Genomic DNA, 124,040 nt, shown 5'->3' with positions numbered 1-124,040 from the left:
GGAAACATCAAACTCCTGGGTGCAGGTTTTGAATAGACCTTACCAGGGACTGGGATTATCCAAAGGAACCATTACCACCATGTCGGCATCCCTGCGAACAGTCACTAAAAGCTAACATGGGTAAAATACTGCCACGACGCAGGGACAACGAACTATTCAACCACTGACGTATTGGAGTTCCTGGAACATCTACACCATGACTAAAAGGTGAGTTACAGTGCCGTAAATACAGCATGGAGCGCCTTATCTGCTTATCTAAAACCGCATGTCAGCAGAGCATGGGATCCCATCCACTGAAGGTAAACTTATGAAGGGCAACTATAATATAAGCCCCAAACACCCAGGTATATACCCATGTATGGGATATTGGTGTGATATTGACATACCTCAGAGAATGGCACCAGCCAGATCCCTCAGCTTGCTTAATCTATGTTTTAAAAAAGGCTCATGCTTATGGCTCTCGTACACGCTCAAAGAGTCCGGTCACTCCATAAACTAGACTGGATACATGGTGATTACCCCAGACGCATCAAGTTCATATTTAGGTCTGGTAAAATCTAACTCGCAGGTATATGGATTCGGCACGAACTAGCAGGGTCGAGATCGCCTGTGTTTTCCGTGCTGTAGTCGTTATATGGCTATATGGACCAGGAACGCCCGATTCACTGGTGGGATTCCGGGCCTACCCACCAGAGTCCAGGTTGAGTGTGGTGACCCATCTACTACTATATATAGACACAACCCACTATCTTAGAGGGAGAGGAAAGCCTATGGGTCAACCACAGTAACCCAAAACGGGGTACGAGCCAAACCACTCCAAGGTGGCTCAAACAGGTACTGAAAGCTGCCGGAATAGATAATAATACATTTAATCCCATTCCACTAGGGCAGCATTGGTATCAGCGGCTGAACGAATGGACATCCCGGTTGACCACATTTTCAATACAGCAGAATGGTCAAGGGAACCGCGTTCAGAACATTTTTTATTATAAAACCGTTGATAAACCTGATTTAATTGCAGGAGAATATTACAAACTGCAATATTAATTTAAGCTCAGAGGAGCTCTGTTATGTTGTTATTGTTAACAAATACCTTTCTGTTTCTTTTGAAAGCAGATCCACTGGTTGATTACGATAACACTTCCTCCCTCATAAACTTCGGCAGTGAGTGAAATAAAAACTGTTACACGGTTTGAAATCACAGACCTTTGAAGTCTTCACGGAATCACTCACGTGACTCCGAAGTAAAATAGTAAGATTAAACGAGTGCTTACCAGTACGAAGTTTGATCTGTATTTTATGAGGAGTTACGGTGAGGGATTAAGTGCCCGCCGCTCCCACCCTCATTATACAGATCAAGCTAATAAACTGATGTCTCGTGATCTTTACTATCTTACTTCAAATATTGTGTCTATTCTGTGATTTCACACCGCTGCTTCGAAGTATGCCGCATGCGCACTGGAGCTGGGGTCTTCACTTAATCCCTCACCGTAACTCCTCATAAAATACAGATCAAACTTCGTACTGGTAAGTACTCGTTTAATCTTACTATTAAAATGTTGCCACCAATTTCAAAACTTACATAAACCTGTGCTACTGGTAGTGAGGGCTCAATTTGCCAACTGGTCTAAACCAGGCAAGCACTTGTTCTTCCTGATTAGTGTCACAGTATTTCTTTGCTCCAGTTCTGTTTAGCTCCAGAAGTCAAGTTTTAGTGGAAGAAGGATTGTGTACATTCTGTGTCTTTGCAGCCGTGTGCTGGCCGTGAAGTGTAGAGTTGTTCTGATCTTTGGTTCTGTACTTCAGCTTGACATTTGGCTGAGGGATATTTGAATATCCATGCAACACTTGAGAGCTCCCTCGTTTTCAGCGGCCAATTAGCCCATCAACTTGCATGTCATAGCAAAAGGATTTGAGTATAGGAGCAGGGAGGTTCTACTGCAGTTGTACAGGGTCTTGGTGAGACCACACCTGGAGTATTACGTACAGTTTTGGTCTCCAAATCTGAGGAAGGACATTATTGCCATAGAGGGAGTGCAGAGAAGGTTCACCAGACTGATTCCTGGGATGTCAGGACTTTCATATGAAGAAAGACTGGATAGACTTGGTTTATACTCTCTAGAAATTAGGAGATTGAGAGGGGATCTTATAGAAACTTACAAAATTCTTAAGGGGTTGGACAGGCTAGATGCAGGAAGATTGCTCCCAATGTTGGGGAAGTCCAGGACAAGGGGTCACAGCTTAAGGATAAGGGGGAAATCCTTTAAAACCGAGATGAGAAGAACTTTTTTTCACACAGAGAGTGGTGAATCTCTGGAACTCTCTGCCACAGAGGGTAGTCAAGGCCAGTTCATTGGCTATATTTAAGAGGGAGTTAGATGTGGCCCTTGTGGCTAAGGGGATCAGAGGGTATGGAGAGAAGGCAGGTACGGGATACTGAGTTGGATGATCGAATGGCGATGCAGGCTCGAAGGGCCGAATGGCCTACTCCTGCACCTAATTTCTATGTTTCTATGTTTCTATGTCTCTTGGATGGGGGATGAAACCAGAGCTCTCAGAGGAAATCCATGCGGTTACAGGGAGAACATGCAAACTCCACGCAAACTGTGCTGGAAGTCAGGATTGAACAAGATGAACATAAGAAGACAAGAAGGAGAACTGTCCTAGGAGTCCTTCCTGTCGTTCATCAGGTTAATGATTGAGGGGAGGGGGAGGGGGGGGGGAAACGGGAGAGGGAAAAATTAAAAACCTGGAAGAATGAAGAAAAGGGAAAGGAGGAGGGGTGAAGGAAAAAGAATGGGAAGGATGAGGTTGGCAAGTGGAGGGGAGGAAGGGCTGAAAGTGAGATAAAAAGAGAAGGGAAACTTGAGTGAAAGGCAGGTTGGTAAAGAGCAAAGCAGAGATGGAGCAGGGGAAGGAAAGGGAAACTGAAAAAGACTGCAGGTGCTGGAATCTTGAGCAAAATACAAAGTACTGTAGGAAGTCGGCTGGTCAGGCAGCAGCTGTGGAGGGAAATGGACAGATTACGGTTGGGACCTACCCAAAATGTTGTCTCCATTACCCTCCACAGAGTGAAAGGGAAGATGAAGGTGGAGGTGAGGGTGACAGAGAGCAAGGTTCTGAAGACTTTACTGAGGCCCCACACTCCTGTAATAAAGGTACTACATAGAATAAATCAACATGCTGATCAGCTGACAACAATGTTTCAACCCAAGGCTGTGAATTACAAATCTCCTGTTAAATGTTTTTTCTTTATTATCTCTCTGAAAGCATGAAGTACATGGATGGTGTACTGTAGATAGACACAAAATGCTTGAGTAACTCAGCAGGACAGGCAGCATCTCTGGAGAGAAGGAATGGGTGACGTTTCTTCAGTCTGAAGAAGGGTCTTGACCCGAAATGTCACCCATTCCATGTCTATCTTTGGTTTAAACCAGCATCTGCAGTTCCTTCCTACACATGATAGTATTCGGTTCTCACAGTTGCGAATGAAAGCTTTGAAGGTTGCTGATAGAGAATTTCTGATTAGATTTAATTTCACCCTTTTTTTTAAGTTTTCATTTTTCAAAGGATTTAGAATTGGAATGAGTTTGTTCCATCTGTACATTCACCACAACTCCGCTGGTCTGAGAAGATTAGCTTTGAAATTAATGTGTAGGAAGGAACTGCAGTTGTTGGTTTAAATCAAAGATGGACACAAAATGCTGGAGTAAATCAGTGTGGCAGGCAGAAGGAGTGGGTGACGTTTCAGCTGGGACAGGCATGGAGAGAAGGAATGGATGAGGTCTCGGGTCGAGACCCTTCTTCAGACTGAAGAAACGTCACCCACTCCTTCTGCCTGCCACACTGAGTTACTCCAGCATTTTGTGTCTAGCTTCGGATTTAAATTGAACTTTTGTGCAGTTCAAGGAAGTAACAGCACAACTTGGTCTACAGGTATAACTGGTGCTGCAACCACTGCTGGCTCCCGTCCAATACTTTATCAGTTAAAGTTTGGTTCAGGGGGTTTCCATTCTCCTTAATATAGAAAGTTGGAACTCTGCACTTATTTTTATTTTAAAATTTGATCTGGTATGTGCTTCCCACTGAAAGGACAGAAAGAGCAGATCTCTGTGCAAGATTAAAAAGGGAACCAATAGTTACTTGTAAAGAGGATATTTTGGGAAAGGACAGGGAAGTGGGATGAATCAGTCAACAGGAAACCAAAGATAGACACAAAGTGCTGGAGTGACTCAGTGGGTCAGGCAGCATTTCTGGAGTAAAAGGATGTGTGATGTTTCTGGTCGGGACCCTTCTTCAGACTGTTAAAAAAAGTGTGGGGTTGTCAGTGGTAGAAGCTCCAGTGGCCCGGCCAGTGAGCGACCGGGGAGGTGGTGAAGGTTGGGGAGGCAGTGTACGTTGGTGCCACAGAGGGTAGTTGAGGCCAGTTCATTGGCTATATTTAAGAGGGAGTTAGATGTGGCCCTTGTGGCTAAGGGGATCAGGGGGTATGGAGAGAAGGCAGGTACGGGATACTGAGTTGGATGATCAGCCATGATCATATTGAATGGCGGTGCAGGCTCGAAGGGCTGAATGGCCTACTCCTGCACCTAATTTCTATGTTTCTATGTTTCCCCTGGCAGCGATGGTGTCCCAAGTCTTGGCCTCGTGGTGGTCGCATAAGCAGCGCAATCCAGCAGGACCTCAGTCCTGCAGGTGTTTGGGTCGAGGAGTGTCGGTGGAAGGCCTGGTCTGGAGGTGAAAACGCACACCACCAGATTCAGGAACAGTTTCTTCCCAGCTGTTGGCAGGTAACTGAATCATTCTATCACAACCAGAGAGCAGAGCTGAACTACTATCTACCTCTTTGGTGACCTTGGGACTATCCTTGATGGCTTTACCTTGCATTAGACGTTATTCATTTATCATATTATCTATACACTGTAAATGGATGGATTGTAATCATGTATTGTCTTTCTGCTGACTGGTTAACATGCAACAAAAGCTTTTCACTGTACCTCGGTACACATGACAATAAACTAAACTGAAACTGAAATGAAATTATATTCTAATGACCACTCCTAGATTCCACCACTCACCGAGTCAATTTACACAAACAAACCAATTAACTTACTAAACGAGGAGTTTGGAATGTGGGAAGAGTGATCTGGCCTTGTATTCATCGTATATTTCTGCTATGCCATTGGCATACATGATCTCAGTCTCCTGGGTCCTGAGTTGGAATTCTGCCAATAAACCCTTCTGTGTTATCCTCCTCTTTCCATCCTTAAAAAGCAAACCTTTTGATTAAGCTCTTGGTAACTTGGCGTTACATTTCATTACGTGAGTGGATGTCAATTTCTGTCCAGTAACCACTCCTATGAAACCGGTTCTATGTCACCTTTCTGCTGAGAGTGGTGTTTCAATACTGGTTACATTCTGCTGGAAAATGAGTCGGTCGCTCACTCCAGAGAGGACATTCTTTGCGTTTGCTGATGTAGATCGGACAGCAATGATGAGTCAGCACATTTCATCGTTGTAAATGGGAATTGAGTTGCCAAAAACGCTGAATATTCCCAACCAACATGTACAAGTAGGACATTGAAGGATATCCAATTATTGTGAGAAAGTAGAAAAGGAGAGGAGGAAGAAACACTGAGTTATTATACCTCCAAGTATTAAAATTGTGGGAGTGCTTTTATGGACTCGCTCTTCCTTCTCCACCTGACATTTATGTGCTAATCTCCTTTTACAAAATATTTAGAGGTTTTATATCAGCTCTTGTTGCAATAATGTAGGTTTTAATAAACAGAGGCAATTGGGTCGCTGCTCCTCTGGACGTAACTGCATCCTCATCAGCAGACCTCAATCAGCATGACTTGACGATCAGTACAGGGGCACTTCAGGGCAATGTGCTCAGTGCCTCATTCTACTCTCTCTACACCCATGTCTGTGTATCCAGCCACTGCTCCAACACCACCTTTAACTTTGCAGATTATACCATCGTCTTTGTGTCAGGGTGAGATCAAGGGTGTTTTATTACCATATGCCCCAGATAAAACAATGAAATTCCTACTTGAACAACATGTCGGAGTACAGGAGGGAGATCAATAATTTGATTGAATGCGGCCAGAACAAAAATCTTACTCTCAACATTAGCAAGCTGAGGAACTGATTTTTGACCAGGTAGGGAAAGCTGAGAGATCATGCATCATCTGTCTTCATCGACAGTAGAGCTGTGGGAGAGTCAACAGCTTCAGTTTCATGGGCATAACATCTATAATGATCAACCCCGAGCCCGTGATGCAATCACAAAAAGCTCACTTCCTCTTGTCAAACGCTCTACCAATTTTCTACGAGTGTATAGCGAAGAACATATGACTGGTTGTTTCACATCCTGGTTCATAACGCTGAATATTCAAGAATGGAGGAGGCTGCCCAGTGTATCCTGGATACGAGCATCATCAACATTGAAGGAATCTACAGGAAATGCTACCTTAGGAAGACAACCAAAATACCCTGTCCACACTCCCTTCGTACTGCTACCATTGGGGAAAAAGCTATTGGAATCTGAGAACTGTTATTTCCAAATTCACAAACAGCTTCCTTCCCTCAACCACCAGACTTTGAACCACCCTGCACAATCCTAACCACAACCCTACCTCAGCACTGAGCCACTGCAGACTTTGAACTACGACAGTTGCTCTACATACTTTGTTTTTTAAACTACCATTGTCTAATTAACCTAGAATAACCTAATAATTTGCTGGATTTTTTTTGTTGCATCCAATATGCCTGTAAAATTGCAGCAAGATGTGCTTAAGGTCCTAACGTGTATGAAGATAAACAAACCTCCCTGGCCTGATCAGATATATCCGAGGACAATGTGGGAAGCTACAGAGGAAATTGCAGGAGCCCTCACTGAGATCTATACTGTAAAGGGCCTGTCCCACAAGCATGCGACTGCATGCGGCAAGTGCAACCTAACGTGGTCGCTTGAGCCGTACGGCCTCGCGGGGCCGGTCCCACTTCGATCGCCGGATCGTATGGAGTTGTGCGGAGCTGGTCCCAACATCGCGTGGGGCTCCGAAAAACTGACACTGTCCAAAGATTCCGACGCCATATGCAGCTTCTTGACGCCGTACGTCACGCGCAAACTTCCCGCGGACTTCGCTCGAACTTCACGCCAACTTGTATGGGATCACTCGACCTCCGCGCAGCCCCCGCTTCCAGTTTGGTCGTGATCGCCGCATGCAGGCGCATGCTGGTGGTACAGGCCCTGTACGGGGATCACTCAACCTCCGCGTAGCCCCCGCTTCCGGTTTGGTCGCGCTTGCTGCATGCAGTCGCATGCTCGTGGGACAGGCCCTTAACTCATTGTTAAATACAGGCGAGGTGCTGGAAGAGGAGGGCAAATGTTGTGCCTTTATTCAAGGACTGCAGGGAAAAGGCTGGAAATTAAATGCTAATGAGCTTAATATCTGTGGTCAGAAAGTTACAAGAGAGTATTCTGAGGGGTAGATAAAAATGCTAGAGAAACTCAGCGGAGCGAAGGAATAGGTGACATAGAAACACAGAAACATAGAAAATAGGTGCAGGAGTAGGCCATTCGGCCCTTCGAGCCTGCACAGCCATTCAATATGATCATGGCTGATCATCTAACTCAGTATCCTGTTCCTGCCTTCTCTCCATACCCCCTGATCCCTTTAGCCACAAGGGCCACATCTAACTCCCTCTTAAATATAGCCAATGAACTGGCCTCAACTACCTTCTGCGGCAGAGAATTCCAGAGATTCACCACTCTCTGTGTGAAAAAAGTTTTCCTCATCTCGGTCCTAAAAGATTTTCCCCTTATCCTTAAACTATGACCCCTTGTTCTGGACTTCCCCAGGGAACAATCTTCCTGCATCTAGCCTGTCCAACCCCTTAAGAATTTTGTAAGTTTCTATAAGATCCCCCCTCAATCTTCTAAATTCTAGCGAGTACAAACCGAGTCTATCCAGTCTTTCTTCATATGAAAGTCCTGACATCCCAGGAATCAGGGTGAACCTTCTCTGTACTCCCTCTATGGCAAGAATGTCCTTCCTCAGATTAGGAGACCAAAACTGTGCGCAATACTCCAGGTGTGGTCTCAGCAAGACCCTGTACAACTGCAGTAGAACCTCCCTGCTCCTATACTCAAATCCTTTTGCTATGAATGCTAACATACCATTCGCCTTCTTCACTGCCTGCTGCACCTGCATGCCTACTTTTAATGACTGGTGTACCATGACACCCAGGTCTCGTTGCATCTCCCCCTTTCCTAATCGGCCACCATTCAGATAATAATCTACTTTCCTGTTTTTGCCACCAAAGTGGATAACCTCACATTTATTCACATTATACTGCATCTGCCATGCATTTGCCCACTCACCCAGCCTATCCAAGTCACCTTGCAGCCTCCTAGCATCCTCCTCACAGCTAACACTGCCCCCCAGCTTCATGTCATCCGCAAACTTGGAGATGTTGCATTAAATTCCCTCGTCCAAATCATGAAGAAGGGTCTCGACCCGAAACGTCACCTATTTCTTCGCTCCATAGATGCTGCCTCACCCGCTGAGTTTCTCCAGCATTTTTGTCTACCTTCAATTTTCCCAGCATCTGCAGTTTCTTCTTAAACTTTCTGAGGGGTAAGATATACTTGGACTTAGATGAACAAGGGCTGATTAAGGTTTTGAACATGGTTTTATACAAGGGAGGTCGTGTCACACATCTAATTGATATGACCAACAAAGTCGATGAAGGTTGAGCTATAGACGTTGTATACATGGATTTTAGTAAGGCATTGCACAAGGTTCTGCATGGTCGGCTGCTCTGGAAGGTTAGATCCCTAGGGATTCAAGGAGAGATAGTTGAATGGATAGAAAATTTGCTTAATGGAATGAAGCAGAGGGTGATGCTGGAAGGTTGCTTTTCAGACTGGCCTGTGACCAGTGGTGTGCCTCAGGGGTCAGTTCAGTGCTGGGCCTATTGCTGTTTGTCATCTATATCAATGATTTGGATGAGAACGAATGGCATGGTTAGCAAGTTTCCAGATGACACAAAAGTGGGTGGTATTGTAGATAGTGAAGATGGTTGTCAAAAATTGCAGCAGGATCTTGATCGGTTGGGCAGGTGGGCTGAGGAATGGTTGATGAAATTTAATACAGAGAAATGTGAGGTGTTGCATTTTTGGAGCACTAACATGGGCAGAATCTACACAGTGAATAGTCGGGCTGGGGAATGTGGTAGAGCAGAGAGATCTAGGAGTACAGGTACATAGTTCCTTGAAAGTGGCGTCACAGGTAGATAGGGTGGTCAAAAATGCTTTTGGAACATTGGCCTTCATCAGTCAGAGCATTGAGTATAGAAAGGATGTCATGTAGCAGTTGTATGATGATGATTGGTGCAGCGCATTTAGAGTATTGTGTTCAGTTTTGAGCATTGTGTTATAGGAAAGATGTTTATAAACCTGGAAAGGGTGCAGAGAAGATTGTCGAGGATGTTGCCAGAACTCGAGGGCCTGAGCAATGGGGAAAGGTTGAGCAAGCTATTCCTTGGAGTGCAGGAGGATGAGGGGTGATCTAAAAGAGGTGCATAAAATAATGAGAGGAATAGATCAGGTAGATGCACAAAGTCTCTTCCCCAGAGTAGTGGAATTGAGAACCAGAGGACATAGGTTTAAGGTGAGGTGGGAAAGATTTAATAAGAACCTGTGGGCTAACTTTTTCACACAAAGGACGGTAGGTGTATGTTGAGGCAGATACTATTGCAACATTTAAGAAACATTTAGACAGGTACGTGGATAGGACACTGGTACATGGATAGGGCAGGTTTAGAGGGATATGGGCCAAATGCTGGTAGGTGGAATTTGTGCAGATGGGACATGTTGGGCATGTGTGCCCATGTTTGGGCAAGTTGGGCTGAAGAATGCCTTGTTGATTATCTCAGAGCCTTGTATTTGACTCTTGAGTGTCCTAGAAAGCCATTACATTGTACCATAAGAGCAAGATTTAGAGAGAGGAGGGATAAGGAAACTGCATGGACCACCTGGGATAAAACTAGGCACCATATTCATACATGCCAATGTCATTGCCAACCCAGTTCAAAGTCTTCACAAATTCAGAGGGCTGATTTATAAATTATAAATTACAGATCTATAAATTACGCTGAGCAAGACTGATATAGTCGCTCACAGATGGTGTACAGATGCCGCCACACAGTCCATGGGTATGTCTTTCCCTATCAACAGAACAGGCAGGCCAGAGGTGTTGTTACAGTGGTGTCCAGGCTGAAAGGAGTAGCCCTTGGTGTCCGCAACCTTGATTCCATTTGACCTGATTCCATGAAGTCTCAAGAAATCAAACTTGGGCCGGGAAACCTCCTCTTGGCTATAACCCACCATCTTCTCTCAGCCAATGATTCAATGTTCCTCCACATTGGTCAATACTTGGAGGCAGCACTGTAAGTAGTTAGGACAGTGAATGTACTCTGGGTAATACGTAATGTAATATGGGTTCGGGTGAAGATAGTGTAAAAACAGGTAGTTGATGGTCAGTGTAGATTCAGCAAGTTGCAGCATCTGCTCCTGTGCTATATCTCTCTTGGATTCTGCGACTCTATAAATGCAGGCCTTTCTTCATTTCCATCATGTATTAAAAAGGGACCTATACAGTCATTAATCGAAGCACAAATGTCAAACAGACAAAGAGAGTGGAACCACTTCCATAAAGTTCATCCTCAAAACAATCATGAATAAAAGTAATAAATGTGATTGCATTGAATTAAACTGGAAGTTTCGCAGTACACAAGAAATCTGAAGAAGGGTTTCGATTCGAAACGTCACCTATCCATTTTGTCCAGAGACGCTGACTGACCTGCTGAGTTACTCCAGCACTTTGTGTCTTTCTGTGTAAACCAGCAATGCATTTCTTTGTTTCAACTGTTGTTTCAACTGCCAATTAGTACTTAGTCAAAATAGGCACCAATTGAGCACTCAGCATAATTATGATAATCTGTGTATTAAAACAAATAATTAAACAATATTAAAGACAATAATTCTGGGAAGATCTGATGCCATTACCCATTCCAAAACTAACAGTTTTGGAAACTTTATTCCGTGAATTTTCCAGCATGTAACAATTTACAATTAAGCCAGGCAATGCATTTCTTTCATCAAAAAGGAATATTTACACAAAACATTGTCAACTATGCCTGTTACAGTTCCTTTATTTTTAAAATCTTCTAATGTAATAACAATACAGAATGGGAAAAATTAAACCATGCATTTCTTCACAAATTGTAACAGTAAGTAAGCGATTTGAAGAGTTTTCCATTTGATCAGAAGGTCATTCTGTTCAAAGCTCAGCATTAAATTTGGAAGATAATTCCTCGGAAAATATGAGGCATTCTTCTCGTCAGAGGTTTCAATTTTAATTAAAATGATGCAGTTTGGTTAATTTCAAATAATTCTAGACTAAACAATTGGTAAACAAGGACTAACATGTGATGACACAGTTTCCACACTCACAGTTGTAATCTGTAACACTTCCCTTCCAGAACCACACCGGGCCGGTACGTTGCAGAGGGTCAACTAGCCAGTGGCTGGGCTTAGTAGGAGTGGGGGTGGGGGTGGTACTAGTGGGGGTGGAGGTACTGGAGGTCTGTACAAACAAAACCCTGCCCTTGAAACTGCTGACAGCTGGTAAATCTGTGTACTCGTTTTTACCAGCTGTAAAAGCTGCAAGGATTTTTTTGATTTTTAAAAACCATTCAAATTGAAAATATTTTTGAATGTTAAAAACAAAATAAGCTGAAACATTAAACTAAAATAAATCATTTAAAAATATATATAACTTACCTTCTCCTTCACTTCCTAATAGGTGGCCCTACAATTCCCATTGAAATCCATGAGTCTTTGGATTCACTGATCAGGCTCTGGATCTATTGGGTGGATGGTGGGGAATCTCTGCAAGAGTGGGATCCACAAGCAGCAGCAGAGCGAACTGACAGATTCCATCTCCAGAAGCTGTCAGCCTGTTTGATGCTCATGCATAAAACAGGCTGGATGTGGTGCTGCTTAAAAGGATAAAGGCCAGCTGACACATCTGACCCCAGATTCCTTTGGGATCTGAACAAATATTTTGGCACAACTTTTCCAATAGTCCAACCCAGTCGGCAGGTGAATTCAAACCCATCTGATTCCAGGTCAATGTCACCGCTCCCAACCCTTCTCAGTTCAAGGGACTTTCTCCTTTACTCCAACCTTTCCCTCTCCCTGTTCCTGTTGACATTGCCCATCTTCTGGAATAGCCTAGTATTTCCAGGCATTCAACACTGGGGCAAACAACTCCAGAGAAAATTACCCAGCCCTCTAAGACAAACTGTGCTTTCTTAATTTAGTGAACAATTTTACTTTTTTTGTGGATGGGAGATAAAATCAAGACTTGTCCAAACTGCTGCAAAAAGTTTGTTTTAGTGTTGGCTAAAGCTGGAATGTTGGGAGAAACACAGCCAACAGCCAGTATTGGGGATTGGCATTTAGTGGAGTAAGGCTGTGCGATTTGGTGATGGTGGGAAGAGTAGCCGCAATGCAGTACATTAAACCAGACAATCCCCATCATCCTTCCTCCTCCCTTTTAACTCCACTGTCTATTCCATCAACCCCTTCAATTCAACATCTATCTCTTTTCTTCCGTGCACATCACCACACAGTAATGAATCACGCTGCGGTTACCCTTGTTCATGTTGGCACTCTTTTTTTAAAGCACCCTCTCACCACTGTAGTAGTTCCTGCAATTAATGACAAGGTGCATATTATAATACAGGCCTCAGGGAGTAGGTGGTAATCCTCAAAATCATCATTTACAGCTCAGGAATGTTTATTTATCCCTGGCTTTTGGCATTGGTGAGAGAGATGGATGGCAATGAAATGCCAGAAAACTGGCCATATGCAATGCAACTGCCAGCAGAATAATCTGACTGGTTACCAGCTCTTCAGCTCTGCAACAATGGATATTCATGTCCACAAACCCGATTCAACAGGTTTCCTCTACTCCTGCAGACCGGCTGATGCCTCAATGCAGCTGTGAGTTAGCATGGGGGACATTCAAACATTTGCATCTCATGCTGCCAAGAAGTGTGCCTTGACCATGACTAATCAGGTTAGCAGGGGTACCAGTTAATAGGTTGTGGGTTCAAATCTGACCCAAGCTCTCAACCGCTGATTCTTCAGCACAATCCCACTGGCGTATTGCATTGTCACAGGCTCTTCTTACCGAATGGGACCAAACTCTCACACCCCTGCCCAGCAGACCATAAATAAATCTGTACCTAATTTCAGGAAGGAGTTGGCAGTTCACCCTATGCCCCAATTTCCATCCTAGCCATGAGGATCAACTAATTAACTGACGATTCATTTGTGTGAAAACTCAACCGCTCAGTTGGTCTGCCAAACAAACCATAAATATGTTTCAAAAGTAATTTGTGTGACACAGATGACAGGGTCCTGAAAGATGAGTGATGTACACAAAAGTACAGCATGGGAATTAAACACTGGGAATTGAACACTGTCTTAAATGGAGTATGTGCTCCAAGAGTCACACTGGCCATAGAATTCCCCTGTAGATTATACTGTGCAGTGTCGTGACAATGACTTTTCAGTTCCTATAGTATCCCCGTGATATGGGAGCACTGGCAGTGTGAAACTAATTTGTGCAATGACTGGTTCAATCTCTAAAGCTTCCTTATGTAATGAACAATCCAACTGCAACTCCCCTGTGAAGCCGTTCACCTTTCCCAGATAATCTACAATGAAGGTGGTGTAGAACTGGAGCACTAATTCCCCTGGAATACCCAGCAATTGCAGATTAATATATGGAGAATTGCTTCTCTTGCGGCCCAAGAGAAAAAAATAATAATTTAAAAACAAGCTTCAATTGTTCAGTAATTACTTAAAGATTGGAGATGGGGATGAGTAGTGTTTAGAAGTGGCAAAACCTCCAAGAATACAGTACAACCAACATGAGTTGCTAAAACTACAGAGCTTTTGGATAGTACTGACCATTTGTGTAACACTGTCTTCAGCCGAGTTAAAATTACTGTATACATGGCAGACAATTACTATGGGATTAAACACATATAAGTTCAAAGTTTGGAACATATTGGACTACATTCAGCATCCATAATATACAGCTCATGCCTTCAAATGTCAGTTCAGCATTGCTCCGCCAGCCCAACAAATCATTCTTGCTCCGTCTCAGTCATTTAGGATTCGAGATCCAGAAGTTGACTTTTCCTTTTCCTGTTGGTGATATTGTCCACCTTTGGCAGTGTTTCCACGCCGGCTGAACTGTCCAGCTCTGCTGATTCACTTTTACATCCTAGTGTCTCCCAGCAGCTTTCGTCGTCCGAGGCATCGTCGAGTTCTAGCAGAGTCTGTAGGTTGACCTGTTCAGGCTTCAGATCATAAAAGGAGTGATCATTAGTGAATCTGTGCGGGATACAGGGAGCTTCAGCACAAAACGAGGACAGTGAGTTCCTTGTCAGTGTCAGTCTAATGCTCGGGCAATGTTCTGCTTCTAATTCCGAGGATCCAGACTTTCTTTCCTTAGACAGGTGACCCGCAAGTATTCGTTTACTTTGGTTTCTTTGATTGTTTTCATTTCTCATTTTGTTTTGCATTTGAAGGTATTGATCCTGTTCGGTAATCTGACCAGTTAACTTTGGGTTGTCAAAGAGTTCAAAGTCAAACATCATCACTGCATCTTCAAACGTTAACATCATTAATCTCTTCTCAAATTCCTCATTTTGGTCAATGGAATGGACACTCTCACTTTTTACACAGCTTGACTTAAGTTCTTGGCTCGAGCTTTGAGCCAGGCTAAGACTGACGCAATGTCGCTTACAGTTGCCTTGATTACCATTGCACAGAGTAAAATTCAGATCTGGGTCAGTATTACTATTAGAACCTGGTGTCTTGGATTCAGAATTGATATCAGGATCACGATTCGTTGGAACGGAATTGTGGTGCTGCTGTTTGCTGAGTGCTTGCATGACTTCAGGTTGTAATCCTTGCATGACCTGAACTTCTTGAGTCTGCCACTGTTGCTTCTGCTTACAGTCGCACTGCTGCAATTGATGCAAGGATGCACAATGTGCATTTGCACTGCCTTGAGATGGCGTAGATGTCTGTGGTTGAATTGGTTGGCTGATAGAGGACGTGCTGGGCCGTGGAGTGTAAGCTGCATTCCGCACTTGAATTGGCAAGGTGGTGTAAAATGTTTGACTTCCTTCATAGAGAGTGATGGGGGACTGCTGGAAGTGAATGCTGTGCTCGTGAGGTGATAGGAGGACGTAGAGAGAAAAATGAAAATCAGGTGTTTGAGGCACCTGTGTCGTAATATTCTGAAGAGTGAAGGGCATCGGATTTGAATACTGGGGCACTTCCATTCTAGAACTGGGCGGATCTAAACTATTCACTTGCCCCAGATCATAGAAATAATCAACTGCATGCAAAAGCGATCCTGTGGAGGTAAAGAAACAGGAACTTTACCATTACAATGAGCGGATAAATGATCTTACCTAAAGACAGATGCGTATATGAATAAGCTGCTAATGTCATTACTTCATTTGTAAGTCTACATGGAATTGAGAGTTCTACCAGTCTCCCAAACTATAAACTTATGGTTGGGGATTTTGGGACAAATTCCTGGAGAAATATTGATGGTTTGGAAAAATCCTGGAGAAGATTCAATAGACAATAGGTGCAGCAGTAGGCCATTCGGCCCTTCAAGCCAGCACTGCCATTCAATGTGATCATGGCTGATCATCCACAATCAGTACCCAGTCCTGCCTTCTCCCCATATCCCTTGACTCAGCTCTCTTTGAGAGCTCTACCTAATTCTCTCTTGAAAGCATCCAAATAATTGGCCTCCACTGCCTGGAGACAGAGAATTCCACAGATTCACAACTTTCTTGGTGAAAAAGTTTTTCCTCATCTCCGTTCTAAATGGCCTTCCCTTATTCTTAAACTGTGGCCCCTGGTTCTGGACTCCCCCATCATTATGAATATGTTTCCTGCCTCTAGCGTGTCCAATCCCTTAATAATCTTATATGTTTCAATAAGATGCCCTCTCATCCTTCTAAATACCAGTGTACATTAGAGTAGTACCAGGGACGACAATAAATAAAGCTGCCATTGTCCTCTGAAGGGAAGAGAAAGCCAAGGAGAGATTTGATAGGGGGTGTTGAAAACTATAAAATATTTTTGATGGAGTAGTCTGGGAGAAACTGTCAGGAATCTCAATACCCAGAGAGAAAAGGAAGGATAATAAACAAAACCAAAATTAGTTCTTATTTTAATGCAGCGGATTGTGATCTGGAATGCAATGCGGCAGCAGATGGTGAAAGCGGATTCAATAGTAATGTTCAAAAGGGGAGATATTTGAACAATTTGAAAAGGGATAAAGTTTTAGGCTCTAGGGGAAGGACTAGGGTAGAGTGGGGCTAATTGGTTCCCTCTTGCAAAAAGGTGGCAAAGGTACAATTTAAAGAATGCCTACTTCTGTAATAAACAATGATTTCATGGAAGGAATTGTAATACAACAGAAACTTTGTCCCATTGCAAAATACAGGATCAGCCAGTTTTGATGTATCAAATTCAGGCGTGACCTGAACTGAGAAGATCAAATGAACATTGACAAAGTAGCAGGCATAAATATCTGATTTCGTAGATGCCTTCAAATTCTCAGAAACTCCTGAATTTTGAGCATATCATATTATGATCAACTCCAAAGGAATATTATAGCATGACAGGACATTTGGAAGGTAGCCACTTTAATTACATTGAAAACTATTTAGGATATTGAAAAAAACAATTAAAATGATAAAGAATTGATAAATCACAAAAAAAAAAGATAAACATAAGGTGTGAACAAAATCAAATAAATTATTAAGATTACAGAGGTATAATAATGTGCGTGAAGGAACACTAAGAATAAACTAAGCTTGCAACAAGAGCTCATTAAATCAACCCACCAATTCTGGCTGCTTAACATTCTTGTCAGGGAACTCCCTTCTTAACAGCACTGTGTATAATTTCCTCATCAGGAGGCAGTGGTTTCTCAGAGTGACTCACCACCACCTTATTAAGAAGATAGGGCATTTAAATTGTGGCCTTCCCATTGATACCCGTATTCCACAAAGAAATTTTAAAAATCCACTGGGCCAAATACATCCCTTGCATAAACTTGCAAAAATTCTACTAGCCCAATGACATTAACATCAGCTTTGTGAATTCAACATAAATGTTATATCCCTTTCTCCAGTTTTGAAAGTGTTTCTGTAATTTGAGAAAACACACACTGCAATAAAAATGAAATAAAGCACAGGTGATTGTTGTGTCAGAGGTTTTGCTGGTTCAATAGATTAAGACCAACTTACTTAACAGCAGCAACAGCCCTTTCAGCCTCTCAAATATCCCTCTAGTTAGTTACATCATGGCTGATCTGCAGCTCCACTCCATTGACATTCCATTTGTACCTCAACAAAAGCCATCAATACAATGTTAAAAGTTTCATGTGAACTTGAAAGATAGAAGCAGGGGGAGCTCATTCTGATCCTTACACCTACTCCACTATTTAATAAGAACATCGTGATTTATTTTTAATTCAGCATCATTTTTGTACATTTCATACATCAAAAGGGCCACCATTCTTGACCTTGAATAAACTCAGTGACATGGAAGAGAATTCCAAAGATTCACCGCCCTCTGGCTGGAGACATTCCATCTCATCACTCTCGTGAATAGCCAACACTATTATATTGAGCCCATAACTCTTGGTCCAGAATACCCGTGCCGGGGTAACATCTTGCAAGAATTTTCATGAGATCGCATCATTCTTTTAAATTCTTGAGAATATAGACACAGTCTGCCTAATCTCTCCTCATGTGGCAAAGTTTTTTCTCATGCTATGTGGAGAACCTTCATTGCCCTCCCTCTTCCTTGGGAAGGGAAATCAGACCCGTGAACAACATTGCAGGAGGGAATATCACTCTATGACTATGACCAGGGCCTGATATAACCCCAGGAATGTCAATTTAGTTCCAGGATTAACAGCATCTTGATTATACAGGCCCCCGCCCACCTGAAAGGTTGTGTCCACACTTGGTTTCCCTCCCCGAGGAAAAGGAAAGCTGGTGAAGGTTCTCCAGTATGATTCCTTGGATGGAGGGGACAGTTTGCACATGAGGATAGAATAAGCAGGTTGGTTCTATGTTCAGATCAGCGATCAAAAGTGCTTTTAATTTTCTTCCAGCTTATGTAATTTGAATTTAATAAATATACCCTCATTAAGCATTTCTCTACTTTTTCTGATGCACCCAATCCACAGAATCACCAAAGTATCTTACATATCCTGACTACATCACTCCTTGGCTTTCTAAACCCATTTCTAGATGATGTAGCCCTTTATTTATCCCTTTGATCCCTGGGATGATTCCATTGAACCAGTGCTGCACTCTTTGGCTGCAACTCTAAAGCTGAGGCCAATTTTGCAAACACTCCAAAGGAAATGACTTCCTCACCAATGAATTCCAATCTGCTTGTATCAAAGGCCAGCATTCCATTATCCTTTTGATACTGATATACCAGCTGTTAGTGGAGATTCTTATGTTTGTTTCCCGTTTGCATGCCTGAATTCTTCCATTGTCTCTTTCTCCCCCTTGGCCGCCTTTAAGCTGCAGTTGCTGAGGAGGGAGTTTGCTTCCTCAAATGATTCCCAACCTTTATTCAAATCCCCACTGGCCCCGAGGCTTCGCGGGGAAGAGTGGGAAATGGGAGGAAGAGAGAAAGTAAACGGATAACCTTGAGCTGTTGAAGGGAGAGGGTGGTGGTGCAGGACTGACGTGACCATAGGCCGATTTGACTGGCGAATTGGGAGAGACCGTCTCGCTTGTTGGCTTTGCTCCTGGTGAAGAAGGGTTGTTCTTATTCCCGGATCTGGATGTTGGTGTGAACTGGATGCCCCAACTGGTGCAGGGTGGTGCTGGTGCGCGCCAGTTCTGCCCGACGCCTGGTTTACCTGGCAGCCGGGGAGTTGGGCCAACCCGTTTGGGTTCACAATGATGATATTGTGGGTGTGACCCGCTCCTAAATGCGGCAGGCGCTGCATTCTATCCCGGGGTCGGAGAGGAGAACGAGTGGCTTCTTTTGGCGAATGATGTGGGGGGCGGGGGACGCTTCAGTGATCTCAGCTGAAGACAAGGCAGCTCGGCGAAGACGCGTCCCCATGGGAACTTGGAGTTCGGCCGGCGTCCAGGCGGCGGCTGCTGGCCCGGACATTGTCCCATTGTGACGCCGGGACCTTGAGCTCATTGTCACCGCCGGCAGCCGGGCACTGGCCGCAGCATGAAACTGACGGACTGAAATCAACTAGCAATCGAAGAGCGCCAACAGGTTCCCTCTTACCTCTGGTGGACAAATTGCTGCTCTTAAAAGCGCAAATCTTGGCAAATGTAGAGGGACAGAGTGGCTCGACGCGCATGGTGGTACAGACCAAGCAAGGCTGCATCCATCTCCGTCGTCAAGTGGATGAAAGAGGAGTGACCAGGTGCCCCATGACACCTCCTCTCCCCGCCACTAGGCAACAGTTGCCCCCAAAAAACACTCAATGTCCCACCATCAAAATGGAATACTTAATCCCACTTGTCCCCGCTCCCAAGTTGCCATCCAACCAGTTGGGAGTAGTGAGCTCTCAGGAGAAGCAAATCAGGTCGATACATTCTGGGCCTTGGCATTTATTACAAGGACGGGGATAGTGAGCTGGACCGGTATAGTTGCAGCTGCGATTTTATTTTTCTCTTCCCTGCAATTTAACCCTTGAATTTTTTGGAGCATTTCTTTAAAAACATGGATGTAAAATATCAAAATGTCGTTGGCAAAGGAGCTAGGGAGAAATGAGATAAATGTTTTTTTTAAGGTAGAGGTAAAATTTGGAATTCAATGTTTAAAAGGGACAGAGTATAGTAGATCCAGATGAACAAGAAAACTGTAAAAGGTGATAGGGAGTGGTGTTGATCAGATAACTTCTGAAAAGAGCCAGCCCACGCCCAAGGGGCTGAAATGACCCCATCCATGCTGTCTGAGCCTGTACTTGACAGTGGACAGTGCTGTATTGTTTGGTTGGTATGGACTAGTTTTGTAGTTCAGCAGACACATCCCACCTTTGTTGACTTGCACAATTGTATTGGGCTATTTAAAGACCTCTGTCTGATATCTCTTTAGTTATCTGTAAATATTAAAAAAAAATTAAGTTTGAGCATTCTTCATTTATCCAGAACTAGCTGAATCAAACCAGTCATAGAGTCATACAGTGTGGAAGCTTGCCCACACCGGCCAAAATGTCCCAGTTACACTAGTCCCACTTGCCTGCATTTGGCCCATATCCCTCTAAACCTGTCCTACCCATGTACCGGTCTAATTGTTTCTTAAACGTCGCAATAGTCCCTGCCTCACTACCGCCTCTGGCATACACCCACCACCGTTTGTGTGAAAAAGTTACCCCTCAGATTCCTATTAAATCTTTTCCCAATCACCCTTAAATCTATGTCCTCTGGTCCCCGATTCCCCTACTCTGGGCAAGACACTCTGTGGTCCATAGCGAGGATGTTCAAAATGGCCTCAGTACGGCTGTGTGTTGACAATAGGGTAGATTATACTCTATTTGTTTGGCCCAGTTGGAAAAACCAAATTCAGCCAGGAGCCAATGGCTTCTAATTGATGGGAGGGAGCAGGGGGGAATAAGATACCTCACTATTTCCACACATGTTGAATGAGTTGGGGTGGCACAGTGGTGCAGCTGCAGCTGGTAAAGTCCCTGCCTTGCAGCAGCAGAGACCAAGGTTGAATCTTGACCTTGTGTGAGGTCTGTTCCCTCTATGAGTGCATGGACTTCCTCCCATGGTCAAAGATCTATAGGTTAATGTACAGTTAACACCGGAAGGTAATTGGTCATCCAGTATTCTAGTGTGTAGATGAGTGGTAGACACTGGTAGAGTGAGGTGGGGAGAATTAAAAAAATATTGTAAGATTAATTCAAAAGGATGGATGATGGTCAGAATGAACTCAGTGGGCTAAAGGGCTTGTTTCCGAGCTTTCTCTTTCTTTGCCTCACTGACTATTCTAACGTTACTGTAGAAGCATATGAATTAAGTGGTTTTTTTCCTGTCCATTATTCAATGAGTCTTCACAACAAATCAAGGCAAACATTAGACAATAGATAATAGGTGCACGAGTAGGCCATTTGGCCCCTCGAGCCAGCACCACCATTCAATGTGATCATGGCTGATCATCCACAATCAGTACCCCATCCTGCCTTGTCCCCATATCTCCTGACTCCTCTCTTTAAGAGTCCTATCTAGCTCTCTCTAGAAAGTTTCCAGAGAACCGGTCTCCACCTCCCTCTGAGGCAGAGAATTCCACAGACTCACAACTCTCTGTGTGAAAAAGTGTTTCCACGTCTCTGTTCTAAATGGCTTACCCCTTATTCTTAAACTGTGGCTCCTGGTTCTGGACTCCCCCTACATTCAGGAACATGTTTCCTGCCTAGCATGTCTAAACACTTAATCTTATATGTTTCATTAAGATTCCCTCTCATCCTTCTAAATTCCAGAGTATACAAGCCCAGCCGCTCCATTCTCTCAGCATATGACAGTCCCGCCATCCCGGGAATTAACCTTGTGAACCTACGCTGCACTTGCTCAATAACAAGAATGTCCTTCCTCAAATTTGGAGACCACAACTGCACACAATACTCCAGGTGTGGTCTCACTAGGGCCCTGTACAACTGCAGAAGGATCTCTTAGCTCCCATACTCAACTCCTCTTGTTTTGAAGGCCAACATGCCATTCGCTTTCTTCACTGCCCGCTGTACCTGCATGCTTACTTTCATTGACTGATGAACAAGGACCCCCAGATCCCGTTGCACTTCCCCTTTTCCCAACTTGACTCCATTTAGATGATAATCTGCCTTCCTGTTTATGCTACCAAAGTGGATAACCTCACATTTATCTACATTAAACTGCATCTGTCATGCATCTGTCCATTCAACCAGCTTGTCCAAGTCACCCTGCATTCTCATGGCATCCCTCTCACAGTTCACACTGCCACCCAGCTTTGTGTCATCTGCAAATTTGCTACTGTTAATTTGAATCCCTTCCTCTAAATCATTGATGTATATTGTAAATAGCTGCGGTTCAGGCACCGAGCCTTGCGGTACCCCACTAGTCACTGCCTGTCATCCTGAATGGGACCTGTTAATCCCCACTCTTTGTTTCCTGTCTGCCAACCAATTTTCTATCCATGTCAGCACTCTACCCCCAATACCATGTGCCCTAATTTTGCCCACTAATCTCCTATGTGGGATCTTATCAAATGCTTTCTGAAAGGGCAGGCACACTACATCCACTGGCTCTCCCTTCCTCGTTTTCCTAGTTACATCCTCAAAAAATTCCAGAAGATTAGTCAAGCATATTTTCCCTTCGTAAATCCATGCTGACTCAGACCGATCCTGTCACTGCTATCCAAATGTGTCGCTATGTCATCTTTTATGATCGACTCCAGCATCTTACTCACCACCGATGTCTGGCTAACTGGTCTATAATTCCCTGTTTTCTCTCTCCCACCTTTATTAAACAGTAGGATAACATTAGCTACCCTCCAATCCACAGGAACTGATCCTGAATCTATAGAACATTGGAAAATTATCACCAATGCGTCCACAATTTCTAGAGCCACTCCCTTAAGTGCACTGGGATGCAGACCACCAGGCCCTGGGGATTTATCAGCCTTCAGACCCATCAGTCTACCCAACACAATTTCCTGCCTGATGTGGATCTCCTTCAGTTCCTCTGTCACCCCAGATCCTCTGGCCACTAGTACATCAGGGAGATTGTTTGTGTCCTCCTTAGTAAAGACAGATCCAAAGTACCTGTTCAACTCATCTGCCATTTTCCTTGTTCCCCATAATAAGTTCACCTTTTTCAGTCTTCAAGGGTGCAACTTTGGTCTTAACTAATATTTCCCTCTTCACATACCTAAAGAAGCTTTTACTATCCTCCTTCATATTCTTGGCTAGCTTACCTTCGTACCTCATCTTTTCTCCCCATATTGCCTTTTTAGTTATCTTCTGTTGCTCTTTACCCAATCTTCTGGCTTCCCACTCATCTTGCTCTGTTGTACTTCTTCACTTTTATTTTTATACTGTTCCTGACTTCCCTTGTCAGCCACAATCGCCCCTTACTCCCCTTGGAATTTTTCTGCCTCTTTGGAATGAACTGATCCTGCACCTTCTGTGTTATTCCCAGAAATACCTGTCATTGTCGTTCCACCATCATCCCTGCTAGGGTATCTTTCATGTCAACTTTGGCCGGCTCCTCCCTCATGGCTCCATAGTCCCCTTTGTTCAACTGTAATACTGACACCTCCGATTTACCCTTCTCCCTCTCAATTTGTAGATTAAAACTTGTCATATTATGGTCACTACCTCCTAATGGCTCCTTAACCTCAAGTTCCCTTATCAAATCCGGTTCATTACACAACACTAAATCCAGAATTGCCTTCTCCCTGGTAGGCTCCAGTACAAGCCGCTTTAAGAATCCATCACGGAGGCTCTCCACAAACTCCCTTTCTTGGGGTCCAGTACCAACCTGATTTTCCCAGTCTACCTGCATGTTGAAATCTCCCATAACTACCGTAGCATTACCGTTACGACATGCCAATTTTAACTCTTGATTCAACTTGCACCCTATATCCAGGCTACTATTTGGGGGCCTGTAGATAAGTCGCATTAGGGTATTTTACCCTTACAATTCCTTAGTTCTATCCATACTGACTCCACGTCTCCTGTTTCAATGTCACCCCTTTCAAGGGACTGAATTTCATTCCTCACCAACAGAGCTACCCCACCCCCTCTGCCCACCTGTCTGTCTTTTCGATAGGAGGCATCCCCTTGAATATTCAGTTCCCAGCCCTGGCCCTCTTGCAGCCATGTCTCTGTAATTCCCACAACATCATACTTGCCAATTTCTAACTGAGCCTCAAGCTCGTCCACTTTATTTCTTATACTTTGCGTATTCATATGCAACACATTGATTGAACTTCAGTGGTAATAATTCAGCAAAAGAAACCAACTGTAGGGAAGTATGACTATAAGTGACACATCATTCACTGTAAGTTCATAGTAACTTAAATACATCACATCAACATACTTCATTACAGGATTTACAGTGATTTTTATTACATACACACAATTCTTTGATTTCTGTACATAGCTTTAGGCAATAATCTTCACATTGCAGCAAGGAAAGAGGATATTGAAAAGCTTAAAAGGTATAGAGGCATAGAGTTATACCGCAAGGAATCATGCCACTTGTCCATGCCGATCATTTAACTTAATGGGGTTGAGACGGAAAAATAGATCAGCCATGATTGAATGATGGATTAGACTTGATGGGCTGAATGGCCTAATTCTGCTCCTGTATCTTATGGTCTTAGCTGTCTGCATCTGGCCAATATCACCTCTAAAACTTTCCTACCCATGTACCTGTTTGAATGTTTTTTAAGCATTGTAATTGTACCTGCCTTTAGAGCTTCCTCTTGCATCTCGAACCATGGACCCACCACCCTCTGCATAAAAAGGCTGCAACCTTAGATCCCCTTTAAATTCTTCACCTCTCTCCTTAAATCTATGCCCTCTAGTTTAAGTTTTAGAGATACAGAGCGGAAACAAGGCCTTCGGCCCACCTGCGACCCCCGCACATTAACACTATCCTACACACACTAGGGACTATTATACATTTACCAAGCCAATTAACCTACAAACCTGTACGTCTATTGGAGTGTGGGTGGAAACCGAAGATCTTGGAGAAAACCCATGCAGGTCATTGGGAGAACGTACAAACTCCGTACAGACAGTACCCGTAGTCAGCATCGAACGCGGGTCTCCGGCGCTGCATTCACTATAAGGCGGCAACTCTACAGCTGCGCCACCGTGCCGCACTAGTTATAGACCTCCTTGCCCTGGGGTAAAGACTGTGACTATTCACCTTATATACACCTTCACAATTTATATACCGTATATATTATATAATATAAACATATATAAGAGTATAGTATATATAAGAGTATATGGAAGAGTATTTATATACCTCCAAAGAGTAGCAAGAAATCTTTCTCACTTTAATATTCTCAATTATAAGCAGAACTTTAACGGACTTAAAACATAGGATGGTTTACATTACCCATGTGCTCAGTTTGCATTTGAAGTTTTTAAAAAAACTTTAAGACAAAAAACATTGGCTTAACTTTTATCTGACTTTGTCCACATATGGAATCAGAAATGTTTTGCTTAAATTGCTTTTTAAGTAAAGCCATCTTATGTTATGACTAAATTTGATCGCCTGCCCATCAGGGGGTTAATGCAGCTATAAAACATGCATGGGGATACCATAGGCTTCAGGTTCTGAGTGGATGAGTAATTACTGAAAAGGTAGTTGTATCTAACGATTATCTTGGAGCACAATATAAGAATGAATGTATGAATGCATGAATAAGTTTATTGGCCAAGTATTCACATACAAGGAATTTGCCTTGGTGCTCCACCCCCAAGTGACAACATGAAATACAGTGACAGTTAGGAATGACACATAAAACATTAAACATAAATAATAAAACAATATCAATTAAACTGAGTAGAGCTACTACTCGTGGGAAAAAGCTGTTTTAAGTCTGGCTGTGGCAGCTTTGACAGTCCGGAGTCACCTTCCAGAGGGAAGTGATTCAAAGAGTTTGTGGCTAGGGTGAGAGGGGTCAGAGATGATCTTACCTGCTCGCTTCCTGGCCCTTGCAGTGTACAGTTCGTCAATGGAGGGAAGGTTGCAGCCAATAACCTTCTCAGCTGATCGGACGATTCACCGCAGCCTCCGGATGTCGTGCTCGGTGGCTGAGCCAAACCAGACCATGATGGAGAAGGTGAGGACAGACACTACGATGGCCGTATAGAATTGGACCATCATTACCTGTGGCAGATTGTGCTTCCTCAACTGTCGCAGGAAGAACATCCTCTGTTGTGCCGTTTTGACTGTGGAGTTGATGGTGGCTCCCCCATTTAAGGTCCTTGGAGAGTATGGTTCCCAGGAACTTAAGACCCCACTGATTTGACTGTGGTGTTGTTGAGTGGGGTGAGGGGAGCGGGAGCTATCCTAAAGTCTACAATCAATTCCACTGTCTTAAGAGCATTGAGCTCCAGGTTGTTGCGATGGCACCAGGACGCCAGCTGTGTCACTTCCTGTCTGTAGAGTAAGGTGATAAAGTGTACAGAAAAGGATCCTTCAAAATATCACTGTAAATTGTGTGAAACAAACATGAAAACACTGATTTGAACTAGAGATGAATGTGCATCGTATATACCATGGTAGGATTTGTAATGGACTTCCAGGCAAACCTGTTACAAAGAGGCAGAGGGACAAAATGGTGCATGGAATGATGTAGATAATAGTAAATGTAATAGGCCAGGGAGGCTTTCCTCATCCATCGTTACCATTTGATCTATTCTCAACAGATATATTGTTAACCACTTTCTCACACCACGAGCCTTCCACAGCCACACTTGAAGCTGGCACAGACCAAGACCTCCCAAACATCCTTCTCCAATATCAAGGTGGAATGTCATGTTTTAATCCTGAGGATAAAGATGTGGATGATTCATCAGGAGATGTAAGGCGAAGAAAGAATTGCGCTAGCATCTAGTTCTTAACATGGTGAGTTCATACTGAGGCAATTGTTTTGTACATCAGTGAAGAAAATCATTTGGCCCATCAAGTAGATGCAAACTTTTTGGAAGATATATCCAATTAATCTTTTCCCAGCACATTCACCCATATTTCTACATTTTTATTTTCCTCTATATCCTGTACATTTCTCACAAATACATTAGATCTATTTTCACTGGATCAAACAAGGCTAAGCAGTTCAGTGCAGGAAAATATTTGCCTTACCTTCTTCACAACTTTCTTTATCAATGACCTTAAATTCAATCCTTTAGCCAGTTAAATTGTTTACTCTGTTAAAACCCTTCATAATGCTCAACAACTCAATTAGATCCTTCTCTTTACACCAAGACATCAATCCAGGTTTCTTCTCTGTCCAACTATTGGTGTAGTTTTGGTAATTATCTGAACACTCTCCAAGGCCTTACTATCCTTTCTAATGTGTGGTGCCCAGAATAAAATTTAGTAGTAGAGTGACATTAGGGTGGTCCATCCAGTTGAGCTGCTGCCTCGCAGTGATGCAACAGTTAATATGTTCTTTACTGTGCACCTGTAGACGTTCATGGGAGTATTTGTTGACACATCAATTCTCCTCAATCTTCCAAGGAAGAGAGGTGTTGATGGGCTTTCTTTATGATCGCATCATGTGCTGGGTCCCGGATAGAGTCTCAGAGAGATACACAACCAGGAATTTAAAGTTTTTTACTCTCTCCACCACCGTCCCATTAATGAAGACAGGTTTATGAGTTGTTGACCTTCCTCTTCTAAAGTCAACAATGACTTCCATGATTTCTCAGACGTTGAGAGCAAGGTAGTTGATCTGGCACCATTTGTCAGTTGATTGATCTCCCTCCTATACTCTGTAAGTTAATTGGCTCTTAATGACACAGTAGCACGAGAATCCATATTTGGCAAATTTGGTCTGTATCAAAAAATATACAATGTTGTTTACTCAAGCTTTTCCATCCCCTCTGGCTTTAGATTCCAATGCCTTTTGGTAACTTGGCCAATAACATCTTCCCATCAGCCTTCTGCCCACTAGGCAACCTGATCGCTCATTCATTAAACCATTCAATCATCCGTTCTTACAGTTACCTAATCCCTTGACTCCTGAATTACTGAGTCGCTTCTTAGTCTTATTTGGACTTTGTTTCTCAGCTGCTCTGTTCTAAGAATGAAGGTATGGAGATTGGTGGATTGGTTTTCTTGGGGATGGAGGTGGAAACGTTAGTGAGTGCAGCTTTCCTGAAACTGGGCACACATTACCATACACTTCCACTTCCACTTCATTCGACTTTGAAAGGTTCACCATGCACCATCAAACTGGTATAAAATAAACATCTTTTTGTTTCATCATTCTCCTTGGTATTAGTTAGAATGAATAGCATCTCTGCCGTGTTTCAAAAATGATACACCAGTCAGTTCCCAGTGTACATGTTTGACTCCCATTTAAGTTTCATACTTGGCTATTCAACCACCTAATATCTTAATACACTGCCCCAGTGTAATCTACTAAATTACAATCTTGTACTTAAGTATGATTGTGCCTAATGAATACAGCGTAGTAAGATTGTTACCGAATTGTATGCAAATTAAGAATTTAACTGTACCTCATTGAACAAGGAAAATTACATTAAGATTCTAAATGCAAGTAACATGGATCAGACCCGAAAGTTCATGTGACCTCCATACGTACTTGTATCTATTTTGTTGAGAAGGGTCCCCTGAATTGAGATTGGCATTGTTGCTTCTTGCAAGAGATTATTTCGCAGCGTTGTAATGTATTCATGTAATGTTATGCTACTCCAGCTAGATGAGTTGCATTCCACAAAGTGAAATTCTTTTGGATTTTGAATTGTCAAAGCTATCAACAGGTACACATCCCTGCACCCTTTAAATATGGGTGTGCACGTTTCTGCTGCATGGTAAAGATTTTTTGCTGGGGTGTGGAGAGGTTCAGAGGAAAGGAGAAAACACATGCAGTTAATATATTGGGCATACACTGGGCTGATTGGCATAGTGAGCTGAGAATCAGTGATAAATTACTAGGGTTGCTTTAGTGTTCATGTTGCGGGAGTGTTTAGTGGTTTCCCTGCAGTTATAATTCAAATGCTAGCAGCCACATTATGATGATAATATAAGCCAGCTTTCCTGGATCTGCCTTAAAATTTGATCTAACAATATAACTGAATGTGGCTTGTGAGCTATGTAAACCAGCTGTTACAATTACCTGGAGTGATGTGGATGTGTCTTCTCTACCCGTATAACTCCTATGCATTATTTGTAGAAATCAGAGGTGCAAAGGGACTTAGGAGTACTAGTGCAGGATTCCCGAAAGGTTAATTTGCAGGTTGAGTTGGTAGTAAGGAAGGCAAATGCAATGTTAACATTCATTTGGCAAGGACTAGAGTATAAACGCAAGGATGTAATGCTGAGACTTTATAAAGCACTTATTGGGCCACATTTGGATGTGGAGGAGATGTTTCCAATAATGGGAGAATCTAGGACCAGAGGGCACAGCCTCAGAATAAAAGGACATATCTATAGAATGGAGATGTGGAGGAATTTCTTTAGCCAGAAGGTGGTGAATCTGTGGAATTCATTGCCACAGACGACTGTGGAGGCCAAGTCATTGGCTATTTTTAAAACGTAAATTGATAGGTTCTTGATTAAGAAGGGCGTCAAATGTTATGGGAAGATGGCAGGAGAATGGGATTGACAGGCAAAAATAGAACAGCCATGATTGAATGGCCGAATGGACCCGATGGGCCAAATGGTCTAATTCCGATCGTATGTCTTATGGTGTGTCGTAGACTGAATGGATCAGCAGATCTTTGCCAGTTTTTATCAGTCCTATATGCATATCCAAGTATGTGCTTTGTATACTTCTGAATGCACACCAGGCAGCCAATTACAGCCAGAGAGTCATACAGCATGGGAACGGCCCATTCTGCCCATCACATACATGCCAGTCATTCATATTAAAGCCACCTTCCAGCACTTGACTCATAGCAATTGCTCAACTAGATACTTGTGTCTTTCTTCAGTTTAAACCAGCATCTGCAGTTCCTTCCTACACACTTCTTAAATGCTGCCTGCGACTCTGCTTCCACCATTCCCTCTGCAGTGTATTCCAGGTAATCACTGCTCTCTGGGCGACAGTAGTCTCCCTCAGATCCATTATCAATTTTAAATGCAGTCAATATATAACTCGTGCAATTTGGAATACTCCGGTGTGTCTTTAGTGCATCAAGGAACAGGCATTGTGACCCTTCAGTTTACCAGGTAATTTTGTTGACATACCATATTCCTTGCTTCATAGAGTTATAGGAAGAAACAATACAAAAACAGGCCCTTTGGCCCACTGAGTCAATGCTGATCATCAACCACTCATTTACGCAAATCCTACATTAGCCCCATTTTCAAATCTCTCCACACTGTCAACTCCCCCAGATTCTGCGCACTAGTGGTAATTTACAACAGCCAATTAACCTACCAACCCGCACATTTTTGGGATATGGGAGGAAGCCGGAGCATGCAGAGGAAACCCATAAGGTCACAAAGCGAAAATGCAGCCTTCATACAGACAGCACCAGAGGTCAGGACTGAACGAAAGTCAATGGCGCATGTGACAGTGGCTTCACTAGCTATGCCAAGTCACCCTGTTGGAATTTTATACAAGATCTGTCCAATCAAATCAGATAATACTGTACACGTATAGAATCAAGCAAAACACAAGTATAACAGGTAGAGTGAATACAAAAATGTCAGAGTGCAGAGGCGCTGCTCTGGCAGCAGCCATGTCAGCAGCGCGTCAGTTTTTTTTTCAACTTTTTCTTATTTTTTAGTATGTTTTAAAGTATGTATTTTGTGTTTCTTTGTGTGTTTTGTGTGGGGGGTGGTGTGGGGGGGTAAGGGGGAAACCGCTTGGGTAACCTCCTCCATGGAGAGGCGACTTTTTTCCAGGTCGCCTCCCCCGTGGCCTAACATCAAGGATCGGCGCGGCCTTTCCCGGAGACGCGCCCAGGGCTTCAGCGGCAGGCGCAGCGTGGACCCTCGGCGTGGAGCGGGTGAGCCCTCGCTGGGGCTCGCTGGAGGGGAGCGCTCCGTTTCGCTGGCCCGGGGCAGCCGGCAGCCTGAAGTCGCAGCCTGAAGTCGCGGTCTGCAGAGCTCCAGCTGGTGCGGCGTCTACAGCCCGGGATCCCTCGTGGGGGACCCGGGGGAAGAAGAAGCCATCACTGCCGGCCCGCGGCCAACTTCTACCGCGGGGCCGGCATGGACTTACCAACACCCCTGGAGGGGAGCTTCGACCGCCGGCCCTGCAGTCTACGGTGCTTCTGGCTGCGGCAGAGACTTTAAATCTCGACCGCCGGCCTGCGGCCTACAACAACTTAAAGCCGCGGTCTCCGGTGAGGAAGAGCCGATCCTGGACTGACTCTGGACTCTGGTCCTGTCCACGGGGGGGAAATGGAGGGGGACTGGCCAAATTTTTGTGCCTTCCACCAAAGTGATGTATGCTGTGGTGGATGTTTGTGTTACATTTTTATATTGTGGTTGTGTGTTCTTTATTATTGTATGGCTGTTGACAACCCAAAATTCCACCAGCCTGGCTGTGTGGTCATTAAAATACAATACAAATACAATACAATATGGTTTCATGGTATTGTATCATAACAGTTCCAGAGAAACAGTCCAATGTCCACAATGAGGTATGCCGGAATTGGGGATTGTAGACTAGCTTAATGAAGAGCTGTTCTGAAGACTGTTATAAGAAGGGAAGAAGCGGATCCTGAGTTACGTGGTACTTTCAGGTTTTTGCATCTTCTGCCCATTGTGAGTGGGGTATAATGACTGGGGTGTGAAAGGTCCTTGATCACGTTGGCTGCTTTCTTGAGGTAGCATGTCGTGTAGATGGAGTCAATGGTGAGGAGTCTAGTTTGTGTAATTGACTGGGTTTTATCCACAACTCTGCAATTTTGTGTGGTCTTGGGCAGAGCTCCCAAACCAAGCAGTGATACAACCTGACAATATGCTTTCTATGGTGCATCTGTAGAAGTTGTTAAGAGTCATTGTAGACATGCCAAATGTCCTCAGTCTCGCAAGTAGGGGCATTTGTGTGTCTTCTCGGCTGTCACATTTTGGCTGGAATAGTACCTCTGGACACTCTTCTAGTATTCTCCTGGGGGATATTCTGTTGTGCTGCTGGAAGTAAGAAATGTATTGTTCTATCTGGGACATATGACAATAAAACACACTTGACTTGGTACCTGTAGGCTGTGCCAGTGTATGAGGACAGTGCAAGTGTCCCAGTGTATGTAGACAGTGCAAGTGAAGTGTCCCAATGCAAGTGTGCCTCGTCCATCAGAGCAGAGACTTCCAACACAAGGGCTCAGCTCCCCTACCCACGTGACCAGCCGGGCCGGGGCTGAGCAGCAGACCCGACACAGTGCGCATGCGCGCGCAGACGGCCCCGCCCCTGAGCGAGGAGTGGCCGCGTGCGCGGAATGTTGACGTCACAGCGCCGCCCGCGTCACTGGCTGTTGTTGTAGATCGAGAGAGGAGGTGAGTCGGAGCGGAGGTGAGGAGAAGGGAGGGTGTAGAGGGGAGGGGGGTGTAGGGGGAGGAGGAGGAGGAGGGGGGTGTAGGGGGGTGAGGGGAAGGGGTGTAGGGGGAGAGGGGGTGGGGGGAGAGGGGGTGTAGCCGGGAGAGAGAGGGGGTGTAGGGGGAGAGGAGAGGGGGTGTAGGGGAGAGAGGGGTGTAGGGGAGAGGAGAGGGGGGTGTAGAGGAGAGGGGGTATAGGGGGGAGAGGAGAGGGGGTGTAGGGGGGAGAGGGGGGGGGGTGTAGGGGAGAGAGGGGGTGTAGGGGGGGAGAGAGGGGGTGGGGGGGGGAGAGAGAGGGGGTGTAGGGGGGAGAGAGGGGGTGTAGGGGGGAGAGGGGGTGTAGGGGAGAGAGGGGGTGGGGGGAGGGGTGTAGGGGAGAGGGGGGTGTAGGGGGAGGGGGAGAGGGTGTAGAGGGGGGGAGAGGGGGTAGGGTAGAGGGGGGAGGGGGAGGGGGGTGTAGAGGGGGGGGAGAGAGGGGGGTGTAGGGGAGAGGGGGGGGGGAGGGGAGAGGGGGGAGGGAGAGGGGGTGAGAGGGGGTGTGGAGAGAGGGGGTGTAGGGGAGAGGGAGAGGGGGTGTAGAGAGAGGGGGTGTAGAGGGGAGAGGGGGGGTGTAGAGAGGGGGGGGTGTAGGAGAGAGAGGGGGGGGTAGAGGGGGTGAGGGGGGGGGGGGAGAGAGGGGAGAGGAAGGAGAGAAAGAGGAAACAGAGCAAGAGAGGGAGATAGAGGGGGGGGAGAGACTCCCTCCCTCCCTCTCCCTCTCTCTCCCTTTTGAGACAGAGCCCTCCAGTGGTGATCACAACAGGAGAGAGGGGAGAGAGAGGAGAGTAGGAGAGAGGGAGAGAGGGGGGAGAGAGGGGGAGGAGAGAGGGGTGTAGGGGAGAGGGGGTGTAGAGAGGGGAGGGGAGAGAGGGGTGGAGGGGAGGGGAGAGGGGGTGTAGGGGAGAGGGGGGAGAGGGGGAGAGGGGGGGTGTAGGGGGGAGAGGGTTGTAGGGGAGAGGGGGTGTAGAGAGAGGGGGTGTAGAGGGGGGAGGGAGAGGAGTAGGGGGGGAGGGGGGGGGGGTGTAGGGGGGGAGAGGGGGTGTAGGGGGAGAGAGGGGGTGTAGGGGAGGGGGGAGAGGGGGTGTAGGGGAGAGGGGGGTGTAGGGGGGTGGAGGGGAGAGGGGGGGGGAGGGGAGAGAGGGGGTGTAGGGGGGGTGAGAGAGGAGGGGGGTGTAGGGGGAGAGGGGGAGGGGGAGAGGAGGGGTGTAGAGGGGGGGGGGAGGAGGGAGAGGGGGGGTGTAGGGGGGAGAGGGGGTGTAGGGAGGAGAGAGGGGGGTAGGGGAGAGAGGGGGGTGTAGGGGGGAGAGAGGAGAGAGGGGGTGTAGGGGAGAGAGAGGGGGGGGGGGTGTAGGGGAGAGAGGGGAGGGGTGAGGAGGGGGGGTGTAGGGGAGAGAGGGGGTGTAGGGGGGGAGGGAAAGGGTGGATGGGAGGGACTGAGAAAAGGGAAGCGGGTGTGGAGAGAGGGGAAGGGGGGAAGAGAGGAAGGGGGGAGGGCCAGGAGGGGGGAAGGGAACGGGGAGGGCCAGGAGGGGGGAAGGGAACGGGGAGGGAGAGGGGAGGGGGGAGAGGCGGATGAGCTACGTAAAACAGTTAAAGTTAAAGATTTGTTAAAGTGGTTACAGTGTTTGCATCTGATGCATACATTCCTTTTGAATTAAGTAATAAGTTACAATTGCTGCAATTTTTTTTAAACTGTTCCCTTTATGTGGACTTTGTCAGCAGAGATTAACAAGTAAGCATACTTTTAACGATGTGAATGCAAAAAATACAGTTATTGATTTCATTTCTCAGTGATGGTGATGGGTGGTGTATGAAAAATTAATAGTTGGAAAAGTATGGAAATGTTAGCCGTTGCATTAAATTTGTTGCATACCAGAGGACGAATCTGATCACGATCACTTTCTATCGTTGAGTTGACGGGCCTGTTTCCGCATTGTATAGCTCTATGACTAAATGTTAGTTTCCTGTTGATGTACAGTTGGCATAACTAAACATATTTAGTATAGTTTATTTCCTGTCCTCTTTGGGTGATTAGTGCAGATGAATAATCACATGGGTACAGGGACCGGTTCAGTGGGTCAGTCCAGCAGTCACTCTTAGTGTTGTGTCAGTGGGCAACACTCATGCTTTTGGGGTCAGAAAGTTGTCCGTTCAAATTTCACCCCAGTGATTTGACTGGAAAATCTGAGCTGTTGGTCCTAGGTGAAACTTGTCTTTCATGGAAATGTTATACAAAGATGTTAGGCTTGAATTGAATGGATGGAAAAGGTCAAGACATAAGAAACTAAATGCTGGAATTGAGTACAAAACAAACTGCTGGAGGAATTTAGCAGGTCTGGCAGTATCTTGGAGGGAAATGGACAAATGATGTTTGGGTTGTGATTCTCCTTCAGACAGGTGAAGCAGAGAGGAAATAGCAGAGGCAGGTGGGTGGAAAGAGTGGGCAGAACGAGCAAGACATAGTTGGATTTGGATGTGGACGGGTGGTTGGCAGTGGAGTTAGGTGGAGAAAGGGGTGGAAGTGGTGACAAAGTGAAGTGGAGAAGACAAAAGGGTGCAGATTATGTAATTTGATAATGAAATGTAGAACTAGGGGGGAGGGATAGTAGGTGGAAGTGAAGGAAAGAGGGGAGGAGGCAGTGGGCATGGAAAGAAAATGGGAGGGATATTGGGGGTGGGCATCTGAAATTGGAGAATTTGATGTTTATATCCTTGGGCTGTAGGCTACCCAAGCGGAGGAGGTGCCAGTTTGCATGTGGCCTCACTCTGGCATTGGAGAATGAAATAGGCCTCATGCTACTGTTCTTGATTGTTTCCTCTGTCAGAGTGTTGCAGATTATCTTCTCATTATGTCTGTAATCTGATTTTGCATTTCTTACATTAGTGGAAGGGATTCATTAGTGGCCTACTTATATCTGATACAGTCTGGCCAAACTGTGCACATGAACCAACAGCAATGGGTTATGGAGTAGAAATGTGAGACATCCAGGTTGGGGGTTTACGGTTATTTTTAATTTTACCAGTTTCAGTTAAAGCAGTGAAACCAGCAGTAATTTGTAACAGCAATCTCTCCACAGATCGGAGATTGAACCTCAGATCCCCCCCGGTCTGTGTAATTTAGTAGAATGCTGGATGATTTATCTCCCTGCCCTTATGAGGGACAGGAAAGTTATTAATGTCCTTTCTTTTAAAGCACTTTCCCTTAATATATTTCTGCCAGGGTTAAGTGTTACTAACTTGGAGCAATACTGATTAGTGGTGTTCAAATAGAGTAATCTGGTGTGTGGTCTAGTTCCTTTTCGAACATTTATGAAGTGCAAGGTGAATCAACTTGGCTTATTGGAAGAATCAGTGTAAAAACATTTGAGTATTTAAGTGGTTTTATTAAAGATTGTACTTCCTTGTATAATTCCTGGATATCCAGCAACTCAGTCTAACTCTCTGATCCTTAACCCCTTCTCTCTCCTACAGCATTCTCTAGGGTTTTAACTCCAATTGGCTAGCTCACATTGGATTCCATGTGGTTTAAGCTTCTAGATTAGCTTATCATGCAGGACCTTGTGAAAGGCTTTGCTAAAGTCCATACAGACAATGTCCATTGCCCTGCCCATATCATTCCTTTGGTTACCTCTTCAAACTCAAAATGTATGAGACATATTTTCCCACAACCAAAGCCATGCTGACTACCCTCTGCCAATTATTTTCTTCAAATCATGGTGGATCCTGTCCCTCCGAATCCCCTCCAGAAAGTTGAATAAATCTGCAAATGAAATGTTATTGTTAAGACAGCTTAGAAATGCATGATCAGATCCTGAATTGGGGCTTGAGCGCGTGTTGCATCCCTTCATATCATCTCCTCTATAGCCAACAATGGACCATTGTAGGCTCCACCTTTCTTGAGTCATTGGTGCCGGTTCTGATTTGTTCTGTACCTTTTCATACTTTTAGTTTCCCTCTCCCCTGGCTCTCAGTCTGAAGAAGGGTCTTGATCCGAAATATCACCCATTTCTTTTCTCCAGAGATTCTGCTTGACCCGCTGAGTTACTCCAGCATTTTGTGGCTATCTTGAACATGTGACACTTGATTTGGAGAAGAGTTCTACCAAACCGATGCGCAGACAAGAGATAGTTTAAATTGCTGGTTATGGGTTTGTGGTTGCTGGGTTTAGATGTATCACTCTTGATGATTGAAATTATCTTTTAATTTTCAGGCCTTGAAGTTACACCATTGAACACCAGATTTGCCGAGGAATAGGATGGCACCAAGAATTTGGTTGCTGGGAATTACAGGAATTCTTTGTGCAATAAGCCTTGGAACCTGGGGAGCATCGGATCCTGTTCCCAGTAAGAATTGTTGCTTTTGTAAAATAAGGCTGAAAGCTTTCCTGCAAAATGTCTGAGGAAATAAGCCGCTAAATGATTTTGGTACTCTGTAGCTTTATCTATTTTATGTTGAAATTTGGCACCGTTAAGTTTCATTATCAATTGAACCTCCACATCACACCTAAAGGATTGGCAATGTGAATTGTATTCAACCGGATGTTATCTTGAAACTGACGAGGAACTGGATTTGTTTAATCCTTGATGCATCGGAGATACTATAATTCTTCGGTAGTTACTAGGCTTCAGCTACAAGTCACTTGTACCTAAAAGCTAAGGTAACAATTTGATTACTGACTGCTCAACATTGGATGCTGGAGTTGATATAACTGCACATAATACCCAAGTGTTTTGATGAACTTGATCATTTTGCAATGTTCTATAGATTCAGGATCAGTTCCTGTGGATTGGAGGGTAGCTAATGTTATCCCACTTTTTAAGAAAGGCGGGAGAGAGAAAACAGGGAATTACAGACCAGTTAGCCCGACAATCGGTGGTGGGAAAGATGCTGGAGTCAATCATAAAAGATGAAATAGCGGCACATTTGGATAGCGGTAAAGGGATCGGTCAGATTCAGCATGGATTTACGAAGGGGAAATCATGCTTGACTAATCTTCTGGAATTTTTTGAGGATGTAATTAGGAAAATGGACAAGGGAGAGCCAGTGAATGTAGTGTACCTGGACTTTCAGAAAGCATTTGATAAGGTCCCACATTGGAGATTAGTGGGCAAAATTAGAACACATGGTATTGGGGGTAGAGTGCTGACATGGATAGAATTGGCAGACAGGAAACAAAGAGTAGGGATTAATGGGTCCCTTTCAGAAAGACAGGCAGTGACTAGTGGGGTACCGTAAGGCTCGGTGCTGGGACTGCAGCAATTTACAATATATATTAATGATTTAGATGAAGGGATTACAAGTAACATTAGCAAATTTGCAGATGACTCAAAGCTGGGTGGCAATGTGAACTGTGAGGAGGATGCAGTGAGAATGCAGGGTGACTGACAGGTTATGTGTGGGCAGATGCAGTTTAATGTGGATAAATGTGAGGTTATCCACTTTTGTAGCAAAAACAGGAAGGCAGATTATTATCTAAATGGTGTCAAGTTGGGAAAAGGGGAAGCACAATGGGATCTGGGGGTACTTGTTCATCAGTCAATGAAAGTAAGCAAGCAGGTACAGCAGGCAGTGAAGAAATCAAATGGCATGTTGGCCTTCATAACAAAAGGAGTTGAGTATAGGAGCAAGGAGGTCCTTCTGCAGTTGTACGGGGCCATAGTGAGACCACACCTGGAGTATTGTGTGCAGTTTTGGTCTCCAAATTTGAAGAAGGACATTCTTGCTATTGAGGGAGTGCAGCGTAGGTTCACAAGGTTAATTCCCAGGATGGCAGGACTGTCATATGAGAATAGGGAAGATTCAAACAAGAGGACATGACTTCAGAATTAAGGGACAGAAGTTTAGGGGTAATATGAGGGGGAACTTCTTTACTCAGAGAGTGGTAGCGGTGTGGAATGAGCTTGTGGAAGCAGGTTCATTGGTATCATTTAAAAATAAATTGGATAGGCATATGGATGAGAAAAGGGAATGGAGGGTTATGGTATGAGTGCAGGCAGGTGGGACTAAGGGAAAAAAAGTTGTTCGGCACGGACTTGTAGGGCCGAGATGGCCTGTTTCCGTGCTGTAATTGTTATATGGTTATATGCTGAGAGAATGGAGCAGCTGGGCTTGTATACTCTGGAATTTAGAAGGATGAATGGGGATCTTATTGAAACATGATTATTAAGGGATTGGACACGCTAGAGGCAGGAAATATGTTCCCGATGTTTGGGGAGTACAGAACCAGGGGCCACAGTGTAACAATAAGGGGTAAGCCATTTAGAACAGAGATGAGGAAACACTGTGGAATTCTCTGCCTCAGAGGGTGGTAGAGGCCGGTTCTCTGGATACTTTCAAGAGAGTGCTAGATAGGGTTCTTAAGGAAAGTGGAGTCAGGGATATGGGGAGAAGGCAGGAACAGGGCACTGATTGTGGTTGATCAGCCATTATCAGATTGAATGACGGTGCTGGCTCGAAGGGCTGTATGGCCTACTCCTGCACTTATTGTCTATTGAACGTGGCTTTAAAATGGGCTTCTTATTGCAAACTCAGCTTTGTGGAGAGAGACTGCAAAACTATGAGATAGAGGAATCTGGGTATCCTTGACATGATTCTCAAATGATTAGTATGCACATACTGTAAGTAATTAGAAAGCTAACAGAATGATATTGTTTATTGCTGGAGAAATAGAATGCCAAAGTTTAAATCTCACGTTATAAGGTATTGCTGAGACCACAACTAATAATAATAATAATAATAATAATAATAATAAATGTTATTTATGGGCGCCTTTCAAGAGCCTCAAGGACACCTTTACACCTTACAAACTAGAATACCAATGTTGCCTACTTCTGTAGGAAAAGATGTTCATGTGCTGGAAACAGTTAAACAAAGATTTAATAGGCTAATGCCCTAGTTTAATTTGGTTTATATTTGTCACGTGTACTGAGGTGCAGTGAAAGCTTTTTATTGCGTGCTACCCAGTCAAGAAAAGACGCATGATTACAATCAAGCCGTCCACAGTGTACAAATAAAGTGTTGTTATGTGCTGATATATTGGCATTGTGGTGGTTAAACAGGTTTAGCCCATATGGATTTGCTCACTACCTGCTGCAGACACAATCTGGCAGCCATGTCCCTCAGGACTTGGCCCCAGCTGGGTTAATACTGGTGCTGCCAAGACATCCTTGATGGTGGGCTTTGACGTTCTTTACCCACCTCCATCAAGTTGTAGTCAGATAACCAATCTGCTGAGCCACAAAAATTCTTCAATTGCCTCTTCAACAGTGATTGTAAAGAACAAAACTGAAAATCCAAAATAAAAACTGGAAATGCTGGAAATACACAGCAGTTCAGACACCACCTCCTAGAGACAGATACAGTTAATGGTTCAGGTCATTTGTTCTTGTGGATTATTACCGTCCAAACAAAACCCTTCAATGTGTACTGGTTGTGGTTGGGCAAGATTTGATTATTGGGGAAGAAAATAAATAGTTTAATTTGGGTTGTCATAACATGCCTTAAAACCACCAATATATTTTAGCAATCACGTGTGCGGATTTGTACACGGCATATTGCGTTATGTCTAGGTAGTCTATTTCATTGTTGTTGCACAAGGGATAAATACTGGCTCAAACACTGGAAATATCTGACTTCATCAAAATGATCATTTGGGGACCCAGAGGGTGGAGGAGAAATATGTATAACGCATCAGTTGAAAGTAAACTCGTTTCAGTGCAGCACCACTTTAATATTAGTTTTGACTTGCAATTTGAATTTGCAACCTTGTGATTTGGGTTAGGGTTAGTGTTGATGCCCAACTTCTTGTCAGGTTCTTTGTGCCCTTTCCTAGCCACTGACCTTCAAAATAAGTTGAAGTTCATGTCTGAGTGACCGTTACTGGACAAGGGCCAGTTTCATCAGTGATGCAAAACAATGTTCCTCAATTTTTGAAATATGTCTGATTTCTATATCTGGATATTGCAACATTTAGGAAATCCAACATATCCGATTTTCTTGTGCTGTCATTTATTACAAACCTTTGGTTCAATTTGCCATTAATTTTGTCATTAACAGCTGTACACTTTAGTGCTTAAACCATTTTTAAAGCTTGTGCTTTCAGGAGGAAGTGAAAATGGTTAATTCATGTATTTTTAACTTGCATTTTCAATGTTTTAGAACACAGAACATTGAAATTACTGTCATCTGTTCATTTTGACAGATCCAAGTTACCATCTGATAATATGGAATTTGTATAATCTGGTTTGAAACAATAATTAGATAATATAATTACTGAAATGCCATCTTGTGTGTCACGGTGTAAATAATGGGATAATTGTTAATGAATGTATCCTATTACTTGCCTAGCATAGTATGAATCCATACATTAAGGAAAAGCATATGTGTTAATAAAGATGATATAAGTTTTACTTAAACTAAATATATATCCTTTTTCAGGTTGCAATGCCACTACCAACACAAATTGTGCAGAATGCTTGAGGAATGTTTCGGTGAGTAACATGGTAGTTGGATTCTCGTGGCACTCTTTATCTGGTGAACGGTACTGTTGCTTAATTTGGTGGTATAAGAGAGAAAGGATTAGTGTGTGTTAAGAGGGTGTGATGAGGTATGACGGGGCGGATTGGAATTTCCCATATGTCAGTTCATGGTATTTCTCAACTCATTATTGCAATAGTATTGAATTAATGTTGCTGCTTTGCGGTATGCAAGTTTGACCATGCAATGTCTGCATGCAGTTAAATCAGTGAAAGACTTTTCATTTCTTAAATTACCATATTTCCCGGCAATGAAGACGCACCCCCATTTTGTGTCGAGAAGTTTTGAAAAATAAAAAACACATTCGCCGTGGTTGTGGCCATTTCCATTCGCCGTGGTGGTGGCCATTTATTACAAACCTTTGGTTCATTTGCCATTCCTTTTGTCAATAATAGCTGTACACTTTAGAGCCTAAACAGTTTACATCGTCAATACTGGTATATCCATTGAGAGTATAGACAACGACATTTAATTACATTTTTTAATTAAAAACTTTGAGCTGGTGAGAGCAAACACAAATAGACTTATGAAATGGGTCACAAGTGAGGTTCCTGAGTTTTTCTTTGTATAGGTGGCTGCACCAGTGATTGAAATGGGAAATGCACACTGTTAGCTTCTGAAGAAATTTAATAAAAGTGCCCCCAAATATTTTGGGTAAAATGAAGGTACTTTATTAATGGAACTTGGAAATTAGTGCACAGCAGAGGGCAGAGAAAGTATAATGGCAGCTACTCAAATTCTGGGAATATTTCCACTGGGCTACTGTTTTGAGATGGTGACTATTCACTGAAGTTGTAGATTTGGACGTTGGGATGGAAGTCCTGGTTTATCAAGGATGGCAGCATTTAGTTGGAATTGCTTCGTTTGAAGGTATTCATAGATTGTGCATATGAATCTTGTGATGGACAAATGAGATAATCAAGTTTGGATCTGAAAAGACCAGACTAGTACATTTAGTACAATTGAAGTATTGAAGATGTAGTGATGCATCGGGTTAACGCATTTCAGTTGTTAAAATGTAATTGGCAAGTTGAAAAAGGTAATCAATGCAAAGTACCTTGAAACTGCATTTCGTTGTCTCTACTGCATTTCATTGTCTCTGTACTGTACACTGCACAATGACAATAAAGTTTGAATCTGAATCTGATATCGAGAGAACTTGTGTTAGAAACACGGCACAGTTATACAGATGGCCTGGCTAGACTATACGTGGATACTTCAAATAGTTCTGAGCACCGCATTTTAGGAATGGTATATTAATTGGCCTTGAGTTCCATTGTAGATTTTCAAGAGTAAATTCCATTAAATTGAGATTATGCAAACTAAATTATGATCCTCGGAAATAAGAAAATGGAGTAATTTGAAATGTTCTTATCTGAACCAACTTCATCTGAACTGATGGTCCCTGGTTTTACAGCCTTCAGTTTGTACACCTCGGATGCCACCTCAAGTAGACATACCTCCTCTGCTTGATCGTCTCTTTTAATTTTATGGAGCTTTATCACATCCCTGTACAGTCTTTTCTGGAGAAAGGAGCCTTCACAATTCATTCTGTAACATCCGTTGGGCCTCTTTTGTATCATCTTCAGTGCCTTTTGTGTCCTTTGTATCCTTTTTACCTTGTGGAGACCAGAACTATCCATAGCATTCCATGCAGTCTTGAAAAGTCTTCTCATAATTAATTGCAAAGTAATTGGCGAAAATGTTGATTAGAGCTGATCTAATATCAATTTCAATCAAATTGCCTATCATGTTTTGACTGTCTGGCTACTTTTCTACAGAAATACAAAATTTAAGTGCAGTGAGTCCACTAAAAAACTATAGCATCTTGTGTGTTTTATACGGCATGCATAACAGCCCATGTGTATAAAGTGGGATTGAAGTTTATACACTTCAACTTTTATTGATTTTTGATATCATTTGGCAGTCCTTTTAGTTCTGAAGGTGACAACAACCCAGGTTTTGTGAGTGCAGGTTAATTCTCTGGCAAGTAACTGTTAAATCAATGTGCTCACGTGTACAGGTGTAGTCCATTTAACTAGTTTGATTTTGTTTTGCAGTGTTTATGGTGCAATACCAAAAATAAATGTTATCATTACCCTGTGAGAAAGATCCTGCCGCCGAAATCTCTATGTCCACTGTCTGATGCACGATGGGGAGTCTGCTGGGGTAAGAGGCAAAATAATTTTGTTTACTACTTTAATCATGAAATGTACTCAAAGTATTGAACATTGCAATGTTGCTGTCTTTCACCGCACTTTGGCATGCTTTTTCCTGGGTCTCACACTGTATATATCTCCACATCTTTGTTGCTTTCTGCCTAAATCACATTTCCCGTTCGTTCATTACTTCACTGCCCTGCTATTTTCAAAAATCTCTTCTGGAAGTGCTTCGCTTTCATGGCCAACATCCAACCTCGTGAACATGGATAAAGTTATTCACTTTCTTGTATCCCTCCCCCTCCTCATTTGCTTCCTATGCCTGCTGTTTGGGAAGATTGTGCTTTCAATATGCCCAACTCCATTTCAGTTTTACATGGAATCCAAAATTGCCAACCCTCTGCCATTGGACTTGTGCTTATATTTCTATGGATTTTGCCATAACAGAACAGAATTTCTGTCCAAAAACAGAATAAGGCCATTTGGTCCATTGTGTCTACTCCACCATTTAATCATGGCTGATATAAATTTCCCCCTCTGCCGCATTCTCCTGCCTTCTCCCCATAACCTTTGACCCCCTTTTTCATCAATCTCAGGTTTAAAAATGCCCAATGTCTTGGTCTCCAGAGCCATCTCTGGCAATGAAATCGACAGATGCATCGCCTTCTGACAAAATTAATTCCTTCTCATTGGCATTCTAATGGTATGTCATTTTATTCTGAGGCTGTGCCCTCTGGTTCTAGACTGCCCCATTACTGGAAACGTCTTGCCCATGTCCACTCTTAGGCCTTTCATTATCTGCTAGGTTTCAATGAGAACCCCCCCTCGTCTTTCTAAACTCTAGTGATAACGGGCCCAGAGCCTTCAAAAACTCCTTGTACCCATTCATCCCCGGGATTACCATCATAAACTGGACCCTCTACAAAACCAGCAAATCCGCCCTTGTATATGGGGCCCAAAACTGCTCACCATATTCCAAATGCTACACTTGTTGCTTTACCTCCGCCCTTGACTCCATTCAAGGACCCAAGCAGTCTTTCCAGTTGCGGCAGAGGTTCACCTGCACCTCCTCCAACCTCATCTATTGCATCCGCTACTCTAGGTGTCAGCTGCTCTATATCGGTGAGACCAAGCGTAGGCTTGGTGATCGCTTCGCCAAACACCTCCGCTCGGTTCGCAATAACCAACCTGATCTCCCGACGGCTCAGCACTTCAACTCCCATTCTGAATCCGACCTTTCTGTCCTGGGCCTCCTCCATAACCAGAGTGAGGCCCACCGTAAACTGGAGGAGCAGCACCTCATATTTCGCTTGGGCAGCTTGCACTCCTTGACTTCTCTAATTTCAGGTAGTCCCTACTTTCTCTTCCCCTTCTTAGCTCTCCCTCAGCCCACTGGCTCCACCTCTTCCTTTCTTCTTCCCCCCCACCCTCACATCAGTCTGAAGAACGGTTTTGACCCGAAACGTTGCCTATTTCCTTTGTTCCATAGATGCTGCCTCAACCGCTGAGTTTCTCCAGCATTTTTGTCCACCATATTCCAAATTTGGCCTGTGTAGCACCTCATAAATCCACAGCATTCTAATTGATGTGATTTAATATTGCACAGCTTTAATATTCTGGTCTTCTTAAGTGAATGCTAACATTGCATTTGCCTTCCTTAGCACCAACTCAATGTGCAAATCAACCTTTTGAGAATGCTGTACCAGCACACCGAAGTCCTTTTGCATTTCTGATTTGTGAATCCTCTCCCCATTTAGAAAGTTGTCTATGCCTTTATTCCATCTACCAAAGTGCATGACCTTACACTTTGCTGCACTGTATTCCATTGGACATTTTGCCCCTCTCCCACCTGTCCAAGGCCATCTGCAGTCTCCCTGCTTCCTCAACACTACCTGCCCCTCCAACTATCTTCATGTCATCCACAAACCTGGCCACAAAGTCATCCATACCATCATCCATATCTTTAACCTATAACATGAAAAGTAGCAGACCCAACACCGACCCCTGTGGAACACCAATAGTTACCGGCAGCCAACTGGAGAAGGTCTCCTTTATTCTCACTCCGCTTCTGCCAGTCAGCCATTGCTATCCATTAATGCTAGTACCTTGCGATGAATACCATGGGCTCCTATCTTGTTTAGCAAGCTCACATGTGCACATTATCAAAAGCCTTCTGAAAATCAATTTAAATAACATCCACTGACTCTCCTTTGTCTACCCTGCTTATTTTGCTCCTTAAAAAACTTCCCAACAGATTTGTTGGGCACTATCTCCCCATAACAAATTTTTAGACTTTAGAGATACAGCGCCCTTCGGTCCACCGTGTCCGCGCCAACCAGCATTCACCCAGTACACTATCCTCCACATTAGGGACAAATTACAATTTTTACCGAAACCAAATAACCTACAGACCTGTACGTCTTTAGAGTGTGGCAGGAAACCGGAGCACCTGGAGAAAACCCACACGATCACAAGGAGAATGTTCAAACTCTGCACACACGGAATTCGTAGTCGGGATCGAACCTGGGTGTCCGGTGCTGTAAGGCATCGTCATTTCTGCTAAGGTGCCTTTCCAAACAACTTCCTCTGTAGTTATCTGTACTTACACATAGTACAATGTGTGTAATACCAATACATCCGATTTCAGCTTCTCCGTCTCAAACTACAGGTTGAATTCTCTAATTTTATGATCTCTGCCTCCTAGGGGTTTCTACACCCTAAGCTCCCTAATCAAGGCTGGTTCATTGCACAATATCAAGTCCAGAATTACCTTTTCCCTAGTGGGTGTGACCACAAACTGTTCTAAGAAGCCCCAGGGATTCTTCAGATTCCTTCTTTTGAGATCCAGTACCAACCTGATTTTCCCTGTCTACTTGCATAATGAAAACCCCCATAGCCTCTGTAACAGAGGGGTTTTAACTTGCTCTCTTATTCTATAAAGACTGAGCTTACGCAAATCCAAGGGTGCAGTCTTTATAGTTTAAGGACATGTATAATAGAGTTATTTTGCCAGATGTAACTGTATACTGTGAATGATATTGGGCCTATGTCTCCTCCCGGAGCAAGTGACCAAAATCAAGAGTTAATCTGTAAGTGGTCTCTTGGTGTAATGAAATCATGCTAACTTTCAAACTAGAATAAAAGTAGATTGACTGTCTGTTCACAGAATGTAGATTTTATTTCAAATCAAGGAAAGAGTGCTGCATATGTAAAATAATATTGAGTATTATTAATCATTTGTGCGTGACTGGCAAAGCTTGTTCTGAATTGTTCATAAATTAGTGAAGGCTCATTTTAGTCATTTGTTTCAGTTGCTGTTATTGTCTGCCCTTTGACACATTTCCGTATAATCATGTATCTTGTCAGGCCATTTCCATGGACAGTAAATAATTGACTGCATTGATGTGTCTGGAATCTCACACAAGCTGGAGCAGATAGAGGCAGAATTCCTTCCCTAAATAATAGTTGCAAGATGTTACAAGGAATTGATCACATCTTGGTCAAAGAGGTGGGCTTTGTGGAAAGAGGCATAGTTTAGAGGGGGAATTCTAGAGGTTTAAGGTGTGGCTGAAGGTACAGCTGGCAATATTGGAACAATTACATTCTGGATGCTGAAGTCCAGAATTAGGAAAGTTAGAAGACAGAAGAAGAGAGCAGTGATAAGGAGCATAATGATTTGAAAAGGATGAGGCTTTTAAAATTGAAGCTTTGCTTAACCAGAACCATTATAGATCAGCAAGTACACTGGTGATGGCTGAATGGTGTTTTGGGGTTTGGGCAACAGAACTGAAAGCGTATGTAAAGTTTATTGAATAAGAGTTCACTGGAATGATTAAGGCTGTGGCTACAACAACATGGATCAGGGCTTCAACAACAGATGAGATGTGTGGGTAGAATTGGATGTTGTTTGGGAGGTGGCAATACTAGCAGTAAAATGAGTGAAGTATTTGATTCAAGGTTAAAGATTGCGGCAGGAGTGGGAGCAGGTTTGAAGATTTCCCAAGAAGAGATGTGGAGTCAGTGATTTAGGAAGGGAGAATGTGGACCATGAAGATGATGAATTGAGATTAGTGAATTAGAGTTTTTATCCACAATCTGACAGTTGTGTGTTGCCCATTGCTTGTTATCTGCTTATTTTAGTTTGTATTTTAGTCACTGAAACAATATTTCAGTATAAGATTGTAGCTGTGGTAATCTGATGTTCATCAGTTCAGCCTCAGAGTTAATGCAGAAAACAACTCATAATTTCTTACTGGCTAGTAAAGTCTGTTCACAGTGCATTAGGCCCAAAGTAATTGTCAGGTTTATATTTGATTTCTTTTTTTTAAATGTAGCAACGGGAGCTAAATGTAGCTAAAGTGACTGTCGTCGAGTACAGAAACAGGCCTTTTGGTGACCAAGTTCCTATGTACGCTGATTGTATTTTACAGCACTTGGTCTGTAGTAAAAACAAAATATAAAATCTCAAATGATACTTTGTATTTGTATTTCAAGGCCAGCTAAGATTCTATTTTAGTTTGGTTCCACACTCAATGTTTAGGCACCAATAGATATTGACTCTATTTCCGAGATAAAGTAACCCACCCTGAAATGTCAGTTATCCATTTCCCTCACAGATTCTGCCAGACCTGCTGAGTTCCTCCCGCAGCTGTTCTATTTTGGCTATAAATTCTAGCATCCACAGTATTTTGTGCTCCTTGACTTTATTCTCACTTAGATCAATCTCATTTTTAATGTGCCTAATTGATGTTGAATGCACTGAAGTTAGTTTAGTGTTTTTGAAACATAGAAACATAGAAAATAGGTGCAGGAGTAGGCCATTCGGCCCTTCGAGCCTGCACCGCCATTCAATATGATCATGGCTGATCATCCAACTCGGTATCCTGTACCTGCCTTCTCTCCATACCCCCTGATCCCTTGAGCCACAAGGGCCACATCTAACTCCCTCTTAAATATAGCCAATGAACTGGCCTCAACTACCTTCTGTGACAGAAAATTCCAGAGAGTCACCACTCTCTGTGTAAAAAATGTTTTCCTCATCTCGGTCCTAAAAGATTTCCCCCTTATCCTTAAACTGTGACCCTTTGTTCTGGACTTCCCCAACATCTGGAACAATCTTCCTGCATCTAGCCTGTCCAACCCCTTAAGAATTTTGTACGTTTCTATAAGATCCCCCCTCAATCTTCTAGCCGAGTCTATCCAGTCTTCATATGAAAGTCCTGACATCCCAGGAATCAGTCTGGTGAACCTTCTCTGTACTCCCTCTATGGCAAGAATGTCTTTCCTCAGATTAGGAGACCTCAGATTTTGATTGTTTCCCAGTGAAGGCACACAATTGCCAATCAGATACGGACAGGAGCTGCTGGTCTAATGGGCAAATACAAAGAACAAGTAACTATTTAAGTAGTTTTCAGATGCATCAGTAGGCATGTTGCTAAAAAGTGTTGTCAAGAAGGCAGTCTTGAATAACATTTAAGAACTGCCATGGAAACGTGGGATAGTTGAAATTGGCATTTGATTAGAGGGGATATTCAAATTAAACCTGCCTTAATCCAGTTCCTCAGATGGGGCTGTGGGTGAAGGTAAGAAGATGGCTTGGGAAAATGGAGAGCCACATCCAGCGATTTCAGCACTGTTGGAGGTTGAGGAGAGGCCGATCTCACCCAGGCCTGTAGGACCAAGCAATGCTGTAAATACGCTGTCTCCAATCTGCTGTAATTCGGGTGTGAAGGTGATCTTTCAGAAAGATGTCCTGTGACTACTTCCCCAGCTGTGCTACTTGGTTCTTTGTTACCGGTTAATTGTTGATCAGACCATTGCAAATTGTATTCACCCTGGTAACAGCACATTGCAAATGTTTTGATTTATGAGTAGATGTTCTAAGTCTGTGCCACTGTGGGAAGCATCACTCCTTTCATTGCTAGCATGCCCATGAATTTTCAATGCATGTTGTAGATCGAGAACTACACTGTAGAGCAAGTGTGAAGGGATTTAGTGTTGCACTCAATTTCGACAACGTCATATACATTTCTAAATCTAAGGTTTTAATCCCGGAATTGAGAAATTGATTGGTTTGGGAGAACGGTTTTATTTTATCAAACTTATTTCTTGTATTGGGAGCCTTTCAAGAGTGAAGATCAGAAACACGTCTACACAAATCTTTACAAATATAGTTTTGTTAACTTTAATCCAAAGTATTAAGGGGAAAATGAAATTACAAATGAACATTAAATGGCAGAATAGGCTTGAGGAACAGGTGGTGTTAATGCATATGCTCGTTTGAAGAAATCAAACTACATTCCCTTTTCTTTCTTTGCAGTGAACTTTGAAGCTTTGATCATTGCCATGTCCGTAGCTGGGGGCATTATAATCTTGTCCATATGTGTCTGCTGTTGCTGCTGTTGCTGCAGGAAGAAAAAGAACAGACAGTAAGTATTTAGGATTCTATATAAAAATAAGTACTAGACAATGCAGACAGACTTTTCCTTACCATTCAACATCCTAATGTGACGTTAGTTATAATTCATGTTCCATAATGGTTCAATTCGAGGAGAAGGGAGATTGGAGGGCATTTTGTCCTCTGGCTTATTAAGTATAAAATAAAAGGGCAGTCAAAAAAATTTGAGTTTATTATTTTATTTTATTTTTGCTTGTGTTAAAGCTGAACAGGGGAGAGATATCTGTTAAGGGTCTTTAAATATATCAAAATATTTTATAGAGTAGATGTAGAGAAGATAGTTCCATATGATGAAATCCAAAACTGAGCCATAAACTATCCTCTGGGTTTTGGGTGACAGCTATTTCCAGAGTGATCTGGACATGGAATTTGCTATCAAATACATTTGATTGAGGTGCAAATCACTGAAGCATTTGGCAAATAAATATGTACTTGAGAGTGCATCAAGAAGAGGATACATTGAAGTAAGAAAGAGCTTATCTAGAATGCAAGAATATATATTGGACTGAATGGCCTGTTGCTTCACTGTAAATTTCTGCAATTCCTCTTTAGATTACTTAAATTACAGGAATTAGCCCATGCAACCTGGTGTGACAGCAGTGTTGTAGGCTCATTTTATTGCAGGCTGTGGGCAACTGAAATTGCTTGCTCTGCCCTGGTGTACACTTGCAAATTTAGAATGATTGTTGGATGATATGTCTCTCGATTCCTCCTTAACTGACACCAAACTGAACACTGGTGCAAGTCTCCCATGTTTTTGAGCTGACAGATAAAATTAATTATGCTGACAAAGTGCTAATGTTTTGGGGCTGGATGGGTTAGGATAAAATGAAGCAAATATCCGGGAGGGGTTTGAGGTGCCGTGGTGAAGGCATTTCAATTATATAAGGAACTGAAACTCTTAGGTTTTAAACTTACTTCCAAAGAAATTAATCATAAGCTTGACAGCTTTGTATATAGGATGAGGCAGTGGGAAATGACAGAATGCAAAATTGGCAGATACCTCACTTTGGAGAAGCAAGGGAACAAGCGAGTGGAGGGGCACACAGCAGTGACTCATCCTTGAGTATTACTAAAACAGCGACCTCGGGTCTCATTGTAACAGTAAAATAATTTATTGGATTCATTAGATATTGCTTGCCCTGAGGAAAAGTATGAGCTGAAACATTAGAACGGGGGTCAGCAGCCTTAGTAAGTAAATAAGTAAGTTTTATTTATATAGCACGTTTTAAGTCAACTCACCATCGGTCTGAAGAAGGGATTCGGCCCAAAACTTTGCCTATTTCCTTCGCTCCATAGATGCTGCTGCACCCGCTGAGTTTCTCCAGCATTTTTATGTACCTTTGATTTTCCAACATCTGCAGTTCCTTCTTAAACATAATGCATTTTTAACTAGTTCTTAAACATGGGTGAAAGTAATAACCTTTCAGAACTTTTGTTAAGGCTTATCTACTTAATTTTATCAGGCATGATGTTGCAGATCAAAAAATGGAAAGAGAAAAAGAACAGAGGAAAATGCGGCAAGAAGAAAGGTGAGGAAAAGAATATGGCAATTAACAAAACACTAGCCAACATTTTTTTAGATGTAACACTGGTTAGGGCTGCTTTCCAGGTTTTGTCCGTTAATTCCTGCACTCCAGATGATATCCAGGTATGTCACTCACTCCAGTGTGTGTAAGCTAGCCATCATGCTCCTCATGACCAAGGGTTGTGGTTTGCTGTGTGTCTTACCTAGCCAAATAGGGAGAGCAATGATTCTAATAAGATTGAAGTTCACTGGCAACACTACGTCTATCTAGACTACTCTCTCCGATTCATTGTTCGGGGCGTATCGACTGTTGACTTTTGTCATAAGTGACTTTTTGTCACTGCATTGCATCTGCAAAAACCATGACTTCCAAAGTCTCCAGTGGTTCAGCTGAAATGGGAAAACTAGTCTTTAATGTAGACAGACAAGATTGCAGATGCTGGAATGCGGAACAAAAAACAAAACTCCCCCATGAATTGTCTTTGCTAACAACAATGTTGTGGTGGTTGGTATACTTCAAAGCAGATCAATGAAAAGCTGAGATGGTCAAACTCCCAACTCTCTGTGTGAAAAACTGTTTCCTCATCTCCATTCTAAACAGCTTACCCTTATTCTTGAACTGTGGCCCCTGGTTCGGGACTCCCCCAACATCGGGAACATGTTTCCTGCCTCTAGCATGTCCAAGCTATCTTATATGTTTCAATAAGATTCCCTCATCCTTCTAAATTCCAGAGTGGAGTACAGAACGTGTGTATACACTTCAGAATTCATTATGCTACTACCATTAGCAGTTGTATCATCAATGAAGATAAGTGAGCCAGTACCTTCAGCAGCCATACATGCCCAGGCCATAACACCCCCACCACCCCTATCTGACGCAAAAAGTATAGCTAATGTTTCCGGTCAGGTTGGGGGGGGGTGGGAAGCGGGAGGGTGGAGCACAATGGGGAGGAGATGATGGAAAGATTGAACCAGGTGAGGGAAATGGTCCTGGGAGGGATGAACGAGATGTAAACTAAGTGGACGTGTGTGTGTGTGTGTGAGGCGAGCACTGGAACGTGTACCTGCGCTCGGCAATGACCATCTCAAGCTTCTGATTGCATAGTGCCCTCCATAATGTTTGGGACAAAAACCCATCATTTATATATTTGCCTCTGCACTCCACAATTTGAGATTTGTAATAGAAAAAAAATCACTCAGCAATGTCATGTAAATGAAAGTAGTCATGTCTAGTATTTGATTGCATATCCTTTGCATGCAATGACTGCTTGAAGTCTGCGATTCATGGACATTCCAGTTGCTGGGTGTCTTCACTGGTGATGCTCTGCCAGGCCTGTATTGCAGTCATCTTTAGTTTATGCTTGTTTAGGGGGCTCTTCAGCATGTAAATGTCATGCTCATTTGGGTTCAGATCGGGGGATTGACTTGGCCACTCAAGAATCGACCATTTTTCAGCGTTGAAAAACTGCTTTGTTACTTTAGCACAGGGGTCGGCAACCTACGACCCAAGGGCCGAATCCGGCCCGTAACCCGAAATCATCCAGCCCGCAAGCCCTTTTTTTTTTTTTTTTTTTTTTTTTTTCCCCTCTATCATCCGGCCCACAGACCTCCGCCATCTCCGTTACCTGGAAGGTGATTTTCGGACCGAGGGTCGGTTGAAACACTGAAAATGTGCTGCCCATCGCCCTGCGTGAGGCCGGGCTCCTCCTCTCGGGCCCAGGCGTGGTGACGCAAGGAGGCCTGAGCTGGCGGCCTCAATGGACGAGCTCTGAGCTCTGGCTGTACCGCATCCAGAGTGTCTGGGCTTCACTGTCGGGATCGGGGTTATCAGTAGACCGGGGACGAGTGAGTATGATATTTGAGCTCAGTGCTCCGGGTGGCGTCTTCGAAGGGGCAGGATCCATGTGTACATGTGATAGATGTGGCCAGCCATCCGCTCACAGACGTGTCCTGGCCCCTCGGCAGAAAAGGTTGCTGACCCCTGCTTTAGCGGTATGTTTGGGATCATTGTCTTGCTGTAGAATGAACCATTGGCCAATGACATTTGAGCCATTTGTTTGAATTTGAGCAGATATGATAGGCAATAGGTGCAGGAGTGGGACATACGACCCTTCAAGCCAGCACCACCATTCAATATGATCATGGCTGATCATCCCCAATCAGTACCCCATTCCTGCCTTCGCCCCATATCCCCTGACTCCGCTATCTTCAAGAGCCCTATCTAGCTTTCTCTTGAAAGTTTCCAGAGAATCGGCCTCCACCACCCTCTGAGGCAGGGAGTTACACAAACTCCCAACTCTCTGTGTGAAAAAGTGTTTCCTCATCTCCATTCTAAACAGCTTACCCTTATTCTTGAACTGTGGCCCCTGGTTCGGGACTCCCACAACATCGGGAACATGTTTCCTGCCTCTAGCATGTCCAAACCCTTAATTATCTTATATGTTTCAATAAGATTCCCTCTCATCCTTCTAAATTCCAGAGTGGAGTACAGAACGTGTGTATACACTTCAGAATTCATTATGCTACTACCATTAGCAGTTGTATCATCAATGAAGATAAGTGAGCCAGTACCTTCAGCAGCCATACATGCCCAGGCCATATCACCCCCACCACCGTGTTTCACTGATGAGGTGGTATGCTTTGGATCTTGGGCAGTTCCTTCTCTCCTCCATACTTAGCTCTTGCCATCACTCTGATATGTTAATCTTCGTCTTATCTGTCCACAAAACCTGTTTCCAGAACTGTGGTTGCTCTTTTAAGTACTTCTTGGCAAACTGTAACCTGGCCATCCTATTTTTGCAGCTAACCAGTGGTTTGCATCTTGCAGTGTAGCCTCTGTATTTCTGTTCATGAAGCCTTCTGCAGACAGTGGTCATTGACAAATCAACTCCTGAAGAGTGTTTCTGATCTGTCGGACAGGTGTTGGGGGATTTTTCTTTATTATAGAGATCATTCTTCTGTCATCAGCTGTGGAGGTCTTCCTTGGCCTGCCAGTCCTTTGCGATTAGTAAGCTCACCAGTGCTCTCTTTCTTCTTAATGATGTTCCCAACAGTTGATTTTGGTAAGCCTAAGGTTTGGCTGTTGTCTCTTAACGGTTTTATTCTTGTTTCTCAGTCCCATAATGGCTTCTTTGACTTTCATTGGCACAACTTTGGTCCTCATGTTGATAAACAGCAATAAAAGTTTCCAACGGTGATGGAAAGACTGGAGAAAAGACTAGGTGCTGAGAGCTCTCTTATACTTGCATCATGGAGGCATGTAAACACACCTGAGCAATTACAAAGACCTGTGAAGCCATGTGTCCCAAACATTATGGTGCCCTGAAATGGGGGGATTATGTATAAACACAGCAGTAATTTCTACATAGTGAAACCAAAATGTGTAAAAAAAAAATGGCCTTTAATTAAATCTGACAACGCGTACTTTAACCACGTGTGGATTTTTTCTATTACAAATCTCAAATTGTGGAGTACAGAGGCAGATAAATAAATGATGGGTCTTTGTACCAAACATTATGGAGGGCACTGTATGTCATTTTAACTCTTTCCCACTCTCACCTGTTTGTCTGCCCTTGTACACCTCCATTGCTAGAGAGAGGCCAAATGTAAACCAGAATAATAATAATATCACATCTTATACTTGGATGGCTTACACCCCAGCATTACAAATACTGAACCACAACCCTGATGCACTTTTGTTCTAGTCCTTGATGTGAGCTGCACGGCATTGGCAGTGCAGTGAGCGATGACCAAACTACCCACCTCCTACTGTTGTATACTTGACATTGTGTCAAATGTTATCTTTGTCTTTGCAGGAAAAGCGAAATGAAAGGCCGGCATGACGAGATCAGGAAGAAATATGGTGAGTAATATTTTGAAATGTTAATTTGTTTGTCTATTGTTGAAAATATTTGAATGTGGCTGCGTTAGTTTATCCCCCATGAATAGTTTTTGTCAACAACAACGTGGTGCTGTTTGGGATACCTCAAGGCAAATCAATGAAATTGCGTTGATTTTACAATCTAGAAACACATCAGTCCAACTGGATTATGTTAGCATTTATACTTCATGAGTCTCCACCCATCTTAATTCAGCAATCTCTCTTGTATTCTAGCCTTTTTTGTGTCTAATTCATTGAGTAATTAATTCTGGACCCACTTTTTATTTAAAAGTTTGTCCATACTGTTCAAAACTTAAACACCTATTGGACAAGATATTGGTGCTTCCAAGAGTGGAAAACACCACACCTGGCAATGGCTTCAACTAGCTAGTGGGAGGTACTTAAGATACAAGTGGAAGGCCATATACCTGCTGGAGAGAAAAGTGTCTAGTGTCTAAAGCATTCAATGTTATCATTTGGAAAACTTGATGGATAGGTAGTGAAACAAAAACAAAAAACACCGTTGTGGTGCTAATTTCCCTGTGGGGCTTTGATTTGAATTGCATTGTACCCATTTCAATTCATGGGGAGGAAATGTGGTTGAGCTATTTCTACAAGTAGCTTCAATCAAACTGCAACCCAAGAGCTATTTTACACAGAAGATGCTGGAGTAACTTGGTGGGTCAGGCAGCATCTCTGGAGAAAAGGTGACGATTTGGTAACCCATCTTCGGACTGAAAGATACAGATGAACAGAACACAATGCAACAGATAACCTCAAAGGCTTGAGGCCATAATGGCCCATAGTTGACTGGGGAAGATGCACTAAAAACAGGGACCATCTGTTGCCAGCCCTGTTTTGTTCTGGCATTCACTACCTCTCAATCTCGAGAAGAGTTCCAATGTGAAACATCACTAATTCTGGTTCCTCACAGATGCTTCCAGACCCGCTGACTTACTCCAGCATTTTCTGTCTTATCTTTAGTATAAACCAGCATCTGCAGCTCCTTCTTACAGCTGATTTACACAAGAATGGTTCACTTGCAGTAAAAACTCTTTTATGCATTGAATGTTCAAGTAATAAATTGTGAATTTTACCTTTGTTTTTTCTTCAGGTCTCTTCAATGAACAAAATTCTTACACCAAATTTGAAAATAAGTAATGCAATGAAATGCAGGCTGTTCTTTGCCAAAAGATTCCAAATGAATACTGTTTCAATAGTGCGATATCTTTTATATACAGTAGTTACTAACCCCTCCTAGATGTTCAGAGGAAGTGTAATTAAACTATCCAAGTTTACAGCTTTTATTCACTAGGGAGGAATAACCTTTTTTAAATTTGTCAAATTCTGGATCAGATGCTGTTTAATCCCGTTTCTAAAAGTTTAATTCTGTGTTTCTGATATCTGCGTTGGCAATTACTGGTCTCGTCTGTGAAATGAGTGTAGAATATGGACCAAACTACTGGTGGCTGCTTTTCTGAATTCCCTAATGCAATGTTTTTTATTTAGAATTACTTCAAAATATTAATAATATATACAAATCAGTTTAATTGGAATTTTCCAGCAGGACACTTGTCTGATTTCAGAGTCAAACCTGTGTCTTCTTTCTCTATTCCACTTTGTGGATGGGAGGCATTTTCATTTTTTATTTTGGCTCCACCTGATTTATACGGACAAGTCGAATGAAGCCCTTTTTATATCAACACCTGCAAACCAAAGAGAAGCTAGAAGTGGAAATGTAGCATTTCCAAATGGCTTAGAGAAAGGGGTGGAACAATAAAATGGGGAAATCAAGCATGGTGCCTTTCTGCTTAATAGAATACCATCTGTGCTCTTAAAGGTCATGTTTGTACATTTTCTATTGCCTTACACGCTGTAGACTGATCAATATACATTAATAGGACAGTCCACTCGCATTGCTTTCTCTGTGTGGAAAAGCTGCAGAAATGCTTAATTGCTGAACTGTACCAAAAATAAAGAATAAACAAATGGTGTTAAATTTTGAATTAAATCAATCTGTGTCATGGTATACAAGGACGATCTGGGTGGCCCTTGGATAGAAAACTCAGACCGACAACCAGCATGTAGGCCCTTCAGCCCACCGGGTACATGATGACCATTAACACTTATTCTGGATTAATTTTACGTTTTAGTTTACCAATTTTTTATCAACTCGCTACAGGTTCTATTATACAGGGAACAATTTTTACAGTGAGCAATTAATTTACCAAACAGCTCCAAGGGATATCGGGGGAAAGCATGAACGGGCTACTGATTTTAGATGATCAGCCATGATCATATTGAATGGTTCGAAGGACCAAACGGCCTACTCCTGCACCTTGTTTTCTATGTTTCTATTTAATTGAATTAATGATGAAGAAAAGCAATTTGCAGGAGACCAAAGTATATTCATTATTACACTGGTCTGGGAATAGTGTGAGTGCTGGCCTTGAATGGCCTCCCCATTCATCACACAACTTGGAAAAGCACAGGAAGCACCCTTGGGTCCACAATGTTTGTGCTGAACATGATGCCTAGAAAAATTACTCTTCTCTGCCTGCACATGATCCATATCTCCCCATTCCCTGCATACCCATGCGTCTTTCTAAAACCCTGTTAAGCTCCACTGTCGTTGCTGCCTCCATAACCACCGCTGCTGCCTGTTCCAGGTACCCACCATGCTCCATGTTTAAAAAGGACACTGATCTTGCACATTTCTAATCTTTTCCCCTTTCACCTTGAAGCGATGCCTTCTAGTCTTTGACATTTCCAGTCTGGGGAAAGAGGGTAGACTCTTTATGCCTCAATTTTATACCCTCATAATTCATATGACAAAAGAGCAGAATTAGGCCATTTAGCCCATCGACCATTCTGCCATTTGATAGTGGCGGTTCTAACTTTCCCCCAACCACATTCTCCTGCTTTAACGGGGGTGCCTTGTCACATTATAGGAAAATTAATGTATTCCAAACTGGAACATACCGATGATAGTTTCTGAGTCGAATTTCACTATTCTGCTCATTTTAAGGCAATGGAATTCTTCAGCCTCATCTATGAATACGAATGAGTAATGAAATTCTCGATTCCAGAGAGACTCCCATAAATGGTCAACTCCTCATCTCTCCCCCCAAAAAAAACAACAGGTAGCGGGAGAGCTGGGTGTAACAGCGAATGAGAGGGCAGATGCAAATGAGAGACGGGAAAGTGCACACACAGACCTGCGCCTCGTTCTGCAGCCAAGATCGAACCCGGGTCCCCGGTGCTGCAAGCGCTGCTGAACTGGCACTGGACTCCCCCCCCCCCCCCCCCCCCCCCCCCCCCCCCCCCCCCCAGCCATCAATGGGGATACACACAAAGCACTACAGCAACTCAGCTGTCTCCTCCTGTCCCAACACCTCTGGCTGCTCCTGGACAGGGCTGGGACACCCGGGAGAGGACGGGGACGGCCCAGCAGCAACTCAACAGTGCCCGCAGTGCCAGAGGCCTGGGCCCGACCCCAACCACGGACGCGCACTCATCAAAGCATAAAGCAATAAAGACGACAAAATAATCGTAACTTTTGACAAAGAAACAATAAATAAAACTAATTCATAGTTTGAAAGCAGTATTTTCTTACCTCAAAGAATCAAAGCTAGAAAAAAACAAGAAATGAAGATGTATATGTACACAGCTCCACTTTCTAGCAATGTTTATGCATAGTGACCTTTGACCTGGGCATGCGCAGTCGGAATACCAAACTCACTTATACCCAATGACTTGCCCTTCTCAGCCTTCTGTGGCAATTAATTTTTTTTTATTTTTCTATGATGTACGGAAACTTTATTTTATTATTTATTTTATGTAAAGCACTTTGGTTTCAAAGCGAGTTGATTTAAATTGCTATATAAATAAAATGTACTTACTAATCAATTCCATAGATTCACCACCTTCTGGCTAAAGAAACTCCTCCTCATCTACATTCTAAATGTGTCCTTTTATTCTGGGGCTGTGCCTGCAAATGGAAACAGCCTCTCCACATCCACTATAAGCCATTTATTATTCGGTAGGTTTGAATGAGATATCCCCCTCATCTTTCTAAAAGCCACAAACTTCTGGCCCATAGCCATCAAACGCACCTCAGACATCAGTCTGAAGAAGGATCTCGACCCGAAACGTCACCTATTCCTTCACTCCATAGATGCTGCCTCACCCGCTGAGTTTCTCCAGCATTTTTGTCTACCTTCATACATTAACCCAATCATTCTTGTGAACCACTGAACCCTCTAAAACCAGCACATCCTCAGATTATGGGAAAGAAAACTGCTCGCAATATTCCAAACATAGCCCCACCAGCACCTTGTAAACCATCAGCATTACATCCTTGCTTTTATAGTCTCATCTTGAAATGAATGCTAACATTGCAGTCGACTCAACCTGCAAATTAACCTTTTGGGAATCCATATAACCATATAACAATTACAGCACGGAAACAGGCCATCTCGACCCTTCTAGTCCGTGCCGAACACATAATCTCCCCTAGTCCCATATACCTGCGCTCAGACCATAACCCTCCATTCCCTTCCCATCCATATAACTATCCAATTTATTTTTAAATGATAAAAACGAACCTGCCTCCACCACCTTCACTGGAAGCTCATTCCACATAGCTACCACTCTCCGAGTAAAGAAGTTCCCCCTCATGTTACCCCTAAACTTCAGTCCCTTAATTCTCAAGTCGTGTCCCCTTGTTTGAATCTTCCCTAATCTCAGTGGGAAAAGCTTTTCCACGTCAACTCTGTCTATCCCTCTCATCATTTAAAAAACCTCTATCAAGTCCCCCCTTAACCTTCTGCGCTCCAGAGAATAAAGACCTAACTTATTCAACCTATCTCTGTAACTTAGTTGTTGAAACCCAGGCAACATTCTAGTTAATCTCCTCTGTACTCTCTCTATTTTGTTGACATCCTTCCTATAATTAGGCGATCAAAATTGTACACCATACTCCAGAATTGGCCTCACCAATGCCTTGTACAATTTTAACATTACATCCCAACTTCTATACTCAATGCTCTGATTTATAAAGGCCAGCACACCAAAAGCTTTCTTTGCCACCCTATCAACATGAGATTCCACTTTCAGGGAACAGTGCACAGTTATTCCCAGATCCCTCTGTTCACCTACATTCTTCAATTCCCTACCATTTACCATGTAATCCAGCACCAGTACTTTCAAGTCCCTTTGCATTTCTAATTTCTGACTCCTCTCCCTATGTAGAAAACTGTCAACACCTTTATTCCTTCTACGAAACTGCTTGATCGTACAATTTGTTATGTTGTGTGCCATCTATCACTTCTTTGCCCACTCTCCCAACCTTTCCAAGTCATTCAATATGGAATATTTGGATATGGGATGAGTATTCATTTCAAGATGAGAATATAAAAGCAAGGATGCAATGCTGATGGTTTACAATGTGCTGCCGGGGCTATATTTGGAATATTGTTGGATATGGGGAGCAAGCAGGAACGGGGTAGTGATTTTGGATGTTCAGCCATGATCATATTGAATGGTGGTGCTGGCTCGAAGGCCGGAATGGCCTACTCCTGCACCTGTTTCTTGTGTTCTGCAGAGTCCCTGCTTCCCCAACACTACGTGCTCCTCCACCTTTGTGGCCAAGTATCATCTGCAAACTTGACTGCAAGGCCATCAATTCCATCATCCAGATCATTAACCTGTAACATGAACAGTAACGGACCCAACACCGACCCCTGCAGAACACCACTAGTCACCGGCAACCAAAATGGACCGTTTATTCCAACTGCTTCTGCCAGTCAGCCAATATTCTATCCATGCTAGTACCTTGCCTCTAATATCACGGCCTCTAAACATATCTCGTTGAGCAGCCCCACAGGCAGTGCTTTATCAAAGGCCTTCTGAAAATCCAAATAAACAACATCTGCTTTCACTTCCTCAAACCATGCTGCATTAGAACATTTTGCAACCAAAGGAAATGTGTTCACACCAAGACCGATGGAAATTATAAAATCAAATACTATTTAAGGTCAAGCATGATATTGGGCAATTGGGCAGGAGATGTGAGGGCCTTTGACAAGTTCTTGCAGTAGAACATGGGTCTCTGTTATGGGCAGTAACTGGGCAGCACAGTGGTGCAGCTGCTGCCTCACTCACTGATCTAGCAAGCTAAGTTCAGTTCTGATCTTGGGTTCTGTCTGTGACCATGTGGGATTCTTCCAGGTGTTCCACAGAAACAGAAAAATAGGTGCAGGAGTAGGTCATTCGGCCCTTCCAGCCATTCAATATTATCAAAAGTCAGTACTCCGTTCCTGCTTTTTCACCATATCCCTTGATTCCTTTAACCCTAAAAGCTAAATCTAACTCTTGAAAACATCCACTGTATTGGCCTCTACTGCCTTCTGTGGCAGAGAATTCCGCTGCCCTCCAACACCCCAAGGATATGCAGATTGTTAGGATAGATGCTGTGAATTGCCCCTCGTGTGTGAATGTGGAAGAATCGGGCAGAGTTTATGGGAATGTGGAGAGGATAAAATGAGTAATATTAATATAAGAATGGGTGAATGATGGTTCAGACTCAGTGGGTCAAAGACATTCCATGCTGCATCTCAATGGGTGAAGGGAAAATAACGTGAGCTGCAGTTAAAAACACTACAAATAATAGAAAATACATTTAAAAATCTTGGAAATACTCAGTGGGTCAAGTAGGATCTGTGGAGAGATTATAAAAAGTTCATATTTCAGATTGCTTCTGTGTACTGGCGAAGAAAGAACGTTTTAAGTTGTCGGGAAGGGTGGAGAGCGGTGGTGGTGATGTTGGTAGAGACTCAATGGATGATCCTGAGCAACGAGTCACCGCAGGAAAGGATGGGGGGCGTCGGTCCACACAAGCTGTTATATACCTCCGTTCTTGCGCCCTCCATAATTAAATAACGATATTTTATGTGGAGTACTGTTGTCGGATCTGCAGCCTTACGAGAGGGCGGGTCTCGCCTCAACAACTTGTGGTTTTTGGTTGAGGCTTGCATTTATGATGTGAGCTTAAGTGTTACAAAGCACGCCCAAAACAGTGAGTGTTGCAATTAAAGTAAACGTGCCAACAATTAGCACAGGGTACGTCACTGGCGTTGTCGGCATCAAGTCTCCTCTAGTATCTTTGGTCGACATATGATGCAACACTTGTGCGAGACTGATTGCGTTCACACTCTCTCCCTGGCCTCCAATCTAAATTGAGTCGCTTATCCTGCTCTTGTCACTCGCCAGCTTCGAAGCGCCCCAGCCCTCAGATTAAAAATAAACACGTTGAGTCACGCTCCGAAAAAGCGGCAAGTGTGGAAGATTGTGCATTGTACGAGCGAGGGTGGGGAGTGGCTACTCCATAGTAAATTAAACTGGAGAATTGTAGTGAAATTAAACTTCAAAACGTGCAGAAAGGAAACAAAAAAGTAATGTAGTGGCTGGGGAGCCCGGGCAAATGCAACCCTTTATCTACTTCTCCCAGGCATTGTAATGACCCACATCTGAGAACAGGTCTTAGCTGCCCAGCTCCGCGACCCCGTTGTTCCAATTCCGAACTGTCGGCTGTTGTTTTTTAAAAGCGCTGCCGCCACCAGCAAAGATCCTATGCGGAGGGAGAGGGGATGAGCACCACGCCGAGTACAGACTCCAGGAAAAGCAGCTATGGGGACAGCTTGCGAGATGAGACGTCACCTCAAGTAACCAGACTTTAACCTTACGGACGTTCTCCAGCCATTCATATGTCTTTAATGCATTATGGTAGTCTGGGCTGGTCCTATATCAGGGTGGCGGCCGCGTCTAAAGCCCTCCCTCCTATGCACGCACACACCTTTCTAAATGTTATCCCAATGGCTTCCAAAGTATCAAATTCCTCTAGGAAAATTGTGGAGTCGAGAGAATAGGTATTAAAGGGCTGTGAGGAGGAATACGGGATAACTACAGGGTTAGATGGGATAGCACAGCTGGTAGGAGCTCAGCGCAAGGGACCTGGGTATAGAAATTTGTAAATAACTCAGAATCCGTACATAAGTATAAGTTGTTTATTTATGAAAACACACAGAGCTCAAATACATAGTTGTTGCAAGCTCAAGCTCAACGACGAATCTAACTAGAGGCTGGACTAGCAGGATAGATACGAGACTCAACCGGGTGGCTGCTCGAGTGTACAGCGGTATGCAATAAAACATGACATGATCATGTCAACTAATACTGACTGATCTACACTGAGTTTACACATTTTCCCTGTGAGTACGTGGGCTTCCTGCAAGCAAAGATTATAGAGGAGCTAGTATCTTTGCCTGCAAGTTCCTCCCTCGTCCAAAAAAGCCGTAGGTTAATTGGCTCCTGTAAATTGCGCCCCTCCCTCCCAGTATATTTTGGTGAGTGGAAGAATTTATGGGGAGTTGAGGGGAAATGTGGCGGCGAATAAAATTGGAATAGTACAGGGTTAGCGTAAATGAATGCTTGACGAGCAGCAGAAGGGCCAGTTTGCTTGCTTTATGACGCCTTAAGTGTTGTGCAGTAAAGCTAGAACTCCATGAAACACTGGCCTGGCTGCACAATACAGTTCTGGTTACCTTCAAGTGAAGGGGTCTGAGGGAAAATGTATTCTTGATTATAATTTGTATTTATGCATTTGTATTTTAATTTACACTTAAGTTGTGGAATAAAATGTATGTTTATAATTAATTAGAATACGATGTATTCTAAAATAATATTTTATGTTGTTATTTTATAATATTGTACAATAAAATCTAAAGCCTCATCTGGTTGTAGGGGAGAGAGCCATTACAAGAGTGGCTAATCTGGGGAGCAACATTTTATTGTAACGTTCACACAAAGTCTGGAGGGAACTTGCTTTGAAATCCTCCGTAGGATGGTGGGGGCAGAAATTCCCTGTGCATTTAAAAAGTACTCGGATGCAAAGTTCAGATGGTGCAGACTACAAGGTAATGTACCAATGTATCAGTGACACCAGTCTGGTGGGTCTTCTCCAGATGGATGATGGTTTGAATGACATCTTCCTCATCCATAGTAGACAAAAACGCTGGAGAAACTCAGCGGGTGAGGCAGCATCTATGGAGTGAAGGAAATATGCAATGTTTCGTGTCGAGGCCCTTCTTCAGACCCGACCTGAAACGCTGCCTATTTCCTTCGCTCCATAGATGCTGCCTCACCCGCTGAGTTTCTCCAGTATTTTTGTCTACCTTTGATTTTCCAGCTTCTGCAGTTCCTTCATAAACAAATCTTTTTCATGCATTAACTTCTGTGCCTCCCCCTCCTCCTCACCATCTTTATCCAAAAACAGGCAAATCATCAATTGACGGTGCAATTCCTGATAATGCCAAAGGCACACACAGGCCAGCCGGCTCTCAAATTACATTTGACCTGTAATTGGAGATGCATAAGAAGAGATTTTATCCAGTGTGGTTAAGCAACATTATGTGTTGCCCTATACACAAACAGCCAATATCTGAGATGATTCATATTCAAGTCTCATCACACTATAACACCTGCTCCACTAGAGATCTAACATCAGGAATGATTGACCTTGGAGCCCTCAACATTGACCCTGGATCTCATGTGGCACCAGGTTAGACATACACAGGAAAATACTGCCTTGCAAGAGATGTTTGAGGAGAATGAGGGCACAAGGTGGTCTGGGTGGAGATTTCCACTGTGGGCGACTGTAGGGTCTGTAATTATATTGAACCTAGGTAACACCACACCAAGATTCTGGTCTGGTTATCCAGAGAAGCATACACAGTGAAACTCCAATTATCTGCTATCCAAGCATTCATAACTTCCAATGATTTAGCATCTGGCTCACCAGCTGATGTTTTCTGTGCTTCCTGACCACTGACTGGAGTCCTGGTTCCTGCATTCTCCATTAAATCAATCTGGATCTTTCCTGAGTTCTCTTTAAACTTTAAATTCTCTCCAGAAGGAACTTTTGTTCCCCCATCTCCCACATGGAATATCAAGAGTTCGTTCTCCCACCCTGTCTCTTGTAAAGACGCCATCCCCTACTCACAATTTCTCCGTCTCCGCACCTGCTCCAAAGATGAGCAGGTGCCGCACCGAGATGTCCTCTTTCTTTAATTACCGCAATTTCTTGGGGTCTAGAATGATGAATGTTTCCACAAAGCAGATGGGGCCAGCAGACTATTGACAGGTTGAACATGTCGGAGCAGACTGTTCTAGGCTAGTTGAATGATGCACAATTTGAGAACCTGCCCAGTATTCCACCTTGCCTGACTGCTTTCTGAGGGTTTACCCTCATGAAAACAGATCTGACTTTGGCCACTGACATGTATGAGACAGAGCCAGTGGAAGATGGGAGGAGGCGCTTTGGTGGAAGTGTTTGCTTGTTCAAAACAGGCGTAAATGGCATTGTGTTTATCTGGCAGATATGCATTATTGCCAGGGACCGCCCCTGATTTTGTCTTGCAGCCTATGGTGGTATTCAGGGCCTGGCACAGATGCTTGATTGAATTGAGCCTCTAGCCTGTTCTGCAATTGTATCTATTTCAAGGACTGTGCACAATACGTCTGTAGGTGATAGATTCTCTAGATCTTTAAGGAAACTGAAGAGATTGAATCCATAGCTGGTCTTCACCTTGAACTATGCCCCACAATTTCAGTTAAAATCTGTCTCGGAGGCAGTTCAATGTGATGCATCCTCACCGTCCATCAGTCCCCAAGGCAACAGCTCCCTTTCCCAGTGTCTCTGAACTTCATGCAGGGATGACTCTGCTCTTCATTCAAAGCATTGCAGAGTGGTCCAGCACAGAAACTTATAGTCCATGCTGAATGTAATGCCTGTCCACACTATCCCATTAGACCTGCACCACTGTCAACCTTTCATATCCAAACGCCTTTTAAACATTGTAATTGTATCTGCCTCCACCACCTCCTCCAGTATCTCATTCCATATATTCACCATCCAGTGTGTGGAAAACCTACCTCTCAAAACCCCTTTAAGTTTCTTCCCTCTGACCATAAACATTCAAGACTCCCCTGCCCTGAGAAAAATGGTCTGACTGTGATAGACTATCTGAAAGAACCCAGTGGGTCAGGCAGCATCTGTGGTGGTAGAGAGATGGTTGAGGTTTTGGATTGAGACTGCTTCAGGACCTAGACCCACTGAGTTCCTCCAGTATTCTGTCTTTTTTGCACCATATTTATGCAGTGTTCTATATCTCCACTCTTAATGTTGGTTCTGTGCCCCTCGTAGTTTTACAACCTTACTAAGGTCACCACTCAGCCTCTTGTGTTCCAGGAAGAATATACTCCTGCCTGTCTAACCTTCCTCACCATGTATTCTGAGGCATGAAGGAAACAAGCCAGTATGGACCATTTGATCTGCATGTGAGACGAATGGTTGGGCAACAGAATGGTTGGCGGAAAGGTGCAAAATGGTGACGAAAGCCACCTATCATAATAAGGGCAGATGGACAACTGTTACTGTGGAGCATTAGCGAGCAGGACCCCCAAGATACAAAGTTTCAATAGAGCAAGATAGAGACTTACAATGATCAATTCTTATTCTGTTAATCCTTAATTTTTCAGGAAAATGGAGATGACCAGAGTCGCAAAGTAAGTTTTGCTGTTCCATATTTCTTTCACAATTTGTAATGTGTTCTTCTAGTTTACAGTGCTGCTGTTCAAAGATGGGAGAAAAACTTGTTTCCTTGTCCAAAAGTCAGGGATCAGTTCCGCTCCAGTGACCTGAGCTCAGAAATTGAGTTGGCTGTCCAGGGACGGCTGAGTGGAGCAGCAGGTAGAGCAGCCGCTTCACAGCCCCAGAGACCGTGGTTTGATCCTGACTTTGAGTGTGATCTGTGTGGAGTTTGCGCATTTTCCATGGGACTGCACAGCTTTCCCCAGGTACTCCAATTTCCGCCCATGTCCCAAAGCCATGCAGGTCGGTGTCTTAGCTGATTACTGTAAATTGCCCTTAGTGTATTCATGCCTTCTATATTCTGTTGTGCTGAAGCAAAGCAAGAATTTCATTGTCCTATCTGGGACACATGACAATAAACTCTCCTGAATCTTGAATCTAGTGTGCGGGTGATGTGGGATTTGACAAGAATATAAAATAGAATTCAATAGGATTAGTGTAAATTGGTGGTTAAGGATCAGCACAGACCCAATGGATTGAAAGGAGTATTAAGGTGTTGGATCTGTCTTTGACTACTGGGAGAGAGTAGAGTATTTGGGATTAAATTAAACTGAGGTTGCTTCTCTGCAGGGTGAATGCAAAATATTAAAGATTACACCATTTCAAACAGAGACAGGGAGTGACCACAGGTATCTGGCTTCAGTTCAGTTATCTGGCCACTTTCACATTTATAATTTCCTTATCCGCAAGGAGCCGAGGAGGCATTTGGATGGAGAATTGGCCATGATTGCAGTGAAATGGCCATTCGTGCTCCTATGGTGTCTGGCAGGGATCACAGTTTCCTTTGTGATTTGCAAAGGGAAACCATGGAAAAGGGCAGAGAAATGGGACAGGTTCATTATTCATTGAGATTCAATACTCATTTTTATTTTCATATTTTCATAAATTACAGACAGGTCTGTGACAACTCTCAGGGCAATCCCATTAGTCCCTTTCCTCAACTTATCACCCATCTGTCTCACCGGCCCATCAATTATGTCTGATTCTCCCACCACACACCTACACTAGTTACACACTGACTTGCACATCTTTGGGACATAGGAGAAAACAGGAGTACATGGAAAAATCCATCTGATCCGAAGAGGAATGAGCAAACTTCACTCGACAAACCTGTGGGTCAGGATCAAACCCAGGCCTCTGGAGTTGGACCGCTTTGTTTTGTTCATTTTTTTTCTTACCTGTAGTTGGGTTTCATATCAGTAAACTTTGTTTTTTGATTACATATGAAGATTACAGGTAAAGCTCACCAGGACACAGCTTTAAGGCCACACTTCATTTTAAATTTACCCTTGTGTAATCACCTTCCTAAGACTGTTTAGGCCTGTAATGAATATTGAGCAAAAGTTATACTTCCTCTACCTATCTCTGTCCACACACTTTGGCATAGATTGGGTGAATACATACAATCTAATAACAAAACGCAACATAACCCAAATTGGTTCCATCAAAGGCAATTCTATTAATTGATCTGTTTTATGCTTTTCAGACTTCTGCAGAGGAGGCTGATACGGTGAGTGATATTGGTTAAGAATACAGCCTGGGAATAACTTTGTGAAATCTTGCCACACTTATATTGCAACAGGTTAAAATTGCCCTCTTGGCTCTAGACTTCATGGGGACATCCTGAGGTCAGTGAACTGGAAACGAGGAATTAATGAACATGACACTTCGGATAGTTTTTTGCCATTCAGCCCATCATACCTATGCTACTTGAAGTAGACCTATCCAACCTGGGCCCACCTCCCTATGTTCCTGCACGTTCACATCCATCAGCCTTTTAAATAATGGTGATAGTGTTTGCCTTGACTTACCCTCTCGGGTAATGAGTTCCAGACACACAATACTCTTTGAGTGAAAGAAATCTCCCCCTTGCAATCCTCCAACTCTGCTAGGTCCTCCAATTGCTCTAAATCTCTCTTGGATTTTCACTTGTCAGTGAAGGGGAACATTTCCTTATACAACCCCTGTTTTAGCCCCAGCATTCTTTACTCTATTGGAAACAACACCAGATCAATCCTTCCTCGAAGCTGCAATTTTCCATCCTTCTTGTTCAATTCTGCATCCTCTCCAATGCAACAGTATCTCTCCTAAAATGTAGTGACCAGAATTCTACATTGCACTCAAGTTGTGGGCTAACAAGCATTGTATAATATTCCTTTTCTATCATGCGCCTTGACTAGTAAAGGAAACTGTCCCATATGATTTATTAATCTTATTGACCTCTACGGATACATGGACTTACACTCCAAGTTCCACATCATGAAATGCCCCCCCATTTATTATGTACTCTCTCTCATTGCCACTCCTCCACAAATGCATAACCTCACATAACTCTGGGTTCATTTTTATTTGCCATTTTTCTCCCCAGCTGAACACACTCTCTACAACTCCTCCAGTCTAAACTTTCCCTTCCCACCACACAGCTAGGTTTTATGCATGTTCCCCCTGAGTTATGAATGCCAGACTTACAGTATGGACACATTGTACATATGAATGAGTGTTTGTGAATCTGGTGGGATGAATGGGGATGGAATTGCCGGCTGCAACAGATCTGCAGGCATCTTCTGCCGGGTGGGAATGGGGGATTTAGAAACAATCAAGGGTTGGATCGAGCCGAGCAGGGCTGGGGGCACTCAGCGGGCTCGCCCGCTCACTTACTGAGTTGGTGGTCATTCGCCCCGCGTCTGCTCACTCGCTCGTTCACGTCACAAACTGCTCTCAGGAATGGAACCCTTTCCTAACCTGGAGACTGTCTGCAGCAAACCTCTTTAATCATGCTTCTACATTTTGATCTAGATCATTTAAATCGACAACAAAGTGCGGCAGTGAATCCCGTGCTGCATTATCTTGACACAATGCATGGTCTAATTGTTTGCTTGTAGGGTCTTCAGTACCACCACAGGTTCTGGTATGTCGCTAAAAAGGTGATAATAATGTGCCGGATTTGCATGCGCCTGCGTGTGTCATCCAAATCATTCATGGAGGTTTGGGCAACGTTGACAAAGTACGGCAGCAAGTCGCAGACTGAAGAGGTGAGAGCATGCCCCACTCCTGCAGTCCGCTGAGTTAGTGCCAACTAACAATCAATCACCCGTACATTCATTCTATTCTACACACTAGGGACAATTCACAGAGGCCAATTAACCAACAAACCTGCAGAAAGGAACTGCAGATGTTGGTTTACACATTTTCACCTAATAAACAGGTAACAATGGCCTGGTTCCTTTATTATCGTAACTTTTTTGCATATCTTTCATTCATTCTCCTTTAGCTCTCTACATCATCATCTATATCCATCATTCTCATTATCCCTAACCAGTTTGAAGAAGGGTCTCGACCTGAAACGTCACCCATTCCTACTCCTATTCCTACTGGTGCTCCAGCTTTTGTATCTATCCTCATCCCACTCTGTTGTCTGCCGGGAACCAATCTCTTCGTCTCTTCCTGTGATATCCCATCACTGTAGCCCGCTGGCCAGTATTCGGGCCCAACTGAGATGGAGGAAGAGGCAAATTATGACAGTGGGCCCAGATATCTGGACCCTGAGTGATGGTAATGCCCACAACCACCTCATCTGCCCCATTGAATCAAGGAAGCTGCTTACAAGAATCCAGATACTGCACTGAGTTAGAATCAACACCGCACTGAACATGGTCCCTCTCAGCATCCTAGGCGCTCTCTATTCTTCCCTCTAGGGATTCCCTTGGGCTGTGAAAGAGTTAACCATTGTCCCTTTTTATCTCTTCCTCCACAGGAACAGAGAGAAAGCAGCAAAGCTGCGTTTGATTTTCAATACTTCAAGACACGGCATGTAAGTTGACCCCTCGTATTTCCAGCTTTGACAAGCACTGGGACCAGGACAAAGGCAGGAAAATTAAGGCAGTAGCTGAAAGGCAGTAGGCAGTTTTGGTTGAAAAGGCAGTGAGGTGAAATGTACAATCCAAGTTCAATACCTTTTCTCAGAACAAATCAGAACCGGAGAGGTTCAGATTACAAAGAGTTACGTTGTAATTTCCATTTTAAACTATTCAGCCGAACGGACTCTTGTTAGTGTTTATGCTCAGCACAAACAGTGCGTCCAATTTAATGCTTCCACCATATTTCCACATAAATCTTCCCTATCAGATGTTCAATTTTGACTTGGTCATTTGCTGCCCAGAAAGAAGCTTGAGTACAAAGTGCAGCATGAGGCAGTGCAGTACTGGCAAGGGTGCTGATTTCTGGGATAAGATGGAATGAATCCTCTCTGCCTTCTCAACTATGGTAAAGGAGTGAAGGGGAGTTTGCCACACCTGACTTATTCTTATCCGTGCAACCCGAAATGCAGGTGACACCTCATTTTCAATCCTCAGTAGACTCACAGATCTACATGTTCATTAAGTAAATTTTCCTGAACACTTATAATAGATTGCACCTCATCCAAGCCCTTGGCATAACGGCAGTCCCCCAGTCAATATTTGGAAAGTTAAAATGCCTTCCTATTACAACCTATTATTTTTGCAGCTGTCTGTGATCTCCTAAACTATTTTTTCCTCTTACTTGCTTAACCTTTACGGGCCTATAATCACAACAAAAGTATCACTCCCCTCTTATTTCTCAATTCCATTGATATAACCTCACTGGACAATCCCCCAGGAATATCCATTCTAAGTAATGTGTGATATACCCACTAATCAAAAAATGCATCAATCCCCTGCTCTCTTTACTCCTACCTCTATCCCTCCTGTAGCATTTGTACACCTGGATATTGAGCAGTCAGTCCTGTTCATCCTTCATCCACATTTCAGTAATAGTGGCCAGTTCCATATACTTATGCATGACCTGTGTTCTTAAGGGGTCGGAAAATTCTTAAGGGGTTGGACAGGCTAGATGCAGGAAGATTATTCCCGATGTTGGGGAAGTCCAGAACAAGGGGTCACAGTTTAAGGATAAGAGGGAAGTCTTTTAGAACTGAGATGAGAAAATCATTTTTTACACAGAGAGTGGTGAATCTGTGGAATTCTCTGCCACATAAGGTAGTTGAGGCCAGGTCATTGGCTACATTTAAGAGGGAGTTAGATGTGGCCCTTGTGGCTAAAGGGGTCAAGGGGTATGGAGAAAAGGCAGGTATGGGGTACTGAGTTGGATGATCAGCCATGATCATATTGAATGGTGGTGCAGGCTCGAAGGGCCGAATGGCCTACTCCTGCACCTATTTTCTATGTTTCTATGTTCATGTGCTTTACCTATTAGGTCTGAAATCAATGCAGTTACAACATTTTCTTCCCTCGCTGTCTGCTGTGCTCCTGCCTGTCCGATCTGCTAAACTTGCTCTCCTTAATTTCTGTATTTAGTTTAATCATCTCACCTGCTTATTGAGAAATGCAGCATAGTGGCAGGCCCTTCAGCCCACTGAGTCCATCCTGACCATCAGCCACCCATTTACATTACTCCTACACTAATCCCATTCTCCCCACATTCTATCAACTCTCCTCATCGTCTACCACTCAATTTCACACAAGGGACAATTCACAATAGCCAATTAGCCCAACATCCCATACGTCTTTGGGATGTGAGAGGAAACTGAAGCACCCAGAGGAAACCCACACGGTCGCAGGGAGAATGTACAATCTCCACGGAGACAGCGGTCCACGTCTCTGGAACTATGAGGCAGCACCTCTACTAGCTGCGCCACTGCACCATCACATTTTGTTTAGAGAAGGTGAGATGAGTTGCCTCCTTAAAGCACTGCAGTCCGTGTGATTCAGTTGTTTCCTGGGTAGGATGTTGCGGGACCTCTGTCACAAGATCTTCCTAGATCAACAACATCCAAAAACTCCTCAATCTGTTCCTCGTCCCCTGTTAAAGTACAAGCCTCAGAGGATACATTGTAATTGCTACTTATTTCTAACCCACAGAATAACCTTTCCAATAGAGAGATTCAGATCACCATGAAACTACCCGAGCAGCGGACAATGCACGATCTGGAATTGCTTACAGTTGTCATGAGATCTTTGCTGAGCTTCAGACACTACAGAAAATCCTACCAGCTTTTGCTGGCAAAAATAATGAGATACGAACGGTAGGCGAGCAACATAGTGACATCAGTGAACAGGGGACTGGGCTCACTTTTCGAGTTTCAAAGAGTTTAGGAGCAAGCTGTATTGGGGTAGAGTGCTTTGTTGTGCTTTACTTTCTGTACCACAGTTAAATAACCACATAGTCAATACAAATGTAAGTTCGTAATTTATGCTCTTCAAGCGAGTCCACTCATCTATTCTCAAATTCCAAGTGGGGTTTCCAGGAAAAAGTAAATGGATTTTGTGTCACAGTTATGCATGAATCTCGAGCGTAGAACCGTACAGCACAGGAACAGGCCCTTCGGACCACGAGCTCTGCGCAGACCGTGATGCCAATTGAAACTGATCCCGTCTGCCTGCATGTGATCTGTATCCCTCTACACCTTGCTTGTTCAAGTATCTGTCTAAGCGCCTTTGAAACATTGCCGTCATATCTGCTTCCACAACTTCCCCTGGCAACATGTTCCAGGCACTCATCACTATCTGTGTAAAATAATTTGTTTCCCTCTCTCACCTAAAAGTCACGATTTTTAGCATTTTATGGAGATAAAAGGACGATGGATTGTTTGACCTTGAACGCAACAAATTCTTGCAGCATCCCAGACCCTTAAGGTTGTGCAGTCTTCTAATCTAATCTTAAATCAAAGATAGACATAAATTGTTGAAGTGTCCACCCTCCTCCTCCTCCCCCTCCCTCTTCCCCCTCCCCTTTTCCCTTCCCTCCACTTTCAGTCTGAAGAAGGGTTACGACCCAAAACGTCTCACCCATTATTTTTCCCCAGAGCTGCTGCCCTGACCATCCTAGTTACTCCAGCACTTTGTGTCTATCTTCGGTATCTGCAGGTACTTCCTACTAATCGTAGATCAATTTAGTGGGAAGATTCAATTTGAATTTAATCAAGTGTGCTCCAGGTGATCTGGAGAGCAATCCCAAGAGACCTTTGACCGGCAGGTTTCAATGATTTTACAACTGTAAAGTAAATAATGAATGGCTCTAAATCTTGATTGGCAAATGTGTCAGGCAGGGGAGATAAGGTGGAGTTAGTAACTAAGGCTGGAGACTGATTGGCTCTAGCCCAAGTGGGAGGAGAGGGGTGAAAACAGTTAAAGGCCAAGGACGGACAGTCTTTGTTCAGAACTGCTGTAGATTTGTGAGGAACAACAGCAGCAGCAGATTACCAAGAGATACGACTGATTGGCTCTAGCCCAAGTGGGAGGAGAGAAGTGAGTCAGAGGGGTGAAAACAGTTGAAAACTGAGGAATTTGCTTTGTAAATTGGTAAATCAGGCAATTTATCAGTCAATTTAAGCAGGACAGCTCTTAGCGAGCGGCCTAGTGAGGGAAGTGCCCTGTGAGAAAAGTGTGAGTCTTTGGCGAGGAGGCTGAGGAGAGGAGACCACGCAATACGCTTGAGAGGTAGAGACAAAAGAAGGAGATGTCAGGCAAGCTGATTCAGTGCGATGCTTGCAGTATGTGGGAGGTCAAGGACACCGCTGGTGCCTCTGGCTGCTACAAATGCGAAAAGTGCATCCAGGTAGAGCTCCTGAAGAGCCGTGTTGGGGAACTGGAGAAGCAAGTGGATGACCTCCGGTTCGTACGAGAAACGGAGTCGTTCCTCGACAAGTCCTACAGTACGATTGTTAACCTAAGGTACTGGAAGAGAGAAGGTGGGAGACAGTGAGAAAGGGAGGGAAGCATGGAATGCCAACGTCCCCGGGTGGTGTACCTCTTGTAAACAGGTTCATCCGCTTAGAAGCTGTTGGGACAGAAGACGTGAGCGGCGGACTGGCCTGCGATGCGAATAGGGCTGTTGAGCCAAAACCAAAAAGGCCTAAGGCAGGCAAGGCCATTGTAGTGGGAGACTCCATCGTGAGAGGTACAGACAGGGGTTTCTGCGGAAACAGACGGGATGCGAGGATGGTGTGCTGCCTTCCCGGTGCCAGGATCCAGGATGTCACGGACAGAGTGTAGAAAATCCTCAAGGGCGAAGGTGAACATCCGGAAGTGGTAGTGCATGTCGGCACAAACGATGTCGGAAAAAAGGGGATGAATATTCTGCAGCGTGACTTTAGAGAGCTCGGAAAAATGTTGAAAAGCAGGACCTCCAGGGTTGTTATCTCCGGTTTGCTTCCAGTTCCCCGTGCTGGCGAGAGCAGGAACAGGGAGATACGGGACCTGAACGTGTGGCTGAGGAACTGGTGCACGGGGCAGGGATTTAGATTCTTAGATCACTGGGATCTGTTTTGGGGTAAGGGGGAACTGTACAAAAGGGACGGATTGCATCTTAACAGGTGTGGGACCAGCATTCTGGCAGGCAGGTTTGCCACTGCTACACGGGTGGCTTTAAACTGAATAAGGGGGGTGGGGTGTCGAATGGGATAGTGGAGGATGGAGTTAAAGGGAAAGGGTTTCTTAAATGTGTGAGCGTAGAGACCGAGGGGTGTAAAATGAGGGTAGAAGAAATAGGTAGCAAGGTGAAAAGTAAAAGTGGCAGGCAGACAAAACCAGGGCAAAAATCAAAAAGGGCCACTTTTCAACATAATTGTATAAGGGGTAAGAGTGTTGTAAAAACAAGCGTGAAAGCTTTGTGTCTCAATGCAAGGAGCATTCGTAATAAGGTGGATGAGTTGAATGTGCAGATAGCTATTAATGACTATGATATAGTTGGGATCACGGAGACATGGCTCCAGGGTGACCAAGGCTGGGAGCTGAACATCCAGGGATATTCAATATTCAGGAGGGATAGAGAGAAAGGAAAAGGAGGTGGGGTAGCGTTACTGATTAGAGAGGGGATTCATGCAATGGAAAGGAAGGACATTAGTTTGGAGGATGTGGAATCGGTATGGGTAGAGCTGCGAAACACTAAGGGGCAGAAAACGCTGGTGGGTGTTGTGTACAGGCCACCTAACAGTAGTTGTGAAGTTGGAGATGGTATCAAACAGGAAATTAGAAATGCGTGCGACAAAGGCAAAACAGTTATAATGGGTGACTTCAATCTACATATAGATTGGGTGAATCAAATTGGTAGGGGTGCTGAGGAAGAGGATTTCTTGGAATGTATGCGGGATAGTTATCTAAATCAACATGTAGAGGAACCAACGAGAGAGCAGGCTATTTTAGACTGGGTATTGAGTAATGAGGAAGGGTTAGTTAGCAATCTTGTTGTACGTGCCCCCTTGGGCAAGAGTGACCATAATATGGTTGAGTTCTTCATTAGGAAGGAGAGTGTCATTGTTAATTCAGAAACAATGGTTCTGAACTTAAAGAAAGGTAACTTTGAGGGTATGAGACGTGAATTGGCCAAGATTGACTGGCAATTAATTCTAAAAGGGTTGACGGTGGATATGCAATGGAAGACATTTAAAGGCTGCATGGATGAACTACAAAAATTGTTCATACCAGTTTGGCAAAAGAATAAATCAGGGAAGGTAGTACATCCATGGATAACAAGGGAAATCAGGGATAGTATCAAAGCGAAGGATGATGCGTACAAATTAGCCAGAAAAAGCAGCATACCGGAGGACTGGGAGAAATTCAAAGACCAGCAGAGGAGGACAAAGGACTTAATTAGGAAAGGAAAAATAGATTATGAAAGAAAACTGGCAGGGAACATAAAAACTGACTGCAAAGGTTTTTATAGATATGTGAAAAGAAAGAGATTAGTTAAAACAAATGTAGGTCTCTTGCAGTCAGACTGGAGACTATCCAAGCAAAATATGAGAAGGTGTTCTTTCAGTTCGCATGAGGTCTCACTGTGACAGTGAAGGGGGCTGAAGACAGACTGGTTGACTTTAGACTTTAGGGATTCAGAGCCGAAACAGGTCCTTCGACTGACTGAGTCTGTGTTGACCAGCGATCACCCTGTACATTACACTATCCTGCACACTAGGAACAATTTTACTAAAGCCAATTATCCTCCAAATCTGCACATCTTTGGGATGTGGGAAAAAACTGGAAAACCCAAAGAAAATCCATGTGGTCACAGGGAAAACGTGCAAACATCACATGGACAGAACTCGAGCTCTGGATCGAACCCAGATCTCTGGCTCTGTGAAGCAGCAACTCTATCGCGGTGCCACTGTGCTGCCGCCTGCTGGTATGTATGTAGATGGAAAGCGTATTGAAGTGGTTTGCAACTGAGAGCTCCAGCTGGTCCTGGTGGATAGAGAGCATTGTTCGGCAAAAATGTTCACCTGGTCGCTGCTTGGTCCCACCAATGTAGGTGAGGCTGCATCGGGAACACTGAATGCATTAGAAGAGGTTGGAGGAGTGACCTCTGTCACACCTGGAAGGGAAGTTGGGATCCCTGGATCGAGATGAGGGAAGAATTGTAGGTACAACTGCTGCATCTTCAGTAGTTGCTAGGGAAACTTCCCGGGGAGGGGAGGAGTGGGTGGGGAGAGATGTGCAAATCAGGGAGTCATGGAACTAGTGGTCTCTGAGAGTTGAGCTGGGGAAGAAGTGTCGAGGTGGTATCGCGTTGAAATGGATAGAAATGTCAGAGAATGATGCGTAGGATGAGGAAGCTGTGGGGGGGGGGGTTGGGAGAAAGGCGAGGATGAGGAACTCTATCCCTATTCTGTATGAGAAGTGGGGTGAGCGGTTAAAGTAAAACTGCGGGAATTTGAGGTAACACGGGTGATGGCTCCATCCACAATTGCGGATGGGGGAATCCATGTTTTCTGAATTAAGAGGACATCCAAGATGTCCTGGATTGGAAAGCTTCATCTTGAGAGCAGATGTGGCAGAGACTGAGAATCTGCGAGAAAGGGGTGGGATGAGGTGTCGACTAGATAGCTGTGGAACCTACACAGGACTAATCAAGCTTATAATACTCAGTCACTGGATTGCTACATGATGAGGATAGTGTTGGAATGGAGAACAAAATTAATTTGAGTTCTGAGGTTTGCTCCTGAGATGGACAACTGTGTTCTTATCCCCCATTTGAATTGCTCCACAATTGCTGGCCACGCTTCCTGCTCCGACAGTTCTACGCTGTAAAATTCCTCTTCTCTCCTCTGAAGTCGCAGTCAGGCTCTTGTCTCTCTGACACTGTAGACCCTGACTTAGAACGCTGCTATAGATAATGCTCAATAGGCATTGTGGCTTTTGCTCAAAGCATCTGCATTAGCGTGGTGGTTACTGTGCACAAATGATCTTGGGGAATGGTCCCAGTGGCATGAAGAGGGGAAGAGAATGAAGGATTACAGGGAGAGCAAGGAAGAAAAAATGTTGGCTTGATATTGACGACTTTTGTGGTACATTTCCAGGTTCAGGAGGAGGAGGGTGATAATAAGGAAGGGTGATCCAGCACACAGTTTCTACTTCATATACTCTGGAGGTGTCAGCTTCTCCACAGACCTAGATGGGAGCAGTGCTTTTAAAGAGGAACAGCAAGCTGACTTGCGGAAAGGTGCCAGGTTTGGAGTGAGTATTCCCAGTGTGTGTGTTCATGCGGAGATGGGGAATTCACTGGGTGTGCGGCCCCTGTACATTAGGGAGAACGGGAGAATTTGACTGAAATTTGGAATTCATTGGGGTTGTAATCCTGGGAACGGTGACTGAGGAGCATAGAACATGGGACAGCACAGGAACAGGTCCCTTGGCTCTCAATGTTTATGCGAACACAATGCCAAGCTAAGCTGATCTCATCTGCCTCTACATGATCCATATCCCTCTATTCCTTGCACTGCTATGTTCCTATGCAAAAGCCTTTTAAATGCCATATCTGCCTCCACCACCACTCCTGGCAATGTGTTTCAGACCCCCACCACTCTGTAAAAATACTTGACAACACATCTCCAAAAAAACTTTCCCCCGCTCACCATAGAGCTATGCTCTCTTGGGTCGGCCATTTTCACCCTAGGAAATTGGTTCTGACTGTCTACCCAATCAATGCCTCTCATAAATCTAGATACATATATCGTCTCCTGTGAACCTATGATATTCCAGAGAAAACAATCCCAGCTTATCCAAACCTCCTCTGCACCCTCTCCAAAGTCTCCACATGCAGGAGTTTACTGAAAGTGCAATCCTAAATGAGAGTTCACTAGGCACGGAAAGGTGAACCTCACTGAGTGACCTCCAGTGGCTGACATTGCTGACATGATATGAATCATCCCATGTGCTTCAGGTGCAGGCTCCCCATGAAATCCATTGGTTTCTATTGCAGGAGATTCCCGTGCTGAAGCGGCTGCGAAGGAACTTCACTGCAGTTTGCGTGGAGGACACTGAGCTGCTGGTTGTTGACAGAGAGGATTTCTTTGCAAATAAACTTGACGAGGTGTTAGTGGATGAAGCACACCATCGCTTTGTTTTTTTCAGGTACTGTCACTCCTCCAGTTTTATGGTGAGTTGTCTTATTTTACTGATTTTCCAAAACCTATAGACAAATGCAACGTGTTTTCCGAGTGGTGTGGGCTATTCTAAGGTGGTTCGTAAATGAGATAAAAAAGATAATTCGATGCACGAATATCGAGAGCCTTTGCCTCACAGTACCGGTGACCTGGGTTCAATCCTGACCTCCGTCACAGTCTGTGTGGAGTTTGCACATTCATCCTATGCCTGGTTTCCCCCCTGGTGCCTGGGTTTTCTCTCATGTTGGCTGCTGTAATTTGCCCCTTTTGTGTAGGTGAGTGGGGGGAGTTGATGTGAATGCAGGAAGAATAAAAAGAGATTAATATAGGTGTAATAAGTGCTTGATGGTTGACACGGAGTCAGTGGATGGAAGGGCCTGTTTCCTCGCTGTACCTTTTCTTAGAGATACAGGGTGGAAACACTGTCCACACTGACTAGCAATCATCCCATACACTAGCACTATCCTCCATACTAGGGACAATTTACAATTTACAGAAGCCAATTAACCTACAAGCCTGTACATCTTGAGTGTGTGGGAGGAAACCGGACCACCCGTGGAAAACCCACGCAGTCACAGGGAGAACGTACAAACTCTGTACAGATAGCAGTCAGGATCGAACCCTGGTCTCTGACACTGTAAGTCAGCAACTCTACTGCTGTGCCACTGTGTCACCCTACACCTCTCTACGCAGTTGATGAACCAAATGAAATTAAGGTATAAATAAGAGGAAATATTCCCAATGGCTGGAACATTGGAAGCAAAGGACATCGGTTTCTGGAAATCAGCAGAGGGGTGAAGGGTAGCGTGGAAGTAGGTGGTAGAGTGGAGTGGGGAACATAAGAATATTATACCAAGATGCAGAATGTTGGCGGAACTCAACATCCGTGGAGAAACGGTAGGTCAATATTTGGGTCACGATCCTCTATCGGGACTGAGAGGAAAGAATGGATAGATGGATGGAGGGATGGATGGATGAATGAATTATACTTTATTGTCTGGTGTATAGGGGAAAGATGGCTGGTGTATAGCAGTATGAGAGAAGGGTGGGGCAGAAGCTGGTAGGTGATGGGTGAACCAGTTGGGAAGGGATTGGAAAGGTGATCAAAGGGAGAAGAAAACAAGTTGCACAGGTGAGTGTGTGGGGGAGAGGAACATCAGAAACATTGAAATATCCCCAACAAGGTAGAATCACAGATAGATCGAGTGGTGAAGAAGGCTTTTGACATGTTGTTCTTCATCATTCATGAAATTGTATTGAAATTGGAATGTTATCTTCCAGTTATGCAAGGCTTTGGTGAGGCTATACTTGGAGTATCACATTCAATTTTGGACACCTGCCATTGAGCTGTTAAGTTGGAAAAGGTGCTGAAAGTACTTATGTTGGTGCCATGACTTGAGGGCCATGGTTCAATGAAGAGTTTTGGAGTGCAAGGTCTTTATTCCTCTGAGTACTAGAGGCTGAGGGGTGATCATATAGAGTATAAAATCATAAAGGGAACAGGTTATGGGAATCAACAACTAAAGGATATAGGTTTAAGGTGAGAGGGGATAGATTTAATAGGAACATGAAGGGCAACCTTTACAGCCAGCTGGTGAATATAGAACATAGAACATTAAACGTAGAAGAATACAGCACAGGAACAGACACTTTGGTCCACAATGTCTGTGCCGAACATAATGCCAAGACCAACTCTTATTTACCTGCGCATAATCCGTATTCCTCCTTTCCCTGCATATCCATGTGCTTATCCAAAATTCTCTTCAAAGCCTCATATCTGATTCCCCCCCCCCACCATCCCAGCCAGGACATTCCATGCACTCACCATCCTCTGTATAATAATCTTGCCCGCACATCTCCTTTAAATTTTGCTCCTCTCACCTTAAGCTGTGCCCTCTAGTATTTGATATTTCTCTCCTTGGAATAAGATTCTGAATGTCCACCATACCTATGCCTCTCATAATTTTATATCCCTCTATCAGGTCACCCTTCAACCACCGGTGCTCCAGAGAAAACTATTCCCCAAGTTTGTCCAACCTCACCCTGTGGCTAATACCCCTTAATCCAGTCATCATTCTGGGAAACCTTCTCTGCACCCTTTCCAAAGCCCCACATCCATCCTGTTTGGGGTGAACAGAACTGCATGCAATACTCCAAATGCGACCTAACAACAGTGGTATAAAGCTGCATCATGACTTCCTGACTCTTGTACTCAATGAAGGCAAGCTTACTATATGGCTTATTTTCCAATGTGTTGCCACTTTTAGGGAGCTATAAACTTTGACCCTAGTACAACCCTTGCTATATGGAATGAGCTGCCAGAGGAAATGGTTGAGGTATGTACAATAACTACATTTAAGAGAGATTTGGCCAGGAACATGGATAGGAAAGGTTTTGAGGGATATTGGCCAAATGTGGATTAATGGGACTTGCTTAGATGGGGCATCTTGATTGGCATGGAGGAGTTGGGCTGAAGGGCCTGTTTTCATGCTGTTTGACTGTATGACTCTAAGGTATCATGGGCTACATTGCTCTGAGATGCAGGAGTAGTTGATACAAATCCAGATTGGGGATATCACTTGGCTGATCGTTATAGGTGGTTCTCTCCTGAATATCCTGTCAGTGTATTTAAAACAAATTATTTTAATATAAATGTAGCTTTATTTGTTCTTTCAGATCACTCAACCTTCTACAGTCATTGCCTGACAGTTCCATCGAGATCCTATCTGACTACTCCACAACCGAAGAGTTCCTCTATGGCCAGGTCATTCCACACAATATAGACAACTTGATTTTCGTCACCAAGGTGAATCCTTCAGTAAGAGCCAAGCTCATCGATTCTAAGACTTAGTCGGGCACTTCAATCACAATCAATCACAATCACAATAATACTTGATAAGCCAAGTATATTTTGCAGAATACGAGGAATTTCATTTGCCAAGTCAGTCGTACAAATAAAATGCAACGGAAGACACAAAACACATTTTAACATAAACATCCACCACAGTGACTCCTCCACATTCCTCACTGTGATGAATGGGGAAAATGGTGGAGTGAAGTCAGGGTTTATATGTGGAGCTCCCAGGGTGATTTTGAATATTTTCTTTCATTCACAATTGGATATTCTGTCCGTTTTTCAGAATTTATTTTTGCTTTTGTTATTATTTGTGGGTTCATGGTACCCACGTCCAGTACTCCTCGCTGATTATCTCCCTTCATTTGCAGGGTCGCTTTGTGATACTGCGACTGGTGAATCTCGCTCGCTGTCATTCCTACCACACGCTGATTGCCCAGGAGCTGCCCTTCATCAAAAACATTGACCAAGAAAAAGAGTCGATCAGTGAGCACTGGGGATGGTTGGCTGCTTGGAGGGCTGATCTGTGAATGACCCTTAAAATAGACACAAAATGCTGGAGTAACTCAGCGGGTCAGGCAGCAACCCTGCAGTAGAGGACTGTTGCCAGACCTGCTGAGTAAAGGGCCTGTCCCACTTGTGCAACTTTTCAGCATCTGTCTTCTATCCCCTTAGTTTGGTTCAGTCAATCACTGAAACAAACACTGGAATCCAAATTTTTCTTTATTTGTAAACGGTACCGTGGGGGCCGGACTCGGATCCACTCACTCGAGACCTCACCAGCCTCGTGTAAACAGAAGAGAAGACAACCGGCAAGCCCCAACTGAAAGATCATCCTTTTATACCCCTATAACTAACGGCGCGGAAATACAGGGGGAGGGCAACCCCTACCGATACCGGAGAGAAGATACATGGACTGACAACTCCTTCGCCCAATCATATAACAGTACCTGCAAACATCTTCATGCATAGCAACAAAGTAGAAACATCTTTAGGACAATAAGAAACTTCCAGGTGCAGGCCACCCTTCTGGACCAATCACAAGCATGCATTAAGCGTCAGTGTTCTGGAGCTTCTGCAAAAGCCCAGACTTCAGGGCAACCAGTGGGTCACAGGTGTAGAAGCTTCCTGAAACTTCTGCAAAGTTCCAGACTTAGTGGAGCCAGGTCCAGCAGCTTGCAAAGTGATGTCATCAGCCCATTTTACTTCGGAGTCACGTGAGTGACTACGTGAAGACCCCGCCAGCACGCATGCACAACATAGCGTCTCACGCAGTGCAACAGCGACGGGCTCTCCCGCAAAAGAGTTTAAAACGGGACCTCCAGGTAAGTAAAAACTTACTCTGAGGTCGTATTTGAAAAACCCGTGTTGTGATTTATCGTTATAGAAAATATGAACAAGGGAAGACAAATGAAGAAGGTCGTACCCCGTCCGACTGCGACGGCCCAGGAGGGTCCCACCAGTGGGGAGCGACCGGCAGCACCTGGACCGCACTCGCTGCGGTCCACAGTCACCGACAAAATTTCTGTACAGCTGAGCCCAGCGCCGTTAGCTGCACAGCTCGAACAACTGCAGCGGGCTGGAGGCAAGGCTAATCAGAAGTTGGTCCGGCCGGTTTACTCCGATGAGTCCGGCACGGTAGACTCACCGCTCGAGAGCGGCAGAGGTAACCGTTTGGCCCGCATGGAGCGGCTAATGGAGCAAATGCTCCAGCGGGACTTGCTCCGGGAGATGGGGCAAGCCCGCCAAGGGATTGCAAGCACACCCGCCACAGTGCAATACCCAGCACTGGCCATCGCATCTCCCTCAGCAGAGGGGAGCGTTGGCTACCAGGGGTGGGCTGGTCAAGAACAGGGATCATTGGCTGAAGATCACAGTAGTATGCTGGGGGTGCAGGAACAGGAAGAGCGCTGGGAGTGGTAAACTGCTACGCCGTAACACCGCAAGCGGGACAGCCGTTACAGCCCAAACTGGCGGCTAGCATTGACTACCTGTCCTTTAATCCACTCCAAGAACAGGTAGTCAATGAGGCGATGGATCTATACACGCCTCCAGAAAACTGTATATCGCTCAATGTACCAGCTGTCAATAGCCAAATCTGGGGGTACATTGGGCTGGGTATCCGAACCCAAGAACTAAAACAACAAAAAATACTGAAGCTCCTGACGTCAGCTATAACCTCATACGCTTGTTCCCTGGGCGGTATCGATATGACCAATAACCAACAAGACACCCTGGCTCTGCTGTGTAACACACAGTATGAGATCAATAACCTTCGGAAAGAAGCCATAAGACCTGCCCTCAACCCTAAATTTGCAGGGCTGTGCAAAACGCCAACCTCACAACCACAAATCCTGTTATTTGGCAAAGATCTACCAAAGCAGGTAAAAGATCTGGACGAGGAGTCCAAAGCACTTGGACTCATGAGGGCAGGATCCAGAACGAGCAGGACCATGCAATCCAGACAGCAGCACCCCTACGCATCTACCAGTAGGCGTCTACAACATGGTACTGGTGAAAGCATAGGTCCCGCATATCATCCCCGGAAGTCTTTTTTAGGACAGGGCCCAGAGCGGACCCCATGGAAGATGCACCAGCACCACCTCGACAGATGAAGAGCCGGAAGCCCAGGAAATGAATATTCTACTGGTAACAATGGAGGTAGGTGGGTCTGGTTCCTTCCAGAACATAAAAGGTGCAGAGCCTTTACTAAGGGAGGTTACACCTGTTTTTGGAAGCATGGAGGACTATCACTCTCGACAATTATATACTACAAAGTATTCAAGGATACAAAATTGAATTTATTCAAAAAAGTATGCCACCAGTTCAGCATGCACCCCACAGGGAGTTTACCCTCTCACAAAAAGAAAAATGCGAGGGACAGACAGAACTGGTGAGACAACACACAAAGGGAATCATAGAAAAATCGGAACATGACCCTTTGGAATTCGTATCAAATATCTTTACTAAATCCCAAAACGATAGTGGATGTCGCATCAACATTGACTTAACGACATTGAATACTTTTATCAAATATATACATTTCAAAATGGAAACATTTGTTACTGCCAAACAATTGATTTCCAAAGGACACTTCATGGCATGCATCGATTTAAAAGATGTATACTATTCAGTACCCATTCATAAGGCTCATCGTAGATACCTAATGTTTAACTGGATGGGGCAACTATGGCAGTACAAATCGTTGCCTAATGATCTAACATCAGCCCCTAGACTATTTACCAAGATATTAAAACCAGCCCTGGCAATACTAAGAAAACACAAACATATTTGCATGGCATATCTTGATGATATTTTGATAGTAGGCAAAACCCTGGAATTAGCTAAATCAGCAGTATTAGCTACTAAACATTTATTTGAAACTCTGGATTTGTCATACATCCAGATAAATCTAAGTTGACGCCATCCACAACTATGGACTATCTGGGATTCACAATTAACTCAGTCCACATGTATGTAACGTTGCCAAAAAAACCCCCAGCAGAATTGGCACAAGCCTGCAACAAATTAATGATTACCAATCAACCAACCATTCGACAAGTGGCAAGAGTAATTGGGAAATTAGTAGCAGCATTTCCAGCTACCCAGCTTGGACCTTTCCATTACCAAAACTTACAAAGAGCAAAGGTGCAAGCGCTAAAACAACATGCAGGTCATTTTGACCGAACCATGAAATTACCAGCTAAAGCAATATCAGAATTACAATGGTGGAAAGTGAACATTTGGCATAGTTCCAGCCCCATCGTTATCAATAATCCAACATTCACGATATAAACGGATGCTAGTGCTCAAGGCTGGGGAGCAACTAACACTATATCTAGTATGGGTGGTAGATGGAATACTCAAGAATCATCACTCCTACAGACACTGGGTATAAACTATTTGGAAATGTTGGGTGTGTTTTATCGGTTAAAAGCTTACTGTTCAACTATGCACCATTTGCATGTCCGCTTACAAATTGACAATACCACAGTGGTGGCCTACATTAATCACATGGGCGGGATAAAATCGATATCATGCGATAATCTGGTCAACACAATCTGGCAATGGTGGGTCGACAGACATATTTGGCTATCAGCAACTTACCTACCAGTGGCAGACACCAGGTCACGCAAATTCAATGATAACACCGAATGGATGTTAAACCCCAAAGTATTTGCTGAAATTACAAAGCAATATGGAACACCAGATATCGATCTCTTTGCATCCCGACTGAATCACCAGGTATCAACATATGTCGCTTGGGAACCAGACCCTGAGGCAGCAGCGATGGACGCATTCTCGCTGAGCTGGGGAAAACTATTTTACTATGCCTTTCCCCCCTTCTGCCTCATCAGTCGGGTACTATGCAAAATACAGATGGACTCTGCTTCAGGTATTTTGGTAGTACCCGACTGGCCTACACAAGTTACTTTTACTATCTGGGAGCTGTTAAAACAGAGCAGACCAAGAACTTCAGGACTAATTATGGAATTCCGGGAGCACCCACCGTTTATGTGTCATGACACATCTGCTACAATACCTCAACACAACCAAAGAACCCCAAGGGAGAGAAAAGGCACTATGGGTCAGCTACAAAAAGCCACATGGTCGGGTGTTGGTACAAACCATCTCGAGATGGCTCAGACAGATATTGGGAGCTGCTGGGGTGGATACTGACATTTACACATCTCACTCCACCAGGGCAGGATCTACATCGGCGGCTAAGAATATGGACGTGCCATTGGACCATATCCTGGCAACAGCAGGGTGGTCCACGGAAAGAACTTTCCAAACGTTCTACATAAGCCGATTGTTAAACCTGTATTATTTGCAGAGAGGATTTTAGATTCTGCAAATATATAATTTAAGCACGGGGGAGCGTTATTTCTTTGTTTTATTTTAAATAAATATTGTTATTGTTTTATAAAACAGATTCGTGTTTAATTACGATAATATACTTCCTCCCTTGGATGACTTCGGCAGTGAGTGAAGCATGGACTGTTACATGGTTTGAAATCACAGAGCTTTAAAATCTTCACGTAGTCACTCACGTGACTCCGAAGTAAAATAGTAAGATTAAACAAGCTTACCAGTTTGAAGTTTGATCTTTATTTTATGAGGAGTTACGATGAGGGATTACTTGCCCTCCGTTCCCACCCTCAATTATAAAGGTCAACTGGTATCTTAGTTCTCCTTATCTTTACTATGTTTATTTCAATTACCGTGTTTTCTGTGATTCCACACTGCTGCTTTGAAGAATGTCGTGCATGCGTGCTGGCGGGGTCTTCACGTAATCCCTCATCGTAACTCCTCATAAAATAAAGATCAAACTTCAAACTGGTAAGTTCTCGTTTAATCTTACTATTCTCACAGACACCCACTTGCCATTTCCTAAGTACCCAAACCCCTGCATATTCACAATATTATCTCTAGCTCAATCACATCTTTCGATGACATTGACTGACTGTTTAAGGGAGCACATACTCCTTTGATGATGGGGAGGTCACTATCTCTGACCCCAAAGTGTAGGGGTAACCTAGAAATAGCTGGCCTCTGCTGACATTTTGAAGAATCAAGATTGCTGGAGTTTTGTTAGATGATGTTATTGCAAATACTGGGAGCAAAGAGGTTTCACTGAGCTGAGGAACGGTTACATTGTGATCACAGTCAAACAGGCTCAAAGGACCCGTTGGTCTCCTCCATATCCTATCTTCCCAGAAACTCAGAAGAAAACATCACCACTGCCCATCACCAGAGAGTAGAGAGTACCTGAGAAAGAGGCGGAGACAAAGTCCCCGACAACATTTAATTAATGTTAAATGGGCACTTGAGTCATCTCGGGATTGACGGACATGCGCCAAGTGCTGGTAGATGGCATTAATGTGGATAGGTTGGCATGGACGTGGTGAGACAAATGGCCTGTTTCTATGCTGTATGTCTCTATGCCTCTACACTGATGATGATGACATTGACGATGGCTGACTGCAACTGGATAGTGTTGACACACTCAGAAAGTTGTCAAAGGGATTGGCTGAATTTGTTCAACGTTTGAGACCAACCTAGTCTATGAGTAATGATTTCCTTGCCTGTTTCACGGTGTATTTCATTGTTTTCAATGATAGGTACTTTTAAAGTCGACAAAAGTTTGCTGAACTTGACAAGTCGAAGAGCTTCACTGTATCAGCAACAGAAATTCACGACTGGAATGTCAAAATTGAAAGGGAAGAAATTGAATACGTCTGAGTCTTTTACCCGGTACCGTCCAAGCGTGAACAAGGGAGATCTTGACATTTCTCGTCTTAGCTCTATGACTATACTACCAAGCCCTGCCGATTCACAGCAGTATCTGAACATAATATCAGACGCGTGGAAAATGCAAAAAACGGGCAGGTACATTTACGTATGTATATTCTGCCATATACAGCATCGCATTTATGCAAATGCCATATTTATATAAAGAGCTGAAAGGTGTAGGGAGGGGAGAGGGGTTATGGAAGGAGGTAGTGACTGAGGGTAGGGGAAAGGAGGGAGAGGTGAGGGAGGGAGTGGGGGAGGGAGGAGGAGAGGGGAAAGAAGAGGGAAGGTGAAGAGGAGTGGGAGGGAGTGCTGGGGAAGAGGGGGGATGGAGGAGGATAGGGGTAGGAAGAGGGATGGCGAGGTGCAGTTGGGGGAGGGTTGCCGTGACTCGCGACACAACGGGGATCTCTAGTTTCACAACGGGAACCCGACAGCCGCGCCTGCGCAGTTGGGGGCTATGGGTCAGTGGTGGAATCTTACCTTGGGGGACGGGGCCCAACGAGTCCGCACCTGGTCTAGTCTCTTTTAATCTTTCCCCCTCTCACCTAGTATTTAGTATTTCTACCCTGGGGAAGACTAGCTACTATATCTATGCATCTCATACTTCTATATACTATTTGGTCTCCCCTCAGCCTCCGATGCTACAGATATAACAATCCAAGTTAGTCAAACCTCTCTCTGTAGCTAATGCACTCCAATCTAGGCATCATTGGCAAACCTCTTCTGCACCTTCTCCAAAGTCTTTGCATCCTTCACATTCATTAGAACTGCACACGATAAAGAACAGGAAACCTGGCTTGATTAAGAGGCCTGAATAGGGGCGCAGAGTGATCTTGGAGGGTTTTAGGTTTGGAGAAGGTTTGGGTGGAGAGAGTGCACTTTATAGTCAAGAACAGCTCAAAAACAGGCTCTTCTACCCACCCACCGAGTCTGTGACAATCAACAACTATCCACTTCCATTGATTCTACTCTAACCCATTTTAATCTCCAAAATTTCCCATTCCCCGCAGATTCAGCTACACATTAGGGACATTTTTACATTGATTACTTAACCTAACCTGCATGTCTTTGGAGTGTGGGAAGAAACCAGATCACCCTGGGGAACCAAGATGGTTTCTCGTTGGGTGAATGTGCAAACTCCACACAAGGACAGCACAGAGATCAGGATTAAACTGTGGTGCTGTTGAGACAGCGGCTGTACCACTGTGCGGCCAATTGACAAGGACTCCAGTGATATTTCCTCTGTTGTTGTGCGTGAGATCTTCCATGCCCTGAACAATCAAACCTTGGTTTAACATTCACAGCCCACTTGGCCCCGTGTCAGACCATTTTAGCGCCAGCTAAGGCTGATACAGCTGCTTCTGTTGTGAAGCAGTCAAAATCGTAAAAAGAGCTCAACTATTTCAAATGAAGTGTAACCGATAGATCTGGAGCTCGCTCCTTTAATAAAGCTGAGAATACCAGAACAATTACATTTTACAGACTTGAGATCATTCGTTTTTTAAAAAAAGAAGGATTCTGAAGGGAATGGAGCAAATTCAGGGAAATGGAATTAACCTACAGAATAGCCCCCAAATAATGGGTTTATGGGGTAGGTAGCCTTAGCTATCATGCACCTGTATATTAATTATTTCTAAACAAAGAAATAACAGAGGGCTGAATAGTTATCACTTGTTGGTTCTATGTGATTGTGGAGAAGTGCCTGTGAGGCACCCTACAGACCAAAGTGTTCACATTCCCATGAAATGTTTCAATAGACAGGAGTAGGCCATTCGGCCCTTCGAACCAGCACCTGCCATTCACTGTGAACATGGCTGATCATCCACAATCAGTACCCCGTTCCTGCCTTCTCCCCATATCCCCTGACTTTGCTATCTTTAAGAGCTATCTAACTCTCTCTTGAAAGCACCCAGAGAATTGGCCTCCACTGCCTTCTGTGGCAGAGAATTCCACAGATTCACAACCCTCTGTGTGAAAAAGTTTTTCCTCATCTCCGTTCTAAATGGCTTACCCCTTATTGTTAAACTGTGGCCCCTGGTTCTGGAGTCCCCAAACATCGGGAACATGCCATTCGCTTTACATAGAACATAGAAACATAGAAATTAGGTGCAGGAGTAGGCCATTGGGCCCTTCGAGCCTGCACCGCCATTCAATATGATCATGGCTGATCATCCAACTGAGTTATATGGTTATATGGTTATATGGTATCCCGTACCTGCCTTCTCTCCATATCCTCTGATCCCCTTAGCCACAAGGGCCACATCTAACTCCCTCTTAAATATAGCCAATGAACTGGCCTCGACTACCCTCTGTGGCAGAGAGTTGCAGAGATTCACCACTCTCTGTGTGAACTCAGCTTTCTTCACTTGCTGTACCTGCATGCTTACTTTCAGTGACTGATGAACAAGGACCCCCCAGATCTCATTGTACTTCTCCTTTTCCCAACATGACACCATTCAGAAAATAATCTGCCTTCCTGTTTTTGCCACCAAAGTGGATAACCTCACATTTATCCACATTAAACTGCATTTGCCATGCACCTTCCCACTCACCCAACCTGTCCAAGTCACCTTGCATCCTCATAGCATCCTTCTCACAGTTTACACTGCCACCCAGCTTTGTGTCATCTGCAAATTTGCTAATGTTTCTTTTAATCCCTTCATCTAAATCAATGTATATTTTAAATAGCTGCGGTCCCAGCACCGAGCCTTGCAGCACCCCACTAGCCACTGACTGCCATTCTGAAAGGGGTCTGTTAATCGCGACTGAAAGTCCAGGTACACTACATCCACTGGCTCTCCATTTGTCCATTTTCCTAGTTACATCCTCAAAAAATCCCAGAAGATTAGTCAAGCATGATTCAAGCATAATTTCCCCTTTGTAAATCCATTCTGAATTGGACCGAACCTGTTACTGCTATCCATATGTCCACAGTACTACCAGTGTAGCCTCCGATGACTATTCCTTGGCTTCAGGTAAACGGCCAAAGCAACATTCCGCCAGCAGTCGCGCACAGATTACCAAAGCCCTGGCTGTCGCCGTCTTCATGCAGATCGATTCAATTCTACCAGGAGAGGTTTTTGTAAGTATTTTCTGTGGTGCTTCCATTTTGAAAGTGCCCTAAGATCTCTGATGGATTAAAAAATCACACTGCTGACTATTCCCTTGCTATTTATTGAAGTCACTGTGAGATGCAGCGCAGAAACAGGCCATTTGGCACACAGAGTCCATGCCGAACATCAACCACCTATTTGGTATTGATTTTTTATTACCACTTGTACCGAGATAAAGTGGCGTGCTATCCAGGCAGATCATGCCGTACATGATTGCATCAGGTAGTGTAAAAGAGAAAGAAACAATGCAGTATACTATTATTGGTACAGAGAAAGTGCAGATAAGAGAGAGTGCAAGGACTTCAATAAGGCAGGCTCATCCTCAGCTGATGAGAGGTCTGTTCAAGAGTCTAACAGCAAGAAATCAAAATAAATATTTTCATAGATTTGTTGGAACATGCATTCAAGCTTTAGTATCCCCTGCCTGATGGGAGTGTGGAGAACAGAGAATAACGAGTTGTGGGTTTTAAATATGTTGATTGTTTTTCTGAGGCAGTGTAGATGTAGTTGATTGGAGGAGGCTGGTTTGTGTGATTGATGCGACTGCGTTCACAACTCTCTGCAGTTTCTTGCAGTTTTCGACAGAGCTGTTGCCAAACTAAACTGTGCTGCATCCTTGTGGGATGCTTTCTATGGTGCATCTGTAGAATGAATCTTTGGAGACATGTCGAATTTCCTTAGCCTTCTGAGAGAATAGAGGTGTTGCTATGCTTTCTTGACATAGCGTTAATGCGGTTGAATCTTGACAAATTGTTGATGATACTTACATACACCTGAGAAATTGAAGCTCTCTACCATCTCCACAAACACTGTTATACAGATAAGGGACAACCAGTTCCTTTGTTTTACTGACGTTGATGGAAAGGTTATTGTCGTGCTCACTATCTCCTTCCTGCACTCTGCTAGGGAAAGCTGCAAAGCCAGAATCGATGGGGACTTTTAAAAGACATTTAGACATGGATAGTAAAGATTTGTTGGGAAAAGGGACAAATGCAGGCAAATAGATCTAGCTCAGTTCTAAAACGGCGGCATGAACAAGTTAGGAGGAAGGGCCTGTTTCTGTGCTCGATTACTCTATAACCCAGAGGATGGTTGGAATGTGCCTGAGAGGAGAAGGGCAGGGACTTTCAATAGATAATAGGTGCAGGTGTAGGCCATTCGCCCCTTCGAGCCAGCACCGCCATTCAATGTGATCATGGCTGATCATCCCCAATCAGTACCCCATTCCTGCCTTTTCTCCATATCCCCTGACTCCACTATCTTTAAGAGCCCTAGCTAGCTCTCTCTTGAAAGTATCCGGAGAAACCGGCCTCTGAGGAATTTACCTTTTAAACCTACGCTGCACACCCTCAATAGCAAGAATGTCCTTCCTCAAATTAGGGGACCAAAACTGCACACGATACTCCAGGTGTGGTCTCACTAGGGCCCCCCTATACAACTACAGAAGGACCTCTTTGCTCCTATAGGGTGATTTCACCAAAGGTCAAATGAGCGTAGATCCCCCCTCACGTGACCGAAAATTTTAACTGGAGGACATCTCTCAGTTTGGTACATGTAAGTGAATGGGGAAACACGCACTTTCCCACCCGTTAAAAACATGGAAAACGGCCGATATTTGAGCTGAAATTTTCTGTGCTAGTCGGGGTGACCGTGAAGCACAGCGACCTAAATTTTCAGGCAAAAAAAAAGATAGAAAGTGAGGTAATTACAAGAGGGAACTGAAGGTAGAAAGCGGCGGAAGTGAACAGCTGACAATTGCCGTGGTGATTTTAAGATCCAAAATATCGGGAATTATCGCGTTTGCTCGCTGAATTTCATCAAAAGTAAGGCATTATTAACTTACTTTTGATGAAATTCAGCGAGCAAACGCGATAATTCCCGATATTTTGGATCTTAAAATCACCACGGCAATTGTCAGCTGTTCACTTCCGCCGCTTTCTACCTTCAGTTCCCTCTTGTAATTACCTCACTTTCTATCTTTTTTTTGCCTGAAAATTTAGGTTGCTGTGCTTCACGGTCACCCCGACTAGCACAGAAAATTTCAGCTCAAAAATCGGCCGTTTTCCATGTTTTTAACGGGTGGGAAAGTGCGTGTTTCCCCATTCACTTACATGTACCAAACTGAGAGATGTCCTCCAGTTAAAATTTTCGGTCACGTGAGGGGGGATCTACGCTCATTTGACCTTTGGTGAAATCACCCTATACTCAACTCCTCTTGTTATGTAGGCCAACATGCCATTCGCTTTCTTCACTACCCAACCTGTCCAAGTCTCCCTGCATTCTCATAGCATCCTCCTCATAGTTCACACTGCACCTCAGCTTTGTGTCATTTGCAAATTTGCAAGTTACTTTGAATCCCTTCATCTAAATCATTGATGTATATTGTAAATAGCTGCGGTCCCCACTAGTCACTGCCTGCCATTCTGAAAAGGACCCATTAATCCTTACTCTTTGTTTCCTGTCTGCCAACCAATTTTCTATCCATGTCAGAACTCTCCCCCAATAACATGTGCCCTAATTTTACCCACTAATCTCCTCTGTGGGACTTTATCAAATGCTTTCTGAAAGTCCAGGTACACTACATCCACTGGCTCTCCCTTGTCCATTTTCCTAGTTACATCCTCAAAACATTCCAGAAGATTAGTCAAGCATGATTTCCCCTTTGTAATTCCATTCTGAATCGGACTGATCCTGTTACTGCTATCCAATTGTGCCGTTATTTCACCTTTTATAATTGATTCCAGCATCTTCCCCACCACCGATATCAGGCTAACTGGTCCATAATGCCCTGTTTTCTTTCTTAAAAAGTGGGATAACATTAGCTTCCCTCCAATTCACAGGAACTGATCATGAATCTATAGAACATTGGAAAATTATCACCAATGTGTCCACGATTTCTCGAGCCACTTCCTTAAGTACACTGGGATGCAGATCATCAGGCCCTGGGGATTTATCAGCCTTCAGTCCCATCAGTCCACCCTGCATCATTTCCTGCCTAATGTGGATTTCCTTCAGTTCCTCCGTCACCCCAGATCCTCTGGCCACTAGTACATCAGGAAGATTGTTTGTGTCCTCCTTAGTGAAGATGGATCAAAAGTACCTCTTCAACTCATCTGCCATTTCCTTGTTACCGATAATAAGTTCACCTTTTTCAGTCTTCAAGGGTCCAACTTTGGTGCTAACTATTTGTTTCCTCTTCACATACCTAAAGAAGCTTTTACTATCCTCCTTTATATTCTTGGCTAGCTCACCTTCGTACCTCAACTTTTCTCCCCGTATTATCTTCTGTTGCTCTTTCAAAGTTACCTAAACCTCTTACTTCCCGCTCATCTGTGCTACGTTGTACTTCTCTTTTATTTTTATACTGTCCCTTGTCAGCCGCGGTCGCCCCTTACTCCCCTTGGAACCTTTCTTCCTCTTTGGAATGAACTGATCCTGCACCTTTTGTATTATTCCCACAAATACCTGCCTTAGGAGGTGCGGGGCCCAATTAGGAATAATTTTGGTGAACCCCAGGTTCCCAGCCAAGGTCTGTAGAATCGTAGAAATATAAATAAAGTCTATTATAGACTTTATATCTCTATGGTAGATTGGAAAGTAATCAAAATGTGCACTTAAAAAGTGCCTGCGACTTAATGGACCAAACAGATCTAAGCTACATTTTTATATATAATTGCAGACATGTAAGCCTACAAGTAACAAACAAAATGTGTAGATCACCTATGAAAAGTACATAGTTCCAATACCACTTGTTTTAGTGACTGTGAAATGAAAATAAAAGTATTTAATTAACTAGATCCTGGAAAATCAATAACCATTGGCGAAAAACCAGTCCAGGCATGAAATTTTGGGCTTCAGCCACATCCTACACTTTGGGCTTCTACCCCATCCTAATTTAGTTATGTGTGTGTATGCATGTTAGTTGTTTGTGTGTGTTGTCTGTGCGTGATGTGTGTGTGTTAGTTGTCTGTGCGTTATGTGTGTGTGTGTGTGTGGGAGAGAAGGGAGGAAGGAGAGGAGGGAGGGAAGTAGAGAAAGAACGGAGGGAAAGAATGAGCGAAAGAAGGGAGGGAGGGAAGGAGAGAAGGGAAAAGAGAGTTAGGAAGGAGGGAGGGAAGGAGAGAAGGGAGGGAGGGAGGGAAGGGAAGGAGAGAAGGGAGGGAAAGGGCCGGCGGCGGGAGCAGATGCCGAGGACCGTGCGGACGGGTGTGAGCTGAGGCCGAGGCTTGTAAACGTTGCTCCAACCCCCGGCCTTGCCCTCCCTGTATTGTTCACCGTGTCTTCCCAGGTGAGAGAGGGGTGGAGCCGGGGCTGTGTGCATGAAGCACGGTGACTGGAGGGGAGGGAGCGCTGTCCTGGGACCGTGAGGGAACCACCTCTCCCTCTCCCACTTCTCCATTCCCCCTCACGCCCCCCTCCCCGTCTACCCCTTTTTTCCCCTCCAACCCTCTACTCTCTCCACCCCTCTCTCCCCGCTCCATCTGGGATAGATCTACCCGAGCCGAGAGTAGATTACTCTAGCGTGGGGCCCAATTGGGAGCAATTGGTCCATTTGGCTTAAGGCTGGCCCTGCCTGCCATTGTTGTTCCATTGTCATTCCTGCTAGCATATCTTTCCAGTCAACTTTGGCCAGCTCCTCCCTCATGGCTCCATAATCCCCTTTATTCAACTGTAACACCGATACATCCAATTTACCATTCTCCCTCTCCAATTGTAGATCAAACTTGACAATATTATGGTCACTACCTCCTAATGGCTCCTTAACCTCAGTTCCTTTATCAACTCCGGTTCATTACACAACATTAAATCCAGAATTGCCTTCTCCCTGGTAGGCTTCAATACAAGCTGCTCTAAGAATACATCACAGAGGCACTCCACAAACTCCCTTTCTTGGGGTCCAGTACCAACCTGATTTTCCCAGTCTACTTTCATTTTGAAATCTCCCATAATAATTGTAGCATTACCTTTACGACATGCCAATTTTAACTCCTGATTCAACTTGCACTCTATATCCAGACTACTGTTTGGGGGCCTTCTTGGAAGGCTCAAGGCACCGTGGCATGGAAGGCTATTGGCCAAGTGCTGGACCAAGAGTTGATATAATAGGTATTAAATGGCCAGCACAGGTATGATGGGCTGAAGGGCCTTTTTCTGTGCTGTATGACACTGTGACTCTATTGGTATTGCTGACAATCGATTGCATTCCTGTCAGTATGGCCTGTCTTCTGCCTCTAGGGTCTGCGGCAGTTCTTTCTGCCCAGTAACCTTCACGATAGACGGCCCTTCAGTCTCAAGAGCGTCGGCACGAAGATTGTGAGGATTGATATGGAGACCTTTGCTGAAATAGCTGACCCCAAAACACTGCAAAAGGTCAGATTGCTGCAGTCTGTGTACCCAAGGTGAGTGAATTAATGCAGAGGGATGAGGCTGGTGAACAGGTGCGGGAGGGAGCTGCTCGCAGACATAGTGATGGATGAAGGCAAGTGAGGCATCGTGTATCATGGTTAACACCAGTCATGGCCAGGAGCTGACTCCCTGATCATTGTTCTCTCACTGCAGGGAGATCCCAAGGAAACCTTAACAGGAAGGAAGAATTGAATTAATGTCGGGTATTAAGTGCACACCTTGGTGCACGATACAGTATTTGTTTATTATCGTCACATGTTCCAGATTCAGTGAGAGCTTTGTTTAGTGTGTCACCCAGGCAGATCATTCCATACATGAATATGTTAGGTCGTGCAAAAAGATAAAATAACCGCAGGGCAGAACTTAGTTTTGACAGCTACAGAGAGAGTGGAAATTTAAAAAAAAAGTTCAAGCGCCAGCTACAAGGTAGATTGGGAATACAAACTTAGTATTTGAGAGTCCTTTCAAGAGTCTGATAATTGCAGAGATGAAATTGTTCTTGAATTTGGATTAGATACATTTATGCATGGTATCTTCCCCATGGACTAAATACACAAGGATGTCACACAGCTCTTTAAACTTATTCCACCATTGACCTGCCTTAGTTCCATCACCGACAATGCTCTTTCAAAGCCAGTTGTGAGGTTTTCAAGAAAAAATTGGAAGTTGAAAAATGAAGGTGTTTCTGTGCAAAGGGAGATCCAAATCACTCGAATATCCAATCAGGGCAATCCTCAGAGGGTGGTGAGTGTGTGGGGCCGTTATCTCCCCATAGGGAGTGATAAATTCAAACAGTTAAGGAGCTAAGAGAAACTGGTAGAAAGGAGATTGGGTGGGCTGGGCAGAGGATATGCCAGGCTAAAAGACAAGCTGTGGGATGAAGTTAGTGTGTTAGTGGAAGGGGTCGAGTGGGTAGGGAGGAATTGCTGACACCGGGTCAAGACCCTGCATCAGGACTGACAGTGGAGATGAAGCATAGCTCGGAGAAAGAGGGTTGAAGGGGTGAGACAAGGGGCAGTCGGTGATGGATAGACCGAGGATAGGTGAGAAACGATGGGTGGAAAGAGTCAGGTGACTGACAATAGGGAGGGAGGAATTGTCAATTCAGAGATAGTCAGGGAACAGGTAGAAGATAAAGTGGGGACTAAGGATATAAGAGGTTGAACCATATAATCTAGAGTTATGGAGTCATAGAGTGATACAGCACAGGAACAGACCTTCAGCGCATAAGAGTCCGCACCGATTATCAGCCATCCATTTACACACATACTACATTAATCCCATTTTTATTCTCCTCACATTCCCATTAACTTCTCCCAGGTTCCACCACTCACCCACACAATAGGTGCAATTTATAGCAGCCAAATAACTTCCCAACCCACATAGATTTGTTTATTATTGTCATGTGTATTAGGTACAGTGAAAATATGTTGTTTGCATGCTATCCAGTCAAAGAAAATACAATGCATGAGTACCATCAAGTCATTCACAGTGCACATATAATAAAAGATAAAAAGTACAACATTTAGTGCAAAAATATAACATTGAAGTCTAATAAAGTCTGATTAAAGATAGTTCAAAGGTCCCCAATGAGGTGGATGGGAGGTCAGGACCGTACTCTAACTGGTGAGAGCACAGTTTGGTTGCCTGATAAACTTCTGTGCCTCTTGCCTGGTGGGAGAGGGGAGAAGAGGAAATGACCGAGGTGAAACTGGTCCTTGGTCATGCTGGCAGTCTTGATGAGGCAGCGCGAAGTGTCAATGGAATCAATGGAAGGGAGGCTCATTTGTGTGATAGCCTGGGCTTTGGCCATAATTCTCTGCAATTTATTGCGGTCTAGGATGGAGCTGTTCCCAAATCGTGTTTTGATGCATCCCGATAAGATGCCTTCCACGTTGCATCTGTCGAGGTTGGTGAGGGTTGACAATAAACAATAGGTGCAGGAGTGGGCCATTCAGCCCTTTGAGCCAGCACCAGCACATGGCTGATCATCCCCAATTGTTGGGGATATGCCAAACTTCCTAACTCTAGTAGAAGCATTGCTATAAGTCTATTATAGTCTTTGGGATTGGAGGTAGCGAACCTTCAATCAAAAATGTGCACTTAAAAAGTGCCTGCGACTTAATGGACCAAACAGATCTAAGCTACATTTTTAGGGATTGCAGACATGTAAGCCTACAAGTAACAACAAAATGTGTAGATCACCTATGAATCTAACTACATTCCAATATACCACTTGTTTTAGTGGCAACTCATCCTGGAAAATCAATAACCATTGGCGAAACTCTCTTCATTTCCAGCGATGATTTTTGGCCTGAAATGGCTTTCTTCTACCCATCCTAAAAAAGGATAAGATCAATACTAAGGCAGGGAAGAGGGGCACCAAAGTCCAGACCGGAAATTGTCAAGCAAAAGCAGAGGGAATTTTTGTGAGTTGGGTGTGAGTCTGAACGTGATGTGTGTGTGGGAGTTCCCCTGTGCGTTATGGGTGGGTGTGTGTGTGATGGGGAGAGAAGAAGGAGGAAGGAGAGGAGGGAGGGAAGTAGAGAAGTGAACGGAGGGAAGAAGGAGCGAAAGAAGGGAGGGAGGGAAAGAGAGGGAAGGGAAAAGAGAGTTAGGAAGGAGGAAGGAGGGAGGGAAGAGAGGGAGGAGAAAGGAGGGGGAAAGAAGGAGATTGAAGGGAGGGGAAAGGGCGAGGCGGCGGGAGCAGAAGCCGAAGAAGAGATGGGCGGACTGGGGTGTGAGAAAGGAGGGCGAGGCTTGTAAAAAGAGCTCCAGGAAAGGGAATTGGGAAGGAGACAAAGGCAATGAAGAGGGGAGGCAAGGAAGGGACGGTGTGAGCTGAGGCCGAGGAGACGGTCCAACCCCCGGGAAGGGAGGTGAGAGAGGGGTGGAGGTGGAGAGGGGGAGCCGGCTGTGTGCATGAAGCACGGGACTGGAGGGGAGGAGCGCTGTCCTGGGACCGTGAGGGAACCACCTCTAAAATACACTTCTCCATTCCCCTCTCACGCCCCCCTCCCCGTCTACCCTACCTTTTTTTCCCCTCAACCCTCTACTCTCTCCACCCCTCTCTCCCCGCTCCATCTGGGATAGATCTAACCCGAGCCGAGAGTAGATTACTCTAGCGTGGGGCCCAATTGGGAGCAATTGGTCCATTTGGCTTAGGCTGGCCCTGCCTGCCATTGTTGTTCCATTGTCATTCCTGCTAGCATATCTTTCCAGTCAACAAAGAGCCATCATGGCCCTCATGCTTTATTCAACTGTCACCGATACATCCAATCTTCCCTCTCCAATTAATCAACAACAAGATCACAGAAGAATAGGAAAAGGCCGGCAATCCCTCAATCCATAATCCCATTGTCCAGTCCATAAACATCAAACTTCACAATCCCAATTTATGGTCACTATTAGCTCACTCCTAATGGCTCTAAGAAACAGTTCCTTTATCAACTCCGGTTCATTACACTTTCTTGGGGAGTCGAGGGGAATCCAGAATTGCCTTCTCCCTGGTAGGCTTCAATACAAGCTGCTCTAAATAATACATCACAGAGGCACTCCACAAACTCCCTTTCCAAATCCAAGAATTCAACCTGATTTTCCCAGTCTACTTTCCATTTTACTGTTTGGGGGCCATAATAATTGTAGCTCAAGGCACCTTTACGAGAGGGCCAATTTTAAGCCTGATTTGGAGGGAACTTGCACTTGATATCAAGATAGAATAGGGGGACTTCTTGGAAGCTTTAGGCAACCGTGGCAATGGAAGGCAATTGGGAGTGCAGGGCTACCTGAACACACCACGGTCTGTGGAATGTGGAGTTGAATAAGAGAAGGCCAAAAGTCAGCACAGGAAGCTAGATTGGGCTGAAGGGCTATAACCTTGGCTGTTATGACACTGTGAACTCTATTGATATGCTGACAACCGATTGCATTCCTGACAGTACGGCCTGTCTTCTGCCTCTAGGCTGCGGCAGTTCTTTCTGCCAGTAACCTTCACGTTGCGGCACCCTTCAGTCTCAAGAGATCGAACGAAGATTGTGAGGTTTGATATGGAGACCTTTCACTGAATAGCTGACCCCAAAAACACTGCAAAGAAAAGGTCAAATTGCTGCAGTCTGTGTACCAAGCCATGAGGTGAAGGGGGAATGCAGAGGGATGAGTAGATTGTGGTGAACAGGTGAAGGAGGGGCTGCTCGCAGACATGATGATGGGCATGAGCAGAGGAGAATGATTAGCAATCGAAAGGGGGAAAGGGTTAACAACAGTCATGGCGAGGAGCTGACTCCCTGATCATTGTTCTCTCACTGGCCTCTTTGTCCCAAGGAAACCTTAACCCCAGAAGGAGAAATGAATTAATGTCGGGTATTAAGTGCACACCTTGGTGCACGATACAGTATTTGTTTATTATCGTCACAAAGTTCCAGATTCAGTGTAGAGCTTTGTTTTGTGTGTCAGCCAGGCAGATCATTCCATACATGAATATGTTAGGTCGTGCAAAAAGATAAAATAACCGTCAGGGCAGAACATAGTTTTGACAGCTACAGAGAGAGTGGAAATTTAAAAAAAAGTTCAAGCGCCAGCTACAAGTTCAAATACCCAAATTAGTATTTGAGAGTCCTTTCAAGAGTCTTGATGGGATTGCAGAGAAAATTGGAATTTTGGTAGTTTGAGCGTCCTTACAAGATTGAGCATTTGATTGAATGGTATCTTGAATTTGGACTAAATAAGGCCACAAGGACTAAATCCACACGTTCCTCTTTAAACTTATTCCACCATTGACCTGCCTTAGTTCCATCACCGACAAATGCTCTTTCAAAGCCAGTTGTGAGGTTTTCAAGAAAAATTGGAAGTTTGAAAAATGAAGGTGTTTCTGTGCAAAGGGGAGATCCAAATCACTCGAATATCCAATCAGGGCAATCCTCAGAGGGTGGTGAGTGTGTGGGGCCGTTATCTCCCCATAGGGAGTGATAAATTCAAAACAGTTAAGGAGCTAAGAGAAACTGGTAGAGAGGAGATTGGTGGAGGGGGGAGAGGATCTGCCAGGCTAAACGACAAGCTGGATTGCTGGTGCATTTTGTGAAAGCTCCGAATATTCAAAAGAGAAGAGGGAACATAAAGGTCATGATGAGGTGGGCTTCTCGGAGGGAGATGAAGAGTGTTACGCCTTTTCTAACTTCGAGTGGTACCTTGGAGGAATTGCTGACACGGGTCAAGACCCTGCATCAGGACTGACAGTGGAGATGACAGCATAGCTCGGAGAAAGAGGGTTGAAGGTGTGAGACAAGGGGCAGTCGGTGATGGATAGACCGAGGATAGGTGAGAAACGATGGGGGAAGAAGAGGTGACTGACACAATAGGGAGGGAGGAATTGTCAATTCAGAGAAAGTCAGGGAACAGGTAGAAGATAAGTGGGGACTAAGGATATAAGAGATGAACCATATAATCTAGAGTTATGGAGTCATAGAGTGATACAGTACAGGAAAGACCTTCAGCGCATACAGACCGAACGAGCCATCCACACATATCCAGGACACACAAGAGGACACACATCCCATTAACTTCTCCCAGGTTCCACCACTCACACACACAATAGGTGCAATTTATAGCAGCCAAATAACTTCCCATTACACATAGATTTGTTTATTATTGTAATGTGTATTATGTACAGTGAAAATATGTTGCTTGCATGCTATCCAGTCAAAGAAATAACTGCATGAGTACCATCATGGTATCACAGTGCACATATAAAAAAGATAAAAAGTACAACATTTAGTGCAAAAATATAACATTGAAGTCTAATAAAGTCTGATTAAAGATAGTTCAAAGGTCCCCAATGAGGTGGATGGGAGGTCAGGACCGTACTCTAACTGGTGAGAGCACAGTTTGGTTGCCTGATAAACGTCTGTGCCTCTTGCCTGGTGGGAAAGGGGAGAAGAGGAAATGACCGAGGTGAAACTGGTCCTTGATCATGCTGGCAGTCTTGATGAGGCAGCGTGAAGTGTCAATGGAATCAATGGAAGGGAGGCTCATTTGTGTGATAGCCTGGGCTTTGGCTATAATTCTCTGCAATTTATTGCGGTCTAGGATGGAGCTGTTCCCAAATCGTGTTTTGTTGCATCCCGATAAGATGCCTTCCACGTTGCATCTGTCGAGGTTGGTGAGGGTTGACAATAGACAATAGGTGCAGGAGTGGGCCATTCGGCCCTTTGAACCAGCACATGGCTGATCATCCCCAATTGTTGGGGATATGCCAAACTTCCTAACTCTTCTAGGGAAGTAGAAGCATTGCTGTATGTTCGCGGCCATGTCTTTGGGATTTGGGAGGAAACCCTTGCAGTCACAGGGAGAACATGAAAACTCCACACAGACAGTACCCAAAATCAGGATCAACATCTTGGTCTCTGGCAGTGACTCTTCCAGTCCCACCTCTCTGCCACCCAGTTTACTTGTGCTGGTAATTACATTTTTGACCTGAACTCGAAAGTGCTTTGACACCACATGTCCAGCGCCTCAGCATTAAACACCCTGTAAACCTCAGCTCATTTTTGTTCCCTTGCCAAGACTGATGGCCTCTTTGACTCTCTTTCATTTCCAGCGATGACAAGCTCTGCGAGCTCTTCATCAGCAATAATTTCTGGAAGATCTTTAAGAAGGATATGATCGCCAAGAGCACCCGTGGCACAAAAGCAGAGAAAGCTAAAATGTCAGTTCAAGGGGAGAGTGTGTACGAGATTGACAGGACTGGGATCCTGAACCTTCCTGATATTGCTAGCAATCCCCATACTATTTTTTCAAAACCTTCGTACTACATTACTCCTGTTCTGAGGATCAAGAAAGGTGAAGACTTCAAATTACCAGAAGTAGATCTCCAATTGATACACGGAATAGAAAAGATTCCATCCAATTTAAAGCATGTGTTGTTCTGAATTGGTCCCTGGTGTTCTTGCTCATTGTCTGGCTTCCTTCAACGTAGAATATTTCAGATTGTTGCCATTACTTGTTTAAACCTTTCCAATTTCAGTTTATTTCTCCCCCAACACTTTGTTCACCATGGGATCATGCACTGGGGTTTTTCTCATATACTTTGTTCTTTCATATATTTGGCCCCTGTTATGCACAACACTTTTACAATTATCAAGGAACAACTGCAATCATATAGAGACCACTGTTACAAAGGTCTAACATTAAAATCCAAAGCCATTTAAACCTACTGCCATAAAGACAGTGCCTAGGAACCAAGCTAGTAAAATACAAGCTTACAGCCAACATGTTAACACCTAATAATTTAGTTGCAATGTTTTAAAAATGCAACATTAGAGTCCCATTATCAGGTCTATGTAATGCAATATCGGTCTGATAATACCAGACCCAATGATTCACACTCAATGCAAAGGTCCAATACCTTACGCTTGAATGGTATGAGATCCAATGATATAGAGCCCAATATCATAAATCATGGACTACACCATGAGACAAATTCCATAGACCCAATCATATACACTCCCTGGTTTAAGATCCAATTCATTTAGACCCAATAATATAGACTCTGTGCAATAATAATAATACAATGCCACAAGTCAATATGCCTTAAAATCCAATCATAAGACCCAATGTTTTAAAGGTGCAGTGTCATAATGCCAAAGATCACAACATGTGAATACTTGATCCAATACCACTGCCCTAATGCAGAATAATTAAATGCTATGGAAATACCATATGCTCCAATGCCATCAAAGCTCAGCATCAGATGATCCAGTTCCACGAGGTCAAATCCAAGAAATCTAAATATTGTAAAAGATGAATTAGGGATCACCATCATCACACTGGAATCAACCAAAGGCACGCTTCTTCTTTGTGGTGCCAAAACAAGCAATCTGGAAAATGCCTTACAATAAAACAGAATAGCAACCCTTTCCTGGGATTACCATACATTTTGCAGGTGTTTAATTGAAGCTTGAACCTGCTCCTGGTCAGATTCCAGCGGGTTTGTTGAATATCACCAAATAAAGAATTTGCCTCAAAAACTACTGTAACATTGGCAATGTTCAATAAACATTAAAAATGCATCTGATTCAAGTAGTTGTCAGTCATTTGTGACAGGAAGATTATTGGCCCTAGGTGAATCATGGAAGTAGTTGGCAAGAGCACCTGCATGCAGTTGCAACAGCACAACTACATCTGTACCATTGAACACAGGCATAGGTATTGGTTTATTATTGTCATGTGTACTGAAATATACAAAAAAACTTGCTTGTGTTCGATCCAGTCAAATCATACTATCCATGAATGCAATCAAGCCATAACAGGTACAACATAGTGCAAATAGATTTTTTTTTAAACAGAGTGCAGAATATAGTTCTACAGCATCTGAAATAAGCTTTGCAAATGAAAGACAGATGAGAAATTAGGGGTGAAATCAGGCCCCACAAGCCTGCCCCATCATTCAACATGGCCAGAACTGATCAACCACGATCCTCAACTCCTCCTTTGTACCAGATCCCACATGTCTCAATACCCCAAACTTTAAATATCTTTTGGCCTCCACTTTAAATAGTTCTAATAATCTGGCCTCTACAACTCTCTGGGGCAGAGAATTCCAAAGATTCACCACCCTCTGTAAGAATAAATTTTGAGAAGCCTGGGTTTGTAATGACCAGCTTCTTAGTTTGTTATTATGTTATCTTGTTTGTGACCCTCCCATCAGTGAATATCTCAACAATTTGCCCATAACATCTTACACGCTTCAATGACATCATCCCTCATTCTTCTGAAGTCTAAAGAATATGACCCAACCTATTGAGTGGACGACCCTCTCATCCCAAGAACTAGCCTGGTGAATCTCCTGTGGATTGTCTCTGTTGGAGGGATTTTGTATGTTTGCCACCTCAGGATCTCTTGTTTAGACGGAGATGTCACACAAAGGAAAACCTGTCCAGCTGTAGTGAGGTTCTCAAACAAGTCCATGAGTTTGGGCTTGCTGACAGGATACACTGGGAAACACATAGAATGAGGACTCAAAAGCCCCTTAGAGAATTTAGAGTAAGTGACAAAAATTGGTATATGTAGATTCTACAGGTTCGCAATATAACATCAAGCTCCTGTATTTCTTAATTGGGAATTGTGCTCAATATTTATTGATCTGTATATGGCAGTTCCCTCCTTATATGCAACAACTCCTCCGTTGGCCACAAGTGTGTACGGAAAGCTTTGTAGGCCTGTTTTCCTGGCATTATCTCTTCGCCTATCCTCCGACCTTGCTTTGCTGTGCACAATCCTATGTTTTATATCCCACGCATACCTATCTTTGTTGTAATTAACTGTCTCGCAGTCTTAAATACTTCCCTTCTTGAACTAATGTACTGCCTTTTCTAACTTGACCTTAAATTACCTTCACTAGTTTGGCTAAATTTTACACAAACTTTTCCAGTCCGTATGGTGTTTAGTTTCATTATATTGCAAACGTTCCCCATTTTCTTCTGATTCCTGGAGATTTATTCTTTACCTGCAATGCTACTCTAACCCTACTTAGTAAAGTGACCAAAGCTGTGCACTGTATTCCAGAGTGGCCTCACGAGCTCCCTGTATAATTCTAATAAGACCTCCAAATTATGGAGCTATACAAGATGCTGGAATATTGGAAGAACTCAGCAGGCCAGGCAAGGAAGTGGACAGATAATGTTTCATACCATTTTTCAGACTGATAGACTGAAAAAGAGAGGAAGGAGTGGAACAAAACCTAGCAAGTGATAGGTGGATACAGGTGAGGTGGGGAGATTGACCGATGGGTGGAGATGATAATATCAGGCATTTTGGGTACCTGACAAAATGGAGGATTTCTGCTTCTGTAAAACCTGCTTGTCATCTTTTGCAAGAAGCTGCAAGACCATGAGGATCATGGCTCCAGAAAGTCTGTGGCCTGGGAAAGGCTTGATGTCCAGTTGACCTTTAATTGTTAATACGTATTAGATTTTGCCGAAGGAACTAGGCCCTCTTGCAAATGGATGGTTGGGAAAATGGTGTGTTTACAATATTGTTGCAGAATCTTCCCGCTGCTAATTATGATTGGTCCAGGAGAAAGGTCTCACCCAAGATGTTTACTATACCTGGGATCATGTTTCTTTAATTAACAGAAGTGTCTCCCCCTAAGTGTTTTGTGTTGAAACTATGTTATGCGATATTATATGATTGGGTTAGGGAACTGTCATTCAATGTGTTTTGCAGTCCTTATCGATAATTGGCTTGTAGGGGTTGCCCCTCCCCCCCATGTATTTTCATGCCAAGGGTCTGTAAAGGTATAAAAGAGTCGGGAGCACATTGGGATGTGCCGATTTTCTGGGGTGTGTGTTCTATTTGCGCGAGGCTGTTGGGCTCGAGTAAGTAGAGACAAAGGTCGGATCGGTTATTGGATTAGGTATTGTATTGGTATTGGTATTGTGCACAATAAAGAGAGTTAGATTTCCAGTACTCATATTCGGTGTTTGACTGAACCAGACTAGGGGGGGTAAGTTTAGGACCGGAATGACAGAGATGGTGACTAATGCTAGACGTGAAATGGAGACAAAGGGGTGTCTGATAAGAAAGGAAGAGGAGGAATGGAATGTAGAGCCGGAGAGAGGGATGTGTTTGGATGGAGGGATGTGTTTGGAAGGGGTTCAAATCGTAGATATTGAACCCGAAAATGGAGCAAAGTGTGCAGTGGTTAAAATGCAGTCAGACTGCACCTTCCTGGCCATTTGCAGAATAATATAATGAGGATGAGCAGAGCAGGGGCTGCCTGTTCTTTGGCAGTGGTGACTGGTTGGGGATACGTGGCTATGTGCACATTCACTGTCTAACGTTGGGTATGCCTTCTGTGATTCTCCGGTAATAGCTGAGTCTCACGTTGCGAGTTGACACAAGTGGTACCCTGAGTTAAAACTCGTGGTAATAACGTACGATTAACATACGAAACTCCTGGATGCAACTTAGAGACTCGTGGCGCTAACGGCAGGTAATCGTGTAACTTGTCAACTCTTGAAAAAAAATCAAACATGTTTAAAGTTTTCCACGAGTCAAATTTACTCTTGTGGTTAAGAATTGAAACATTTTAACTCGTTGTAAGAACATAGTGGCCCGTGCGTTTACCTTAGTGTCTCGTGAGTCTACCATGGGAACTCTTTAACTCAGCGGGCAGGCAGCATCTCTGGAGAGAAGGAATGGGTGACGGGATGACATTTCTATTGAACCTCGTAATGAAAGAACAATGGATTTCATATATTGGAGTTACCCATGTACTTCAGCGTACTTGCTCAAACGTTTACAGCCGAACTGAACTCAAAATATGGTTTGTACATCAAACATGCATGTTACAAGCATTAACCAACCATTGACAGATGAAAGATACATGCAGCTCCTGGAAAACGAGCGTTAATCAGTTCCGGGTGAAGTTCTTACCGATAGTAATAATTTTATTCGGAATAGTTTAAATCTACCGAGTAGCATTTTAGTTTACACCCACCGCCTCCATACTAATACATGTGTATCCACATGTTGTTTCCTCCATATACCACCGGTTGTATCGTTATTTACAGGGGCTTGCAAAAGTATTCATACCCCTTGAACTTTTCCACAATTTGTCACGTTACAACCACAAACGTAAATGTATTTTATTGGGATTTTATGTGATAGACCAACTCAAAGTGGCGCATAATTGTGAAGTGGAAGGAAAATTATATATGGTTTTCAAATTTTTTTACAAATAAAACACTGAAAAGTGTGGCATGCAAATGTATTCAGCCACCTTTACTCTGATACCCCTAAATAAAATCCAGTGCAACCAATTGCCTTCAGAAGTCACCTAATTAGTAAATAGAGTCCACTTGTGTGTAATCTAATCTCAGTATAAATACAGCTGTTCTGTGAAGGCCTCAGAGGTTTGTTAGAGAACATTAGTGAACAAACAGCATCATGAAGCCCAAGGAACACACCAGACAGGTCAGGGATAAAGTTGTGGAGAAGTTTAAAGCAGGGTTAGGTTATAAAAAAAATATCCCAAGCTTTGAACATCTCACGGAGCATTGTTCAATCCATCATCCGAAAATGGAAAGAGTATGGCACAACTGCAAACCTACCACGACATGGCCGTCCACCTAAACTGACAGGCCGGGCAAGGAGAGCATTGATCAGAGAAGCAGCCAAGAGGCCCATGGTAACTCTGGAGGAGCTGCAGAGATCCACAGCTCAGGTGGGAGAATCTGTCCACAGGACAACTATTAGTCGTGCACTCCACAAATCGGGCCTTTATGGAAGAGTGGCAAGACGAAAGCCATTGTTGAAAAAAAGCCATAAGAAGTCCCGTTTGCAGTTTGCCACAAGCCATGTGGGGTACACAGCAAACATGTGGAGGAAGGTGCTCTGGTCAGATGAGACCAAAATTGAAGTTTTTGGCCTAAATGCTCACGTTGCCTAATCGCTTTCCAAATATTGGAACGTGAAATTATATTTTATCTACCATGCAAAGCTTCATTTCAGATCTTCACAATGCCAACCGCATTGAAACCTTTCGCTGCTTGGACGCGGGCAGTTCACTGCAGAAAATGACTATTTGTTTCCCAGATAAGTAGCAATGTTACAAAATTTTGAGATTAAAAAAATCAAGTCTGCAATCGATCCCATCAGATAAAGCATAAAAAGAAGTTTAATTTGACACCTAATTCACTTTCATATCTCAAGTATTTAAAAAGATATGGCCATTTTCATACTCGGAAATTAGCATCTTGTTCCCTATTGATTTTCTATGGACATAACAAAAAAGCTGTGATCGTGGACAGTCAAAAGCCCATACCTTTCTTAAAAATTAAGAGAACTGAATGACATTTTCAGTTATCATAGATTGAAGCATTCTGAAACAAATATAAAATAATCTTACTTGGATGACCTGAAATTAAAGCATATAATTAGTTAGTTACCCAATTGGAGCTAATTTCAGACTTCAATTACTAGATCTAAACATCTATCCATTTCTTAATAAATGATTAACATTTTTAAATAGCCTAAGTGTTCAAATAATATTCACAAACAATTCACAATAAAACATGATTTTTTAATTTCATTTACATTAATTTATAGGCCAAATGGAAGGAATTTAGTGTTTAATTGCTGTAAATTAAAGTCCATTTAAATCAGCTTTCTAGTGGGATCCTGTGAACACGCTGGTTTAGAACGTTCACATTGCGGTGGATTTGTGCCTCAAATGCCCAGAAAAATACTGCGGGATATAATGGGCCCAGAATGAGCTACTCGCAACATTAAACTTTGTATAAAGGGATCTTAAGAAGCCCTTTTTAACGTAAAAATAAACAGCCTACCTTCTGTTGTCCCCTGTATAAGATCCGGCCTGTTGCCGGTGGTCGGGGGTTTAGAGGTTAATTTTTAACCTAGTATAACAAGTATAGAAAGCCCATAGAACTAAAAATAGCTCAAGCGAGGGAATCTTCCAGCGATTTTCCGTTAATAATTAACTAGGCTGAAAAACCTCGATTTGAACAGCCTGGTGAAAAATCGCGTTTTAAACCCGCCCCCCGCTAAACGGCGCCAAAATCGCGCACACGGGCTGGGACAGATTTTCAGCGACGCTTCAGGTAGGCTTTGCAACATCCCTAAGATAAGGACGAGATGCAGAATGAGTTTGAATACACAGTGGGATATTGCTTAAACTTGTATATGTGTGTTGGTGGAGCGAGATCTGGGTGCCACGAAACTCCATTGGTTTGTTCCACGACAAGCCGATTGTACCGCCTTCACTGTTTGTAACACCTTTTCCCGCGGACACCTTTCAGGACAAGCTCAGAAACGGCTTCTCTTTTGTCCGTTTTCAGGTGAGCCGACAGTGTTGAGAGGTAGGGTTACGCGACTTTTGTCTGTAATGAATATTTGTCACCGGACCAGCTGAATTCCTGGAGACCAAACAACACATATAGCTCGTTTTACCTGTTTAGCTTAAAAATGAACCCCCCCCCCCCCCCCCCCCGCTCTGAATCTATCTTTAATAAGCCTCATAATCAGGCAACCATGAACTAGAGACAGACAAAATGCTGGAGTGACAATGGGACAGGCAGCATCTCTGAGGAATAGGTAATATTTCGGGTCGAGACCATTCTTCAGATGGGTCTCGACACAAAACGTCACCAATTCCTTTACTCCAGGGATGCTGCCTGACCCGCCGAGTTTCTCCAGCTTTTTGTACACTTGTTCAGACTTACGGTTATTGATCTACAAATTTTCTGTGCTTGCTATCTCTCTTGATCTACTTGCTATCTCTCTTCATTTCTTTTGATTTTTCTGATGCCCTATTCACACCCTGTTCCAATCCGATTCGTTCTGGATCTGATCTCACACACTGTTCATACCTCCAAGTTTATGCCATATCAATCACCACAAATTTTGGCCTGGTTTATCTTTCTTCTCAATCTTTTTATACAGCAAACGGGCAACTGATTGAATGATTGCTGCATTGAAAAGCTACTTTAAAGATTCTGCACAGTGTCCCAATTGTGCAGCAGCTCCACAAATAATAACAGAATCATATATTTTTTATCACAGTTAACATCTTTAACACTGTTGTTTATCAAAACAGACCTTCATTCACGGAGGCTCAAGAGTAACTCGGGAGACGAACTTGGAACACGCAGAAAACGGCAAACTTGTCATACCCGTGGGAACTCGGTTAAACTCTTGATCATCCACTTGGGATCTCGTACACAACCACGAGTCTTTTACTTGTGGTACCTCTTGTGTCAACTCGCAACGTGAGACTCAGCTTTAACCAGCAGGATGCCTTGGTAGTAACCGATAACCGATGGTCAGCAAAGGTGTCGCAGGGAAAGGAGGGCGATGCTCCGGGAGAGTGGGATCAATAGAGAGTGGTGCAGGAGTAGGCCATTCGGCCCTTCGCGCCAGCACCACCATTCACTGTGATCATGGCTGACCTTCCACACTCAGTACCCCGTTCCTGCCTTTTCCCCATATCCCCTGACTCTGCTATCTTTAAGAGTTATCTAACTCTCTCTTGAAAGCAAGAGAAATACAGAGAATTGGCCTCCACTGTCTTCTGAGGCAGAGAATTCCACAAAGTCCTCTGTGTGAACATTTTTGCCTCATCTCCGTTCTAAATGGCTTACCCCTTATTGTTAAAATGTGGCCCCTGGTTCTGGATTCCCCCAACATCGGGAACATGTTTTCTGCATCTAGCATGTCCAAACCCTTAATAATCTTAAATGTTTCAATAGGATCCCCTCTCATCCTAAATTCCTGGGTATACAAGCCCAGCCGCTCCATTCTATCAACATATGATAGTCCCACCATCCCTTGAATTAACCTCGTGAACCTACGCTGCACTCCCTCTATAGCAAGAATGTCCTTCCTCCAATTTGGAGAACAAAACTGCACACAATATTCTAGGTGTGATCTCACTAGAGCCCTGTACAACTGCAGAAGGACCTCTTTGCTCCTATACTCAACTCCTCTTGTTATGAAGGAGGGAGTCAAGAGAGGAGTGGGGAGGGGAGGGAGCTGGAGTGAGGTGTGTTTGCTGATAATGCACAGGATTGCTGATAAATGTGTCGGAAAGATGCAATAATCTTGGAGACGGAAAAACAGGTGCAAAGCTGCATCGCCAGTGATGTGCAGTAGATGGCGACAAGTCCCAACAATCTGACACAGCTTCCTCTATCCAAAGGGTAATCACCAAATATTTGTGGACAGGTACAATGAGTTATTTAAATTGTAATGTAACGTTGACATTTACTTTAAAACAAGGAGAAGGGAACAAACCACATAATATATGTAAGATTAAATGAAGACTGGTAGCATGGACACAATTCAATGAAGATCGAAAAGAGTGCTGAACAGTCAAGTTTCAGGTTGAAACCTTAATTCTACTTCCCCCCCCCCATAGATGCTGCTGGACCTGCTGAGTGTTTCCACCTTTTTGAGATTTTAGGTCAGACTTTCTGCAGCTGCAACTTTGATTTTCAGTGCTTCTTGGTTGTTTCTTTGGCTGGAAGAAAGCAGGAACATCTCCAGGAGCCAGCGTTGGGTCTCTTCTGGGCAGTTTAAAGGATAACTTTGAGATTTGCCATTAACATCAGTCCTGGAAATGTAAAGACAGAAGAGATTTATTGAGTTTATAGACAGATAGAAAGAGTTGACGAGCAGTGGATAGAAGGATTTCAAAGTTTAAAATGATTCATTTTGGTAGGAAGAATGAGGAGAGATGTCCATATGTTGTACAGCTTGAAGGTGGGTGCGGGAGGAGGTGTCTTTTAAAGGGGCACATACAGGTGTTGATAGAGGGGATTGTGTAACATTCCAGGAAATTATTGCCAAACCTTTAAAAGCAAAGTGGTGGAGGGGGAAGGGTGGAGTAACTCAGCAGGTCAGGCAGCGACTCTGGAGAACATGAATAGACAACGTTTTAGGTCAAGACCCTTCTGCAGAAGGGCAGGTAGTCACACAGGCTGGCAACCAGAATGCAGCAGAAAGCCAGGTTGCCACCAGGGGCGCCGCATGATTGGCAGCCCCGCCAACAGTCTGTCTGTTTTTTTTTGTGTTTAAAAAAAATTTGTAGTGCGTTTTAAAAGTCTGTGTAATCATTCACCGGTTTGTTTTATGTAGGGGGACAGGGAGGGGGAGGCGGAGGGGGTTGGGGGATTTGTTTTTCAGTTTCTTACCTTGCCGATCATGCAATTGTTTTCCGGATCGCATCTCTGGTCACTCTGAGGCCTACCATCGATGAAGCTGGAGGCCTCCTTTATCTGGAGGCCTCCAATGATGCAGAGGCTCGACCAGCCTCGACGCAGGGTTCGATCTCCCGGCACGGGAGAGCTGACATCCCCCCGATGCAGAAGCTGATCTCCCCGATGCAGAATGCCAAAACGCCGCTGGCTACGGGAGTCAAGATCGTCCCATCAACGGAGGGCTCGAGTCCCCGGAACGCGGGAGAGGAAAGAAGGGAAGAGATTTGAACTTTGTTTTTGCCTTCCATCAATGTGAGGAATGTGGAGGAGTCACTGTGGTGGATGTTTATGTTAAAATGTATTTTGTGTGTTCCATTGCTTTTTATTTGTATGACTGACTTGGCAAATTAAATTCCTCGTATGTTGCAAACATACTTGGCTAATAAAGTATTATTGCGATTGTGAATGTGTACATTAACCCCATCTTGCGACACCCCTGACCCTGAATTAAGCCCCAGAATGGAACTCCCTGAGGAGTGCTTGTTTCAAACAATAACTGGATGATTCACCCTGAGATGGCTTGGAGTGGGATCTGTTTGTGACAGTGTTATTCTACTTCTGTCTATTTACAGGATAATAATAATAATAATAATAATTTTATTTATAGAGCACTTTAAAAACAAACATAGCTGCAACAAAGTGCTGTACATCACTAATCATTGACAAAAAAGTTAATACACACCAAAAATAACAATCAAAAGAAATAGTAGGAAAAGACATGTAAAATAAAGAAACATCAAAAACACCACAAACAGAAGCAAAGCCTCAGGCATGGTCAAAAGCCAGGGAGTACAAATGCGTTTTAACACTGGATTTGAAGATGGACAGTGAGGGGGCCTGTCTGATGTGCAGCGGCAGGGTGTTCCAGAGTGCCGGAGCAGCAACAGAGAAGGCTCTATCCCCTCTGAGCCTCCGACTAGACCTCGGTACCTCCAGGAGCAGCTGACCAGCTGACCTGAGGGACCGGGCAGGAGTGTATGGGTGGAGCAGCTCAGAGAGGTAAGGCGGGGCGAGCCCATTCAGAGATTTAAAAACAAATAACAGTAACTTAAAATGAACCCGAAAGTGCACCGGGAGCCAGTGTAGGGAGGCCAGGATACAAGAAAAAAGTGTAGGCCATTTGGAACTGATATGAGGAAAAACTTTTTCATACAAAGAGTTGTGAATTTGTGGAATTTTCTGCCTCAGAAGTGGAGGCCAATTCACTGGGCGCTTTAGATAGTTAGCTAGAGCTCTCGGGGCTATTGGAATCAAGTGGTATGGGGAGAAGGCAGGAACGGGGCACTGTTTGTGGATGATCAGCCATGATCACATTGAATGGTGGTGCTGGCTCGAGGGGCCGAATGGCTTACTCCTGCACCTCTTGTCTATGTATCTATACATCTACACAGCATGGAATGAGCAGGGACCATTCTTAACACCCGCTGCTCACAAATCACTTGGCGTCTGGTTATTTTGCTGCAGAATGATCTGGCTGACATTCCTCCATCCCCACTCCTAAAGGGTGGACCAAACAAACTGTGGGACGTCTGGTGGGCTCCAGTAGAATAGTCAGCCATGCGATTAACTTACTGGGCTAGAATCCAGATGTCTGAACAATTGTGTGGAAAGTAGGAGCCTACACCTCACTAAAGCAGGTGGGAACTTGCCCACATCTCACTAAAATAGGTGGGAACTTTAAATTAAAGTATTGGATAAGGCTCCATTAATTAACATCAGTAGTGGCGATGAGGGAAAGGATAGTTTGTGTAAAGACCCGTTGGTCTAAAGAAGAGTTTCGGCCCAAAACGTTGCCTATCTCCTTCGCACCATAGATGCTGCAGCACCCGCTGAGTTTCTCCAGCATTTTTGTGTACCTTGGTTTACTAATGCTCAGAGGTGGTCATAGGCAGATGCAGCCCAGCACCGTGGTCAGGTGGGGAAGGGAGGGACTCCGTTGCGGCGTTCAAGTTACTTTTGTTGGGGAAGGAAATCTGACATCAATACCTAGTCCGATCCAAAATGTGATTCCAGATGGGAAGAGTGTTGAGAACAAAGTTAAGATTTCATGATACAAGTGTACAAGTTACTGGTGAGACCACACTTGGAGTACTGTGTGCAATTCTGGTCATCCGAGCATAGGAAGGATGGCATTGAGTTGGAAAGGATGCAGAATAAATTTACTATGAATGTACCAGGATTTGAAGGCTTGAGTTATAGCGAGTGGCTAGCTAGGCGAGGACTTTTTCTTTGGAGCGTAGGAGGCTGAGTGTTGACCTAAACAAAGTATACAAAATCATGAGGAGAATGGATAAAGTGAATGCTCACTGTCTTTTTCCAAAGGGGAAGATTCTACAATTATAGGGCATAGACTTAAGGTGATAAGGGAGAGATTTAATAGGGACCCCAGAAGTTTTGTTTTCATTCAGAGGTAAGTCTGTATCTGGAATGAGCTGCCAAATGAAGCTATAGAAGCGGAGACAATTATGACTTTCAAAGAATGTTTGGACACAGATTGGAAGGGTTTAGAGGGCTATGGGCCTATGGGCAGATGGGACTAGCCTAGAATGTCAACTTGGTCACATGGACAATTTGGGCTGAAGGGTCTGTCCCCATGCTGTACATAGCTGTATGATTTTATTACTCCATATACCAGATCTGTTCTTCCGTATTTTCTTACAACATAAAAGGAGGTATTTGTGTCCCATCAGATCTGCGCTAGCTTACAGAGCAATCCCATTCCTTCACTATTTTTTTTCTCTACCCTACATTCTTATCAACTTCCTCCCAGACAAGGGGAAATATAAAGTGGCCAACCGACTTAGCACTCTGAATGCTTTGGGATTTGGGAGGAAACTGTAGCAACCAGAGGAACTACAGCAAGAAACACACACTCAACGTAGATAGCACCAGAGGTCAGGATCGAACCCAGGTCGCTGGAGCTGCAGGGGAGTGGCTCTATCAGCTGTGCCACTATGGCTCTTGATTGCATTCTGAAAGATTATCTCCCTTTCTCCAAGGCTGCTGTTTGACCTGCTGAGTACTCCCTGTGTTGTTCACTATTCCACTTCCATGCTGGACAGAGCATTCCAGACCACAGCATCCCATCACACTTTCCTCATCTGACTCATTGTTCTTTTTGGATATTGACAATATTGTCTCAGCCCGTATATTGATAAGTAATGTGCTTCCTCTCACTAGTCAGTTGTACAGTTAGACTAAGTCTGTTCACCCAGGAAAAAGATCTATTTACAGAGCAGAGGAAGAAAATTCGACATTAACTCCACTCAATAAAATGAGATTTTACCAGAAAAAAATGTAATGAGTGGAGATTAGAATCATTAAATCATCTCTTTAATTTATAGCAATGGAAGTCAGCAGCTTTGCTTGTTGAGGAGTTACCTATAACCATTCTTGTTGGATGTTGAGTCTTCATGATGCGCCACATTTGCTAATTATCTTCAGAAAATTGTATCTGCTCCCCTGGTTACTAACATTCCAGCATTGTAAGCAGTTTCTTCTTCAAAAATAAATTTGACGTTGGACGTCTCTGTTAAAATGTTCTCCTCTCTAGTCTCGCTCTCACTGCTGGTATAACATTGTAATGAATTTTCTGAATCCTCTGGGCCTTAATTTCCTGTGCTGTGCGTTATGGTGGGTTGGAGCTGCGAAATAATCACTTTCAAATAGAAACTGGAGAGGGTTGGACTGAAGAATATAGTTGAAGGACAACCCAATGATTGTCAGATATTTGCCATGTCTTCCTTGCTTGTGCAATCTCTGTACTTTGTAGTCTGAATATCCAATGATTACCAGCCTTATCATTCAGTTCCAGTGTTCAAATACATCAATCTTCAAACCTCTCTCCTCCTGCACTGCCTATACAATGGCAATGGTTTATGCTGTGTCCTCCCTCGTCATCCACCTTAAACTTCACCTGCCCCAAATCTGACCACTTCGCCAATCCATGTTCTTGTAAATTGATTTTTATACTCTTCATTATTTGCTGTATTTCACATGTTCTACAAACAGTGAGAAGATGCCTGTATACTGAATAATGGCCTGTTAATATGTAACAAATTATTGGCCAGAAATTTAGTTTTGTAAGTTAGTTTTACCCAGCATTAAGTTATTGATGATTGACCAAATGGAACGTGGTTCTGACAAATTCCAGTTAGGGTTATGTCATTCACAAAATTTGTCTTGAGACATCTAAGCATAGTTCACCCCCTAATCTGTAAGAGAATATAAGAAAAGTTAAGAAAGACACCAGAATTAATGGGGGCAGAAAGCTCAGGAAGGGATAGGAGAGTATGGCCAAATGAAATAGGAATCGATGTGAAAGGTGAGGGGAGTAATGGATTTAAAGTATTATATATGAATGCACAAAATATAAGAAATAAAGTGGATGAGCTTGAGGCTCGGTTAGAAGTTGGCAAGTATGGTGTTGTGGGAATTACAGAGACATTGCTGCAAGAGAACCAGAGCTGGGAAACGAATATTCAAGGGTATACGTCCTATCGAAGAGAGTGATCATTGATGATCATTTCCTAAAGTTCTATAGATTCAGGATCAGTTCCTGTGGATTGGAGGATAACTAATGTTATCCCACTTTTTAAGTAAGGCGGGAGACAGAAATCAGGGAATTATAGACCAGCAGTAACAGGATCGGTCCGAGTCAGCATAGATTTACAAAGGTGAAATCATGCTTGACTAATCTTCTGGAATATTTTGAGGATGTAATGAGGAAAATGGACAAGGGAGAGCCAGTGGATGTAGTGTACCTGGACTTTCAGAAAGCATTAGGATGGAGAGTGACATTGTTAATTCAGAAACAATGGTTCTGAACTTAAAGAAAGGTAACTTTGAGGGTATGAGACGTGAAATGGCCAAGATTGACTGGCAATTAATTCTAAAAGGGTTGACGGTGGATATGCAATGGAAGACATTTAAAGACTGCATGGATGAACTACAAAAATTGTTCATCCCAGTTTGGCAAAAGAATAAATCAGGGAAGGTAGTACATCCGTGGATAACAAGGGAAATCAGGGATAGTATCAAAGCGAACGATGATGCGTACAAATTAACCAGAAAAAGCAGCATACCGGAGGACTGGGAGAAATTCAAAGACCAGCAGAGGAGGACAAAGGGCTTAATTAGGAAAGGTAAAATAGATTATGAAAGAAAACTGGCAGGGAACATTAAAAACTGACTGCAAAAGTTTTTATAGATATGTGAAAAGAAAGAGATTAGTTAAAACAAATGTAGGTCCCTTGCAGTCAGAAACAGGTGAGTTGATCATGGGGAACAAGGATATGGCGGACCAATGGAATAACTACTTTGGTTCCGTCTTCACTAAGGAAGACATAAATAATTTGCCGGAAATAGCAGGGGACCGCGGGTCAAAGGAGTTGGAGGCTTTGAGTGAAATCCAGGTTAGCCGGGAAGTGGTGTTGGGTAAATTGAATGGATTAAAGGCCGATAAATCCCCAGGGCCAGATAGGCTGCATCCCAGAGTACTTAAGGAAGTAGCTCCAGAAATAGTGGATGCATTAGTAATAATCTTTCAAAACTCTTTAGATTCTGGAGTAGTTCCTGAGGATTGGTGGGTAGCAAACTTAACCCCACTTTTTAAGAAGGGAGGGAGAGAGAAAACGGGGAATTACAGACCAGTTAGTCTAACAACGGTAGTGGGGAAACTGCTAGAGTCATTTATTAAAGATGGGATAGCAGCACATTTGGAAAGTGGTGAAATCATTGGACAAAGTCAGCATGGATTTACGAAAGGTAAATCATGTCTGACGAATCTTATAGGATTTTTTGAGGATGTAACTATTAGCGTGGATAAGGGAGAACCAGTGGATGTGGTGTATCTGGACTTCCAGAAGGCTTTGGACAAGGTCCCACATAAGAGATTAGTATACAAACTTAAAGCACACGGCATTGGGGGTTCAGTATTGATGTGGATAGAGAACTGGCTGGCAAACAGGAAGCAAAGAGTAGGAGTAAACGGGTCCTTTTCACGATGGCAGGCAGTGACTAGTGGGGTACTGCAAGGCTCAGTGCTGGGACCCCAGCTATTTACAATATATATTAATGATCTGGATGAGGGAATTGAAGGCAATATCTCCAAGTTTGCGGATGACACTAAGCTGGGGGGCAGTGTTAGCTGTGAGGTGGATGCTAGGAGACTGCAAGGTGACTTGGATAGGCTGGGTGAGTGGGCAAATGTTTGGCAGATGCAGTATAATGTGGATAAATGTGAGGTTATCCATTTTGGTGGCAAAAACGGGAAAGCAGACTATTATCTAAATGGTGGCCGATTGGGAAAGGGGGAGATGCAGCGAGACCTGGGTGTCATGGTACACCAGTCATTGAAGGTAGGCATGCAGGTACAGCAGGTAGTAAAGAAAGCGAATGGTATGTTAGCTTTCATTGCAAAAGGGTTTGAGTATAGGAGCAGGGAGGTTCTACTGCAGTTGTACAGGGTCTTGGTGAGACCACACCTGGAGTATTGCGTACAGTTTTTGTCTCCAAATCTGAGGAAGGACATTAATGCCATAGAGGGAGTGCAGAGAAGGTTCACCAGACTGATTCCTGGGATGTCAGGACTGTCTTATGAAGAAAGACTGGATAGACTTGGTTTATACTCTCTAGAATTTAGGAGATTGAGAGGGGATCTTATAGAAACTTACAAAATTCTTAAGGGGTTGGACAGGCTAGATGCAGGAAGATTGTTCCCGATGTTGGGGAAGTCCAGGACAAGGGGTCACAGCTTAAGGATAAGGGGAAATCCTTTAAAACCGAGATGAGAAGAACCTTTTTCACACAGAGAGTGGTGAATCTCTGGAACTCTCTGCCACAGAGGGTAGTTGAGGCCAGTTCATTGGCTATATTTAAGAGTGAGTTAGATGTGGCCCTTGTTGCTAAGGGGATCAGGGGGTATGGAGAGAAGGCAGGTACGGGATACTGAGTTGGATGATCAGCCATGATCATATTGAATGGCGGTGCAGGCTCGAAGGGCCGAATGGCCTACTCCTGCACCTAATTTCTATGTTTCTATGTTTCTATTTGATAAGGTTCCTCATAGGAGATTAGTGGGCAAAATTAGGGCACATGGTATTGGGGGTAGGGTACTGACATGGATAAAAAATTGGTTGGCAGACAGGAAACAAAGAGTAGGGATTAACGGGTCCCTTTCAGAATGGCAGGCAGTGACTAGTGGGGTACCGCAAGGCTCGATGCTGAGACTGCAGCTATTTACAATATACATCAATGATTTAGATGAAGGGATTCAAAGTAACATTAGCAAATTTGCAGATGACACAAAAGCTGGGCAGCAATGTGAACTGCGAGGAGGATGCTATGAGGATGCAGGGTGACTTGGACAGGTTGGGTGAGTGGGCGGATGCATGGCAGACGGAGTTTAATGTGGATAAATGTGAGGTTATCCACTTTGGTGGGCAGATTATTATCTGAATGGTATTGTTGGGAAAAGTGGAAGTACAAAGACATTTGTGGGTCCTTGGTCATCACTCACGGAAAGTAAGCATGCAGGTACAGCAGGAGGTGAAGAAATGCAATGGCATGTTGGCCTTCATAACAAGAGGAGTTGAGTATAGGAGCAAAGAGGTCCTTCTGCAGTTGTGCAGAGCCCTAGTGAGACCACACCTGGAGAATTGTATGCAGTTTTGGTCTCCAAACTTGAAGGACATTCTTGCTATTGAGGGAGTGCAGCGTAGGTTCATGCGGGACAGTCATATGTTGATAGTATGGAGTGGCCCGGCTTGTATACTCTGGAATTTAGAAGGATGAGAGGGAATCTTATTGAAACATAAGATTATTATGGGATTGGACAGCTAGAGGCAGGAAACATGTTCCCGATGTTAGGGGAGTCCAGAACCAGGGGTCGCAGTTTAAGAATAAGGGCTAGGCATTTAGAACAGAAATGTGGAAAAACATTTTTACTCAGAGAGTTGTGAATCTGTGGAATTCTCTGCTTCAGAAGGCAGTGGAGGCCAAATCTCTGGATGCTTTCAAGAAAGAGTTAGATAGAGCTCTTAAATATAGCGGAGTCAGGGGATATGGTGAGAAGGCAGGAACGGGGTCCTGAGTGTAGATGATCAGCCATGATCACAGTGAATGGCGGTGCTGGCTCGAAGGACCGAATGGCCTGTCTATTGTCTGTTGCCCATGAGATGACAGTAATCCTCATGGATCATTGCACACAAGGACGACTTTTACCAGGCACTTCCAGGACTATTTGGTGCTGTGATGCGTGGGCTGCCTCAACCCTTCCTCAATTTTCAAAATTCGGGAAGCCAGGTCCCCAATTCTACTCCCACCACCTGTCCTATTCAATCCCACCTCCACCCCCAATTCCTGCGGCCGACAATGAGACCTTTGTCTCTGACTCCTCCATTTCCTCATACAAACTTGCTTTCACCTTCATACGAACCCCCCGCTCTCTAGGAGATCTCAGTGTCTTCCCATCTCTTGAGCAAGGTTTCTTCCAGCTCATAGCCTCCAAAGACTCCACCTCCACACAGCTATAGCGCAGGCTCTAAAGGTTGTTCCCATCCAGCTGCTCAGAATTTCAGCTGCTCAGTCAGATGGGCAACAAACGTTTGCAATTAATTGTGAGCCTCTAATGCCAAAGGAAAGCAAGACCTCTTGCTAAGTGACCTGAGGAATCCCCATTGACACAGTTATATTTGACAGATAGAAATGCTACGACAGCATAAACTGAGGCAAACCTGCTCCAAATTATTTGCTCTTGGTTAATAAATTACTACCACTGTAATCCTGAGAAAAAGTAACCATAATCCAGAGGTTAACTGCAGCGGATTGCATGAGCCACTAACATCAGAACAAAGCTCACATCTAGCTCAAAGTTCAACATCAGTCAACCGTCGGATCACTTTGCGATCTAACTCCCTCAGCACAGAATTCAATCTATATTCTCTGACTAGTCCAATCTGATTTAAATCCAAGCAATTTGCCTAAAACATTAACTCATTCCTCGGGGCTACCTTATTCCCATCTATCCAGCAGGAACCTTTAAGAGGAGGGCAGGGGGTGACAATCTCAGGCTGAAGGCTTCAGTTTTTCTCCACATGTCCGGGAGAAATGGAAAGAACATAGTGGCGCAGTTGGCAGACCCGCTGGCTCACACCGCTAGAGACTCAGCTTCGACCCGTGTGGAATTTCCCTGTGTCCGCGTGGGTTTCTCCCGGGTACTTCAATTTTTCTCAAGCGCACTTGGGAGATTACTTGGCCATTGTAAATAACACATGGTATGGGTGAGTGGTAGATTATTAGAGAATTGATGGGAACGTGGGGAGGATAAACTTAGATTAGTTTAGGATTAGTGTAAAAAGGTTGGTTGATGGTAGGCACGGACCTAATGGGTCAAAGGACCAGTTGCGTACAGTATCAATCTACAATTCCAACCTTTAGTGCTCCAACTTTTAGTTTTATGTTTTATAGTTTTATGCAGCGAATTATAATCAAGAATGTGCAGCCTGAAAAGATGATGCAACCAGATTGAACCCTCCAAAATTAATTGGATAAATATTTTAGAATAAAGAACTGTAATGGTTATGCTGAAAAGGCAGCAGATTTAGGCCAATAGATGGGCCTTTCAAAGATAGGCACAAAATGCTGAAGGAACTCAACGGGTCAGGCAGCATCCCTGGAGAAAATGGAAAGGTGACGTTTCGGGTCAGGACCCTTCTTCAGATATATTATAGTAGTGAAACTGCAAGAACTGAAGAAGGGTCCTGAACCAAAACATCATCTATCCATTTTCTCTAGAGATGCTGCCTGATCCGTTGAGATACTTCAGTATTTTGTGTTTATCTTTGGTATAAACCAGCATCTGCTGTTCCTTTTTTTAATTCCACATGGGCTTTTGATGAAAGGAATGATTCCCAAAGCCTCTTTTTACTGCCACCTACTGATCACCACAAAGTACAGTAACGGCAACCCACAGCATCAAACTGAGCCACTATTTGTTGACCCTGGCTTTTAAAACTCTGTTTTAGAACAGACAATCTGTTTTATGAGTGGGTTGTCCCGGAACTTTAAAAAAATGCGAAGCAGGTTTCTGTTGTTTTTAAAATAGAAAGGAATTTCTTCCCCGCTTACACCCCTCCCCATTTTCTGTCTTAATTGCTTCTAAAACTGACAATGCAAAACATTTCAGAATGGTTTGAACTCCAGCTGATTGACCACGTCCTGCCCGTTCAGCTCTGCCTCCTTCTGCTCAGGGATTTGGCAGGAGTTTTCTCTGCAAATTAATCATCCCCCTCAAACACAGACCCTCTCCACATCCTCTCCTGCAGTCAGGGCTTCCAGATACACCCTCGCAAGGAACCTTGTCACTTACACAAACCCGCATCATTGAAACAAGATGGGCAATGAAGTATTGGGAGATTAGTGACTGGTGGCCACAGACCCCATCGGGA

At 43.8% G+C, this 124,040-nt stretch overlaps 3 protein-coding genes across 5 annotated transcripts; 2 read left to right on the top strand and 1 right to left on the bottom strand.

Moving 5' to 3' along the window:
• Nucleotides 1-9,080: 9,080 nt before the first annotated feature.
• LOC129698932 (uncharacterized) lies at nt 9,081-19,169 on the bottom strand. Its single transcript, XM_055638413.1, has 2 exons — nt 18,863-19,169; nt 9,081-15,521 (listed from the first exon to the last, which is right to left on the bottom strand). Exons 1-2 carry the CDS (start codon nt 19,167-19,169, stop codon nt 14,263-14,265), a joined length of 1,566 nt encoding a protein of 521 aa, XP_055494388.1. The 3' UTR covers nt 9,081-14,262.
• A 13,083-nt stretch (nt 19,170-32,252) lies between these two features.
• Nucleotides 32,253-57,033, top strand: LOC129698933 (pituitary tumor-transforming gene 1 protein-interacting protein-like). 3 transcript variants are annotated; one of them, XM_055638414.1, is made up of 8 exons: nt 32,253-32,385; nt 36,674-36,806; nt 40,900-40,952; nt 43,059-43,167; nt 49,477-49,585; nt 51,081-51,146; nt 54,958-55,004; nt 56,137-57,033. In XM_055638414.1, exons 2-8 carry the CDS (start codon nt 36,719-36,721, stop codon nt 56,181-56,183), a joined length of 519 nt encoding a protein of 172 aa, XP_055494389.1. In that variant the 5' UTR covers nt 32,253-32,385; nt 36,674-36,718; the 3' UTR covers nt 56,184-57,033. The 3 variants fall into 3 exon arrangements, with proteins under 3 accessions (XP_055494389.1, XP_055494390.1, XP_055494391.1); XM_055638415.1 differs by having other exon boundaries at nt 32,281-32,401; XM_055638416.1 differs by lacking the exon at nt 32,253-32,385 and adding an exon at nt 34,174-34,195.
• Nucleotides 57,034-59,696: 2,663 nt separating this feature from the next.
• LOC129698931 (cyclic nucleotide-binding domain-containing protein 2-like) lies at nt 59,697-106,496 on the top strand. Its single transcript, XM_055638412.1, has 14 exons — nt 59,697-62,746; nt 66,621-66,647; nt 68,219-68,242; nt 69,615-69,764; nt 70,487-70,543; nt 72,630-72,793; nt 78,062-78,218; nt 78,964-79,115; nt 81,824-81,953; nt 82,373-82,487; nt 88,127-88,394; nt 91,236-91,383; nt 96,650-96,813; nt 103,413-106,496. The coding sequence occupies exons 1-14, from the start codon at nt 62,672-62,674 to the stop codon at nt 103,741-103,743; spliced, it is 1,962 nt and encodes a 653-aa protein (XP_055494387.1). The 5' UTR covers nt 59,697-62,671; the 3' UTR covers nt 103,744-106,496.
• Nucleotides 106,497-124,040: the final 17,544 nt, after the last annotated feature.

Source organism: Leucoraja erinacea, chromosome 7 (assembly GCF_028641065.1).
Source record: "Leucoraja erinacea ecotype New England chromosome 7, Leri_hhj_1, whole genome shotgun sequence".
Taxonomy (NCBI): Eukaryota; Metazoa; Chordata; class Chondrichthyes; order Rajiformes; family Rajidae; genus Leucoraja; species Leucoraja erinaceus.
The sequence above is the reverse complement of the archived record's forward strand: the minus strand, read 5'-3'. Positions and strand labels throughout refer to the sequence as shown.

What these genes read in the sequence shown, in the direction of transcription:
- LOC129698932 (XM_055638413.1), bottom strand. Translation starts at nt 19,169, where the DNA reads ATGCAGCGCCTGCCGCATTTAGGAGCGGGTCACACCCACAATATCATC. An exon ending in TCTCCCTTCAACAGCTCAAG is followed by an intron (nt 15,522 to 18,862) that starts GTTATCCGTTTA and finishes TTACCTCCACAG; the next exon opens with GATCGCTTTTGCATGCAGTT.
- LOC129698933 (XM_055638414.1), top strand. Translation starts at nt 36,719, where the DNA reads ATGGCACCAAGAATTTGGTTGCTGGGAATTACAGGAATTCTTTGTGCA. An exon ending in ACGATGGGGAGTCTGCTGGG is followed by an intron (nt 43,168 to 49,476) that starts GTAAGAGGCAAA and finishes CTTTCTTTGCAG; the next exon opens with TGAACTTTGAAGCTTTGATC. An exon ending in CGAGATCAGGAAGAAATATG is followed by an intron (nt 55,005 to 56,136) that starts GTGAGTAATATT and finishes TTTTTTCTTCAG; the next exon opens with GTCTCTTCAATGAACAAAAT.
- LOC129698931 (XM_055638412.1), top strand. Translation starts at nt 62,672, where the DNA reads ATGAGCACCACGCCGAGTACAGACTCCAGGAAAAGCAGCTATGGGGAC. An exon ending in GGAAAGGTGCCAGGTTTGGA is followed by an intron (nt 78,219 to 78,963) that starts GTGAGTATTCCC and finishes TTTCTATTGCAG; the next exon opens with GAGATTCCCGTGCTGAAGCG. An exon ending in CCAAGAAAAAGAGTCGATCA is followed by an intron (nt 82,488 to 88,126) that starts GTGAGCACTGGG and finishes TTTCAATGATAG; the next exon opens with GTACTTTTAAAGTCGACAAA.